Raw genomic sequence first — 144,179 nt, 5'->3', positions numbered from 1 at the left:
TGTTTACATGGCAGTCACTATGATTAAGGAGATGAGGGATTGAAATATTGATCATACTTAAAAGATGAAGGGGCACCTGACAAGAAATTGCTGATATATTTCACTGGCATATACCTTGGTACAAGCAAGGATAAGATGAGGATGTAGATAGGCAATGATGGACCAAGCCATCCCTTGCATCTTTGAACCCCCATATCCCTTAATAATGCCTTATCAATGGCTAAGGGTGGGATACTTAGTAGAGATCCTAATTTTGGTGCAAAATCTTGAAAGGGAGTTGGAGAGGGGATTGCACTCAAGAAGCTTTAATGATTTAGGGTTCCGCCCATCTCTCCCTTCTCCTTTCCCAAACCCTCACCTTCTTACTCTTCCCCACTTCCTCTTCCCTATATCATCCCCAACCCTTCGCATTGTTGCTAACCTCTTCTCCATAGTAGAAGAGTCATCAGTTTTCTTGAGGAGCAACACATACTAGCATGAGGACTTCCACTATCATTGTTGAAGCAGATACATTGAGACTCAAGCTAGAAAGATGGAGCAGAATCTACTAGGGATTGGTGAAGGACAAATTGATGTAATGGGATCTAGAGTCCTAAGGTCTAAGGTTGTGAGTTTGTGAACACATGGTGTGCCTGGATAGGTGTCAGTAGGTGTGATTGAGTGAATCTAGGTGTGTGGTGTGTGATTGAGAGAATCGTGGAACTAATTGAGAGATTTGTGGATCTAGATGCTCTACTGAGCTCACATGTGATGTCACTACTGGATGTAACTAGAGCCTATATATTGGGCCTGTCTCTCTTGAATAAACTCTCTCTTTTGCCTCACTTACTAAATCCTTTTTGCAACTCCAACATGTGGTATCAGAGCATTGGTTCACTCTCCCTGAGAACTCCGAGTGCCATGTCATCATCTTCTTCACCACATGAAGGTTTTTGCAGCTTTTCTTCTCCTTCTTCCCATGAAATTTCCAAGTGCTTGTTCGACTATCTTTGAACCATTGCAACTACCCTTTCAGCTATAGTTTCCCCTAGTTAGAGTGCACTTCCAACTGGGAGGAATTGAAGTAATAAGGTGTCTATAGCCCGTGCTGCTCCTCGCTCCAATTTGTGCCATTTCTTCAAATTGAGCCTTCTAGAGTCACCATTGCTCAAATTCTCTGAGCTGCTGTTGGGTGACCTTCTTAGGAAGTTGTTGATGAATTCTGAAGGACAATGGTCCAATATCTGAGGTGTATTGACAAAAAAACCAGTTTGGATTGAAGCTCTTGGCTATGGTGACCTGACGCATTTCTTTACCCAAGCTTGGTTGTAGGTCTTCTCTATCAATAGACCTTTTATTTCACACCAAATTCTATCAAAGAGCTTCTCTCTATCACCTCAATTTGGGCCTCCAAGCTCTCTATATGAAGCTTGAGCATTTTTGGCAATTTTGACTAAGTTTGACTATATGTGTTGACTGAATCTCAGTCAAGCTATTCTTTGATTGTTAGCATTGGAAGGTTGAATGCATTTTTCACCTTTTATGTTGAGGATTGAGGTTATGATACTTTGAAGTGGATTTCAAGTCATACTATCTTGTTGACTAGTTGACTAGTGTGGGACAAGACCTTACATGAAGGAAGAATATATCATGATTTGCATGATGATTTCTAATGGATATGATTGGAACAAAGGTTTCAACTACAACCATTATGATTCTTATTTTGAAGATGCCTTAGTTATGGTTTCAGTATCTTTCATGGTGTATGAAATGTACGTGCATTTGGTTGACTATACCTTGCCATACAATCATGGCCACCTCTTGTACAAGAGTAGACACTGCCCTTGCATGACAAGTGGTAAGACCCTCTTCAGTCCATATGATTCACAAAATGTTTTTAAAGCTTGGACACTCAAAGAAGGTGAAGGACTACAGGGATCTTAGTATTTCATAATATGGACAAGATACATTAAAGAGTGTGGAGAAGGACAAAGAGCAAAGGAGTTACAAGATTGGCTACACCAAGAACCTCTCCAATGACAATGAACCTCACACTATGGTAGCTTGGAAGAGAAGGAGGAAAACGACAAGATATGCCATCAAAGGGGGGTATTTCCCCACATCTTCAAATTAGGAATATTTATGTGTGTGAGGTCAATAAGGGTTCTCTTCCCTGGGATGTCCCCCTCAAATGATTGTTAGTCTTATGTGTTACCTTGTTGGATTAAGGGTATTCCCATGCATAGTCATTGTCTATCTCCCAATTGTAAACCAACAAACCAAAGTTAGAGTGAGATCATGTTGGGATGAGGATGCCCAAATGAGTCTACTGCTGATGCAACTAGAGTGAGTACCAGGTTGTGAATCATGTGTGTTGCCACGAGAGGTGGGCAAGCCATGAGGTTTCCCATGGACTACTGCTAGCGTTGAGGTCATCAATTTGTGGGGGGGAATGAAGGACAAATTGATGTAATGGGATCTAGAGTCATAAGGTCTAAGGTTGTGAGTGTGTGAACACATGGTGTGCCTAGATATGTGTCAGTAGGTGTGATTGAGTGAATCTAGGTGTGTGGTGTGTGATTGAGAGAATCATGGAACTGATTGAGAGATTTGTGGATCTAGATGCTCTACTGAGCTCACATGTGATGTCACTACTGGATGTAACTGGAGCCTATATATTGGGCCTGTCTCTCTCCAATAAACTCTCTCTTTTGCCTCACTTGCTGAATCCTTTTTGCAACTCCAACAACTGGAATGATTCTCAAATGTCTGCTTTAATGGATGTCTTCTAGGTTTTTGGATTTACCCCCCATCCTCCATTGTCGATCTTCATTCCACTTCATTGTGGACTCTTTCTCTACTACTACAACTCTCTGCTTATAGCGAGGCAGAGTTCTCCACATACTTTGAGATGATAAAATTTTAAACATAAGGAGGTGAATCTCATAGAGGGCCATTTGTGTTGCATATCTATGTTTTGGATCCTGATAAGGCTTAGTAGTAACCTTGCCTGATGTCTCCACTTCCTTGCTATCTAGCTCTATAATCTAAGCTTTGGTAGCTTCCACTTCCTTCGTGCATTGTTCATGATTAGGAGGTTCTCCTTTCTAGCTTTGTGACCCCAAATGGTTCGGAGGTGATATAAGAGGGAGAAACTGGTTGTAGCAACCCCCAACTCAGTAATATTTCCTCTGCATCTTAGTATACAAGCCCCACGATGCTTTGGATAATCCCACAGCTCTTTTACTTACTTTGTGATTGCTTGCAATAAAAGAGTGGAGACTTAGCACAATGGCTCTTTGCCTTACTCTTCAACCAACCACAACCATTGAGGAGCCTTCTACTGGCTCGGGATTGTTATAGATCATGACTCTGTGTTTGCATATGGACCGTGACTTTGTTTTTGCGTATGGATCCTCATGACCTTACGTTTTGGCAAAATATGAGTGACTTTGTGCTTTGGCACCTGTTAGATACATACGTCGCTCTTACTTTTTGATGTTAAGACTTTCATATGTTTGTCCAACTACATAGTATAGCCAGACAATTGTCCACACTAGAGGATGGGAAGCCTAAGATTAATAGTATGAACATGACAGCTTGATAATCACTCCTCATCGATCATGAAGGACTAAGTGGCTAACATAAAGCATATCAAATGAAATTGAGAAGCATTAGACACCATTCAATGACTCCCTTCCCCTCATTTCTTCATTACTTAGATCATAGATATTGAGCATAGCATCTAGATTGGAATGAAATCACCCACTAGTGGTTTGAATCTCAAGTTTCTCATTCTAATGGACTTGGTTTATAGGCTTTGGGACTTGGAGATACTGTTTATGGACATCATTTATTTGAAACTAAAATTCAATTATGTACAATGCCTAAATTTTCATAATTTGCCACGATAGCATTAAGATTTTTTAGTTCCTTTAGCATTGATGATTAAAGAAAGGTTTTCTTTTCTATTATCATACAGTTTGAAATAATTGATTAATAGGAAAGAGCCAAAAGACTTTAAAAAAGAGGCTTTTCCCTAGACATTTCCTTTCTGAATGCCATGCACCCTATACATAGTCTCCAAGAGTTTTTAAGAGGATGTGGTACATTCTGTATTTTTAATTTGCTCAATCTAGATGTGGTACAATCTGTATTTTTAATTTGTTGAGTCTAGCCAATGAAGCTATCATACATGAAGGCTTCATGGGCCGTGCTATCATACACAAAGGCCTCATTTGTACACAAAGGCTTCATGGGGCCTGATTAATTATCTGATTTGTACTATCAGACTCTATTGAACCCACATCCCGGTATCTATTGATGCCTATAATATGACAACAATAGAGACAACAATATTTGCTACACTATCTATGCAAGCAGTAGAATTCTTGGATCAAACACTCTCCACTCAATATCACTATTGATATACATATTTTAAATCCAAAGCTAGCTTTGGCAAAGGTTGGTTGGGATAACCCCTAGATGGAGCCTTTCATGGAATGAGGATGCCAATGCGAATAAATTGATTTCAATTCCTAACAATGCATCTAGACTAGCAATGGGTGGCTAGTAGAAGCTAGGAGTAAACCTCAAAAGACAAGTGTCTGGCAACATTTTGGAGCACATCTATCCTAGTTTTATCGTGCACCAACTTAAGCATCTTGAGTGCTAGTTTGCTTTTGTATGTAAAATACGTTAGTTTTGATGAATTTTTACATCCTTAATGCTGTCTGCAAAACTGGTAGCTGGGTTCATCATTCTAGTTTTGAGAAAGAATTCAGAGCATGCTTTATGGTGCCCATTTTATTGTTTGGTCATGCCCATTTCATTTACATAAGGCGACCAACTATTGTCTTATAATATGCTATGGAAAGATTGGTGCGATCTTGGGGCATTGCCATCCAATAATGTGTGGTGACCATTTCTTTTAGCTTGCCAGGGATGATTACTACTTCATTGCTGTGCTCACAACCTTGTCACCCTTGCGCTCTTTTTCAAAGATTATTAGAGATAATCTCATATTGACCATTTGATTTCTTTGTAGTTTCTCATTTTCCCTAAAAATTGCATGACTACTAATGCTACAAGAGATCCTTTGGATATAACTGATTTTTATTTCTTGGGATAAAACATAAGCTTGGCTTGTCTTTTTTAATCGTACTTGAAACACTCTTATCTTATTATGGCAAAGCTGATTCCATGAAATCTCATTTGTAGTTTGCTATGTATTGGTGATAGGGATAACAACCATAAGTCGGTGTTGAAGCATGGCTTCCACAACATGCTTGAGATGTACTAACATTCATCGTGTTGTGATGGTGCCAAGTGAGTCAGCTTACCTTCAATGCTTGGATGACACCAAATGAGATCGAATCTCTTTGGCTACCACTTATGATCAGAACACCATTACTGGATAATGGTTTTGTTGTACATTTCTATGTTGATATAGTAGATGACTGATAAAATTGTACTACTTTAACTTGGGGTCCATGTACCATGAAAACTCGTTTGATTTATTGGGGATATGGTATGATTCAGACAATGGATGTTATGCATGTGATAATCCTTATCCATTTTAAGGAAAAGTAATGATTATGAATGCATTGCCTTGGGGTGCCTGTCCATGATTTTAGTAGCTCTATGATAGTAGGAAACACACACACACACGGGAGGGGTTGAAATGGATTCATTCAATTATGTGGAGCCAAATGGCTAAATTACAACAGTGCTCAAGCTGCACTCCACACAAGAGTAACCTTTAGATTACACCAATAATCAAGCTGTACTACACACAAGAACTGTTGGGGTGCAAAGGGTGCTATGTTCCCACACTAGGTATGAGGGGTCCCACAGCCTCACCCCATAGCTATGCATGCCCTCTCGCACTCCCAAAAGAGCCGGTGGGATTTGGGAGAGGGTCTATCTCCCTTTTTATATCTAAGGAGATCACCAATCCCACTTTGCATATGGGATAGCTCCACTAATGACATGTGTCATCTAGCACCCAAAGCCCTTCATCAACACATTTCCACAAGGAGTACCAAGGGGATTAGGCCCATATTTCAACAAAAATAACCTTTTATACTAAGCTAGATACTAACTTTCATGCCCCGCCCAAAATAATCCCTCCATCATGGCATCAAATACCTCTATCTTGGTGTCTTTTGTCCTCTTTATTGATGGCACTTGCTATGGTGACTACTTGAAGGTTGATTGGCATTTATGCCACTTGATTTTGCCATAGTTGGAGGCTTTGATCTCATAGAATTCCCACAAAGAAGGGACTAGAGGTGATAGGGAAGAAGGAAGGTTAGTGTCAGCTTAGATCTCATTGTCCTTAGACCTCTTGCAAAGAAAGATAACCATTTACAATCATTCCTTCTAAAGTTTGTGGCATAATAAAAGGACCAGCATGACCAATTTCCTTGGCTAGCCATCCTACAAGGTAACAACTACTGTTTGTGTGTTGTGATAGCATGATGGTGCCTAATGGGACCCATTTGACTTGGCTCACCATCCTACAACACTTGTAGTTGTGGCCATTGCCAGTAGAGTATTGCAAGATGATGAGCCAAGGCAAACCATGCATCCCATGACTTGGGCGAACCATCCATCCTACAATTCATGTAGTCATGGCCATGGCTAGTAGAGTATTGCAAGATGATGAGCCAAGGTAGACCATGCATACCATACCTTGGGAAGCATGACGAGCAGCCCCTCTCCTCTGTGAGGTTTGAAAAAGAGGCTGCTAGGGTCGCAACATAAAATTTATCATAGGGGAGAAATATGATTCATTTGAGACCGTGCAAGTGCGGGAGGGGACGTCTTTCCCTAGGTGCGGTGATTTGTTACTCTCCCCTTGAAGTCTTTATGTAGCTAGGGTTTTGGTGCTTTCCACCCTTCTTCCCTTTTCAATCTGCACATCTATTTGTGTGACTCTGGGTGCATCTCACTGCTATGATCACACAGTCCCCCTTTGGGATTTCACCATCTCAGACCATCGTCATTCATGATACTAGCATCGCCTTAAATAAGATCATACAATCCCCCCTTCATATTTTTTCATCTCAAGACCATTGTAACTTCCAAGCAGACGATTTTACGTGTCAATGTGAGGGGTGGAGCTACAAGAACTCTCAAGATGAGCGGTAGCATGTAAATATTCTAGCCAACACAGTGGTTGTAATGGCCAATTGCATAGGTTTTCTATGTATTATTTACAACAACCAACTAGTGCCCACCTTGTACAGGAAGAATTTCTTGGTCATCAGGGCCCAAGACATGTAGATGGTTGCCATAGGAGAATTTCTCACCTAGATCATAATGGTTCAGGAAGCCTAACTTAATGGAAATCGAATTAAAAATCATACCTAGATTTTGAATGGCATTATAGCTAAGAGTTTTTTCAATTACGAACAAACTAATTAGATTATGAATGGCATTACATCTAAAACTTCTAAAATTCTAAAAATCCAATTTTCTAATCTTCTAACAGTAGTCTGATTCTACCTCAAAGGTCATTTGAGCCTACGAATTAGATGGTATTGATCATTGTTCTAACAATCTTCTTTTCTATTATTCTAACCATTCAATATAATATGAGCCTCCAAATTAGATGGTCCAAGATCAAGGTCATTGTTCTACCAATCAGATTTTCTATTGTTCTAATAGTTTGATTTTGGCTAATCTGATCGTGCAGATTACGTGGCCATTTTTGCATACTCATGCAAGCCCAGTGTTACAGCCATGTATGCTAGCCCAATGGCCATCAAGAAAGCCTGGTGGCTTTGATTTTCCCTATGGATACTTAGAACTCAGGTCCCATTCAGAATGACTCAAAAGCAAGTAATTTTTAGAATAAAGGCCAACTTATCGATGCCTAATATCATTTTTGTGGAGCATGAAATATGGAGGGGCTATGCAATGAATTCAAAGAATTTGACAAACACACACATGCACACACACACGCACACACATGCACGCATGCATGCGCACACACACGCACACACACACACACACACACACACACACACACACACGCATGCACACGCACACGCACATGCACACATACCCCAAAATTGATAGTCTACTTGTGCAGCATCCTTTCTCAAACACAAGCTTGCAACCTATATTAAATGGTAAGGGTATGCACATGGGAGCAGGTGCACACCCACCACCTTCACGTTGCTAAAGGATATGCCACATGCAATGCAAGTCCTATCAATCCTAATAGTATCCATGTTGGATGTGCAAGAATTGGGAGGTGTGGGGACTATGACCAGTGAGTTGCTCTGCGTATAGTGCAAGAGGGCATCCACAATTGCAAAGTGGCCAGCAAACACTTCTACTTCTTTAAATAGATTGTCATAGCCTGCCTACAAAACCAAGAGGAAACGATGTTAGTAAAGAATTCAAGACTTAGAAAATTTAGGTTTGCATCCACATAGAAATCTCTCAAGAAAATTTCAAGGACACCATGCTAGATGCCAATGCCGATGAGGAGTGCAAATTGCTGTTTGGAACAACAAGTGTTTTTTTTAAGGGCCACTATTTTTTCCTCTAACTTGCAACATGTAAGCTCTTCCATTGTGTATCCACACTTTAAAAGATCATCTAATGTTGTTTCCGAATGTTCCAATTCCTTATATAGAGCATGAGCATCATGTGATACCCCTTTGTGTTGATGTTTTCTTTTCTTTGCATCCTCTAATGCAGTAATTGTGTTATGTACAACTTGCTTCTTTTTGTTCGACATAGCTCTTGCTGCATCAAGCATAGTTGTTGCTTTATTTGATTGCACTCCACCCTCTAAACGTCTCAAAATCATGATGTTGTTATATTGCTATGAGAAAGAGTGTTTGATAGACTATTTTATTGGCTCCAATGATCCATCTTCTTGAGTAGAATATCCTATCTCTTCATGGTTTTCAAAACACTCTCTGCAAACTTTGCTTATGCTACTGTGATGTTTTTATTCTTGGAAGGACTCTATGCCATTCTCCATTTCTCTAATGCAAAAGTACATGCAAAAGCAATGGTGAATTCATTGTTTGAGGTTCAACACTAATTAATACACTCTATGGTGTAGCAATACTGGCTCCTTATAGAAATCTAGCATTAAACACTTATTTCATTAATTTTGGACTCATATGTCTACTCTTGGACTAATCCCAAATTTCTTCCCAATTGAAAAGTTTCATTCGAGAATCAAAAGTTCACTTTTTGGCACTATCATTTCCACACAATAAATTTTGCAACTTGTCTCTATAATGGTGCACTACTAATGCAAAAACTTTGATTAAATCCTACTTTTGTCCTTCTTTTTAACAATCCTATTCACGTTTGAAAAAATCATGAGTTATTAATTTAAATCCACAAAAAATCACTTTCAAAATAAAGACTTATTAATCTAATTTTATCCAAAAGAATGTACTTAAAATTTGATGTAGAAAACTATAACACTCTTGAAATCCCAAAAAATTTAAAGGTTAAAATAGACAAGAGGCATAGAAGACTCTTTAAATGTGATCGAAAAATAGTAATAGCTATGCTTGCAATTTTACAATGTCATATGTTTACAAGAAATATTGCTCTCCATGAGTCTTTTTACAAAGGAGTCTGACACGCAGCCTTTTCAGTAACTCAATTTTTCCTTTACAAATGTGTTAAGTACAAATAGGTAACTAGTTTGTTTGAATGTCCGATTCATTATCACTTGTTGCTTGGATGCCTGAATGGTATTGTCATGGGCATTCTTCATTTGCACTATCTCCTTCTACTTCCTCCTTAGTGAGCATCTTCAACTCTATACTGTGCGAAATAATGGGTAGCGGTATTCTTATTTTTTCTTCTACATCATATCCCATATGCTTCCTTGTTTTCTTTGTCCTTGATTTCCAAGATACTATGATTGTCTCTGTGGAAAGCTCTGAAACTACTTCATGGTTTGGAACCCATTCCTTTTTCAAATAGCCAATATATACTGTATTGTTATCATGGTTCTCCTTCTTACCCCTTGGCTCATATCATAGTGCTGTAAATGTTGCAACTTTTCCCTTGTCATCCATGCTCACGTCCACCACTTTTGCAACCTAGACCTTAACATTCTCATGCTCATCGTCCGATGGTCGAACTGCAACAAAGCAGTGGATGCTATGTCTAGTTTTGGCATAAACTCTCTCTTCCTCGGACCACAATATGGACGTGGGAGTAGCGAATCAAACTCATTCTCAAAGACATTAAATGATGGGCGCAAGTCGTTACTAACATTTGGCCAAAATAAAGGCCATTTTGCCTTGGCATCATCTGCTTGCATTTTCTCAAGGTCCTATATCAATTGATAGGTCTGCTTAATTACAACAGCAGTGTGCTCCTTCCAAGAGGACTTCCAATCAAGAAATCTACGAAGCATTTCCTCTTTGTATGCAATAAAAGATTTTAAGCCTTCTATTTCACCTTTAGATTTCTCACTGAATTCTTTTATAGGAGCCCATATTGGATGCATTTCTTTGCTCGGGATTGAACTTAAGAGACAATAAGGTTCTTTGGGTTCCCATATTGTAATAGTGTTGCCACTGCATCACTGGTTTTTCATCCTTTAAGAAAAAGCGAAAGTAGTGTGGAGCGCTATGACCAATCAAGGCATCACCACCTTTTTGTATGAAAGGTAGAAAAAAGCTCTTCCAATCATACATCCTTTTAACCATGGAGCATAGTGTACCTTCCTTGCAGCCACCAACTTGCCTCCCACATTTTCTTATCAAGTCATCCATCATCTCCATGTCCTTGTGTTTTAGCTCTCTTGAGACTGTGCTAAAAACTTGATCGATATCCTCATGTGTGTGTCCAACCAACAAAATCCCAAATTCAATCTCATTGAAGATTCGATTAGCATTGAGCAAAATGCAAAAAAGCATACATTCTTTTTCTCGTTTGCAATTGTCTGCCTGTATTCTCAAAGTACACTATGAAATTGTGACCTTTTTCTGCATGTACACTATGAATGGCCTTCATAAGTGATGCTACAACTTGATTGCTATCATGTAGATGCAAGGAATCAATCCATATGTCTGTAAAAAACTGAAATCCATGCACTAACACTCCACATATATGTGTCTTCAAAAAGTATTTTCCTTGTAGCTTAGGTGGAGTATTTATGAATCGAGGTAATGTTGTTGTGTTCTGACCCATACCATCTACAATAACGCACATGTACTCATTTGGATGAGAAATAGCATGCTCCTTCCAAAATGCATATTTTAGTCTAGAATGTTGAACCAGTCCATGATGAAATTCTCTTTTTTTTTTGTATGATTATCTTTGTTCTAGACATGTTGCACTCTCAAGTGCTCGCTTTAGATCATCACAATCACTGCACTTTGATATTTTTTGCCTTTTTGGGAATTTAACATGTACAAAGCTCTTCTTCCAAAGAGTATACAAATTGTGATGAGTAGGTATTCATTTCTTTTGCTCCCTCTTCTTTGCCACACCTGTTCTCTACATCCCTTAATGTCAAGTAAGTTAATGGAATGCATACAACTTTGCTTGCAACATGTAGATTGCATTGCTTTTAGCATAACATCTTCATTCAATACTCTTATTCTCTTTGGTTGCTTTTCTACATCTACCTGGACTCGCTTTCTTTTCATGCATATGTATGTCCATTTCTTCTATACATTTGCACACTTCTCCTTATCAAATTTATTTGCCACTTTATTTTCATTGGATGTTGCATCCTTCATCTTAATACAATCAAAGTCAAATACTGAATAGTCTTTTGTTGGTTTCTTCTGTACATCCAAGTTTTTGGAAATTCTACACCTCCGAATAGTCTTTTGTTGGTTTCTTCTATACATCCAAGTTTTTGGAAATTCTACACCTCCCTGTTGAATTTATTTTTCACCATGTTTTCATGGGATGTTGCATCGTTTATCTTATCACTATCAAAGTCAAATATCAAATGGTTCTTTGTTGATTTCATTCTTGTCCTTGAAGTAATCTTCGAACCATTTGAGTCAATATCCATGTCGTCCATGTTTGATAAGCCAACACTTTCAATCTATTTGCGCTCCTTGATAATGTGTATGAATTCATCCACTCCAGATGAGACATCACTTTTAAAACCTTTTGCTTTATTGGTACTAATGGACTCATCCACTCCTGACAAGATATCACTTCGATAGTTAAGTGCATTGAAATCATCCAAGTTTGAGGAGACAACACAAATGATATCTTTATCTTTCTCAATGTGCGGGGATTCCTCAACTCTAGATAAGACATCACTTCTGTAGTCTTTTGCCTTCACAGTACCATAGAACTCACCGATGATATCTTTATCTTTCTTAACGTGTGTGAAAAAGTGTCAAAAAGACCTCTTACTCCTATACTATTATCAGTAAGAGATCTTGGGAAAGAGAATGTCATGCAAGAGAATGTCGTGTGTTTTTGGTGAGGAAAGGATGAAAGAATGTTTAGGAGAATGTTGGGCTTTTTTGTAGGAGAATGTCGACACCTTTGTTTGTAGTTTAAATTCAAAACCTCCCGCACTTAAGATATTTCAAATTTGAATCTCTCGGGCAAATTTTCTCTTAAACTCTCTCGAAATTTGAATCTCCTCATTTCTATTCTCACTTTCCTCACCTCTTCTTTTCCTAATCTCCTCCTCCCCTAATTCATCGTCATCAACATCAATGATCCTAGTAGGTAGAGATTTTACTCTCTCCTCCCCTTTCTTCCCACCCCTTAATCTGCACCACCGCCGCCTTAATCCCTTTCTTCCCACCCCTTAATCTCTCCAAACTTCTGTCTTCTTCCCACCCTTTAATTCCCACCCCTTAATCTTTCCACACTTTTGTCGCTCCTTCCAAATCTTTGTCGCAACGTGTTGCAATGGAAGAGAAGCGATGGGATGATGAAAAAAAGGAGAGGATGGGCATTAAAAGAGAGGTGACAGGATGGGGAAGGTTCACCAGGGAATAAGGGGGAGGGGGTTATAAGGGAGCGGTAGGGGATTATAAGTAAAGGGTTAGTTAAGGGTAGGGGGGTTAGGCCACTAGGGAATGAGGTTATAAAGGAGAGGTAGGGGATTATAAGTAAAGGGTTAGTTAAGGGGAAGGGGGTTAGGCCGCTAGGGAATAAGGGGGTTTTAAGGGAGGGGTAGGGGATTATAAGTAAAGGGTTAGTTAAGGGGAAGGGACTTATAAGGGAGGGGGGTTATAAGGAATGGGGTTAGTTAAGGGGAGGGGTTATAGGGAAGGGGGGTTAGTAAATTAATTAGTCAAGGGAAAGGGATTAGTAAATTAATTAGTTAATTGATAAAGGGAGTGTTATAGGGGAGGCATTAGTAAATTAATTATTTAATTAATTAGTTATTAGTTGATTAGTTATTAGTTAATCTAGCGTAAAGTGGAGAGGGAGGTCTACCATTTCATAATTTTAATTTCATTACTTTGTATATCATTTTTTATTTAAATTAAAATTAATGAGTTTAAAATATAATTTTTTATATTTTTAAATTTAGGTTTCTCTAAGATAATGTATTTATATTTTTAATTCATTTTACCTTAAATGTATATTTAATTTAGTTTAAAATGTTTATATATATATATATATATATATATATATAATATATGAATATATATGTATATAGATATATATATATATAAGAGGAAAAAAATGAAGGAAATTTTTAATGTCTATGTGTCTAGCCACATCCAAATGCGGTTTCCTTCGAGCCTACATAAACTGACTTACCAACCCAACAGCATAGCTCAAATCTGGCCTAGTAATAGTCATATAAATCAAACTTCCTACTATGCATCTGTACATAGTAGGGTCTTCTAGAAGCTCACCTGCATCTGCGCTCAACTTCACATTCTGCTCCAAAGGAACTGAAATAGGCTTACAGCCTATCATCCCATATTTGGATAGCATGTCCAATCCATACTGCCTCTACAAGAGGCATATCCCACTTGTGGATCTAATCACCTCAATGCCCAAGAAGTAACACAGCTCTCCCAAATCCTTCATCTCAAACTTCTGCTTCAATAGCATTTTCACATGAAGGATATCTTCATCACTATCACCTGTGATGATCAAATCATCAACATAAATGACAAGTAGCATAATGCCTTTCTCTATTTTTCTCACATAAAGTGAGAAATCTGCCTTGGAAATCTAAAAGACAATAGTGACAAGATACTGTCCTATCTTGTCAGACCATGCTCTAGGTGCTTTGAGGAGATCCTCCTGATCTCAATCTACTTGTCCATGGCGAAGTATGTGAACCACTGCTAGAGGACAGTACAGGTCCACTAATATTTTGGGATTGCTGCTGTGAATTCTATGGAGCATTACCATTTTGTGCATCTACATCATCAATCACATTTACTGGTTTATACCAACCACTCATCTCATCAAAAACATCTCTGCTTACTATAAACTTACGAGTAGAAGGGTTATAGCATCTCTACCCTTTTTACTGCAGAGAATAACCAATAAAGATGTACTTCTCAGCTTTTGGATCCAACTTGGATCTCAACTCATCTGGCACATGAACATAGGCAATGCAACCAAAAACTTTCACATGAGAAACATCTAGTTTCCTACCAGTATACCTCTCCTCTGGCATCATGCCATGTATTGTTGCAATGGGAGTCCTATTCATTATGTAGACTGCTGTAGCAACTGCTTCAGCCCAATAATAATCTGGCAGGTCTTTTTCATTGAGCATGGCACGAGATACCTCTCCAATATGCCTGTTTTTCCTTTCTACAAGTCCATTTTGCTGTGGGGTATGACTGCATGAATATTGCTGCTTTATCCAAGCTCCTGCAAGAACCTTGCAAACTCATTTGAGAGGTACTCTCCCCCTCCATCTGACCTTAGGCATTTTATTTGCAGGCCTGTTTCTTTTTCAACCATAGCTTTAAAAGCTTTGAAATGCCCAAACACTTCACTTTTTTTTTTCATAAAATACACCCAAACTTTTCTGCTATAGTCATCAATACAAGTTACAAAATAATGATAGCCTCCAATAGATGCAACTTAAGTAGTCCACACATCAGAATGGATTAATTCCAATGGCCTCTTACTCTCTTGAACATGTCTAGGAAATGGTTTCCTTGCCTATTTTCGAAATTGACAGGCTTCACATACCTTATGCATTTTCGCAACCTTGAACTTAGGCAATCTTGCAACAATATTTTGGGCTTGCATTAATTTAAGTCGCTATACATTAACATGACCAATGCATTTATGCCAGATATCAATATCTACAACTACACCGGTCCCATGTGCAAACATTGCTGCACTCAATTCACGCATGTCTGCATCCAATGTAAACATCCTGCCCCTATCTTCCCTTTTGCTATCAAGCGACCTTTATTTTTCATATCCTCAACAAAGCATCCATGAGGATTAATTCTGACCTGCAAGCCCTGCTCAGCCATTTGACCAACAAAAACCAGGTTCCTGGTGATATTCGGGACATGAAATACATCAGACAGGTATTTCTTTTTCCCATCCTGCATAGACAAAGGAATTTTACCAGTCTGCACAATAGGATGTGCAGTATCATCACCAGTCTCCACAAATCCTGGTCTTTCCATTTTCCTTGCATCCTGCATTCATTCTGCATGACCTGTCATGTTGTTTGACGCACCTAAGTCAACATATCATACGTCATTGCTTTCTTCTGCACTTGTCATAGAATTGGTCATGTGCTGCACCATAAACAAATGCTCATTTCTATCATCACCTTGTCTACTAGAGGATGCATAATTGCCTTGCTATAATTTTCCAGTCATGATGTCATTCTGCTTTTTATAGCAGTCTTTAGCCATATGATCCATTTTACCACAGTAGTAGCATTCAACATTGCTATTTGCATTTTGGCCTCTCTACCATCCACCACGACCTCTTTGGCTCCCCCTGCCTCTAATGTTACCACATCCTCCTCCATAGGACTGGTTTTCTTGAATTTGCTGCATATTTTGATTTCTGCCACGGCCTCCAGATCAGCTTGCTCTACCTCTGCCTCTACCTCTTCCAGCATTTGAGTAGAAGACAGTTTCTTTTGAAGTTCCTCCTAAAGAAGATGCACCACATTTCTATGCTCTTCAAAAATTAGAAGAGCAATCAACTCCTCAAAATCTCACAGACGGCAATGGATGTACGGAATTGTGCATAATCCTTTCCTAGACCATTCAAGGTTACAAAAACTAAATCATCATCTTCCACTGGTGACCCAATAGAAGCAAGTGCATCTGCAATCTTCTTCACCTTCATGTGGTAGTCATTGATGCTCATATTTTCTCTGTGCACATTATGCAACTCCTGCTTGAGCTGCATTTTCCTGGTTTGCATATTTGTGCTATATATTTTTGTCAAAGTATCCCACGCCTCCTTCGGCGTGCTTGCATCCTGAATATGCACAATCATAGAATCTGAAATACTGATACACAATGAGTACATAACTTTTCTGGCTCTCTCATGCTAGCCTTTAAATGCCTGCAACTCCCATTGATTGGGAACATTAGGAACAACTGGTTCTTGTGCAGCTCCAGTAATGAACTCCCAATGGCCTTTTCCCTTAAGGAAATTCGTCAATCTAAACTTCCATGCTTGGAAGTTGTTCTTGTCAAGCTTTTCAGTGACTATCTGTGAAAGAGCATCAGACGCCATTATAAAACACTGCAAAAATATTCTGTCACTGCAAAAAACACAACTTCTGCCTCACAAGGGTAAATCTGCAAAACTGACAAAAGTGGTATTTGACCACACAGTCACTTCCTAGTGATGATTTTGCATCAACAGGCAATAAGAATGATTCTGTCACTCCTAATATCTCTGCGCACAGGCATACGATGCAATTTCTGTGACAACTTTCACCGACTTGCGGAACAATGGTCGCACAGCAAAAATAGGGCACTTTTTTGAGTGCCTGTGAAAAACTTCCGCCACCAAAACGGGCCCCAAAATGGCCTCGAATCAAAAAAATAATGTCACCAAGGGCTTTTTCCTTTCCCGCAGCATATATTGCCCTCTTGCCACACTGCAAAGAGCATCCCAATCTGAGACAATGCACTCTTGCACTTTCCGGCTATGCTACTTGCAGAGATTTACTCCCAAACTCAAAAAATGAAAGCAACACTGATCCTCTTACCAAGACACCGTGAACTTGGTTTGCTTCCTTGAGCTCCTTACCACGAATCGAGTTCTGATACCATGTGAAGAGAGTGGGAGAGAAGTAAGGAGTCTCACTTACAGCTTTCTCACATACACAATGGGGGAATACACACAAAAGGTGGAGGCTGAAAACAGTTTTTTACTTCTTAGTTGTGAAAGCCAAAAGAACTCTCTAAGTACAAAAGGAATAGATGAACCCTATATGTGGGTCGAAAACCAAACTCAGCTAACCTAGGTGGCATATTAACTAAGCCACTAACTAGAGTACATAAAGATAACTGTCATCCAGCTATTATTCATGGGCAGTGTACCAACCGCATCTACAGCTAATAAGTCGGTGACATAAATGCACAACGGTCACCTTGGCATATCACGAGTGTAGCTCGATATCTCAACATGGGTATTTTCAGACATCATCACTCAAGATAGACCATGAATCTAGTAAAGAGTAGGGAGGGCACAAGCAAGATCAGGTGGATGCTAGTTTGGTTCAGAAACAAAGAGGAGACAAGAGCTCCTAGTTTGGCTCAAACGTAGCCTTGACAAGGAGCCCCACATCAAGGGTCTGCATGCAAACTCTTTGAGATAGAAGAAGAATCAGATGCTACATTCGAACTCAAAAATGAAGAAGCGACACAACCATTGTGGCCTAAAGAAATACAAAAGATAGAGGAAGAGGAAGGATGAGCCATGGCCACTTTGGTGCAACCTATCAAAGGAAAAGAAAGATGCAAAATAGAAAAGATTAGTACTACAAGGGCCACAGTTCCAAAGGCTACTTCACAAAAAGACAGCGTTCCTCCGTTCAGAAAGTACAAGTAAAAGATAAAGAGGACACAATTCCAAAGGCTACTTTGAGAAAAAGGCAACGTACCTCCGCTTAGAAACTTCAAGTACAAGAGAAAGAGGAGGATAGAGAAAATATAGAGGAAGAAGAGTCAGATCAAGAGGTTGAGGAAGATCAAGATGAGCTCATGTCAATAAACAATCTCAATCTGCGTCTCAATGAGATGATCACAGTAGATGATGTCGGATATATATGGGGATAAAAGCCCTATGCTATGAATGCTCGAGATGTGAAGTTAGCATCTATTTTTACCAATAATAGGAATCTTGATATATATTATGCAATGGAAATATTCAAAGCTTTGGTGGATGGCAAGAAACCCATGGCCTCTAATGTGGTCTTACATCCAATTATGTTCTGTCCAAATATAGGTAGCCATGACAATGGAGTTACATTTGAAGGACCTACCCATTTGAGGAGACTTTCAACAAATTCTTCACACAAAGCCTTCGACAAATTCCACATGAACAGGGTGAAGAGGCGAATTGTGAGAAACTTTTGAAAGAGGCAAAGAGAATTGTAAATTTAAGCCGATTGATGGTCAACATTATGCATATGCTTGTAATGAACTTGCTAGATAAGCAAGGGACTCAAGAAGGCTCACTGTAGAGCAAATGTCAAAGGTTCTTATGATATTTTGCCAAAACGTAAGATAACCTCAATATCCGAAATCCTAATGAAAGCGAGGAATCTATGGACTACACTTGGTTCTCCAGCAACACATTTGAAAAGAATTGCCAAAAAGCAGATGCAAACACATTAGTCAACTTTTATACATGTTTAAGTGCAGTTGTACCAAGGGGAAGTCAAGAATGGGAAGAATCTCTCACAAACTTCAAGGTAGTAAGAGATAGATATGCTGACTACACAAGTATAATTTTTTGACCTGATGAGGTGTTTAAGCAAGTTGTGGCAGTTTGCAGTGCATACGAGAAGGGTGAGGTTACTTATCCTTTGTTAATATCATAAAAGTCAAAGGTTGAGAAAAAAGAGGTGACAACAAGAACATGGAGGCCCGTGAAGTATTTGCCGAATAGCTATGTAACAATGGCAACAAAAAAAATACTCAAGAAAGAATGTTTTTTTGGCAGGAAGGGCAAAGGTCATTGCATGGAGGAGTGCATCAACATACAGGTGAAATGTGATGCAATGGATAGTGCGATTTCATGCTAGAAAAGAAAGAAATCAACAGGTCCTCTTATCATCAAGTGCACTCCAAAATCTATGAATGTCCCCCAAAAAGTGGAAGTCTTTCGATTACTATGCTGGAATACTTGCAACCACCTAATTGGGAGGTCACCCTATTAAAGATGGGATATCTTTTCAAAGATCTTCTCAAAAAAGGATATTCAACTAATATTAATGAAAGAAAGGCTTGCATGGCACACTTCCACTTGCAAGTGATCTAAATGTCAACTCTACGAGAAAGAGGTGGAATATAAGAGGATTGGAGATGATGACCTGGAAGATCTTAATGGCTTCCCGCATAAAGATGAAGGTGATGTAGACGATGACTGTTGAGTCTTTCCCATGGCTTCTGTAGGAAGAGCAGGGTATTCTCAATATGCAGGGTTCCAAGGCTTTTTGTCACCTACAGATATATCGGGGTTGTCATTTGTAGTATACATGTAGCTTAGGACCTTGCGTCATGTTCTGGTGAGAGACGTAGGTAAGAAAACATAGTGCATGCATGTGTAAAATGAACGTGTATCATCATGGTTGAGGTAATGAAGGCTTTCACCTTCATTGGGGGTTGCAGGGTTTAGGAGGAGTTTAAGGGTTAGAAGGAGGTTTCACTATTTAGATGGAGGTTCCAAGGTTAGAAGGAGTTCCAAGGTTTAGAAGGAGGTTCCAGAGTTTAGAAGAGGTTCCCCATTTAAAAGGAGGATCCAAGGTTTAGAGAGAGGTTCTAGAGTTTAGAAGAGGTTCCAAGCTTCAAGGTAGAGTACATGGTGGAGAACTCATCTCCCTTATAGATCATGGAGGTTAAGGGTTGAGGAACTAAGGGTTTAGGGGGAGCATAGGAGTGAGAGAGGAAGAAGCTGTAAGAGCATGGGAGAAAGAAGGGAGAAGAGGAGGAGGACCCCCCCTGCCACACAAGGATGAATTCATATCTTTAAAAACCACAACAATACAAGTGGAGATGTAAAAGGTGTGAGTCTGCAACAACAACTGCAGATGCACCAACAATGACATAAGTTACACAAGAATCTAATGTGGGGCCTATAGAAGGTGATGCCATGCTAGATCAAGGATGTTCATCTTAAATCATTTCTAAATGGAGCACTATAGAAGAACTCGCATGATATAGCTTCAACATGGCATTTTGTCTACGCTCACCACCACAGACCACAAGACTTTTTCTCTTAAAAATGGAGTGGAACCATAACAACCTACTACATTGGAAAATGGATACAAGAAGCCACTGCACACTCATGATAGGCCATAAATTGGCTAAGATATATGGATTCGTGTTCTAGCAAGAGATCAGTTCCTATACTGAGGCACCTGGGCAACGAGCACTGGGATAGGCAGGTTTCCAATGATAGCACTCCAGCCTAGATCACATTTATACCTTATGGGTGGTCATTGAGAAGGCATGCGTGGATCCCACAAAATGCCTATGATTGCTTCGTAGACTTTTCACGTAGGCTTTTCACATAGTCCCATGAGCCTGATTGATACAAAGTTTTGAATATGGGATTTCCCTCTCTTGCAAACTACCCTGTACCCTTCTTTCTCTCCCTCCTCTTGCTCTGTCCCCTTGTCCCCTACTCATTTTGGCTACATTAGCTCCTCTCTCTCTCTATGTAGTAGCTGCTCTTTCATACCCACCCCCTCTATCTCTCTCTTTTACACTCACTCTCTCTCCCCCCTTTCCCTCTCCTCTTCCTTTGTTGGAGCTACTCTTTCCCTCCAAGATACATTGGCCTCTATAGGAGTCCCATTCCTACTCTTGTGGCCTCTACAAGTATGGTGAGGAACATGGCTACAAGACCATGCAATGATGTGACCCCTTATGCTTGCCACAACACCTAAAATGCATTGGATGAGTGGATCCATTGCACCTATAGCTTGAATTACTGAATAGTCATGAAATTATTGACCAAAGGTCCACATAGGCTTCCCAAGAATAAGAGAGGTGATATCTTGAATAAGTGGAAGGGATGCATCTCGAAGTTTTAATTTGGAAAAAAGGAGGGCTTGCAAAGGTGCAACTTATCTATGTGGGAAAAGATATGTGGCTTCCTTCATCATCCAATCAATCTAGGATACCATCACACTATTAATCTTTCTATCTATGTACCTTTTTCCCCTATAAGTATAATGAGTACATTTGGAAATTTTGTGTTTGGCTTATAAGAGCTTTTATTCATGACAAATGTTTTCCCTTTGGACTTCGAGAAGTGGGAACCAGTTGAGTCATTCATAGGCAAGCTCAATACGATTCATGAGGATTTAGGTAAGCAAATGCATGCTCGAAAGAAGTCAGCCTCCTTGCAAAAGAAGAATGTGTATTGGTATAATGCAACATGCATCACTCCAAGGACATCATCAAAGCTATGGTCGTCTACAAATCATTGCACCACCATGAAATCGAGGACATTGCAATCATACAAGGACAAGATTGTGAATTGCCATGAAGCTCACATTTGGATCCAAATGGGCAAGGTATCCTGGTTTATGCCTCTATAGCTTTTTGCTTCTTGTTTTCATAATATACATATGCATAGAACAAAAAATATGTGGTCCTAAAAGCATGTAGATGAAAATGCTCTTGAAGATTTACTTGTGATGAATTGGGGAACTAGGTCAGGTGAACTTTTGGGTGATGTGCCGCATGTAAGGACAATGTGGTTATTAGAGACCATATATCATGCCAAATGTTGTATTTAGCTTTTCAGTATAGGCACTAGAATAAAAATCTTCCCCTTGACTCTAACGATGAAGACAATACATGGGTAATTTTGTCTATTGATGTTGATCAGGGAGATGTCAAAATGTGACTGTCACATCACAATGGACTCTGAGGGATGTGTGAGAACACCCATTGGTCATGGAGGATGGCATGTCAGAGTCCTTCAACTTTACCTTAAATGGTGAAAAGATCAGCCGACGTATAGAGAAGTACATGCACAGTGCCAATTTCATTCCTCCTACAACTTTGAAGATAGTTAACAATGTGTTTAACTAGTGCAGCATTAAATTTTCTGCCATGTCCTAATTCTTGTTTCAAAAAATGAAGAACATTCAAAATGAGGAGTAATTTCTTTTGATGATTTTTTCTTGTGCATTCATGTTAAATCTTTTCCAAAAAATTTGGGGATTTTATGATTTGCTTTAATTTTTAGCATTTTGATATATGTAGAGATAAGAGCCATTTTTACATTAAACTCTCACTTTCACTTTTAGAGAGCCATAGAAACTCCCACCCTCAAAACTATCTCACTCCCTGAGTCTCGTTGTTTGGGCACATCTTCCATGGATTTAGCAAGACTTATGTTCCATAATTTCATCTCACAAATTGCATTTTTAGATTGCAGGGAAGAGCTTTTTTGTGTGTTTGAAATGACCTTATATGTCCTAGGCACATATATGCAAGCCAAGAATAAATTCAAATATTTCATCACCTACATGCAAGAGAATTTCACTAATTTTGCATATCAACTTGATATGTCTTTAAAAAGATGGGTTCCGATAGATTACATCAAATATCTATTCCTAAACAAAACGAAGTTTGTGAAGCACTTAGCCTACAGAGGAAGGGTTTAGGATGGTAGAAGTGAATGACCTCCTGGAAGCAGGGATCACAGGAAATATAGGCACTAAATCCCATTCATCTTTATTCTCCAGGAAGGAAATTTAGAGGAAGAAGCCTCATCATCAAGAACCCCCTCTACCAAAACTACTGATATCCTCATTGACAAAATATGAAGAGGGGAGAGGAGAAGAGTGGAGATGAGGAGAGAGGGCACAGCTAGAGAGCACACCACAAATGACTAACTGTACACTAGATTTAGTTGAAAATGTAGAATATATACAAACCCATTTAGGGTTAGGGTTAGGGCATCTAACCCTTTCCTTTATAGCACTCTATAAGTGTTAGTGCTATTCACATGTAATCACAAGATGTTGAGCATGATCTCTCAACACCTTCCCTCAAGATCAACGTCATGAAGTATGCCTTCCCTCAAGATGATGATTCTGGGGAATCGAAGAAGGACTGAACATTACATTCTATCACACCCCTTTAATGGGAATGTCCTTTCTCTGTGTCAAACCAAGGGCTTGTCGGTGTTTCTTGAAAAGCTCTTTATCGAGTGGTTTGGTAAAGATGTCTGCAATATTCTCTTTGCTATCACAATGCTGCAGTGTGAGGTCACCAAGTAACACTCTTTCTTTGATGAAGTGCTCTCTGACATCAATGTGCTTTGTCCTGGAGTGATATATTGGATTCTTAGCCAATGCTTGAGCCAATTTATTATCACAGTATATTGTTGTTAGCTTTGACTCATCAAAGTAATCTATTTCTGACAATAGTCTTCTAATCCATACAACCTCACATGCACCTATAGTGAGTGCCATATATTCTACTTCAGTCGAACACAAAGAAATAGTTGGCTGTTTGTTTGACAACCATGATATAGCACCTTGACCAAGGAAAAATGCATATCCCTAGACCAAACTCTGTTGACCTGTACATGGAACATAGTCTTGACCATGCAAGGGGGTGGACGAAAGTAGCTAAAGCATTGAGCCTACTCCAAGAGCCCCCAACAAGCATAGAGCCAGAAAGTGCATTAGAGACCGTTGACCTAGCATCAGACTTATGGTCATTGTCCCCCCTCCTCATTAATGAGAAGAGTATGTGTTCCTCCATGATAGATGTTCTTGTTGGAGTATGAGAGCATGAGGCACTCGGAGTCCTATTTGGGTCCCATGCCATCACAAGTGTCAAGGATCTTGGGTTTTTGGGTCTAGAAGACCAAACAATGCAAGACTTTCTACTGACGATGCTCGTTACATTGAAGGATGCAGACATGTCGATATATGATGCACAACCCTTTGATGCAGAAGCTTCTACTTCCAAGATAGTATAGGAGAAAGCTTCCATCTCTTAGATGGGATAGTATACATCACACGGATCCATCAACATTGCAAGAGAGGAAGGGATGGAAGTTGATGATGCTATAGTGGTAAGTTTGAAAAATGTTTTGTGTTTTAATGGTCTTCTGGTATAACATGTTTTGTTGGTCTTCCAATGTTTGTTGAATTGTTGCAGGAGGCATTTGAGATTGATGAGTTCTCATCTTAACGAGGAAATGTTTGCAACATGTTTGGGAGAGATCATTCTTTAGCCCACTACCTCAGTGAAGTGGCACACTGACCTCGTGGTCTTCCACATTAAATTTTATCCTTGAGGGCCTATGGAGCTGCTGAAATGCAAGGCATTATCGCGTGCTAGTGGGTATTCCAACATCACTCAGAACACCGACAATGTCATTTTGTTCCATTGCTTGGCCATCATCAAGGCATTTGGATCGAATGACAGAGCATTGATGGCAACATCTATATCATTGGTAGCAGGAGAGGATGACCTTAGTGCTGTTACAACTAGGTTTACATCTAGGAGTACACTTGGGGATTCGAAGACTCCTATTCTCAATGTATTAGAACTATCTAAGAAGAAAGATAGCCTATGAGGCCTCTTGTAATACATTCTAGAATACAAACATCTATCTCAATGGAGATATGTCTTTAATGGATACATGTCTTTCTTATTTGTTTTAAGTCATCGCTACTCTTGATAAATTTAACATATTTATTCCATCCAATTAATTATGGTTGTATTTTTTTAAGTCATTGATGTTGTTGACACAGTCTAACATATTTATTCCATCCTTTTAATTATGTGAAACTACTATATTTCTAGCTAATTTTGTATGGTCTAAAAGCCCAAACCAGCCACGACACAAATCTGGGCATTTTGGGCCTCCTAGAATGCCCCAAATTTGCGCCATGGTGTGTTTTGGGCTTTTTGGGCTCCTTGCGACATCCTTATAATTTTGCCTTCTACGATGCAGTGAAATTCCTCTTGGATTTGATAGAAATAACATTTCCATCATGAAATCACATATTTGACCTATAGAATGTAATAAAATGATGCATAATACCAAGATCTTTCATGTCAAAACCTATAGATTAATTTTTATCTCATTTGTTTGTTTGTCACTTTCTAAAGTAAAATTAAAGCCAATTTTATGCCGTTGGACAATTCTGGGCACTGTAGTCATCAGTTTTGTTAAATCTAGGAGGAATTCACCATACTGCAAAACTAAAATTTCTTCAAGACATCAAAGGAGCCCAGAAATCCCAAAACCTACCATAGTGTGAATTTGGGCATTTTGGGAGGCCCAAAGTGCCCAAATTTTCAAATTTGTACTATGGCGGATTTTGGGCTTCTTGGGCTCCTTGCGACATCCTAGACAATTTTACCTTCTGCAATACAATGAAATTCCAGCTTGATTTGATAGAAATCAAAGTGCCAAATAAATGTTTTACTTTATTTACTTTTTAAACATTGAAAATGAAAAGCACAATGCATCATAAACATGGAGACGTTACTCAACAATGCGATAATGTACAAAATCAAAATATATTTTATTAAAATAGTTTTCCCTATGGGAATTAGATACAACATTGTGCCTTTACAGGCAAGGGGATAGTCTAAGTCCTAAGGCTAGGAGCCTTGATATTCTATGGCCTAAGGCTGGGATCCATCCAAAGCCACTTCACTAGAGCCATCTCTTTGTTCATCATGATGACGCACTTTGTGCGGATGGTACACAAGTTCACATTCTCAAACAAGGTAGTGGTTACTTCCTCCATAGCCTCCTGGAGTGCCCCCATAGCTTCTGTGCTAAAGTGCATGCCATCTTGTATCCCTATGCTATTGCTTGTACAATGTGTTGAAAAGGAGCACGCAGGATCAAATTGTCAGTGCTCTTCCATAGTTGTCTAATCTCTTTGAGGGCTCTTTCTCTCCTAGTCTCACTCTGTATGGCTTCTTAACTCTTGGTGGAGGCTCTACAGGTACCTGGACATGGCTCCATGAGCACTTGTCTACTTTGAGCTTCTTATGCCGCTCTTCTCTGAGTTGCTCCTCCTTTGAATGCTCCTCTCATGCCCAACTTGATCCTGCGCCTTGACCTCTGTCCTTGTGATGGGGCTTTTTTGGCATCTTCTTCAACCTATCTCTAGGCTTCTTAAGCAGGCTTCTTAAGCAGTGGTGGCAAGGGCATAGGAACTATGATCAACTATGGATCAGGAAGAGGGATGATTGTTGATTTTCTTGTAGTTTGCTTTTTGAGAATCCTTTTAGAAATTTTCTCGATCTCTAAGAGATTCTCAAAAACATTCTTCTCAACTCGGGGAGAGGGGACGGGTGGTTTGTCTCTTGTGAGGAGGGGAAGTCTACTATTGGTCATGGGGTTGAGAGAGCTAAGCTCTATCATAGGTGATCAGGGGAGGGCTCATTGTATTGTTGTTGCTGCTACTCATATGATTTTGTGGAGGTCTCACGAGATTGGGGAGGGCTCAAGGGAGTTGGGGGAGGGATCACGGGAGTTTGGGGAGGATTCACAGGAGTTGGGCGAGGGGTCACGAGAGTTGGGGGAGGGCTCACTAGAGTTGGGGGAGGGCCCACACTCTTGGGAGTTGGAAGAGGGTGCACAAGATTTGGGGAAGGGCTCACAGGAGCAATCATGAGAGGTTCCACTGGAGGGATTCGGGTCCTCGAAGGGATTTGGGTCCCCGGAGAGATTCGTATGCGTGGATGCCATGGATGCGAAGGAAGAAGGCTAGAGGCGACGTTTTGTTGGCTTGGTAGTGTTCTTCACTTCTGCCATCAAATAATTAGAGTTAGGGCTTTTATTTAAAAAAATTATATAGGCCCAATGTCTTTTTTAAACCCCTTTCAATTACTTTTAGGGCTTCACCCTCCCCCTCCCTCTCCCCACTCCGTCCCCCACCCCCGCCCCCCCCCCCCCTCCCCCTACCCCCATCCCCCCCAACCTCCCTACCTCCCACACCACCTCTCCACTCTATTCCCAAGGCTGCCCCACCAACCCTCACACAGACCCTTTTCTCCAAGAGTGACTACACAAATTGTGGTCACAACAATTAGACAATTACACCATAGCTTATGTTTCTCAATGGAGCCATTTTCTCCCTTGTCTAACTCTACCTTGCAAACCAACGTGCAACTCCTTGACTCCCTATGGATGCTTTCCAAGAACTATGCCTTCCAGTCTTCAATATAACTTGAACTACTTTAGCAAGTTCTTATGCCTTTGCCTTTTCACACTTCAAAGTCCTACCTAGTAAACATCTAAAAAACCAGTCGAGCATCTCATGCAATGCATTGCTACAAGTGACACCACCACCATGCCTTGAGTTCTTGAGAAGTAGGCTACCCTAGCTCTATAGTGTGACTTCTCCATGCCTTGTGTATTCCAAATGGACAAAGGGACCCAATTCTATACAAACCATGTTCTATGCGCATAGAGAATATGTTTCAAACATGAAAAACATCATTTTAGAAACAAACAATATCAATTAAGCAAGTGCTAAATATTATGACGGTGACAAGATCACCATGTAATGCGTGTGGGACTCGCCCCATGCTTTCACTTTTAATTGCATAAACTCTTTCATAGCCATCATGAACCTTTCATAATGTATTTCATCAATTCAAGCCTAGCAAATCAATTTTATCAATGCGTCTGCCTTTTTCCATACTTTAGCTCTCAAAGTCACTCTTGAGGATATGAAGCCTTATTGGTCATGCATTCACACAATGCTTTCCACTATTCCCAACCGAAGGTACTTTGAGACAATGTATGTTTTTCTTTGTCAAGATAGTGGTTGGATAAGAATCCCCTTGCCTTTGCTCCACCCATGAACACTTTGATAGAAAGATTTTGTGTCGCCTCAAACATTTTCTTGTCCTCCTTAAGTTTGACATGTCCTCCATGGAATCCCATCTCTAAAAGAAACTTCTTAGCCTCTGCAATGCACAATTTGCAAAATCAAATTCCAAGCATAAACAAGATGCAAATACGACTACTTATCAAGTATGTGTAGTTTTGCATGTAAAGTACATATGTGTACTCTCTCTAGTGGGAGGGCAAGATGGGATCTCAATTTGGATCCTTCTTGTCATGATTGGGGGCTTGCATTTAGCTACAAGAGAGAATGCCATTCTCCCATTGTAATTCAACCTTTTGCTTCATTGAGAACACATGCAATAAAGGCATATGAACATTGCATTTTCCCCTATATCACAACCATGCAAGCACTTGAGGGTTTTCAAATCACCAATAAGATGCCACTCAACTCGAAATGTTCCATGGCCATCTACTATCAATGTTTTCCCTTCCTTTTGTCTTTGGATAGCTGATGGGATTCTTGTTGTATCTAGAACCCACTTCAATGTCTCATGGCACTCTTTCAAAGTCTCAAATGTTGCAAGCCACCATATGTCTTTCTCAGATTGAACTGAGAAAGCTTGCTCAACCTCCTCGTCCCCTTGAACAGAGGCTTTATTCATAATGCAGACGCTCACTCTCTATAACTTGTGTTCTTTGATCAATAGAGCTTCATCCATTTTGATAACAAATATGACCTTGTCATTGCATTCTGTACAACAAAAGAGAGAAATAGTTAGGATAAACATGATATAGAAAATGAAATTAAGGAAAGCGCAATGGTGTAATGAATTTCCTCTTACCATCTTCTCTCATGCCATAGAATTTGACCATTGCTTCTTGTAGTTTCTCAACATCCAAGTAGACATTGTTGAAGGCATTCATCTCAAAGGATTGCAAACCAAATTTCTTTTGAATCTTCCATGTCATTGTGTACACAATGGTACCCTCCAAGCATTTCTCTTGCATGCTTGTTTGTTTCTTGCCATGCATGCCTCACAAACCAAGGTGTGTGTATTAGCACCGTAGACTTATTATACTTTCCCACAATAACAAACTTGAAAATCTAAAAATAGATGTGTAAGCTTTGCGACTTACACCAGTAGCATCACAAGTTGCAAGCATCTCCTTTGCATCTACAATGTCCTTGAAGTCCTTCATCACCTCTTCAGCAACTTGCACATGCAGACGTTTGTGTCTTGGGTCCTTTAGTATCCCAATGACATCACTTGACTTCGATAAACTGGGTAGAGTGTATGAACAATCAATATCATTCATGTCCATTCTTCCGATCACATCTTCCATGAAGTCCCTAAAGGAGAACACAAGCATTACTTGGCACAAACAATGTAGCACAAAAGACTGAAATTTCATTGGAAAGCCAGTCTTTATGTAAATAAAAAGCAAACTATACTGTGTAACGTTAGGCTTGAATACTTAGGGTTCATAATTACTCCACAGGGGGTAGAAATGGATCCGAAGAAAGTGGCTGCGATACTAACTTGGCCAATCCCTCAGAGTTTGACCACGTTGCGATCATTCTTGGGATTTGTCCAGTTTTATAGAAGGCATATCAAAGGATATTCCGGAATAGTATCACCATTAACTAATCTGACCTCAGATAAAGTACCTTTTATATGGGGACAGAATCAACAAGAAAGTTTTAACACCATAAAACAAGCTGTGGTCACAGGACCGGTGTTAAAAATAGTTGATCCCCAGAAACCGTTGTTCCTAGAAACCGATGCAAGTGGCATTGCGGTAGGAGCAGTTCTCCTTCAAGAGGGAAGGCCAGTAGCCTTTGAAAGCAAGAAGCTTTCTCCCTCTCAAAGGAATTGGCCAACTCATGAATTGGAGTTGTATGTTGTTATCCATGCTTTGAAAACATGGAGGCATTATTTGTATGGTTCACAGTTTTATGTGGATGTGGATCATGATACTCTGAAACATTTTTGTAAACAGCCTGACTTGAGGGGCCGCCAAGCTAGGTGGGCAGAGCTCATGCAAGAGTTTAATCTAACGATTCGGTACCGAAGAGGAAAAGATAATAAGGTGGCTGATGCGTTGTCTCGCATTACGCACAACCTGAGTTTCACGGTATTAAAGAGTGCTCTAATGACCGAGATTAGAGAAACTCAAAAGGTGGACGAGTTTGTCCAAAGCTTATGGCCTAAGGCTCATGTGTTAAAACCCGGGGAAAGTGAAAAGGATGACCTGGCATCCAGAAAAGGAAAAACTTATGCAAGATATACCATAAGGGATGGTATGCTAGTTAGAAATGGCAAGGTTGTAGTACCTAGTCAGAATGATCTCAGGCAGAGAGTCATTCGACAATGCCATGATAGCCCGTGTGCGGGACATCCACGAGTCGAGAAGACATATGATCTCATGAAACGAGATTTCTTTTGGCCAAAGATGAAAAAGCATATTCATGAATATGTGACACGGTGCTTCTCGTGTCAGGTAAGCAAGGCCAAGCGGGTGAAGCCACCTGGACTTTTACAGCCTTTGGAAATACCACTAAGTAAGTGGGAGAGCATTTCCATGGACTTTATTGTAGGGCTGCCTACGACACAAGGAGGATATGATTCTATCCTTGTGGTGGTTGATCGTTTAAGCAAGATGGCTCACTTCATTCCGACTAAAGAGTCTGTTAGTGCCCCGCAAGTGGCGGATTTGTTCATTAGACATATATTTCGTCTGCATGGATTGCCTAGATCCATAGTGTCAGACAGAGATGTCAGATTTACCGGTCATTTTTTGACAGCGGTATTTGAGACACTAAGGACTGAGTTGGGAATGAGTAGTGGGGATCATCCTGAGATGGATGGTTAGACGGAGAGAGTCAACCAGACTTTACAGGATATGCTGAGGGCATATGTGTCATTGAGGCAACATACATGGGACAAGTGGTTGCCATTGTTGGAGTTTGCCTACAATGATAGAAAACATTCCTCTACCAGGTTTAGTCCGTTTGAGCTGAACTATGGTTATAGACTAGCCAATCCAACTATAGTTGGAGTACCTCTGAAAGTGCCTAGTGCCGTGAACTTTGTAGTTTAGATGCGGGAGATACTAGCACTTGCGAGAGCTAATATCCGCCAAGGTGTATGCGGATGAAAACCAGTCTATAAGAGTATTTAAGGAAGGAGAAAAAGTTTTTCTCAGAGTTCCTTCGCACTCGAAGTCGTTGACTTCAAGAGAGTGTGCTAAGTTATCACCTCGATACTGTGGGCCATGGTTAATTCTAAAGAGAATAGGCAGTGTAGCCTATAAATTAGAATTACCGTAGGGGTGTAAGGTGCACCCGGTTTTTCATGTTTCGCACTTAAAGAAATTTTTGCATACTGGTGACTCACTAATCGAAGGTGTGGTTTTGTTTCAGGAGATAGAGGATATTGCAAGGCGCAAACCAACAAGAATCCTGGACCGAGGAACAATGCAAATACGAAATCAAAAGATACCCACGGTGTTGGTTGCATGGCATGGTCAGCCTCTATCTGAAGCTACCTGGGAATCCGTATATCAGTTGCGGAGAGTATTCCCAGACTTTATCATCGAGGACGCTGATGTCTGAAGAGGGAAGGATTGTTACGCTCTAGCCGAGGTAGCATGACCTTGGAAGAATCAGTCGACATTTCCCTTAAAGGATCTATCTCGGTAATATATGTGTGTTTGCGCTTCATGTAAATGATCGGGAGGGATTTAATGTCAAGGTCCTAGGTGAGGGCTGATAGCACCAGACTAGGTAGATCACCTAGTGCAAAGATTGTGCCTAGGGGCAAAGGATTTAATGCATCCCAAGAGAGGGGTGGAATGTTGCTTTTGGAAGGCCCTATATGTATGACATGTGGCATCTAGATCTATCTAGGGAATTGGGGCTTGATGAGGCTAGAGAGAGAAGAGAAGGGAATTATTCACGTGAATTTTTGGAAAGAAGATCCCTGTCTTCTCGAGAGCCTTAGCGAGATATGGCTGGGAGGTGATTCATGGTGCTACTCCCGTGATCGAAGAAGAGAACAAGAAGATAGTGCTTTACACCCTATGTCACCATTGATGGTAGTTTTCCCCTTGACACATGGTCCATCCACTAGTGGCTGTGCTAACTCTGCTAAAACTCTCTCATAGAGTTAGTACATGGCCTCTATGAGTTCTTGAGGGAGTTGAAGCTTTTTTAATATTTCCCATAGCTTCTTAAGTGGAGCTGTATGTAAAGCTTTCAAAATATTTTTCATGCTTAACTCCTGTCTTGCATCCCTTATGGCAACCAAATGATCTACTGTTTAGTGTTTGGGACAAAACCCTACTTGGGATGGTGGTCTGATGCTCTGCTCAGCCATCAATTTGCTAGATTTTCACTTAAGGATAGTACCATATAGCTGTGCCATTATGTTGCTCATCATGATTGTCCAATAATTCTTTGCCATCTTGCTACCTCCCCCCTCATGGATTGGTACAATCATACTAAGCTACCATTCTGAGGGAAACCCTTCCTATAGATGCATATCCATAAGCTTGGTAAGCATTTTTTGTCTTTTAGCCTCCCTACATGTCCACTATCAGCCCTTGTGTGTCTGGAGCCTTTCCATTAGCTAGCTTTTTCAGGCCTTTGCCCACATCTTCCTCAGTTATGATGCCGTTTGTTGTCTTAACAGTATAGTCGTGGTCGACTCTCTCTTCCCCATCTCTTTGTAGAGCCTTTTGATGAACAATATCGTGTCTTTCCATTGTGCTTTCCTCTCTAGAGGTTTGTTGCTATGAAAATTTGGAAAGACTTTTTGGGATTAGCTCCTCAAATCTCTCAACCTATTTGCTCTTGAGATATATCATTTTTTAATTCCTTACCACCTATTTATATGCCCATGCTTTGTTTTTTTTCTCGATTGTTTCAGTTGTTTTCCAGGCTCTATTTGCATCCTTACAATCCTGATCATACTAGTGATGATAACATGGCAATACCGCCTTCTCCCTATCCCCTTGCTTTTAGTGAAGTAACTTTAAGGGCAGCTATCTGTTATGGGGTGTGATTTTTTGGTGAGCTTTTTGTCATGAGCTTTTTTTCAATTTTCATGAATATTGTGAGCTTTTCATTCACCTGAGAGAGAGAGAGGGGGAGGGGGGGTTTCATGGAGTGGGGTGGGTGGAAAGTTTGGGTTATGGTTGCAGTTAAGAGGAGAGAGGGGGGAGAGGGGAGATAAAGGAAAAGGGGAGGGATGGTCGCATGGAGAAGGGAGGGGAGGGGAGTTGGAACATATATTCATTATCATAGTTAGAGGGGGAACTTATAAGGTATGCAAAGAGGAGTGCAAGGAGGAGAGAGAGGATGAGGAATGTGAAACTTATGTTCATCTCCTAAATGTAAAGGGGAAGGGAGAGAGAGGATGAGGAATGTGAAACTTATGTTCATCTCCTAAATGTAAAGGGGAAGGGAGAGCATAAGGGAAATTTGTTCATTTTCAAAGTGTATAATTTGATAGATTTGACCTCATATTTGGATTCCTCGTCAAATTCCGGTCATTTTGAGTACCAACATGACCATATTCCGATAAAAATTGGAAAAATGGTGTTTTTGTCATTTTGGCCTGTTTTGCGCCTATTTTGAGTCTGCGCTAAATTATACACTTTTAAAATGAACATATCTCCCATAGTTCCTCCCTTCTACTTTGAATATGGACATATCTTCCATAATTTTTTGCCTCCTACTGCCACTCATATCCGCCCCCCCCCTTGTGCATAGGATACACTCTTCCACCCCTTCCACATGCTATGAAAATGAACATATCCTATATCCTCTCCCCCTCTTTCTAACCTCCCTAGCTTTCTTATAACAAGAACATGTATGGATTTCTAAAAAAAGCTCGCAAAAACAAAGGAAATGGTAAAAAAGCTCACATTAAAAAGCTCGCCAAAAGATTTTTCCCTCTGTGATGTATTTGTTCATTTTGTGACATGTAGAAGGCTGTTATGTTCATGACATGTAAGGCATCTGACCTTGTACCATTGTTGTCTCTATTTCCCTCCCATAAATATGAATCTGTTCTTTACCTAGGAGATGTGGTAATTTTATATTTTTTCACAGCATTACTTTTCCCCATTATGCCTAGAGACATTTACTATGGTCAAGGAACTCAAGTGACTCCTCAATTCAATCATGTGTCTTGCATACAGGTTTGTGATCAGATGATTAACCACACTTCATCCTTGAGTGGTTTTGCATGTGTATCATGCCATGTTTTGAAAATGCAACTTGCCATTACAAATTTGCAGCCCAAAGCATCCGATGTTGCGAGGAGTTGCCTTCTGGCATCGTTTGATGAGCTTTTCCCCTACGAGCATACGAGGTCTCTCCCCTCCATTGTGATGATGCCCTGTATTGATCTTGTTCATGCCTTAAAATGCCCTAAGGGGTCTTCTTGGGATATGTGGCTATTATTTTTGTATATGGGTGATTGTGGGGGTGCAAAATAGCATGTGGCCATTTTGATATTCACCTCCTTTGCTGCTATTTCTAACCATATATATTGTGGGTCTTTTTTTCTTTCTTTTTTCTTTTTTGGAGAGAGAGAGAGAGAGAGGTGAGTGTAGGCAAGTTGGAGGAGAGTTGGATAGGATTAGATGTCACATCAAAAGGTGAGTACATGAGTAGTTGGTGTGGACTTATATAATGGGCCAGCACATTTTACTCTAAATCCCCCCTAGAGTGCTATTAAATTAGCCCCTTTTCCCCCTTCATTACAACCATCCCTTCCCATAGAATTTTGCCCTCGAAATTACATGTTCTAGTTGTGATGCAAGGATGCTGAGACAGACAGCAAAATGGTGCCGATCAGCCTGGTAAAAGATGGGGGTACTCTTGGACAATGCTTTCTGGCTACCATGATTGTTCATCCTCCAGAAGTCCTTTTCATTTGATGAAGTACTCAATGTTATCTTGTTGCGAGAAGTACTCTGTCTCTGACACCCACAATGTGTTCAGGGACAAGGATATGACCCTTCTCATCCATAGGTAGCAGCTCTGGAAGTATGTGCACATGCCAGCCTACATGTGGTTTCAGCAAAGACATATGAAACACATTGTGGGTCTTGGAGTGCTCGGTACCTCCAATTGATAGGCTACTTCTCCAATCTTGCAGATGATTCTAGAAGGGCCATAATCCCCTTCCTTGAAAACCAAGAATCTCCTAGGTTCATCTGCAGATTTCTTCTACTGGTACTCCATGGAGTTAGTCTCTTTTACCTAAGTGATGCTAGGTTAAGTCTACATAACTCATGTATATCAAATTTCTAGCACTCCTAAATAACTGCATAAGGGCCTTGTAGTCTCCTCCATGTAAGGTAATTTGCCTCGTAATAAAGGTATTTTCTTCTCTATCTTCCATAGCGTGCACATTTTCTCTTCTTTCTCATTCTTCGTCTCTCAGTTTCATAGTTGAATCTAGGTTAAGTGAATAAGGATGATCCTTCCACTTCATGTGCCTTAACTAGTCACAAATAACTCCTACATTTCAGCTTATATGGTTGGTATATACTTTGACCAATATAAGATTGTTTCATGTCGATAAAATATGTTACCTTCTATATTTTTACATGGTATCAAATTTCCTCATATGATCCTTCTCAGATAGCTCGTGCCCTTGATGAGGGGCCCCTTACTCGCAATCTCTTGACAATTGTCCTCCTTCCATATCTGCTCACAATTGCTCGCAAATCTAGCAAACCTTGTTGTCGATCTATATTTGTTTGTTGCCACCTACTTCGAAGAATCTTCGAGCAACACCATCAGTCTTTTGTGCCACTTTAGTAGTGCCTTTTTTCTAAAGACACTTCAAAGCACTTCTTCTAGAAGTATGGCATTATCTAGCATAAAGTCCAAGCATGTCTTACGAACACCAATCACTCAATAAGGATGGAAATGCTTCTAATACATTCCAAATTTTGGGACATTTCTTGGCACCTCTATCAACCCTAGTGTGACCCTCGTGGTTCTTGGACATTGGCTGATTTGAAATGCTCGTTCTAACATATTTTTTTCATTGGTAACAATAGTCAAATACAATTGTTGCATACTCTTCGCTCTTCAAAGGTAGTTTGGGATATTGAAAGGCACCTATGATCATGTGGATATTGATGCATCACCAGTTGCTTAGTTTGCCATTGTTTTGATTCAAACTAGATTTTAGAATTTTTTGGGTCAATCGCAAGCAACTCTCGATGATACTACCTTGCTGATCTTTAAATTTCTCCTCTTTAACAAGTCATGATGCTTATGTCTACACTTCTTGCTTCTTCATCGCTACTCAAAGAGGTCTCATGATATTAATTCTGCCTAACCTTATGGATAATATTCTTCAAGAAGATGCAACAATAAAGCAGAAGAAATCCATGGCAAATACTTCATCCTCCTCCTCAACAACTACCTCTTTGCATCATGGTTCCAAGTTTGTGTCGAAATATTCTTTTCATTGCTATTGCCATATCCTATGGTACTAGCAATTAATTCTCTGGTGAACATTGTGAAGTGAAGACCATCCCTTGTAGAAAGTTGCCTCATTGCAATTCCCACGAATCAATTGCCTTTACCCACTTGGGCATGGAATCCTGTCAATTCACTCTCTGATTGAGCTAACACAAATCTATATATTAATGGAAACGAAAGGCACATATTTGATCCTACACCAAGAGGATAAGCAACAACGACAACAAGAGGTCAAGACACCACACACGTAGTGGTCTAGATCAGCAGCAAACAAGCTCAAGTTACATCAACAAGATCGGTGGAATGATATCATTCAAGAATCAACCATGTCTTATTAAATTCAGCTACATGTATCATGTGTAGACTTGATATTTTGAGCCGTGACATTTTTCTTGAGGGAAAGTGGTTAGGATGCTATCTCAACATCATTCTATGTTAACACACATGAATCAACAAACTCGCCACAAGTGGTGCTAGATGGACACCCGAACTATTCAGCGATGCCTAACCCTTTCTTTCTAGAAACATCTAGATCCAAGCATTTCTTACATACGATTATGGCAAACTTAACCATCCATACAAAGCCAAACGTAAACCCTCTCCAAAAGTTGCATCAATTAGCAAACTTCAGACTTGCTAAACTGCCACACAATGTGGGGGCTTGAGACAAGCACTCCCCAACACCAACGTTGAATCAGGATCTCATCCGGCACCCTAATTTCCCAAATGTTCGTCTCTCCATATGGGACCTTCCCATGAATCATATGAATCATCTTGAAAGTAATCTTCTAGCCTATCCTTAACCTTGAAAGAGCAATGCTTTATGATGCCCTTTTCCTCAATACTAGCTATCGCTTTAGCTACATCCTGCAGCATGGACGTTTGACAGCATGACATATGGTGCGGCATTATCTGGATCCAGTTCGAAGACCTTCCTTGCAGCATGCTCTCCCCGCTGCACATCCACGTGATTTTTGCAGGCACTGAGGAGAGTTGTCCATGTCACAGCCGTGGCCCGAAAAGGCATGGTATTAATCAAGGCTTCTGCTTCATTCAAGCGCCCTGCCCTTCCGAATAAGTCCACCATGCAGTGGTGATGATCTAAAATAGGGGCAATACCATGATCTTGATTCATGGAAAGAAAGTAGCATAAACCCTCATCAACCATACCTGCATGACTACATGCAGACAAAATACTCACAAGGGTCACTTTGTTTGGTGTAACCCCTTCCACCTGCATTTTATGAAAGAGTTGAAGTGCATCCCTGCCCAGCCCATTCTGCGCATATGTTGATATTATGGCAGTCCAGGAGACCACATCAGGCTCAGAAAGTTTCTTGAATAGCATCCATGCATCCTCCAAGCTGCCGCACTTGCTGTACATGTTGATAAGAACATTGCCCATCAGGATATCTGAATCATATCCATAGCCTACAATCTGGGCATGCACATCCTTGCCTTGTGTCAGTGCTCCATGTCTTGCGCATGCAGAAAGAATGCTGACAAAGGTACTCTTACATAACTCTGGAATCATCTCAAAAACTTTGATTGCGTAATCCAAGTTGTCACACTTCTCGTACATATCAAGCAAAGCATTCATCACAGAAGCATCTGGCTCAAAGCCACTGCTGACAATGCGGACATGCATTCTCTTGCCTCTGGCTGGAGCTGTCCTACTGTGGCACGTAGAGAGTATGCTCACAAAGGTCCCTCTATCAGGTATAGCTCCTTCCTGGTACATTTGGTCCAATAATTGTAAGGCATCTGTGTACTGGCCATGTTGAACATAAGCCAATATCATGGTATTCCACACACTGGCAGGCCTCTTAACAATCTCATCAAATGTCCTCCTTGAGTTCTCCAACGAGCCACACTTGCTGTACATATTTACAAGAGCTGTGCCGACCATGCTGTCTAATTCAAAGCCACTGCCTATAATCCTAACATGGATCTGTTTGCCTTTAGTTAAGGCTTCCTTGTCCATACACATAGGAAGAATGCTGACAAAGATGAACTCATTCAAAATTTCTCCCTCCTGCTGCATTCGGTTGAAAAGGCTAAGGGCTACATTGCCCAGCCCATTTTGCGCACAGGCTGAAATTATTGCATTCCATGAGAAAATGTCCCGTTCAAGCATTTTGTCAAACACGTTCCTTGAATCCTCCAGGCTACCACAGCTGCTATACATGTTGACCAAGGCACTTCCCAGGAAAGTGTCTGACTTAAATTCACTGCCCTGGATGAGAAAATGAACCCGTTTGCCTTCAGCTAGAGCTGCCTGGCTACCACAAGCAGAAAGCATGCTAATGAAGGTGACCTTATCTGGCATAAATCCTTCATGCTGCATCTGCTCCACAAGATGAAGGGCATTCTTAACTTGCCTATTCTGGGCATAGGCTGCAATCATGGCGTTACAAGACACAAGAGTCTCGCTCAGGCATGTCGAAAAACAAAGCCCATGCTTCCTCTAAGACCCTACATTTTCCGTACATATCGATAAGTGCTGTACGTACCACAATGTCTGAATCAATTCCAGTACTACTCATGCATGCATGGATCCGCTTGCCTTCCCACAGAGCATCCTCCCTAGCAAACGCATCAAGAATGCTGACAAAAGTGACCTTGTTTGGAAGAACTCCTTCCTTCTGCATTTCGTGAAAAATTTGAAGACTTTTATTGCTCTCACCCCTCTGAGCATAAGCAGAAATAATGGAACTCCATGAAAAGATGTCCTGCTCATCCATTCTACTGAACATGGTCCATGCATCCTCCAGACCAGCACACTCGCCATACATGTATATGAGTGCATTCCCCACAGCCACATCTGAATCAAATCCATTACTCATAATGACAATGTGCATCCGCTTCCCATCAAGTAAGCATGCCTGATTGATGCATGCAGACAGGTTGAGCATAAACGTCACCTTATCCGGAAGCACTCCAGTCAATTTCATTTGATCAAAAAGTTGGAAAGCCTTGCTGCACTGTCCACTTTGGACATAAGCTTGGATCATTGCATTCCAGAAGATAACATCCTTCACATAAGCTCTGTCAAATATTCTCCATGCAGCGTCTACATTGCAGCCTTTGCTATACATGTTAACAAGGGCAGTACACAAAACAACATCAAAGTCAGACACACTATGCATGATGCAGGCATGCATGTGCGTGCCTTTGACGAAATCTTCCAGCACACTGCATGCATCAAGAACCGCAACATAAGTAACCTTAGTTGGAAGTACTCCTTCCCATAGCATTTGATCATACAGTAAGAGAGCTTCCTTGCCCTGCCCATGCTGGGCATATGCACCAACCATTGCATTCCACGAGATTGTGTCTCTTTCAGGCATTGTGTTAAATACCATCCGTGCATGCTTCAGGCTACCACATTTGCTATACATGTTTATAAGGGCAGTTGCCACAACAACATCTAACTCGTAACCACTATTTACAATGCAACAATGGACCCTTTTACCTTTGCCTAGGGCTGTTGGGCAATCACATGCAGAGAGAATGCTGACAAATTATATAATTGTTAGGCGTAACTGCTTCCTGTAGCATTTGATGAACAAGTTGGAAAGCATCCTTAGCCCGTCCGTACTGAGAATATGCTCGTACCATGGCATTCCATGAAAACAAACTGCGTTCAGTAATTTCAAAAAAGAGCGCATGCGCATTGTCTAAAGCTCCGTGCTTGCCATACATCTGTATTAGGAGGTTAACTAAAAATTTGTTGTGTTCAAGCCCCCTTTTGCAAACATAACAATGGACAAGCTCTCCATGCGAAAGATACTTCACTTCCTCGAAACACCGCAACACATGGGCATAGGTGGCAGGATCCGACTCCCAATTCGATGGCTCCCTGTCTCTAAGTTTAAGGGAGCCGGAAGATTGCGTACCCGTAAGCCTCTTGTATAGAGACTCGGATTCTTGGATACTTCCAGGTGGGCGATTCTTCAACAATGTCTGGCATCTGAGCTTACGAGAGGTGGATACCTGTCTGCTTGTAAGGCTTTTCTTTTGTGATTGATGCTCCGATTCCAGTGGCGGGAGTCTGCACAAATTGCCACTCGTAAGGTCCTGGTCTGCAAGCGTCGGCTTCTCTGGCCATTCATGATGCAAAGCCTGAAAGCGGATGGAAGAGGATCCATCCATCGAGAGCAGGAGAAACTTTGGATAAATCCGTCGGGAACATGACAGAAACATGCAACTGAACACTGAAACATCTCTGGGTCGGCGGCTTTCTCAGATTCGAGCGTGCAGACGTTCGAGATGGGCAGTATCGAAAACTCGAATTCGAAAATGGGCAGAACGCTATAGAAGTCAACTGCATTGTTGACTGAGCTCTTGTATCCACTCGTGACTGCCCGGGAAAGTTAAGTGCCACCGTGAGCCATTCTCCATGTCACTAAGGAACTTCGGCGCTCATGAGCCACTTTCCGGGCACTTTCCTTCCTTCCCAGAAAGACCATCCACGTGGAGGTCTTCAAGGAGGAGCTGTACAAATTAACTCCGGGGTTAATTTAATTGTGCGCGGGTGATGTAGAGCTTTGTGATTGGTGGGCACTATGACTTTCCCAACACAAATTAACCCATGGCTACGGGGGCAGATGGTTTGGCGGCCAATGTCAGTGCACGGGCAGATTCTCATTATGCATTTAGCTTGATCGGACAGCAAAGTAAATCTCTGCCGACCTAAGACCTCTACGTAAAGGGGAATTTGGAGCCACGAGCTAGATTCCGAAGCACCTTTCTATCAAAAAGTGTGGCTCCAGTTCATTCCCCATGTGCAGGGGGGTGATTGTGAATTTTGACAGCAATTACTTGCGAGTTTGTCGTTTGGGGTCGGTGGGCATGACTATTAATTAAAAACTAAGATGTGGTTAGTTTGATTGTGTGCAAGAGTGATTTCAAATATTGGCGATGAGTTATTTCAATGGATTGGCATATTCTTCTTTGAAAAGGTTGAGATCGTACGGTGGAGATGAATCCTCCTTCGACCTTGTTCATGTGCATTCTACACACATGCTACGGCACCTTGCATGGGTTAAAGATCCATATAGAGAGGAGACTCACACAACCACATGTTAACTGAACAAGTGAACAACTCTAGGGGAGCATTGCCTTGATGTGGACTGCACATGCAATGCATTCATGGTATTGGATGCTCCAAAAGCATTGAGAGTCACTCAGTCAATCTAAATTTCCTTGTTTTTTAATTCAAACCTGATGTGCGAAATAATGGAAGCAACCCAAACACCCAAAAATTAGGCCCACTAGCGAATTGCAATTGCCACATCTAGGAACGCATCATTAACCCCTAATGCACCCAAAAGTTAGCTAACAAATACTCACACCTGTACCACAACAAGTTCTTTTTTGGGCCATTTTATCGCAGTGGACTTTTTTTGAGAACTTATCACCATAAGTGTTCTTTATTTGGACAACAAGTGTTCTTTTGAGACAATTTATCGTAGATCAAACTATTAAAAAAAAGTAATAAATGACACTTTTTTAAGCTCCCAAAAGTCGTAACTATTTCCTAAAGTTGCTCAAGATTGAGTATTTTGAGCTTAGGGGTTGGCAAAGCTCTTTTTCATAAGGTATGTGGGATAAAAGCTAGAATGCCAGTATAACTTTGAGAACTTATGCCTAATTACACGTCACATATCATGCCTATACATAAAATATATGATATTTTAATGAAGCATAAATAAATTAAAAATTTATCTTATTCAATAGGTTGACGATATCTACAACACATTATAATGTAGTAAATGAATGCCCAACTTGTGGCTATCATTTTTCAAAGGGGGCATTTGAGGGAGGAAGCAACGCACCCCACGTTGCCATTGCTTGCATATAAAAACCACACAAGCTAAATATTGGCTCCCTAATGAGTACTAGTAGGCCTAGTAATCAACATCTATACAAATCTAATTATCAAATAGCTCCTAATGAGTACCAGCAAGCCTAATAAGCAACGTTTGTAAAAATATAATTATCAAATAGCAAAAATATTTCCTCTCATTACCCAATCTTCAAAGGAATACCATGCATCTCTCCCAAATATAAGCAACCATGAGACCAAGCACATCCATCAATCGCCAACACAAAGTATAGCCACCCTCAATCCACCATCCAAGCCCACTAGCCAATCGAATAACGAGACTCTCCACAATACATCTACAAAGAAAGGTTCAAGATAAGAGAAGCATTGTCCTTTCCTCCCTCTACATCATAATCAAAATGTGCTATTTGATAAAGAGGCACCTTGTCCTAAATGGTCTCTTATGTCAACGGGAGGTAAATATACTATTATGGTTGTGTCCATGTCAATTGTTAAATAAGATGAATAGTATTTTTCTCCATCCTAATGTAATTTGTGCTTAGTTTATATGACAAGCATGCTAGATATATTAATGCAATGGTTTATCTTTTATTTATTTTATTATTGGTTTAGGTGCTTCTCAAATTTAGTGTGCAAGTTCCATCATCATCAATGAGTGGGTGAGCAGCATTGGATTAAGGATGCAATGGGAAAAAGAGCATTTACATGGGCTTCACTCTTATGAATTGATGGATTTACATTGATGGGTTCATGGTGTTAGATTTACATTAATATACATGGTGGATTCATGGTACTATATTTACATTGATATACATTGTTATATTGTGCTTCATTGCTATGAATTGATGGATTTACATTGATATACTAGCCTCCGAACATATACATGTGGGCCTTCGTAAACTTCAAGTATGCTATAGAAGGTTGCCTCAATTTAGAAAATTTTTATTGGTTCTTGTATATAAGTCAGGCTAATATTATATAGTCTTTTTTGGAATGTTTAGAGGTATTTTGGTTGATATATACCTCCCTTATATTGTCAATATAATGGTGGTGCAAGGTGTGTGCTTTGCCTTCTAAATACAGGGTGAGAGTGTGTTAACACCTTGGAAATGGTGGATCACATCATTTGAGGGTTAATACAATATTCAATCTGCCAATCATCTAATTGTACTCTTGCATGGTGCTAGTTCATAAGGATCTAAAGATTATGTGAACATGTTGTGACACAAAAATTTGATATCTTTTATTAGCACTGGCTCTCCTAAAGACAATGCTTTAGGATTGAGTTGAGTGGGAGTTTTGTGATTATTCTATTTTTTTAGGAATTTAGGAATTTTTAAAATTATTAACCTCTACTTTTAGATGGCTATTGGCTTTTCAACTTTTAGCTTGTGTGTGGCTTGGCTTTTCATTAGGTTGTGTGTGCTTTTTACTGTTGAGATATCGAGCTCCACACTCGCGACATGCCAGGGTGACTGTTGTACATTTATGTCACTGACTTGTTAGTTGCCGATGCGGTTGGTACACCGCCCACGAATAATAGTTGGATGACAGCTATTCTTATCTACTCTAGTTTGTGGCTCAGTTAGTATGCCACCTTAGTTAGTTGAGTTTGGTTTGAGACCCACATATAGGGTTCTTCTATTTCTTTGTACTAGAGTTCTTTTGGCTTCCACAACTAAGAAGAGGAAAACTGTTTTCAGCCTCCACCTGTATGTGTATTCCCCCATTGTGTATGTGAGAAAGCCGCAAGTGAGACTCCTTCCCTCTCTCCCACTATCTTCACATGGTATCAGAGCCTTGTTCGTGGTAAGGAGCTCAAGAAAGCAAACCAAGTTCGCGGTGTCCTAGTAAGAGGACCAGTGTTGCTTTCCTATTTCGAGTTTAGGAGCAAATCTCTGCAGGTAGCACAGCCAGAAGTGCAAGAGTGCACTGTCTTAGATTGAGACGCCCTTCGCGGTGTGGCGAGAGCACAGTATATGCTGCGGGAGAGGGGGAGGCCATTTCGGGGCCCATTTTGAAGGCGGAAGTTCTTCGCAGGCACTTAGAAAAAGGCCCTGTTTTTGTTGTGCGACCACTGCTCACGGCTGGTCGGTGAAAAGTTGCCGCAGAAATTGCATCGTATGCCTGTGTGCAGAGATATTGGGAGTTGCAAAATCATGCTTGTTGCCTGTTGATGCAAAATCATCACTACTTTCGTCAGTTTTGCAGATCTGCCCGTGTGAGGCAAAACCTGTGTTTTTCATAGTGACAGAATATTTTGTAGTGTTCTGTAATGGCGTCTGATTCTCTTTCACTGATTGTCACAGAAAAGCCTTATGGGAAAAGGCTATTGGGAGTTCATTACAGGAAATGAAGAAGATCCAGTTCTTCCTAATATTCCCAATCAACAGGAAATGCAGGCATTTAAAGGATGGCATGAGAGAGCCAGCAAAGTTATGTACTAGTTGTCTATCAGTATTTCTGATTCTATGATTGTGCATATTTAGGATGCAAGTATGCCAAAGGAGGCATGGGATACTTTGGCAAAAATGTACACAGCACAAATACGCAAGCCAAGAAAATGCAGCTCAAACAGGAGTTGCACAATGTGCAGAGAGAAAATTTGAGCATCAATGACTACCACATGAAGGTGAAGAAAATTGCAGATGCACTTGCTTCCATTGGGTCACTAGTGGAAGATGATGATCTAGTTTCTGTGACCTTGAATGGTCTAGGAAAGGATTATGCACAGAGTTCCGGACATCCATTGCCGTCTATGAAAAATTTCCTGATTTTGAACAGTTGTTTGCTCTTCTAATTTCTGAAGAGCAGAGAAATGGGGGTGCATCTTCTTCAGGAGGAACTTCAAAAGAAACTGTCTTCTACTCAAATGTTGGAAGAGGTAGAGGCAGAGGTAGAGGAGGCCGATCTGCAGGCTGTGGTAGAAATTAGAATATGCAGCAAACTCAAGAAAACTAGTCCTATGCAGGAGGACATGGTAACTCTAGAGGCAGGGGGAGCCAAAGAGGCCGTGGTGGATGGCAGAGAGGCCAAAATGCAAACAGCAATGTTGAATGCTACTACTGTGGTAAAATGGGTCATATGGCTAAGGACTGCTACAAAAAGCAGAATGACATTATGAATGGAAAATTGCAGCAAGGCAATTATGCATCTTCCAGTAGACAGGGTGATGACAGAAATGAGCATCTATTTATGGTGCAGCATATGACCAATTCTGTGACAAGTGTAGAAGAACGAAATGATGTGTGGTATGTTGACTCAGGTGCATCAAACTACATGACAGGTCATGCAGAATGGATGCAGGATGCAAGGAAAATGGAAAAACCAGGATTTGTGGAGACTAGTGATGATACTGCACATCCTATTGTGCAGATTGGTAAAATTCCTTTGTCTATGCAGGATGGGAAAAAGAAATACTTGTCTGGTGTATTTCATGTCTCGAACATCACCAAGAACGTGGTTTCTGTTGGTCAAATGGTTGAGCAGGGCTTGCAGGTCAGATTTAATCCTCATGGATGCTTTGTTGAGGATATGAAAAATAACGGTCGCTTGATAGCAAAAGGAAAGAAGAAGGGCAGGATGTTTATGTTGGATGCGGACATGCCTGAATTGAGTACAGCAATGTTTGCACATGGGACTGGTGTAGTTGCAGATATTGATATCTGGCATAAACGCATTGGTCACATTAATATACAGCGACTTAAATCAATGCAAGCCCAAAATATTGTTGCAGGATTGCCTAAATTTAAGGTTGCAGAAATGCATAAGGTTTGTGAAGCCTGTCAATTTGGAAAACAGGCAAGGAAACCATTTCCTAGGCATGTTCAAGAGAGTAAAAAGCCATTGGAATTAATCCACTCTGATGTGTGGACTACTAAAGCTGCATCTATTGGAGGCTGTCACTATTTTGTCACTTTTATTGATGACTTCAGCAGAAAAGTTTGGGTGTATTTTATGAAAAAGAAAAGTGAAGTGTTTGGGCACTTCAAAGCTTTTAAAGCTATGGCTGAAAAAGAAACAGGCCTGCAAATAAAATGCCTAAGGTCAGATGGAGGGGGAGAGTACCTCTCAAATGAGTTTGCAAGGTTCCTACAAGAGCATGGCATAAAGCAGCAATATTCATGCAGTCATACCCCACAGCAAAATGGACTTGCAGAAAGGAAAAATAGGCATATTGGAGAGGTATCTCGGGCCATGCTAAATGAAAAAGATCTACCAGATTATTATTGGGCTGAAGTAGTTGCTACAGCAGTTTACATAATGAACAGGACTCCCACTGCAGCAATACATGGCATGATGCCAGAGGAGATGTATACTGGTAGGAAACCAAACATTTCTCATTTGAAAATTTTTGGTTGCATTGCCTATGTTCATGTGCCAGACAAGTTGAGGTCCAAGTTTGATCCAAAAGCTGAGAAGTGCATCTTTATTGGTTATTCTCCATAGCAGAAAGGGTATAGATGCTATAACCCTTCTTCTCGTAAGTTTACAGTGAGCAAAGATGTTGTTTTTGATGAGATGAGCAACTGGTATAAACCAGTAAATGTGATGATTGATGTAGATGCACAAAATGGTAATGCTGCACAGAATTCACAACAGCAATCACAAAATATCAGTGGACCTGCAGTGTCCTCTAGCAGTGGTTCACATACTTTGCCATGGACAGGCAGATTGAGATCAGGAGAATCTCCTCAAAGCAATGCAGATAGTGGTACGCAGGTATCACAAAAAGGAAAAGAGAAGGTAGATCAGCCCATGTTTGATGTGAATGCAGGTCACTCTTATGTGGATGGTGAATCCAGTGGCTCAGAACAGAGCATTGATGATGAGTTGGGTATTCCTTCTGTTGTTACACCTAGAGTAAGGAAGACCAGGGATGTTTTGAGAGCACCTGGAAGTGAGCCTATTTTACGCAAGTCTACCAGAGCTAGGTATCCTGTGGATAGGCTGAAATATGATGGATTTACAGCCATTCACTATGCCTATATGGTCAAAGTGATACAAGAACCAGAACCCACTTCTTTTGAGCAAGCCATGGAAAAAGAAAAATGGGAGAAAGCCATGGGTGAAGAAATGGATGCCTTGGAAGCCAATGCTACATGGGAATTGGTGCCTTTGCCTAAAAACAAGAATGCAATCGGCTGTAAGTGGGTTTACAAGATCAAGCACAATGCAGATGGTTCTATGAATAGATACAAGGCAAGATTAGTTGTCAAGGGGTATGCACAGACATATGGCATTGATTATGAAGAAACATTCAGTCCGGTTGCAAGGATGGCAACTAGCAGAGCAATCATTGCTATGGCTGCATCAAAAGGATGGTCTTTACATCAAATGGATGTAAAGAATGCCTTCTTGCATATGGTGATTTGCAAGAAGAGGTCTTTATGGAGCAGCCAGCAGGTTATGTTCATGCTATTCATCCTGAGTTTGTTTGCAAGTTGAAGAAAGCCTTGTATGGCTTGAAGCAAGCACCTAGAGCATGGTCTGAGAAGATAGGACAGTATCTTGTCACTATTGGGTTTCAGATTTCCAAGGCAGATTTCTCACTCTATGTGAGAAAAATAGAGAAAGGGATTATGCTGCTTGTCATTTATGTTGATGATTTGATCATCACAGGTGATAGTGATGAAGATATCCTTCATGTGAAAATGCTATTGAAGCAGAAGTTTGAGATGAAGGATTTGGGAGAGCTACGTTATTTCTTGGGCATTGAGGTGATTAGATCACCAAGTGGGATTGCGGGAGAAGGTTTTACTAGATCTTATTGATCTAGTTTATGTCAAAACAAAGGATCAGGTAGCTGACATATTCACGAAGGCATTGGGCGCAGAGAAGCTGCGCAAGTTCAGAGACCTGCTTGGTGTGCAAGGATTGGGATTGAGCTCGAGGGGGAGTGTTGAGATATCGAGCTCCACTCGCGACATGCCAGGGTGACCGTTGTGCATTTATGTCACTGACTTGTTAGCTGCAGATGCGGTTGGTACACCGCCCACGAGTAATAGCTGGATGACAGCTATTCTTATCTACTCTAGTTTGTGGCTCAGTCAGTATGACACCTTAGTTAGTTGAGTTTGGTTTGAGACCCACATATAGGATTCTTCTATTTCTTTGTACTAGAGTTCTTTTGGCTTCCACAACTAAGAAGAGGAAAATTGTTTTCAGCCTCCACCTGTGTGTGTATTCTCCCATTGTGTATGTGAGGAAGCCGCAAGTGAGACTCCTTCCCTCTCTCCCACTATCTTCACATTTACCCCCCTCCAACATGGCTATAAATCAATTCGAGGACTCCACTCTTCCTCCATGCTTGAGCTGTCCCTAGAAGGATTACCTTGGCTTCTTCTAGCTACAAGTCTTCAAGTCACTTCAAGCTTTCCAATCACTCATCCAAGTCTCACGTGTTTGTTTGTGAGCAAGGCGGTAAAGACAGTTTGCATGTTAACTGCTAAAGCCGTTGCCTGAAAAAGATATTTGCTATCTAGAAAGCCGTTTGCCAGAAAAACAGCTTCGCCTGTTTAAAAAAAATCATGGCTTTATGCTTTCTGGTGAAGAGATTGTCATCTAGTGGATCTATTTATAAAAATAAGGCCAAAAAAAACCTCATAAAGTTGACATCAAAATTTTGCAGGTATCATTCATAAAACCTTTAAGGGAAAATAATGCCAATTTACATTCCAACTTTAATTTATAGTTTTTTTAATAAAGGTAGTGGCTTTACAGCCAGTGTGAGAGTATGCAAATAACCATAGAACCTTGGCAAATCCTAATGGATCTTGTGAGTCCTCAAAGCGTTTCTTTTTTATTATTTCTTACTAAACAATCGACAATGTCTAAAGACCCATAAAACCCACAAGTTGGAGCCAAGTGCTTTCGTGCATGCATGCACCCTTGTTTGGTATTAGTATCACTTTTATATATGTTTGATAAGATTGTGAAGATACTGGTAGCCTATTACCTATCACTTCATTTTCATTTTTCAAGACATTGTAAGGGATTAAGAGGATGAGTGGAATGAATCATTGTAAATACCATGTGTATGAATTACAAACACCTTAGTATGGGATGAGAGTTATTTGTGAGTGAGAGATTATGGGGTTTCAAAAAATAAGAAGAGTGAGCCATATAAGAGGTGGGTCTCATGTCCATGTGTGCTCAATAATGTAGGAGAGATCACATGCCTAGCATGTGGAGGGCATGTGGAGGAATGTGTAAGAGTATGGACTCATGAAGGAATCCTTCCTATGTGGAGTATGGAGGATGTGGACATTTGGAAAAGATATGGTCCCTATGGGCTCCATGTGGAGGCCTCTTGACTTGTCAAAGTGTGCCCAAAAGGATGACCCATGTGCTTATGTCACCAAGGGGTCAAAGTACGTACTAGATGGAAATATAACAAGGTAAAGGAGGGCAAATTTTTTTCTATAAAAGAAGGCTCTCTCCCCCTACTCGAGGACTCATTGTAGGTATTCCATCACCTTATGTCTAGCTCTACCCATAGTTTACCTTTCCTTAGAGAATTATGCTCTCCTTTTTGTACACCTCTCTTCTCTCTCGATGTCTTGAATGACGTTTTGTGCTCCCTTCTCCTCACTCTTCTCTTATCTCTTTCATCATCTTCGATCTTCGCTTCAAAGTTTCATGTGTCCACGTGAGGAGGTCTTTTCCAAATATGGTATGATTTCATCTTTTACTCTCCTAGGCAAACTCAATCCACAATGAGCTATGAGTTCTTCTCCAATGTTGAAGGAAATTGCTAGTTGGGCAAATTCAAGCCTGGTATGGACAATTTTCATAGTTTAGAGTAAAATGGTCATAACTCTTTGCTCTAGACTCTAATTCTAATGAAAATTATAGCAAAATCTTTGTCTTTTCAAGCCCTATCCCTTTATATATATAGATATTTTTTTAAGTGGAAATGAAATAGTTATTGCTATCTAAATAGCACATATTATTGTGTGGGACAATTTTGCCCACTCATAGGAAATTTGCAATAACTTTCCACTCAATTGTCAAAGTGTAAAAGAATTTATATGGATGCAAAGCTCTTATTTATCTCTACAAGTTCATGATATCAATTTTTGATAAGCATTTATTGATCCATTAGTTCATCCCGGCATACCACTGGTTCTCTATACATTTAACCCTTCTAATGCCAATCAGGTGTGTAGCTCTCTGTAATCGTTGTGGCTAGCCATCTCTTTGTGACTATTGAGACTAGCCAGCTCTCTATAAACCTTATGACTAGCCATCTCTTTGTGACTATTGAGCTTTGTTTTCTTAAAAAGAAGATTCTTTCCTATCAATTCACTACCTTCACATCAATTCACATGCGCAAGATTTTTCCCAACAGCAAAGGGTTGCCCTCACTCTCGGAGCTGATTAATTAGCCCAAATTAATGCTTCCCCTAAGCCCTTCCTATTTCCTATGCTAGAGTACAATCTCACCTTTGATGTCTATATTTTTGTTTTGATCTAAGGAGATAGAGAGCGAGCATCTCTTTGGCTTTGTTTAATGCCAAAACCTCTTTACTTTTCTTCAATATGTGGGTTTGAGACGTGACCAAAACTAAACCCCAGTTTTGTGACATCTTTTGGTGGAGATGTCGGGTAGGTTTTTCTAAGAATTCTTCTATCATAACCTCACAGCCTTGCTAGATTTAAGGAAGAGCGGTGATCTTTGGAAGACCAAAAATTGTTTGTTTCTACTCATATTTTGGTGCAAAATGCTCAACATCTAGTGTTCTACGGATTCAAAGGAGAAGATTCAAGGAGTTATATCTAGGAGTTCAATCAAGCATGCCACTTGATAGGCTGGTGTATGAAGGAGCAGATCGAAATACTTTCAGATTTCTTGGAAGGCATGGCCTTAACTAGGCATGAGGCTTTTCCAGAAGATACCAAGGGTGATTGGGAAAAGTTGTTTGGAGCAATGAAAGAGAGATTTGGGACATTGGAGTCACCAAATGCCTTAATATTGTAGTTGGATCAAATTTTCCAAAAGGAAAGAGAGTCAGTTTTCACCTTCTCAATGAGGCACAAGGCTTTGTCCTTAAGTATCAAGATGTTGTTGCTTCTTCTTCTTCTTCTTCTTCTTCTTCTTCTTCTATGGGGGAATCTAAACATTCTTTAATAATTGAGCTTCTTAATATGAGCAAGTTTGTCATGGCCTTGGATTCGGGCTTGAAGAGGATCGGGGACAGCAAAGGGCAACAAGAAGGAGAGGAGAGCACACAATGTGGGGGTGTCAAGAGACACCAAAGAATAGGTATGCATAGTATATATAGTGGAAGCATAGTATACTATGTACACGGGACTGGCCACATGGCCTTTACCCCAACAACCTCCCACTTAAAGGCGATGTGCCTAAGGGGAGTGAGAGTACGTGCAACAATGTACAACAATAGAAGAAGGTCACCTATCCAATACCCATGAGGTCTCGGCAGTGTGCAAACCTTGCTGAAGCTAGACTCTTCGTAAGAAGATCTGCAGGATTGTCATCCGTATGAATCTTGACAAGCTGGATGAGCTTATCACCACGTACCTGCTGTATGAAATGGTACTTGATATCAATGTGCTTTGTCTTGGCATGGAATACTGGATTTTGGGCCAACATGATAGCACTATGGCTATCACAGTGTAGCACTGGAATCTCCTGTAACATACCTAACTCTGCCAAGAGATGAGAAAGCCATATGGCCTCCTTTGCAGCCTCCGTGGCTGCCACATACTCTGCCTCAGTGGTAGAAAGGGTAACACAACCCTGTAGACGAGAGATCCATAAAATTGCACCACCTGCGAATGTGAACAAGTAGCCTGTAGTCGACTTCCTACTCACTGGACAACCTGCATAATCAACATCTACATACCCATGTACCACTGAATCTGTCTGCCCAAAGCATATGCACATATCCTGAGTGCCTTTGAGATACCTCATAACCCCTTTCACTGCTTCCCAATGCTGTTTGCCAGGATTTGCCATGTATCGGCTCACTACTCCCACTGCATAAGCAATGTCTGGTCTAGTAGCAACCATGGCATATATCAAACAACCAACAGCCAATGCATAAGGTATCTTGGACATTGCAGCCCGCTCCTCATCTGATTTCGGACTATCCTCTTGAGAAAGTTTGCAGTACGGAGGCAATGGAGTAGAAAGAGCCTTCGCACCCTGCATATGGAATCTCTCCAAAACTTTCCCAATGTATTCCTTTTGAGATAGGTAAAGCAATCGCCTTTGTCTATCTCTCTGAATATGCATGCCAAGAATATGGCTCGCAATGCCCAAATCCTTCATCTCAAATGCCTTATGTAGTTTAGCTTTCAAGGCATTTAACGACTGCTTACATGTTCCGGCTAGAAGCATGTCATCTACATAGATGAGCAAAATAAGAAGGCTGCCATCTTTGGCCCTCTTTACATAGAAACAGTGATCCTCTTCACTCCTGCCAAAGCCCTGCTTTCTCATGAATGCATCAAACTTGTGATACCACTCCCATGGAGCTTGTTTCAAGCCATATAAGCTCTTCTTGAGCTTACATACATGATGAGGTTTCCCTTTGTCAACAAACCCCTCTGGCTGCTACATGTATATCTCCTCATGGAGATCACCATGAAGAAACGCGGTCTTCACATCCATCTGATACAACTCCAAGTCATCTCTAGCAACAAAAGCTAAAACAGTTCGCAAGGTAGTCATCTTGACTACGGGAGAAAAAACCTCATCAAAATCAATCCCATGTTCTTGCCTGAAACCTTTTGCCACAAGCCTAGCCTTGTACTTTAGTGAAGTGTCAACCGGTGTAAACTTTTGCTTATACACCCACTTGCATGGCAAGACTTTATGCCCATCCACAGCAAAGGCACCAAATCCCATGTGCCATTCTTCTTGAGAGATGCCATCTCGCTCTTCATGGCCAACTCCCACTTAATCTTATCTGCCCTCTGCATAGCCTCTTTGTAGCATGAAGGCTCACCACAGTCAGTCACCATAAGATAGTCCAAACCTGGCTGAAATCTATCAGGAGGATGTGACAATCGAGTACTCCTCCTCAGCTGAGGGGCGGGCTGCTCATGTGAGGCTCGTTGCCCATCAAAACACAGCTGTTCTACATCGTTATATGGCTGAAATTGTGGTATATGTGGACCTGTGGATGGCTGATCTACCTGACCACCATCCAATACATTTTCGGGCTGAACTGGAGATTGTTCTATCTCCTCCTGTACTTGCCTAACTGGTTGTCCAATGTATGTGTCCTCAAATATGGTGCGTCTCACCACTTCTAGTCTATCAACTGATCTTTTTGGCATAGAATGCTCTTTGAAGACAACGTCATTGCTGCGTACTATTTTATGATGGCTAGGATCCCAAAGTCTATATCCCATCTCTCCCTCCTCACCATAACCAAGAAATATGCATTTCTGTGCTTTTGGATCTAACTTGTTGCGATCCTCTCTACGTATGTGCACGTACGCATCACAACCAAACACGTGCAAGTGTTTATAAGACGGAGGCTTGCCTGTCTGCATTTTTTTAGGCACCTTGTAATCCAAAGCATGATGAGGGGAATGGTTGATTAAATGTATAGCAGTTTTTATTGCCTCAGCCCAAAACCCATGAGATAAAGCAGCATGTGACAACATTGAACGGACTCTATCCTGTATAGTCCTGTTTAACCTCTCAGCAACACCATTTTGTGATGGGTTGTGAGGTGGAGGGAGTTCCCTTTTGATACCTTTCAAAGCCAAGAAGTTATCAAACTCTTTCGACACATACTCACCTCCATTGTCAGATCTAAGACATTTCAATGACCTGCCTATTTGATTTTCTACATATGCAAGCCATATCTTGAAAGTTTGAAACACATCATCTTTCTGACGCATAGGATACACCCATGCCTTTTGTGTAGCATCATCAATAAAAGACACAAAATACTTGCCACCACCCAAAGAAAGTGTGGCATCATACACACATCTGTATGTACCAAATCTAACAGCAAGAGCTTACGCATAAGTTTCTTTTTGTGAGGTAATTGAACTTGCTTCCCATAAATGCAATGTTCACAACCAGCAAATTTAGAGCCAGTAAACACAGGCAAGTAGCCACAACGAGATAAGATTTCCATTCCTTTCTTGCTCATATGCCCCAACCGGCAATGCCACAACACACCTGTTGGCAACTCTGTGGTAGCATGAGCTGAACTACATGAAACAGTACAAGAAAGAGGGTATAGAGAATCAACCAATGATCCCTTTGTCATGACCAAAGATCCTTTACATATTTTCCATTTCCCATGCCCAAAAGAGAGTACATGACCACTCAAGTCAAGCTGACTTACACTGATGAGATTCTTCTTTAGCTCAGGTACATGCCTTACATCATGAAGTGTAAAAATGCATCCATGACCAACCTGGAGATCAATATCACCAATGCTTGCAATACGTAGCTCATGATCATCTCCAAGAAAAACCGGTCCCATGTCACCTACCATGTATGTCGTGAACCACTCACAATGTGGAGTGACATGAAACGAAGCTCCCGAGTCAATGAGCCAAGTATGCATAGCAGTGCCCATGCTAGCTAGCAAGTGCTGGTCATCATGAGAAGACATATAAAGTATCTCCTGTTCTGCTACATACTCATCCACTATGTTATCAATCTCCTCAATGGTAACACCACCTTGGCGTGTCACACCTCTATCTTGAGAACCTGGAGAAGCGTACGAAAGAGCATTTGCTTCAACTTTGCCCTTCCCTCTATCCTTGTTTTTGTCATCGTCCTCTTTCTTATCCTTTGACTCCACTTTGCCTGCCTTTTTGTCAGCCTCTTTTTGTCAGCCTGTAGCTTATGACATTGACTCTTATAATGCCCTTTTTTCTCATAGTAAAAGCACACAATGTCCTTTTTAGATCTAGATTTGCTTCTAGACTTGCCTCTTTTGTCTTTATCTCTGTCCTGTTGTCTACCTTTGACATTCATAGCACTAGAGGCTTTGGAACCTGCTCTATTCTGCCTATTCATGTCCTCCTTCATGATGGCACCCTCTACATCAGCATAGACCTGCAAATGATGAGAGTTGCTAGTGGTTGTGACAAATGTATCCCAACTGGGAGGCAAACTGACCAAGAGCAATGATGACTTAACCTCATCATCCAAATTCAGCCCATGCTGAATAACATGACTGAAAGTCTTATTAAACTCATTCAAATGAGTCAATACAGATTGCCCTTCTCTCATTTGCAATTGCACAAGCTTCTTCAACCAAAAAACTTTGCTAGAAGCGCTTTGCTGTGCATACAATGTCCCTAATCTCTGCTATGCATCCCATGCTGTGTTCTCATTCCGAATGCTCATAACAATGTCATCGCAACATGTCAACATAATAGTGGCTTTGCAAGTGTGTTTAGCCTCCACCATTCAGCATCTGTCATAGACATAGGCTTCCTGCCTTGCTCTTGAATGGGAACATATTGGTCCTTGAGATACAGTATGTTCATGCATTGTGTCTGCCACACATCAAAGTTGCTAGTTCCCTCTAGCTTTTTAATGTTCATCATAGATGACGAATCTGCCATAATGTCCAAGCCACAACAACAAGACAATAATGATGCTCAAACGCTTAGCTCCTTGCAAGCAATCAATGCCACCAAAGAGTGAAATGCACTACAAGTGCACAGCCTGTACAATAAGTGCCCGCACTTAAACCAGTGCCAAAACCTTCAGCAACAAGTGAAGAATCCTTGCATACAATTGCATTGACCCAACATGGCATATGACATCCAAACTATAGCATTTACCAATTGCAACTGTTGCCCAAAAATTCACTGCATATAGCATCCAAAATGTAGCATTTACCAATTGCAACTGTTGCCCAAAAATTCACTGCATATGGCATCCAAAATGCCTCAAAAAACCATGCTTAAGTTTGCACTTTACGTTGTGTCAAATTTGTGTCCTGCACCAAACCTCACCACCACTCTACCAAATGGCAAGCTCTACCACCACATCCGGTGGGCCATGCCAAGAAGAAAATATTGCAACAAATGCAAAAAACAAAATAAGGTAGAGACAAATGCAAGAAATAGCCTCTTACTTGGTCCTTCACCGAATTGAGAAAAAATGCCAAATGACATGCCAAAAGAGTGCTATATCTCACAAAGTAGTGGTCGAATGGCAAAGCGATGAACAGCAAACTTGTAGCAAGTTGGAAATACTCCAACTTCTCAGAAGTGAGCTAAGCCAAATTCTCCAAGGATGAGAAGATATGGCAGCTCCAAAAGTGCCTGTCAAGAAAAGTGACTGTCACACAAAATGTCTGCAAATTTTATGAGCAGGTTTCGCCAGTGAATATCTCCCAAACAGAATGTCGGATGGCTTTACTGTAGAAGGCAAACTTGTAGAAAATCCAAAAATCTCCAAGTCTTGTGTTGACCATGAGTCCAAATTACTGATAGAAAGAGAGATATTAAATCTCAAAAATTGCTGTCCAGTAAAAAATGACTGTCTAAGAATTTTGAAACATCCATTTGGGGCTGTAAACGATTGAATTCGGCCAAAAAATAGCAAACCAAGGTCCAAAGGACTTGAAATTGCTCAGAGCATCGAAATTGAGTAAAATAGAGTATTTGTTTGCAAAATTTCGACGTCATGACCAAAAACTGCCTGCAGAAGGGAGGACAAGCCAGAGATTCGTCTCTCTTATCCTCAACCACGACCAGGGTTCTCCCTCAACACACCAGAGATTTCTTTTCCACAACTGCAAGTAGATCAAGGGTCTCTCACTCTTCACCTCTCTCTCAAGCTCTCCAGGAAACAGAACTTCTTACTCCACCGAGTGGCTCCGGTCTACCACCAAGCTACTCAAGGTCATCGGGCTGTCACCAAGCTTCCCAAAGCTCTGATACCAGTTTGAAGGGGATCGGGGACAGCAAAGGGCAACAAGAAGGAGAGGAGAGCACACAATGTGGGGGTGTCAAGAGACACCAAAGAATAGCTATGCATAGTATATATAATGGAAGCATAGTATACTATGTACACGGGACTAGCCACATGGCCTTTACCCCAACAGGGCTTGCATGGAAAAGATCTAAGCAAGAACCATAATTTCAAACAGGCTCTTTATGTTGCTTTTAAGAATGAGGCTACTCTTCAATTGAGTTTGTGTTCCAATCTTCTCCTAGAGTGCCAACTGCTCCACCTTGTGTAGAGGTAGCTTCAACATCTCTGGTACTAGCCCCATCCTTGGATCACAACTCCTTGTTGTCAACCAAGTGATTTATTTCCAAGTTCCCTATGTATGAAGAACTCATTGTCATGTATGGCTTAACTTTGCTTCCATTGTACAACTTAGAAAACACATCACCTTCCAGATCTACAAGTTGCATTGTACCATTGTCATAAACTTCCACTAATCAATAGGGTCCATTCCATCCCAGCTTAAAATTTGTTTTGATAGGCCCCAACTTAGCAGTATACAGTATTACAAGCATATCCTTCTTCAAATGCTTAGGCACAATATGTTGATCGTCATGCTAGGCTTTCCTTCTACACTATATCACCATCTGTGACTAGGCAGCTCAGAGATGTATCTCATCTGGGTGGCTTAGTTGATCCAATCATCCCTTGATTGCTTTTGGCTCACCCAAATGATGCTTGATAGCTACTCAAATAGTCTAAACCACAAATTCTAGGGAACAATTGCTTCTAGGCCAAAAGCCATACAAAAAGGTTTGAGGTTGATAGTTACCTTGTAATCCATTCTGTAAGCCCACAAAGCATGTCCCTTATGAGGATGAGGTTCAAGGTTTCGTTAGTTGACTTGGATTCACCATTACCACTAGCATAATAAGTAGTGGAAATTGTGTGCATGATTTTGAATTCTTTTTTAAGTACCTGCATCACATCATTGAGAAAATGTGCCCCTTAATCACTGACAAGCTAGAGAGGACATCCATACCAGCATATAATATTTGCATAGACAAATTTAGTTGTGCTCCAAGCTGAATTATCTCAGAGTGCATTAGCTTCTGCTAACTTTGTAGCATAGTCAATTGTTGCAACAAATATATACTTGTTTTGAGTGAACTTTGCAGGTTTAAAGGGCCCAACAAAAATGTTGAAAGGCTTCCCAAGGCCTGGTGGGTTGCAAAGGCATAGATTGTTTAGGCAATAACCTTCCAATGCGTTGACACGCATTGCATTGCATAAGTATAGCTGTCCACCAATCAAAGTATATTTCCAAGCCTTAAGAGCTAATTGCCTACACTTATCTCAAGGCATAGTTTTAGGGAATGTGCCTTGAGATGAGTAATTGACCAACTCGGCATACTCATTCTCACAATAATCAACTGTGAACAAATCAACATCTGGTAATTCCATGTTAACTCCTTGAGTTTGCTCGAGTACTGGTATCCTGGACAAACAATCAATGCCCACATGGGTCTCACATAATTTATGAATAATCTTGAAGTTGAACTCTTGCAATAGGAGCATCCAATGCTGTCCTTGAGTGACAGTTTTGTTGATGAGGTTAAGTTGGGCTTGATGATCCACATAGAACACAAAAGGATTCCCGAGTAATTAATGCCTTAACTTCTGCTCATTGAAACCATTCCTAGAGCTTCTGGCTTGGTGGTGCTATAGTTTGATTCTGTAGGTGTAAGTACCTGCTAACATAGTATACTAGATACTCCAACCAACCATCTGGCTACACTAAAATAATACCCAATGCATAAGCAAAAGCATCCACATGCACATGGAAAATGGCATCCCATATTAGTTGTCTGAGAATTGGAGTAGCCATTTCACGGTTTTTCAGATCATTGAAAACTATGGTCAACTCGGCATTCCACTCAAACTTAGTATCCTTTTTTATCAATTCATACAAGGGTGTTACAATCTTAGCAAAGTCCTTGATGAACCTATGATAGAAACTGATAAACCCCACAAAAGAATGTAATTGAGTTAAATTCTAAGGTTCACTCATCTGCTGGATGGCTTATATTTTACCTATCTTGGTTCTAATTCCATCCTTAGAAATAACATGACCAAGTAGAATACCCATGCAAACACAAAACACACTCCTCGTAGGGTTCAAAGAGATACCCACTTTCTTGCATCTCCGAAAATCCTTCTCAAGATATCCTAGGTGATCAATATCTGAGGAATACACACAAAAATCATCCAAGTAATTTGCAATGAATTCAGTGAGGTAGTCTAGGTTTTGACCATAAACTTCTAAAAAGTGGACGAGGCATTCCTCAATCCAAACGGCATCACTTTGGTAGCATAAGCACCCCACTCAACGATAAAAGCAATCTTGGATTGATCTTCAGGAGCCACAGTAGTCTGGTTATACCCACTATAGCAATCCATAAATGAGTAGATATCATGGCTTGCAGCCTGATCTAAAATTCCATTAGTAAAAGGTATCCTATAGGGGCAGTCCTTTAAAAAATGTGGCCCCTGGCATTTAAAGCATGACACAGGAGGGTTCGCTGAGCCCTTATATGGGCATTCACTTGGCTTGTGCAAACCTTGGCAAGTACAACGTTGGAACGAGGGCCTTCGCATTAAGGAGTTCATGTCTCTTGCCCTTGCGGCCATGGGAGTTGTCTAGAACACTGGGACATGTTGATCCTCATGTAGGAGGTAGTGACTTATGGTGCCACTTCCCTCCTTGCAAGGGTAATAGTTGGGGTGACCGTGGTCCTATTTCGACTCCTCCTAATCATTGGGTAGTTCCTCTAAACTAGGCACCTTGTGCATTCATAGGGTTGGGTGGGACCATCAGGGTTAATGGGGGTCTCACTTGATAAATTGGTTGGGGAAGGACTCTCGGGAATCGACATTGGGAGGTGTTGGGGTTTCCCCATCTATAGCAGTGTGCATAGTAGAGCACTTGCCTTGCCCTAAGCTGGGGGCAATCATTGTTAGGACGATTGCCGTTGCATACCTCGTACCACACATTGTCTTTCTAGGAAATAAATGGGGGTTACTCGGTGTCTCCTTGGAGGTCCCTGACTTCCATTGTTGGCCCAGTTGATTCAGTAGGTTTGAGGCCAACTCGCTCATATCCAAGCCCTTGGGCTCATTGTTCTCCTTCTTAGTAGGCTCCGCACTGGAAGACCTTACCAATTGTGATACCTCTATTGGAGTTGTAGTTTTGTCTAGGACAACCTTATCCATCATATTATCACTTATACGGTAGGCTCTGCATTGGAAGACCTTACTGATTGTGATACCTCTGCTGGAGTTGTAGTTTTGTCTTGGACAACCTTATCCATCATATTATCACTTATACAGATAGCCACCTTGCCGCAGATTGCAAAGGAAGTGGGATTCATGACCATCAAGCTTCCGGTCTGCCAATCCAATATGGAAGCGTGGCAGCAATTGTTCGTCACTCCTCCTCTCATATGGTTCACAACGGGAATTGAGGTGTTTGATCCTGGCAATGTAATCCCATAGGGATTCCTTGTCATTCTGTTTCACCTCAGATAACTGGTTAATTGGCCTCAACTGATGTCCACTGGGGGTGAACCCTACAATGAATGCTTTTCATAATGCCTCCCAATTGACTTTCTCTTCCAGCTTGAGGGCCCTATACCATTGGCCTACCTGGCCATCCAAACTGAGGCCAAATGCATTAACCATTTCTAGATCTTTGGGAGCACCAAAGGCTTTGCATATTTGCTTGAATCACTCCACGTGGGAGATCAAATCTCCTTCCCCAAGGAATTTAGTCATCAAGTTGGAGATGGCTATGCATTGACTCCTATGGGGATTGGCGATCCTTGTTGGAAATACTTGTGTAGTCGGGGGTGAGGCGGCCCCCCTTCCTAGTGCATTCACAGGATGCACATTGCCTCATCCGATAGCACTATTTGGGAAGCTAGTGGAGGCAGCGTCATTATGGGCCTAACGAGTCATAGAGGCGGGTTGCCCTAGTGGCGGGTTCCACTAGGTTGTTGGTATTGGCATTGGGGTTGAAAAGCCTACTCCCCCGTACATTGGGGTTGCAGATGCGGGAGTAAACTATCAGACTCCAGGAGGAAGTAGGTCATCGAGCACCTGCATCGAGGCTCCTTGCATTGGACGATAAGGTTGAACTTGTGGGGCTACATAGATGGCAAATGTTGGGGGCACTTGGAAGGTCAAAAGTTCATAAGAGTTTCCCCCTTGAGAGTCTCATGTGCTTCCTCGACCAAGGTCTCGCCCTACTCCATGCATTCCAAATCAAGATGCCTCAAAGGTGGTCTCAGTCCCTACCTATGGCTCAGGGGCCAATTGTTGCTAGCCTCCCCTTTCCACGAACATATTGGTAAAGGGGTTCTCCATGTCTATTGAATCCATTCGGCCCAATCATCCAAACATGTTGGATATTGTACCTCTTAACCTAGAGGCTATAGAAGAAGCAAGAGAGTTAGGTAGAGCCAAGCCAATGTAGGGAGCTTTGGAAGCCCTCGGGCTTGCAGGGTCTTTTCCTCATTCGTGCCCTTCGTCTCATCAGAGCTAAAGGCCCTAACACTGAGTGAGAGTTAGTAATGGAGCTTTCGGTTAGAGCCAATCCCCAATTAGGGCAAAAATCGGGTTGAGCGTAGCTCGGAACATTGTCCTCGGGCTCAGGTTCCTTGGAAAAAATTCTTTCAGACCTCAAGTGCATGTATAAGATTTCCACGGAGGTACACTTTGGCTCAAATTTAATTCTATATTTTTTTTTACTGTCCCAGAAATATCCCCACAGGCGTAGGGATAGAGCTAAGGCGACATGCGTAGGGATAGAGCTAAGTCGACGGGCATAGGGACAAAGAGTTAACACATGTCAACAAGATGGAGTGAAGATGGTATGCCCACAATCATGGGATTAGCACTAAGAGTACAGGCTACAGGATGCTCAGGTTAGCAGGATGTGATTATGGTGACAGCCGCAGGGCTAGCTCGAAGACAACGGCCATAGGGATAGCCTTAAGTCCATGGACATGGTGTTGTCAGTAAGATGACAGGCGTAGGGATAACCCTTGAGAAACGGTTGGTGGGTTATCTATCTCGACGGGATGTAAGTATGGCAGCGGATGTAGGGTTGACAACAGTAAGTCAATGGGTCATAGGCATAGGCTCAAGACCATGAGTCAACGCCTGTTAGACCGACGGGATAGCAGATTCTGACACGTATTAATGAAGGTGGTGGGTTAGATGGCAGACAATTGTTAGGCCATGGGGATAGGGGCTAAGCTACTAGGTCAATGAAGGTTTGATCGTGGGATAGCACTTTGGCGACGGGTTGGTAGGATAGCGCTATGGCAATGACCCGTGGGGATAGGAAATGTATGAGAACACAAATTTTGCCAGCTTTTGTTTGGTGATTTATAGTGATTTTTGAGTTTTTGTTCCAGCTCTGAGTGTTTGTGGGTGCTAGGCACTACCTAATCTACCTATACTAAACAAAAAAGAGAAAAATCAACTTTTGGTGCAAGAATGAGAAATTTCTACAAGCAGGGCTGTCCACACTCAAGAACCATTTTTGAAATTCAGCTTGCATCTCCATTTTTGGGTGTTCTCGGTGGATTTTGCTATCACACACACCTTAGCAATCTTCTAAACTAACTTCCTATCACTTCAAAACACTAACAAACATAGAAAACAAGCTTCCCATGATAAAAAATGCTTTCCGATAGAAAACGATAGTTCTTCACCTTTTTTCCGTCCACACACACTTCTTCAATAATTCGAGAGGATTACCAAAAGGCAAGCAACAAAAAGTGAGCGAGCCAAAAAAAGCGAGCAATAAAAAATAATAAAAGATTCATAAATCCCCCATTTCAGTTACAAAAAATAATAACTTATTTAAAAGTCCATATGTTTCCTCAATGCTAGAAGGTTAAATGTTCATATAACTTTATAGCCACTAACACTAATTTCTTATCATCCATGAGACAGTTTGTATGTTCAATTTCCAATTCATTGTTTGTATTAAAGACAAACCCTACAGTAACTGCAATCAAGTTCTCTCTTTCCATTAGAGTAATTGAGATCATCAATGCAACCTTCCACAGAGGTGGGGTGTTTCTAAGGACTCCTTGCATGGATTAGCCATGCATATGTAAATGCTTAGCTTTTTTAACTCTATTCACTCTTGGAACAAAACCCATGTTTCTTTCTTACTGCAAAAATATCCTTCCCTAATGATTTATTCTTACCTCCCACTAATCTTACCAATGCAACAAATTGACCACAAATTCATATTTTGGTGAATTAAATTTTACTAGATGGTGCACAAAGACATGATAATCATCTAAAGTACGCCTTGCCATTTGATTTAATATGTAACATGACCCTGTTTGGACTTGTAAATCAAAAGATACAAGGATGTGAAAATGTTGTCTTTTAGGCCAAAACACGGATATTTTGGCCCAAAAGAGGACATTTTCACATCCTTGTATTTTTGCAAGATGTCAACATATGATTTTTTTGGCCCAAAAGATGAGCTTTTAACATCCCTACATCTTTTTATTGTCAAATATAAATGGCATAATGTTACATATCAAATCAAATGACAAGGCATGATTTAGATCAATATCATGCCTTTTTGCACCATCTGAAAAAATTGTGCGCATCAGAATATGAATTTTGTGAAATTCTAGGATTGCATGGGATGGAGGCATGTGACTTTAGGATTGCATGTGATGGAATTAGGGATGGCATAGTGCAAAATGATTATGAACAATTTTTTGCACCAAATTTAAAGCAAGGTTTCCCATAATGGGGAGCGAGAAGACATTGTCTATTTTGGCAAAAAAAAAAACCAAAATTTAACATCCTCTACCTTTTAATTGCACTCTAGGGATCACTCTTCATAAGCCCATAAAGCATGTGCAAGCAAGCATGTATTAAAAATTATCCCTATTCTTGCAATTTTACATTTTCTCATGTAAATGGTTAAACCCATGTATGTGTTTACATTTTCAAAAATCTACATATATAAATTACATTAAGTTGCTATTTTATAAATCCCCTCATGCACACAAACGGCATGTAAGTCCCCCCACTAGAAAATACCCCTCAATGCACTAAAGTGCTATGTTACATGTTTATGAGTGACCTCCCAGGATAATTGCCAAACCCAAATGGGATCATGTTACAATAGTCCTTAACTTTGAACTACTCAATTTCAAGAAATGTGACACATAACCACCCTTTTGAATACTTTATACTTCAAGCAATTATTTTATAAAAAACTTAGATTCTTTCTTTGCTTGCTTGATTTTCCAACCACTTCAGCTAATTGTCACTTGTTGTTTTGGGCTCGCTCGCTTTTTCTCACTCACTCTATTGATTGCCTCCTCATTCCACTCCTACAACTCTAGTATCAAAGCTCCAAGTTATAAGCTTAAAACAATGAGCAATGGGGAGATGACGAGAGAAGGCAAAAGCAATGCAAAAGCATAGCTTGAACTCCCCGACAACAGCACCAAAGATGTATAGTCTCAATGGTGACTCACGTGTCATGGGGATCTTGAAGGAATGATGATGGAGCCTCCACTCCAAGCTACTCTACAATGCAAGGCATGAACCATCCACATGTGCCACTCAAGCGTTGCAATGTGTTTCCATGAGAGAAAGAGGGAAGGGGGAGAAGGGAGGGGAGAGAGAGAAGGGGAGAAGAGAGGAGAGAAGGAGGGAAGGAGAGAGTGAAGGGGGATGGAGTGGCAAGCACAAAGGCACTACAAGGGAAACAAGAGAACACCCAAAGACACTCTTTAACAAAAGAGGGAGCTTGTATTCCAAACTTGTTCATACAACAATGAAGACCAAAGTCAACCATTTGGCAAGTTTATACAAGCCACCTTTTGAAGGGAGGGCTAACCCTTTGTGTTAACCTCACCAACCTACATGGTCCCGGTGCTTGCCTTTGTCATAAGCCATTTCAGTCTCAAAACCTAGATGGCGAGGTCAATTTTGAGACATTTGTAGCTAAAAACCCATATCCATAACTATACTCCATGGTTGCGGCCGTTAAAGTAAATCATGAAGCCTAATCACCTCTAATCACTCATTACCATGCATTCTATGGGGCTGTGGTGGCTGCTAACATTGGCTTAGCACCTAGAACTAAAGGATCTTGTACTAACATAGTTTAGGAGAAACTCTTGTTAAATCTATGTTACTCCATGCAAACACATCCTTGTACTTGACAAATAGATCCCTTGTTAGTCCAAGTTGCTCGGTAGACGGGTTGGCACTTACCACTACCATGGCCAGGTGCTCTTGTGTTCCTAGATTCAACTCTTATGTAGGTTCTGGAACTAGCTGTTCACTTCCAAGACGCATGATTGTTACTGGTACTTTAGCAATTTCCCTTTCTCCCTCAATGTCCTCTATAAAATTACTCGAAAAAAGATCCTTTTGTTTAGCAATCTGTTCATCGCACAATTTTTGATTGATGTTAGCTACTTGAAAAATGTCTATCTCACCCACAAGTAGGATATACAAGGCCATTAACCAAGATTCAACATCTTGCAAAATGGATCTTCAACTTCTAGATTCTTGGGACGACTGCAAGTCGGAACCTTTTGAGGATTAGTCAGTATACACACATCTTGACCTTCTGTCTTAATAGTCATCTCCTCTATAGCCCAATCATGGTATACTTTTCCACTTTCAACCAAGGCCTCCCCAATAAAATTGGGTAGGTACGCTGCTCCATAACGATCACAATAAAACTAATTGTATAATAAGTGCTGCCTATTGAGATGACCACGAGGATGACCATGATCCTCCATCCATTATTACACCTAGTATAGTTTGCTTCTTAATCTTGATAATGATGACTGGAACGTCTTCATCCACAATTGGTGTATTAATCAAAAGCATGGTGGATAATGTTTCCTTGGGTTCCTCGTTTGATTCCTTGATGTGCTAAGCAAAGAAGTCATGACAATATGGATCTATTTGCAACAGCTCGGCAAAAGTTAGATTGATTTGCATATTCTTAAACACTTCCCATGCTCGAGCTAGCTCTGTGCTAGTTTCCTGTGACATAATGGATTCTACTTCTTTAGAGCTAGATCTTGAGGATTTTCCCTACTTGGTAATAGAGTGCGGAAACTACTCGGGCATTTTAACTGCTAACGCTTTTTCTTTCAACTCCCTTGCGATCTTTGATGCCAACTCCTTTTGTGTCTTCCAATTGATTTCCTTACCCAAAGTGTCAGTGTCTTTGACTATTGTTACTACCCCTTTTGATCGAGTAATTACTTGAACATCAATTGTTTTTGGCAATTCAACTACAACTACTCAACATTCATGATCTACCTCTTTCCTTTCCATGTTATTCTTTAAAAATTTTAAGTGTTCCACCAAGATTGGAAAATCAAAATGCAAATGACTTTCTCCACACCAGAAACGTGCCTCTACCACTGTGGAATGGACTCACAGGTGACAGGCCCCCTTTATTGCTTCTCCCCCCCCCCCTCTCCCCCTTCATTTATATCACCCCCATGCCCTTCTCTCCCTATTGGACCCTACATCTCTTCATTAATTTATTCACCTTTTCGCTTCATTAATTAAGCTATGGTCCCTAATTGCTTTGCGGCCTATGCTTCGACTCCTTGATTGCTTTGCCTATCCATAGACTCTACTCACGGACCATTACGTTGTGATTGTGTCTCACTGCCTTGGATTTGGTGCCTCACATCCCTCACCTTCTCCGCAGTATCCCATGAGCCCACCGTCCTCTGCGCATACTCCCTCATTTGTGCCATCCTGTGTACTATGGACTCCCATGTCCTTCTATTTTTCTTATTTTACTCCCCCCCCCCCCCTCCACCCCTCCACACACACACATGCACTTGCACACAATATACACATATAGAATTGCATGTATATACATAGCCTTACTAAAGAATGACCAAGAGCCCCCTCACTAAAAGAATTATCCTAAGCTAATAGAACTCTCTTACTGATAGGAACCTCATAACAATCCAAGATTCTCCCTTAAACCATAAATCTATTTCTATACAATACAGTTAAGAAGAGCATGGGGACAACTAACAGACAAGACTTCTACCTATCAATGAACCTAGAAAACATAAACCCAAACTTCTATAATAACTTTAGTAAATATAAGAATCCAAGGGGTGAGACAATGAAGCAACCAAACAATGAGCTTAGTCATGAGTCATAGGATCCAAGGAATGAAGAAAAGCCACTAAAAGGCAATGAGATATAGAAAGCTCCTATTTTTCTTCTCATGCTCTCTAATATGGTGAATCTTTGTGTTTAATTGTTATTTTTTCATTCTTAGATTAATATTTGTGTGTCTCTAAAAGCACATGCATCTGTATGCATGTACATGTGTGTGCGTGTGCATGTGTATGCATGCACGTGCATGTGTGCATGTGTGTATGCATGCATGTGCATGTGTGTGTGCGCACGTGCATGCATGTGCATGCACTTGCATGATGTGTGTGTGTGTGTGTGTGTTTGGATTAAAAAGTCCCATCAATAATTGAGCCATACAATCAACTCCATCAATTGGATAAAAAGTACAAAAAGGGAAACATATAAGGAAAAAATATTTGAGACATCTATATATACCTTTGTAAGACTAGAGTTTGAGACATCTAAGCCAAAAAATGCAACAACTAGAGTTTGCAAAAATTTCCACCAAAAATTAAGATTTTTTAATAATATTGAGTTTGACAAACACAATATTGAAAAAAGATGTTGAATCCTCAGGCATTCCAAGTTCCAAGGTCAGACTCCACTTACTTGTCACCATCCTAAAAAAGTAGGTGTTAGAATATCATAGTTACATTTGGGTAGACAGGTAATGCTTGTTTCCCCGAGCTTGTTAGCACTTTACTTAGGAATATAGACAACCATAATGGATTCTTAGAGGAGGTATGGGAGGATTAGTGTGCTTGGTGTGTGGGGCGGTTAAAAAGAGAGTATAAATGGGAGATTTCACGGGGGTACATAAAAGAATAATTCATAATTGGGGAATATATGTGTGTGTGTGTGGTAGACAAGACAACAACCCCTTTCGCATAGTTAAAAGACAAAGGAGTTAGGGAAGAGAAAAAAATGGAACATTATAGAGTAAAGGAAGTGCTTGAGTGAGTAGGTAAAACACCTATGAGAATGTATAAAATATTATGTAAGAGTTTTAATTGACAAGTGATGCCAATAATATTTTAGCAAAAAATATTTTTTGCATACAAAATTTAAAGCCGGTGAAGTCCTGACAAGCATCTCTTTTATTGAAGAGGAGAATTTACATACCTTCCACCATCCAACAAGAAAAACGATAAGAATTCTCAGGCAGTCTAGGTTCCGAGGTCAGGGTTCTCGCTTACCTGCCACTTTCCAAACAAACTAGGTGTTAGAACATCATAGTTACGTTTGGGTACACAGGTAATGCCTGTTTTCCTCAACTTGTTTACCTAGGAATATAGACAACCATATGGATTCTTAGATAATTCAAAAAGGTTTAAGTCACAAGAGGAGTAAGGAGCGAGTAAGTGCATGGGTTGAGAAGGGATTAGAGGAAGTATGGGAGGATTACTATTCTTGGTGTGTGGGGTGGTTAAAAAGAGAGTGTAAATGGGAGATTTCATGACGATACATATAAAAATAATTCAGAGTTGGGGAATATCCATGTGTGTCTGTGTAGGGGGGGTGTGTGTATGTGTGTCTGTGTGTGAAGAAATATGTGTCTCTATGTGTGAGATACATTTATACTAATCAAAATTATTCTCTCTCTCTCTCTCTCTCTCTCTATACACACACACACACACACATACACACACGCACACACACATATATATAATATGTGCATACATGCATACAAGTACATACATACATACGTGTGTATATAAAAATCTATCTATATATATAAAATATGTGCATGCATGCATGCAAGTACATACATACATGTGTACGTACATACGTGTGTGTATAAATTACATATTGAATCATACATGTGTCAATGTAGCTACATGATCCATGTGTGTGTACACTACTTGCTTATAATTTCCAAGGCAAATTCATTAATAGCATGTGTCTTTATATATGTTGTGCTTATTTCTTTGTCTTTTGTATCATTAGCCTCTATGTTTAAAAGATTTGTATCATAAGCTACTTTGGTTCTCATTTCCAATGTCAATTTTAGAAATTTTCTTCCATTTCAACCATTTGTATATTTTCTTCCATTGAAATCATTGCTAAATTGTTTGCTTCATGTCCATCCTCCAACAGAATTACATAAAAGTACAAGAGGCTTCTCCCACTATAAAAAAAAGTGTCAAATCCTATACACTCGATAACATGATAAAAATTTGCTCACCTAGCTTCCTTCAATGTGATGCAAGTATAGAGATGGACTTTGGAAATGGATAAATATAAGTACGTCTAGATAAAAGGAACCCAAAGTAGTAAGCCTAATGGATAGATCAAGTGCATCATGCATGCAAAGAGATGGAGATGGTACCTAGTTGTAGACCACAATGTTCCCATCCTACTAGAGGAGGACATAAATGCCTTGCCATTCTACTACATGTGGATCAAATACAACTTGTTCATAGGAGTTCTTGTGGGAGCACAAAAGTGTGGCTTACTACTCACCTAGGCTCATGGAAATGTAAATGAGAGATCCAAGCCTATTCTTTCATATAATGTTTTATCCAAATGCAAACCTAAAGTTTTACATAAATACTTGTTAAGGTCTTTCTTTGAGAATTTACATACAGATACGAATACCATAAGAAAAAAATCAACTCTTAATGCAAAATATAAATATTTATTTTGAAAGAAATTAAGAATGAAAATTAGGACACTATGATATGAAGATATATTGCCTTTCATACAAAATCATGAGGTATTTGCAATATTTGCATTGTCCAAAACATGAACCCTTTGCATCAACATTGCAAAGTGCTAACTCACTGGACAAATGTGAACACAGTTTTGCACCAATTTAAGATTACACATTAGTACCAATATTTTCCATGTGGTTCCATAGCCATTTTACTACACCTGCAAGTTTTGGGACTATTACGTAGATTTCTTTTCAAACTAGTAGTTTATGAACAAATTTGAAAGCTTTCAAAATAGTCCATAGAGGAAAAACTTTGAGGTTATTCAATATTTATTTTCTTTTTGTACCCAAGCATAATTTGATGTTACTAGGCTATAAAAATACCTTTGAGGTAATGACATCAAAACTTGAGTTTTATAAGACTTAAATACACCAGCGTCTCACACTCTATCTTCCAAGATAGAAAGTTCCTTTTTCATTCTTTATTTTATTTGTGAAACGAATTCAAACGTTCAATCTAAATCTATATGGTATTTCCCCTTAATTAAAAGAATAACTTAATGTCGAAACTTGTCTAACATGACATGATATTGATAAAGAGCAATTGTCTTATTAAAGAAAGTGGGACCCATTTTAAAGTAAAAAACAACATGTAGGATGGTTGCTTTTATGATGTGATTGATACTTTTTGGCAAGTGAATAAGCTAGATTGTGGGTTATTGCTTGTATGGAACCATTATGAGGCTAGCTTCGTGTGAGATGCCAATTGGTAGGTAAATCATTTTTTGGGCACCACTGTCAATCTAGCTACAATCTTGATTTACATATACACATACACATATACATATAAGTCTTGAGCAAAGGTTGATTTGAACAAACACACATATATTAAATGAAATGGATCTTTGGATGCCATTTCTTTACGCAAATATCTTTATTGCCACAAAATTAGTTGGAAAAATATTGTTTAACCCCAAGGGTTTGTTTCTTTTTACCTTCATTGCATTAAAGAATATTCTCTCGGAAGTATAAAACTAATTTCTCCATGAAAACTCATTGTACCATTATGTCACCTTTTAATAATAAATTATTAGCACTATGCTATAGAGAGGGGAGTAGAGTAGTATTGGCCCTTAAAGTCATCTTTAAGTACATGAGCTCCAAGGAGACATGGTGATATTTTATTGGGTAGTTCAATGGTACTCTCTATTAAATGCCTTGTGACCCTTTTTGGCTAGCTGAAAATTGGTTTCTTGAGTTTTACTTTTGTAAAGGTCATGTGTAAAATTCTATTGCTTCTTTTGTGTATGGTCCCTCACCTCTTTCGGCTTTGCGTACTTTGGATCATTACAATTACTTTGGATGAAAGTAGAAAAGCAAGAAAAGTTTCCAAGCACCTCATGCCCCTTGTCCTATTTTACTTAATCATTGTTTTAAAGACAATACTCTTTACTCGGAGACATGTTCTTTCTTACTTGCATCATATGTTGCAATGTAGAAAGGATAAGCTTATGAGATGCAGGGTAAGACACTAAATATGAAGGCCCTTGAAGAGGAACTAAATAAGAGAGAATGAATGCTTGTAAGCAATACATTGTCGTCTCTGAATTATATAGGGGGAGACGAGAGCAAGGGTGAAGAAAATCCAGGATAGCTTAGAGGTGAGAGGAGACATTACATGTTTAGTGGTACTTTCAATAGCAAAGATTTTAAATTTTGGGTCAATTGCTAAAATTTAAATAGTTACTTTTTCTTCCATCCTGGCCCTAGAGCTAGAAGGGGGTCCCCCCTTTTTGAGAAATGTGGAGCTTGTTCTCTCCACCATATGAACACATCAAGAAAATGCCACACACATGCGCTTGTATGCCTCTCCCACCTAAGCCATAGCCCACCATCGTACTAATTATAGGGCCTTGCCTTATGTCATGGAGGAAGTGGAAATAAAGGGGGAATATGGGGAAAATAGAGTGGACCATGAGAAATAGCACCCCATGCTCTTGTCCTCATGGTGCTATTTCCACTACCCTTGAGAACCATTCATGTGACACTTCTCTCATATTGATGTGACATCCCTTTATAGCCCTCTCTCATTTCCACATGGATCGTTATGTCATGACCTAAGGGGAAAATGTCCAAATGTGCTCTTCAAAAGGAAAAACATCCAATAGCCATCCTTACATAAGCCCCTTATTTTGGTTGTTAATAGTGATTGATGGTGAGGTTAACCATCTAATAAAAACATTAAAAAAAGCCATCCATACATAGGCATCTGAACTTGGTTGTTAGCTCAACCATCTAAAAACATCCAAAATAGCCATCCTTTTTTGGGGGGGGGGGGCATTGTTTTGAAATCGAAAGGGCCAACAACGCTTTGACACGGGGTGACCAACATAAAGCCTGAAGCTGCCCCTGAGGCTTGATAGACAAATACACACCCATACATTTTAGCCATCCTTATATATATTAGCACCTTTTCCTTTCCCATCAAAATACCATCCCATCCCACACATTTTAGCCATCCTTAATATATATTACCACCTTTTCCTTTCCCATCAAAATACCATACCATCCCAAGTCTGAACGTCCTAATCCCCTTCTCCATATGGTGAATTTGAAGACCAGTCGCACAGTCTCCTCCAATGGCTTCCAACTCGAACGCTGCTCTTCGCTGGGATCTGCTTCGTCACTATTTGCTTTCTAATCGAGGTAATGGATGCATCTTTCTACACGAGCTAGTAAAAATGTAAAGAGGAACATTACCACTGTCCTTGACCTTGAGAAGCTTGCTTCCAAGTGTCCCAGTCATTTTTCTGATAAGGCTTCCCCTTTCTTAAGAGGGGGTGAAAAGATGCCCATCTGCTACACGTCTTCTATGTGTTTTTCAATTAAAGGACCGTGGTCCGAGTGAAGCATTCAAATCTTGTTCAGAGTGGCTGCACAATTTTGAATCTTTCTGCATATCCTATCTGTTGGCCATGTAACATGTGAGAAATCTCTCTCTTCATAGGACAGCAATGCCCATTATTCCTCTCTTGCACATTTAAAACTTCTATGGAACGAGGCCAAAATTCTGTGTGTTTCCTGAAACAAGTATATCAGGTATCTCTGTGTCTTTGGGAGGAAATGCTTCCCGTCAGTTGAGTGCGTATTTTGCAAAGGAGCATGAGCATAAGCTGTGTAGTCAAAAACATATACTATTTGAGAGACTGTTGCATAAATGTTTTGACATGTCATATAAAAACTTCAATGAGAGGTTTTATGTAGTACAGAAAACAGATTTGCAAAATAACAGATTTGAGTCTCTTGGAGTTAAAGTAGCGGGGAAGCAACATGTACGGAAGCTTGCCTTTTCTCAATGCCTTGTCCGTAGTTGTTACAAGATGTCCTCTACCATTTTATTGAGTGGGCAAGAAAATTGTGCCTGTTTTTTGGTCAAGACTGTGTGAAGGTGACAAGAGCTCTGATATCTGATAGAGTCACCGAAAGCAACATGAGCTATACTGAAGATAGCATGCACTGTTATCAAAGATGAAAGAGTAACTCTGAACTGCAGATGAGTATGTACACATGATAGCAAAAGATGCCCGGCCAGGATGTGGAGTCAAGCAACCAGAACTCACATACAACAATATACACATGTGATTAGTAAGTATGAGATCCCAAGAAAAATAAATAGAAAATAGTATTAATGTTCTAAAAATGTGGCAGTAGGAAAGAGCCATGGTTACACTTTGCATGCTTACTGATGTGTATCCTCATAGCTGACCCCTTAAACCTTGGCCATCAAGTGGCCCACCATGATAGTCTAGCAGTTTCGGTGCTTTTGTTTGATCCCTTGCCTTGTGAATGGGTATAATTGTGTTTCTAGTTCAAAACCAGGAAACCTTTAGCAAAAGTTTTTGTTAAACAGCTTGGCTAGGATTTGATTGAGTTCTCCCATTTGTAGTTCTGCTTGAAGGCCCTCCTATCCTTGGCTTTTTCACTCTGTAGCTTCTTAATAGCCTCTTTGAGGCAGGCTGTGGTGAAGAGTACGGGGTGGTTGGGTGGGGGATATCTTCTAAGATGGGCATGGGCTGGTCAGGAATGTTGTAAAAGTGTATCCGGTGTAAGCTTTCCAAAGCCGAGGGGTCATGGTGATCTCCTTTCCAGGGCTTCATCCAGAATTCTTTGAAATTACTGCCATACAGGATGAGCTCTGGTTCATGGCGAGTACAAAATTGCTGTTTCTTTCATCGCACCAGGGTGAATACTCTGTTCCTTATCAGGCTGTCCTTGTTTGGTCTCCGCTTTGCAGTCATCATCATACCAGCTATTCTGAGGTATAGTGTGTATGGGAAGGAGTGCTTTACTGCAATGTAGATGGAGTTACTGAGGAGTAATGCTTTGACATCTATGTTTGGCGGCTCATCTACATGCTCTAAGAGAGTGGTGAGATAGCTACCATATATATGATCTAAAGAGTGGTCAAATTCATATTAGTAGTGTGTGGATGAGGAGGCTCTTTATGTGTCTCAGGTGGGCTGGGGGAATGTCTTATCAAAAGATAGATGTGAATGTCTGCTATTGGCATGAGGGGGTTGGAAATCTTTGAGATGAAGGTTGGGGATCCTAGGACATAGTTGACTAGACTGTGGCCAGACCCCATGTGGATAGCATGTTTGTCTCTTGGCCTTGGCCATCCTTGTAGCCCATTGTAGATGAGCAGCTCAGGAGAAGTACACGTCTGGTAAAGTATCTCCCATACTGCATGATTGTGGCACCAATATATACGTCCTCTGATGTGCAAAACTGTTTTCTCCTTGTGTGGAAGATAGTGTAATGGCATCCTCTTGAAAGTCAAGGATCTCTGCTTGCTTGTCCCTGCTCCTACCATTGAAGCCCCCCTTGAGTAGGACCTGTCCTTGTTGCCTGTATCTTTGGATATCTTCATATAGTGCCAGGAAAGGTGAAACCTGTACCCTCCTAGATGCTATCCTAGCAACATGTTATGTTTATGGAGGAAAGTAGCAAGCTGCGATGTGTACATCCATGGATGGTGGCCTCCCAAACTTTGATCCACATAAAACGGACATGCTCATTCGTATTGAGCAAAGGGGAGAAAGAGAGAAAGAAAGTTTATTAACATCTAAAAACATCAAAGGGTCTATGAGATTTAAAAATATAGATATAATGAAAGCTAAGGGGTAGGGCCACTAAAAACGGGCATATAGGCCCAAGGCTGGTGTATGAAATGAGAAAATAAATAAATTGCGCTGTCGTTGCGCGAGAGAGAACCCAAATGGAAAGGACACCAAGGGGGGGCTCCTAGCTATTGGCCAACTGAGTGACTGGCGTGTGTATGCTGTCTACAATGTTCCGGGCCAATCCAAGCGTAATCAGCAGGCGAAATTATACAACGTTCTAGGCGAATCCTTATCCACAAGGCATTTCAAATCTATACACTTCATATTGCCAAATCTCTCCCTCTCTCTTCTCTCTCTGCACAGCAGAAGGGTCCAAAACCAACTTGGGTTGGACCCCCATGGGATTTTTATTACAATCAAAATATTAAGAGTACAAGGTTGCAGCCTGAAGGTTATGTTCCAACAAAACGTGCCAAAATCACAATACAAAGGTGAGCTCCACCCTTGGCATGTGCCACGTGTCAACTTCCTAGCTACTAACTAAACTCATGCTAGGAGTTGGATCTCTTTGGGGCCTTTCAACACCATGGTCAATCCCTTTGGTGAGGTTCTCCCTTAGCTCCATAAGTATAGGGCATTTTTTACCCCTCTTGATACATGCAACAATGTAATGAAGCACAACACCATGGCACCCATCAACTGTTAGCTTTTGCATGCAAAAATAGACTTTAGGGGCATCCCCACCAAGCAAATCAAAGGATATACACAAGTTTGTTACAAAATGCCTGACTTGTCAGAAAGTCAAGTATGACATACGAAAGGCAATGATGGGATATGGACTGTTATACACAAATTCAACAAGCAGGCCCATCCAGTACAGAAGACAACCAGGGCAGACCATATGGCCAAAGTTTTCCTGTCTCAGATCTTCAAGCACCATTGTATGCCTAAGTCCATTGTTAGCCAGAATGAGCAGCCTATTCTAGAGGGCCTTATTTGACAATATGGGCAAGAATGTGAACTTTTCTTCTTCTTTCCATCCCTAGACAGATTGTCAAACTGGAGCAGTAAAGACCTTTTGAAAATGCTATGTGGCTGGTCAAAAATCAGATTGGGAAAAGTACCTTCCGCTCATGGAGTTTGCATACAATAATACTGTTCATACCTCCACAGGTAAAGCCGCGTTTGAAGACGTTTATGGAAAGGTGGCTCGGCTACCAATCCTGAGGACTAAAGATGAGATATGGTGCAGGATAGGGTCTGAGAGAGAGAGAGAGAGAGAGAGAGAGAGAGAGAGAGGTGCACATCCGTAGATGGGTAAGAAGATCAAATGGATGGTAAGAACTACCATTATGCACCATCTGATTGGGTGACAATCCATCAAGACCATCTACAAGGCCTAACAAATGCAGAAAACAAAATTCAAAACGGTGGCCTTTTTATGCATAGTGAGACCCTTGCATTTTACTGCATCTACCACAACCTTTTGGCTAAAGATTAGAGAATTCACCCATTCCCTAGTCAAATCGTTATGTGGGCCCTTTTGAGCTCAAATCTCCCCTGAGGCCAAGAGGGAAGTTCCTTGGATCACCTTAAGGGCACAATCCCATTCGTCTTCCTTTTGGCACCCCCTTTAGGATGCTTTGAAGCTCCATTGTCTAAGTATCGAACACTTGCTGCAACTCTCTCTTGCAACATTATTTATAAGAGGCTCAGGAACTACCTCTGTGTTCCCTCCCCCATGCACTCTTGCATGTTAGAAGCAGCAATAAAGTGAGCCTGCTTTAAATTGTCATTTTGAATGCTCATAGCCTTATAGAGGTGGAACATCAGATGATTAGGGTTTTATGCTTTAAGTCCTTTCATCTTAATTTTTTGCAGCTGGTAAGTTTGTAGAAGAACTGCATGGTCTTGAAGCACATCATTTGCTGTTTTGGTTATATAATTCCTACGTTGAGGGTATATTAAGTTAAGGTTTACAAAATTTTAAATATTTCAGGTTGTACAATGAAGCAAGGGCTAATCACAATCTCAAGAAGGCCAAATGGTCATTTTGGGCTGATCACGTGTCAGGTCATTGGCTCTGGTGAGACATTTGTGCACGGGGAAAGACCACAACTTGAGGCTAAAGGGACAGGGAATGTTCTTATTGAATACTCATTGCCAGCGGGCTCAGATGTGAAGCTTGTACTTCTGTAAGCTTGCTTTGTGACTTATTTTATTACACGGGTAGCTTGTTGGAATTATGGCTGAGGATCTTTGTTTTTTGGTATGCTTGCTTATTTGAGAGAGAAATTTTGTGTGTCACAATCAACTTGCTTAAAGTGCTGCTGCTTTTAGGTAGTCATATAAGAAAATTGGAAAGTTTTGTGAAGAGCACTGGCAAACAAACCTTTTGATGTTTTCTGTCGCTCTGCAAACTAAACACATTCTGAGTATTTGACAAATGATATATGCTACCTGCACACGGAACTGAACATGCTTCTCAGGCATCACTGAAGCCTTTACAGCTCTCTTGGCAGTTGCTTATAAACATACAAACACTTTCAGTCCTCCATAGCTCTATTAGCAGCTTCTTGTGAATGCACAAAACCTTTTTAGTGGGAAAAAAACATGATATGAGCGCTCAAATATATATATAAAGGATCCTTAGGGCTTGCTTCAATGTTTAGCCCTTTAAGGTGGTCCAAATGGTGACAACTTTCCAGTAGAAGCCTTTGAGACCAACTGACCCTTCTTTGATAGCAGGATGGTTGAGTGCCTAGCTCAAGTGAGGAAGTTAGAGAATCACAAAGGGATGAAATTCAATAGGGGATCTGGTAGCAATTCTTAGATTGATCTGACTACTTATCATGTCCACCAGTTTCACATATGAGCAAGCACTGTCCGCTATAATACTGTCTTCCCCAGCCCTCTGGGCTGAGGGTTCAGCCTACAGATGGTAGGTCGCAAAAAGGTCTCTCAGATTTCCTTGATGATTTTTCAGGTGGTCCTTGGACAAGTTACCGGCTCAGAATTCCTTTAGTGCTTTAGAGATCTGACCCTTTGACAATCCCTCCCTTCATACAAGCATACAAAATTCCTTTATCTGATTTATAGGCTAAGCAAGCATCTATGTATGCGAATGCTATCCTAGGGTGAGGATGCACTAGTCTTGATTGGTCTTCTGGGAGAACCTGCATGCCCTCATGTACTTTTGACTCATGTGTTAAGCCTTCTCTTTCATTTTAGATAATCTTGGCTAAATCTAAATCCACCCACCATGTCTGGCTAGATGCAGCTTTCCATACCATGACTGCCCTCTAAAGCATATTCAGAATCTATATCAAGGCATTCCAAGCACTTGATTTCACACTTTAGCTACCTTGCTAGAAGGTAACAATACCACATCTACCTAAAAGCACTGAGAATCAAGAAGGTTCACCCCTTTAATTGGTCTAGGATAGAGGGGACTTCAAGGTTTGCATCATTGGTCAGGATGACGTTCTTTCTTTTAGAGAATGGAGATGTAGTCCTTTCTTCTCTGAGTCTCTATCATTGCCTACATATCTCGAATGAGGGGTTTATTGGCCCACTAGGGTATACAGGGATTCATTTACCCCATTCATTGAGGATCTCCATTGGGCGGTTTCGGATCTCTTCACATAGACTCCACATTGAGAGAGGTCGGGCAAATGGTCTACCCAGGGAGAGACGCATATGCACTCCGTGTGGCCTATAGGAGGGAGGAACATTTCATGTTCAGGTGTTTAGTTTACTATGAGATTTTATTGTCTATTCAGAGATAGCTCCGGATTGTTATTGCTATTTCTCTCTTTTCCAGATTAGAGGTGCCTGGCCGCGTTCATTCATGAGGCAATTAGGCATCTGGAGCGCCTACTCCGATCTTGGAGATAGTAGGAGCGTACCGTGGCGGACTCTTGTCAGAGCATGATCACGGAGTTTTTCCAACTGGATCACATAGACTCTCCCTTTACAGGTCCTAGGCATGATCAAGAACCAAGGCCAGTGACATGGCAGCTCAGGCAGAGAGTTGATGCATAGATCACACTTGGGGACATTTCCTCCATGCTCAGAGTGGGAGCACGACTGGTAGGGGTGATTGTCGCTCATTAGGCGTAGAGTTGTGACTAGGAGATAGCGTAGGATTGCATCCATAGGGGTCCGGGAGCACTCTATATTTGATTTTATGCTATTGCTCCCTCGCTCTTGATGAGGGAGGGACCACAGTGACCTTGGAGCACATTTTACTTTGTATTTTAATGACAGTTGCTCTAATGATGATGTTGATGATGGTGATGCTGTAGATGACTACTATTTTGATATGACTATGTAGGATATAGTTTTTTGCTTTTGTATGTGTGTGGATGCTCGATTAGTAGCTCCACCCTTTCGGCTAGCTTGTATCAAGTTTCTCACAGTCTCATAGACCCATCGGTCTTCCGAAGACTTTACTAAACTCTTTTTCTTTCTTTCTTTCTTTCTCGCGAAGAGATCGATAGGCAGCCCGCGTCATGTGGAACAATATTATAGTAAATGAGCATGGCAAACCACCTAGTGCTTCCCACTACATGCATTGGTCTAGTTGGGAGAAGGGGCTTGTCTCCATTGGTGGATCATGGAAAGCTTTTAAAAAGCTTCCAAAGGATAGGAAATATCAGATGGTTAGTCATCTCAGATGGAGCGCAGGGTGAATTCAGCAGATTGATGCAGCCTTGCTAGTGGATTGGGGGGAGATAGATGACATTCCTATTACTTGTTCCACTTGGACGGTTGCGTTCACGAGTACGGGCATTCCACTAAAGGTTAAGGATGCCTTCGTTTTTTATGTGCATTCGGGAGGCCGGCCGGTCGGCGGGCCAGCTTCTGCACGGAGGGCTATTTTCCTTAGGGAATGGAGGGGCTCCCTCTTCTTCTTTGAGACTTCCACAGGTTGAGATGGCATTTTCAGTCTCAACCGTGGTTATTTTCTACCTCTTTTTGAGAAGTTTTTTTGTCTCATGCATTGCATGATGTATTTCCGCCTTGAGCTTACTCTTGCGGGTTTTTTCATACTTAATGGAAGTTTTTTAAACCCCCACCCAAAAAAGAGAGAAGGGTGGACCTAGGAAGGGTCCAAGGCTCTGTGCATGTGGCTCTCTAGATGTGCCACGCTGAAATGCTTGCCAGAATCTCCCAAGAGGAATCCACAAAAGCATGCACCGCCTTGAAGAGTGAGGCTAGAACATTATCCAGAGAGCATGACTGAACTAAGTGTCGCCAAATCAAGAAAGCTGAAGAAGTGTCATGCCTCTCATAAAATACGTGAGGACCTGAAAGGGAAAGCCAAGCAACTGAATCCCAGGTCATGAAGAAAGGGTGGTGGGCAAATGTGCTGAAGATCCTAGCAATCCCTTTCCAGATAATCCTCGCTTGTCTGCAATCCCATAAGCAATGCTGAACTAATTCCACCACAGAGTGGCAACCAGGATCTGCTGCCCCAAACCTGGATCTCCAGAGGTTAACTACAATCCCACCATGAATAGAAAGCCAAAAGAATAGAGTGATTTTTCTATTTCTGTGGGATTCCCAGATTCTCTTCCAAAAGATTTTCTGCAACTTTGCAGAAATTTGAAAATTCTCCCAATGAGGAGCTCTAGAGGGTCTCTAGCCTCTGCAATTGATTAGAAACGTCTTGGCATTACTTACAGTGTAACGACAGAAGGGGAGGCTCTTCTCTCGATGCCCTTCATCAATCCATTCCCACTCCCCTAGATCCAATTGCAGGGGACTGCACCATAAAGCCCCAATCTCCATGAACTCGACACCAAGAGAGTGGGTGGGGGTCTAGATACCATTGAGAGAGTGGGTCGGGGCCAAGAGGGTGGGTCGGGGTCTAGATACCATTGAGAATCCGAGGAATGCTCCACAAAGCCAACAACCCTGATAGGCTGAGATGTAATCTCTAGTAGAACATCGTCTGAAGATCTTAATAGCCTGCCTTCCACTTGGACATAAAAAACCAAGGCATCCTCATGCAATCGTGGTAAAGCAATAACCTGAAGTGGAATGCCCAAACCTATGGAATCTCCCATCCAAGTGAAAGACAAAATAGGCATATCATGCATCTCAATCTAGTTCGCTGGAATGGCTGCATCAATTTGCTGAATCCTCCTTGTGCTTCCTCTAAGATGACTTGCTAGTTGCATTTTACGGTCCTTTGGAAGCTTTTTGAAAGCTTTTCAGGATTCTAAAGAGGAGGCGGGGCCTCTCTCCCATCTAGACCACTGCATGTAATGTGAATGGCCGAGTGATTTGCCATGCTCATCGAGTATGCTATCATTCTACATGACAGTCTGTCTATCAATCTCTTCTAGAGAAATTGGGGGAACTCTTCGAAGAGTATTTTGAAGCTGATCCAAGCTTTCAGAATAGCATCCATAAGAGGAGGAAGGAGACCTAAGGGGGGCTGAATTCTGGTCCTGCCTACCCAATCTCCGCATGAAGAAGGGGTTGTATGCATGGGATGAAGAAGTCCTTCCAAGGCTCTTGCCGAGGAAAAAGTCCCCTTATCACAAACTTGCAAAGTAATTTGTTGCACTGCAACCCAGAGAGGGTCGCATCTGGATTCTATACGATCACGAAGAGATCGAGTTAGAGGAGCACTTTGCTCTCAGATGCCCCGTGTATTACGAGATCAAAGGTCATTATCACTGCCTCTTCAAGGATGGATTCGGACCCCTATCCAGTTCTTCTTTCCTACCTAGATCAGAGGTGCTTGGCAGCCTTCATTCATGAGGTCATCCGACATAGGGGGTCTTTGCTTCGGACACGTAGGTGTGATCAGGGTGCTCCGGACATGTACGCGTGATGAGGGTACCTTGTCAAACTCCTCTTAGAGCATGATCATGAGTTCTTCCAGCCAGATAGCAGCGATCTGCAAGACTTACGGAGATGATAGACACGAGTACCCTAGCCAGCTATACGACAGACTTGCCAGCGGATTGAGACATAGATCACATTAGGGGACCTCGCCTCTATGTTGACTAGACCGGAGACAACCCACATGAGTGATAGTGGCGCTTGTTCGTTGTAGGGCTAGAGCGGGCCATGCATGTCGATAGACGCCAACCCTCCATCACATGTTTTATGCTACCATAGCAGCCCCACACAGCACACCCCCTTCTTAGGATTGACGCCTTGCCTGGGAGAGCTTTCCTCTCTATGTACTGATGCCATTATAGTGATGTTGATCATGATTATGTCTTTTTTGTACTCATCATAGGTGTTGATGCCTGCCTACCAGCTCCAGCCCTCAGATCATTGTATCTATTTTTTTAAAGTCTCATAGAGCCTTTGGTCTTTCAAAGACTTTTAATTAACTTTTTTTCTTTCTTTCCATTTTGTTGCTTGAGGAAGGCATGGCTTAGCCCCCCCAATTACATTGTACGACACTTACAGCAGATTTAAATCTTGTACTTTTACTTTTTGCTTATCAGGTGGCAGAAGCAATTAGGATCTCCCCGTTGACATTTGATGCATTGTATTGTGTTTTGTCTCATATACCACTTTGACCCATAAAATGTTAATAAACCTTTATTTCCTTTCATCATTCTTGCTATCTCTATATATATTTATAATTGATGCAAACAATGACCTCGACCTATGACTGATATTACTTTTAACTCTTGGCCTATGATTTGTAATTGATGCATACACGACTCTAGTGTATGATTGAAATCACTTTAAAACTTTAAACTCTCTTACTATGTGCTACATTACATTACATAAGAGTATATGTATGCTGGGTATTGATAGAGATGCTTTAGGCACTCCTTTGGACTGGGATAGATATACCAGCTTTCACTTGCTTTATATATATATATATATATAGTTAAATGGACATGAAAACGCCTTTTCTTCTTTCTGTTTCAACTTCAAACTTCCTTTTTGTATTAAAATTATTAAGTGTAACATCTGATGTATTCACCTCTTGTTTATGATTCTCAGATATATTTTTTCTTCTTGGGTTTTGATAATCTGAATGGTGCTGCAGTCAAAGGGCAGAAGATGGTGTTGGCCTTGCTGACCTTGAAATGTCCCGGAAGAATCTTATTGATATGACAGGAATTGTAGGTGAGCAATTGAAACCTCTATGTCTAGAAGGATATACCAAGCGAAGTTTAAAAGGTGCAAGCTATAGAAGCCTTTTTTTTACTGCATTGCTACCTAGTGTGAACTCTACACAAAGACAAAGTTTGGGTTGCCACCCTGCATGAAACGATAAAACTGCTAACACCAAGCCTTCCTATCTTATCACGGGCATAGGCACACTATTTTTCCACCCAATCAATTTCTTGTAAAGCTTGCTCAAATCATCACGTACAAATTCGCACCAACTAGCTTTTTCCAAAGCCCTCATCTCCCTAGACGAATCTGGATGCCACATGTCCTAATCTGGAAGCCCCTACCATGCACCCTTTTACCCCTCTCTTGGGATAACATTAATTCCATTTGCCCCTTGGCAATTCACACCTAGGTCCTCGACCTTAGATTTGTCTAGTCTGTGCCATGTCGCCCTTACCAAGGACCTTGACATTGATTCCTTTAACCGTTTACTTGAAACACAACAAAATACAATACAAAAGTCGGTCCTCTAAAAGAAAATGTCTACTGACCCTTCCGAGGTCATGTTACCTCGACTTGACCTTAACATTCCTTCCTTCTTCAGGTATCAGCGTCCTCGATGATAAAATTTGGGAATACTCTCCACATCTAGTACACGGATTCCCAAGTAGCCTAAGCTAGAGATAGACCATGCTATGCAACCAACACCGTGGGTATCCTTCAATTGCGTGCTTGCATTGTCCCTTGGTCCAAGATTCGTGTTGGTTTGCGCCTTGCATGATCCCAAGCTAGGGATGCTTCGTCAGGAGGCAAGAAGAGTTTTCTAAATTCTTTCTTGAACCCCTCCCAAGTAGTGGATGCCACTACATCCTTCTGCTATGTTATTAAACATGTAGGTGGCCTCACAGATTTTCTTCATATCATTCTTGATTTCACAAATGGCGAAAGCCTTATCCCATTTGTGTAACCGGGTCTTTATGATATTGGAACTATGGTTAGACATCCGACCAGAATACTTTTCTGGCTTGTAATTGGCAATATTAGGCACCTTAGCCCTCCTAGGCTCGTGTGAACACTGGTTTTAGGCCCATTGGAGCTTTATCTTTCTCCTCATGAGATGGTCTAGTAGACATACTGTGAACCATTTTCCTAAGTTCAGATTACTCTACATTTACTTGCAGTTGCTGAGCCAAAATATGTTGCAAGGCATGCTCCAATAATGCAATTCTACCAGACAATGTTTGGGCCGTTGGCGCGACACTTGCGGGGTCGGCCGGACTCTTGATTCGACGGATCCACCCTAGAAGCTTCTTCTTTAACTTCCACTCTAATAGCTTTGCCTTTATCCATGAAATCTTGCAATTAAAGTCCAGGAGTCTACTTGGGTTGGCTTATTTTGATGACTTTTTCCCCCCACCCACTATCCAAATGATACAAACTTGAAAATTGTATTTACCAGTGTATATACTAACTTTCTAAAACCCCGCTATACAAGCATATAGCAAACTGTAAAATTGTAAAATACAAATTGTCGGTGCACTTCCCTATGCTAAGGAAATTCCTACAATTTAAACTAACTGCAATTACCAAATAAATGCAAAAGGGAAATTCAAACAGAATCATTTTTTTCAAAAAGAAAGAAAGGATGGAAAGCTCCTTGGTCAGAACTGCAACTGTCTATGCACTGGTGTCACTCTACATCTCCGTGTATCTGCGCAGTCTCCTCTCAAGCAAATCACGACCTCTTGTTCTGACGACTGGACAATGAAATGAATATCTTGAAGACTGGACCACCAAATCCACGCTAGCCTACATCCGATTGACAATGTCACCTTAGATTTTTCTATTCTGTGCCATGTCGCCCTCACCAAGGACCTTGACATTGATTCCTTTAACCGTTTACTTGAAACACAATAAAATAGAATATAAAAGTCGGTCCTCTAAAAGAAAATGTCTACTAACCCTTTCGAGGTCATGTTACCTCAACTTGAGCATAACATTGTAGCTACCAAAAATACCAGAAGAGTGGGGAGTTTTTTCTTTTTCACCCCTCCGAGAGTCCACATTTCGCCTAAAGTTGTACTTTCTTCCCCACAAAACTCACCTTTTATCTCCTACACAAGTGCTAAAAGTTGAGAAAACAGCTTTATGCTTTGACTTTTTGTGGCTAAATAATAAAGATCATGACATCGCTTCTAAAAAGAAAAGATACACAAAGGTAGTAAGTGTTAAAGACGTTTGCTCTTGGATAGATTTTCTTTTAGGTAATCTTTACATCACAATAGGGGATTCTTTGTTTCAACAAATTATAGGAATCGCCATGGGCACTAATTGTGCTGTTTTTTTACCAAACTTTGATCTTTTCGATTATGAATGTGAGTTTATGCAACGTCTTATTTTTATCAATACTTGCCCTATCATTTTAGATAATCTTAGCTAAGTTAGGCATGTTACAGATGATTTATTTGTACTAGATGTTCTTGACTTTCAAGACTTTATGTACAAAGATGCTTGTGCTTTTGGAGAAGGAATCTATCCTTGTGACTCTTATGAACTGAACTGCACTTCAAGAGGGGATTCTTGTGTTTTCTTAGATCTTAGACTTTCTCAATCTACCATAGGATTAGAGGTTGATATATATGATAAATGTGAACAACCTGAATATAGTGGTTTACACATAAAAACATGCCTCAGATTGACTCAAACCTTTCTGATTTGGCAAAATATGGAGTCATTTCTTCCCAATTCCATAGATTTTCCCGCCTATGTACAAGTAAGGAGTCTTTTATCACACAATGTAGTAATTTGATCACTTTACTATTACACAAGAGGTATAATCCAAGGAAAATAATGAAAAAAGTATGCACAATCTTAGATATTAAGTCTTTTATCTATGGTGTATGAGCCTTAGGTATGTTTAGAATGATTGAACACAAACTGAAACTACTTGGAAGGCTTATGGTCATTTAAATTGATGTTTCCCAGGGGGTGACACTTGCGATTGCATGCTTAAAGTGACTCAATTTGGGCTGGTGATTATGACTGAAACCAGCCTCAACAACGTAAAGGGTGGTAGGATCCACTTAAATGCAGCATATACAGTAAATAGACAAGTAAATATGCACCACAGAACAAATCACAAGGGAGCTAGAGCACTCCTACTCAGAAACAAGACACCGATTGGCCCCAAACGTTGGCGCACCTTGCGGTATTTATTTAACATTCATTTGAAGCCAAGCGGCTGATTACAAAGGTCTCTATGAAGTTGCACCACAGAGGCAAACCAACGCCCATAGACTCCCCGTCCAGCCCACTCTGTAATTCCCTCTCAACTTCAAACGGTGAACGGAATCCAATCACTAGACAATCTTGTATCCTTAGCCAACCAAAGCATGCAATAGAGACCCCAATAGCATCCATTGTCTGAACCGCTCTTGCAATCGCACAACCAAGTGCGCAACCAGCCAAACACGGCTGAAATCTGGTGCAATCAAACAACCAAAACACTTCCCAGTGGGTTGCCTCAATCAATAGCCTCCTTGGCCACTACCCAACAGTATAAATCAACCCTTCTTCATGAGGAAAGAAACCCAAACGCAATAACCAGCCAGCAACCAATCAAGGAACGGCAAAAGCAGGCCAAAAAGCAAGCCTCCTTCTACCCAATATCCATAGAACTAGGTCACCGGGGCTAGAAAACCCAAGATCGTGCAGAGAAAAGCTGATTCTGCCTTGGCACAGCCTAGAAGCAGCCTAGAATAGAACACTCACGCTTGGAAAGATACCAAAACCAGCCACAACACCCAAAAAGCTCTAGAAATCAGGTCGAAATCTCCTGCAGAGCATGAAAGCCTGAAAAAAGCAAGTTGTAGTTCACCCGGAGCAAGTCCAGAGCTCTTGGAACAGCCCTAGAACCAATCGTAGGCACCTGGAATATCCTGAAAGAGCCCAAAAGCAAATCGCAAACTAGAACAAACACCATGGCAGAAATCACCACCTTCAACAAGCTCTTGGATCAATTGCGATCTGCTCTAGCAGGCCCTGGATCACCTGGAACTAGTCCTTGGGTAAAAACAAATTTCCCTGGCAGGCCTTGGATCACCTGAAACTGGCCCCGGGGTATAAACGAATTTCCCTAGCAGGCTCTGGATCACCTGAAACTGGCCCCTGGGTAAAAACGAATTTCCCTAGCAAGCTCTGGAACCTCCTAGTAAAATATGATTTGACTCTAGCAGCACTTGGCAGGCTCTGGCAGCTCCAAACTGATGATTTGGCTCCTCTCGAACTGATTTGGCCAACTGCCTCTAAAAGAAGGGCTCCCCCCCCCCCCTTTTAAATCCCTAGGCTCCAAAATTTTTTTAAATTGCACCACTCTTTTGGCCCCCCTGTTGCACACTTTGTCCCTAGGAATTAATTGCCTAGTAACGGGGCGCACATTCACTATTTCCAAGGGCCCACTAGGAATTTTAATACCCCAAGTCCTGCCCCATGGCCGGACCCGCACGCCCCAGAGGCTCAAGTTAGTCACGCGCAAACTACGAGAGTCGCAAATCAAAAGTTCCATAATTTCATGTCCTTGTGATAATGACACTTGGTAGTCAACCATTGGAGTCTGTTTTTTTAAAGGGCGTTCATGGATTTCATGTTTAAGCAGAAACAGTAATGGTTGCTAGCTCTTCTTGTGAAGCTGAGTATAGGGCAACTTTCACAACAAAAATCGAAGGTATTTGGTTGTGATGAATCTACATGCAACGTTAGAGTCTCCACTCCAATTTGCACTGACAGTTAGATGCTATTGTAGTATGGAATCCAGTGTTTCATGCGCACACAAAAGATATTGAAATTCACTATCGTTATGTCATAGGAAAGCTTTAAATTTGTTTCTATTGGGTGATAGAGATCACACCTTGTACATCAAGCCATTGTCATTGCAGGGGGTGTTGGAAATATTAAGGTAGTGGTTAGTGTTAGGTTAGCAATAAGGCTAGGGGTACTTTTTTACTCTTGAGGTTTTTTCCCCTTTAACCACAATGATTTAGTCCATTGTTTATAAGGATCTTAACCATAGTTAGGGTTACACCCCAGGTGTAGGGTTTTATACCCTTGTATTTCCTTTCAGCCTCAAATTCTCAACACAATAGTTCAGCAACTTGTTTCTCCTCTGCTGTTGTGCTCTGCGCTTCCATTTCTCACAGGGAAAAGGACACTTGGAGTTGTCCTTGTGGATTTTTGAACCTATACAAGGGGACCTTGAGCTGTACTTAGCGGCCCCACTCTGAGGGAAGATCTAAGAACTTCTTCCTCTTGAAGGGCGGGTGGTCAGGATGAGTCCCATCTGAGTGCTCTCCCATGAGGACTGTGTGACTGTGTCTGAGATCTCATCGTAGGGTGGGCCTATCATCTACAATTCTTTATTGCTCTTGCCTCTCTTCCTATTTTTCTTGCCTTCCACTCTATTTTGAATCCCCTTTGACGGGGCAACTCAATGAGTTTGCGATTGAGGAAGCTGTGTTGCACGGTTAGTACAGACTGTTAGAGTTCTTTCATAAAGAACTGCTTAGTGCCAACTTAGGCCCAAGGGTGGGATGCCAATCATTTTTATCCCAACACGAGCAGGTGATTAACTACACTCCCCTATGTGGTAGTTGGAAATGTTTAGGATTACTCCCTAAAATGTATCATACCTTTGGAGACTTTGACTAGACTTCTTCATGCATGGGATATAGTGCGATGAGGGCTCTAAGTGGTTAAAATACTCCAAACGATTCCAATACTCTAGGTTCTTCTTGTATATCATAGGAAATAAAATGTGGATTTCTTGCATATGTTCGTATACTCATGCCTTTATGCCAGTTAATGTCATTAATCTCAGGAGAAACATGCACATTTAGGATACTTCTCATTGCAATGTATGAGAGTGCTGAATTCATTGGCTTCAGCCTAGTCTTCTTGCTTGCTAGCAACACAAAGGCCTGCAAGGAATAGAAAAAACGAGATTTAAGTTTATATAAAGCGACCTCTTGTGTGGAAAATTGCTTCTTCTGGTGATTGCTTAAGTCTCTATATGTCAAGCATGTTTCCTTTTTGTCTCCTCGATCTGAGAGAATGGCTACTAGCTAGGTACTCTTAAAGAATGTAATGGTTGTGTGCAGGATTATGGCCTGCAGAAGAGGTTCTTACATACTTCTGTGTATCCAATCCTTCCATTTTCAGGTGAGGTTCTAAACGATTTCTAGAAGCAAAAGAATTTGTGGCTAGTCTCTTTCATCTCTAGAATTAAGATAAGATGCCACACTGTAATGTCACCAACCTCCTTTGTAAATCTCAGAAGCAGGAGAGTAGTAGAACTTGGGTCAGGTGTTGGATTAGCAGGTCTAGCGATTGCGGCATGCACTGATGCAGCTGAAGTGCTTCTCACCGATGGAAACCCACAAGTTGTTGAATGTATCCTTTATTTTGAAATATGCCTAGAGTAAAACCTGACTGCTTGTTTAATGGTGTCTGTAGAGTAGAAATTGGTACAATACATGCAGACTGGCGGCCTTTTGATTGTACTAAATGTTTCCTTGCACCTTGGAGAAATGCGCTCTGAACTTATCTGCCAACTTAGGTAATGAAAGAGTAGTCTCTTACCTGTCCCAGGGCTGGAAAGCTTCATAGAATTGTTTCGAACTGCATAGGTTGGTGCTTTTCCATTTCAAGTCCCACTGTCCCATGTGTATATGCTCAAATGTAAAGACCTTTAGCCTCAGATATGAATTCTGGGATTTGGATCTGAATACAGATGATGACAAGCAAGGCTCATCATCTCTGTATTTGTGGAACCATGCCAGTTATCACACTAAATTTGCTAAATGTTGTGATCCAAGTCTATGTTCTTGTTGCCTCCTAAAAAACCCTTGGTGCACTGCATGTGGATATTTGAACCTGCTTTCTATCTCAACAGGTATATAATACAGCAATTGAAGTATTAAAAGGTTCAACATTTATTTTGCCACATCTAAGGAGAGGTTATTCAAGAAAAGAAACATTAAAGCTTGTACATATTTTAGAAGCTTGTGGGCATCCATCCACATGATTGGTGGTCCCTTTTCTTCAATTAAAACCCCTTTATCATAGTGCAAGCATTTTAATTCACATCATATTTCCAATGGATATATCGTTTTAAACCCGTTTATCATAGTACTCTCATGGATATATCCCATTAATCATTACCATCAAAATTTTGTCGGGGTAGAAGCTTAACCCAAATCCATAGCAGTCGCTTTAGTGCCTTGAAGGGCTCCTACTTGTCCTCTTCTTCAATATGATTTTGGAGAATCAAGTCATGTACTTTAGAGGTTTCACAAGGGAAAAGCAGTGGGGGTCCTCAATGCGAGGATAAGATGGAGCCGAGGAATCTCTTGTTGGCTTAGAGTCTTCAGCCTATTTCGTAAGTGTCTACCTGTGCTTGCGATAGGCATTCTTGCATGCATACTTTTCCTTTTATTTGCGGTTCGCTGGTTTCATCCATCAGCCTGGAGCAGTCCCAACAGTCTTGGTCAGCTGGGGTGGGGATCGAATTGGCTGCCCTTTGCTCCTCTCCTGGTGGGCTGAAGGAAAACTATATATCATGAGCAAATGCCTGCCTCTGCATTTGAGGCGTTGGCTTTGTTGGACAGATTGATGTATATGGGTATGAGGGATTAGAGCATGGAGCATTAGGAGTGATCATCTATGTGCGTGTGTGGCCGTCTATGTGTGAGTGCCCTTGGTAGGTGTGATTGAGAGGTGGAAGCTTGAATCAAGAGATGATGGAGATAATCTAGGAGATGTTGATGGATCACGAGATGCTTTTGGTGAACTAATCCAAGCCTATATAAGAGGCTTCTTCATGAATTAAATTCTATATTTGTTGTTGACATGCTGCTACACATTCTTGTTGTGTTATGAAACATTTCCATCCTTCATAGTCTGCTTCATCTCTCTTGCTCAGTGTTACTTTCAAATGGTATCAGAGCAGAGTTTCTTTCCAGTTCTTTGAGTTACCACCCTGGTCGTTTTTCCTTCCACTAGATCCTTCGGTTTTCAACTCTCTCAATGTGAAAGTTGAAATAGTTCTTCAGGTTCATACAACTTCGTCTCTCATCAATTTTATCGGAGGATGGACGTGGTTGAGTTGCCAAGCCTGAAGGTAAACAATGAGCAAGAGAGATGAAGCTCTGTAGCTCGACTAGGGGGGAAATAAATGCTTCATAGCTCAAGAAGAGTGTGCGGCAAGCATGCTAACAACAAACGTAAAATGTTATTCACAAAGAAGGCTCTTATATAGGCTGATGTTTACAAAGAATTGTGTCATTGCTTAGATCATCACAAGCATCTCATGATCTGCCAATGTCTCCTAGTTCCATCACCCTGTGATTCAAGCTTCCACTTCTCAATCACACCTACCAACGGCACTCACGCATAGATGGTCTCACACACATACACATAGATGAGATCACACACTCACTCATAAGGCTCCATGCTCTAATCCCTCATACCCCTATACATCAATTGTCCAACAGTTTCCCCCTCAAATTGATGACTTCAACCCTAGTAGTAATCCATGGGAAGCTTCATGGCTTGTCCACCTCTATTGACAACACACTTGACTCCAATTTGGTATTTACTTTAGTTGTATTGGTAGTAGGTGTATAACTTGCAAATGCTACCACGTTTAAAAACGAGGGGGCATCGGTTACGAGGGGTCCCACACCCTCGCACCTTGGCTATGTTTGCGCTTGGGCATAGCGGAGTTGAGGAGGGGGAGATAGATGACATGAGGGCTGAGTGGGCTATCGGGATGAGACGACGACATGGAGAGGCGGAGATGCAAAGACGGAACGGGGTGGAGCTCCTGTCCATCGCAGCTATACTCAGGGGAGATCGTCCATCCAGAGGATCACCATTGATATGGCCTGTCGGATATATAGATAACGGAGACCACACCCCCCATAGTAGAGAGACACAAGCTGGCAAAGTCTCAGAAGCATCCATCAAATCCTGATCATCCGATATCTCAATAATCATGCTGATTTTTGCAGTACCACTATTACACATTTTGCAAACTTCCCGGTGCTCAGGAGTCCACTTCTCACTACACTTAAAGCATAAGTTTGCCCTCTTTCGGCTCTCCATTATAGCCTTGGTGTGTTGTTTAAATTCTGATTTTTCAATCCCAACACTTGGCTTAGCATCAAGTGACCTGTATGGCTTGGCATATGGTATCTTGCTGCCTATAACTGTGGGAAACCTCGGAAATGGTGCTGCTGCTGATTTTCTTTCATTCCAATCAGTCAATTTAGGCTTCTCCTCAGCCTCATTTGCATTCCCATATGTGCTGCCCGCTGTCACCTTATATTTTCTGGCATATTTGGGCTCAAATACCTCTGCCAATTGGGTTGCACGTTCAATTGTTTGAGGCTTATGTGCCTTCACATTTGCAACGAGAGAAGGACTTAACCCATGGATGAAACGCAACAGCTTTCCCTTTCCAGATACGTCCTGCACAAATAGGGAAAGCCTCCAAAAGTGCTGCAAGTACTCTTGGACCGTACCGGTCTGCAACGACAAGGCATAAAATTCAGCCAAGTATTGATCCAAGACAAGTGGGGATATAAATGTAGTGACCATCAATTCTTTGAAACCCCTCCAAGTGGTTGGTCTTTGAGGCAAATCCTTCATGTATCGCCACCATGTGTGGGCATATTCCTGCATATGCATACCTACAAAAATGATGCGCTCCTCCTCAGACTTGGGGTAGAAGCGGAAATAGTCTTCCAGCTTCGTGAGCCACTCCTCCAACTCATTGGGAGTGCGAGTGTCCCCTTTAAACTTATGCATTGTGAGTTTGTCCTTGATATCCTTGGCTGCATAATTCTTGTGTGTGTAACGTCCAGAAGTGCGGGCATCATCACGCTTGAGGTTCACATAATCGGAGAAAGGCATCTCAAGTTTGATGGCCTCAAGTAGGGCCTTATATGAATGCAAAGAATCTGCCAACATGTCATCAAAAGTGGCTTGCTGCCCACCACCAACCCCCTGTTGCATAGTAGCTGCTGCCATTTGATGCACTGGCTACGTCTAGCTATATGTGCTTGCTGGCGGAGCGATAGGTGCATGAACCCCGGGCTGGGACTCTCTGCCAAATGCATCTCTCCGAAATGATGGCATACCAAAGGGTTCAGAGGAGGACTGACCTCTCTCCCAGGGGTGTGGGCTGCCATATAAACCAAAGACAGCTCCAGGCATAGTCGTTGGTGTTGTGAAAGGAGCACTAACTGGATGCACACCAACGGGTCAGCCCAAAAGGGACGACTCAGTTTGCATAGATGCAGAAAGCTGCGAGCCAAAAGATGGCCTGGCATCTTGCAAGAAGGTGCTCTGTGGCACAGAAAATGCATCATCAAAGTCTAGATAATCCCCATTCGGGGTACAGGCAATGATCTAGAAGATTGATGCTCATAGGCATGATGGGCATATGCCATAAAACCCCTGTGTGGAGCAGACAAAACAACCTGACTGTTTGAGTGGTCCCCTTGCTGGGGTGCGGGCTGCTTACCCTTATCTTGCATAGCAATAGCAGATGTGATCTGGTGACCAATCTGCTATTCCATCTGGGCAAGAGCGGTATCCTGCATAGCCATGGTTGTGGTAAGCTGCTGGCTGCACTCTTGTCCTATCTGGCAGAAAGCACCCTGGAGCATAGAGGAAAGGGCATCCAAAAACTGTGTCTGCGCTTCCTGAGATGTAGGAGAGAGAGGCTGAGTGGAAGGACCCTCTGTACCATTAGTGGATGCAGCCACTGTGGCAGGCACTTGCTCATACTGAGCAGCCTCATCACTGTCATGCAATATATCACGAGGGGCATGCTTCGGTGGTATGGTGAATGGCATTGGAGAGAGGAGCTCGAATGTAGGCAGGGAGGACTGGATAGCAAAACCCTGCGTAATGAGCACGTGAGATAGTGCGTGGAAACACGAAAATGTCGATGGAGAGGCTCGGAAGATAGGTCGTCGTCGAGCTTGCTGCTGTAAATGCTGATTTTCAACAGAGATTTTAGATGCGGAACCCAAAGCAATGGGTAGTAATCCCTCAAAAACATCATCTGATGTGGAAGAAGCTGGCATATTAAATTCGGCTTGTGTATGTGCTGAATTTTCTGAAAAGATTACATCTCTGCAGACAAAAATCTTGCGTGTTGCAGGATTGTAGAGACGGTAACCTTTGCTCTCTGCACTATACCCAACAAATATGCATTTAAGTGCCTTGTCTAACAGCTTATGTCGAAACTCAATGTAATGAAGGGGAAAAAGGGGCCAAGTTAGAGGTCCTTTAGGTGGAAAATGTGAAGGGACTATATAAGTCTCCATCCACCCCCTACTATGTACTTTGTGATGTGACATCTAATCTTATCTACTCTCCCTTCCTCCTTCCTGCCTACGCTCACTCACTCTCTCTCTCTCCGTCTCTCTTTCCTACTCCCTCTCAATCTCTCCCTCTCTTTCCTACCTTATCCTCTCTCTCCTACCCCTTCTCCTCCCTCCTTCCCCTATCTCTCTCTGCTTATGCTACCCCCTTTTCTACATTGGTATCAGAGCTCTGATTCTCGCACCATTTCTCACCATATTGTTAAAAAAAAGTGTGGCTACTACGAACGATTTGGCAGTGGACATCCTGCTGAACGAGACAGTGTGCTGGTGAATCGCCATAGCCAGAAGGGTTGCCATAACCTACAACACAGGAAAGCTTCATCAGTGTTTCGAAGCTACTAGTGAGCGTCCAAATCAAGCGCTAAGGCAACGCCACTTGCAAATCCCCTCGATCTATCCATAAGACCCAAAATCCCTGCAACCTGTCCACAGCAACCCACGAGCAAGTAAACAGTACCAGTGCTCCACAGCAGCCCACGAGAGCCCTCCGACCAAAACTAATCCGAAGCTCCACACTGCTGCCATCGACGGCAGTCTTGCCCTCGAGCTGCCCGTCGCCACGCCCTCAAGCTGCCCATCCACACTTCTTGTTTCGTGAGTTGCCGGAGCCCTGCACCTCCTGTCTCTGTACCCTTTCCGCCCGTCAACACCCCGTAGTCTCCCACGCCCACGTCGCACTGCCTTCGAACCGTAGTCTCTGTCCTGTTGCCTTTTGTTTCGCTAACTGCGCATGGCCTCTGCCGCCCTGCAAACCTTAGTCTACAAGGTCCTAGCCTTAGGTTAGACTTTCACTCAGGTTAGTTTAGTTAAAGGTTAGGTTTAGGTTTGGTTAGTTTTGACCTAGGCTAGGTTAGTACTAATTAGGGTTACAAGGAGAGTTAGGTTAGACCAAGTTAGTGTTCTAACTACTTTACCAGACCTTAGGTTAGGAGTCCTAAGTGTCCTGGGTGACTTAGGGAACCCCTCCCCCCCCCCCCCCCAAAAAAAAAGAGAGTAAAAAACGGGTGGGACGAGACTTGTATCTGTTCGATAGCAATCCGCAAGGTGTGTGAGACTCTCTTCTCCTCGAGGTACTGGGGTCTAATGATGAGATCATGCTCTGATATCCTCAGAAAGTGGTCATGATAGAACTGGGGAACTCTTGATCCACCCCCCAAGCCCGAGATGTGTGGAGCTGAAGAAGGTCTAACAGTATGATGCAATTAATTGCATCATGTGGAATGAGCTCCGGTGGTGCATCCATGCTGTACTGAAAGGGGGGGAGCCTATCCATTTGGATACTGTGGCTATCAAACCATGTGACGCCCGCGCATACCATGCTTTATCAAAATTTCTCTCTGCCAGTTGTTGGGATGACTCTAGTGCCAGTCTCGATAGTCTCCACTGAGGTAGGGCCCAAACCAGTGTCACAAGAAACGTTTCTAGTTTTTTACAGGCGTTTCGTCTAGAAACGCCTAAAAATACTTATTTTATAGAAGTTATATATATAATATGCTTCATAAATAATTGTCTGCAGATTCTCTCTCTCTCTCTCTCTCAAAAGAGCTCTTAGACTCCTCTCAAAAGAGCTCTCAGATATCCATATTGTGCACACAATGCACATTGCACACACATATTACACAGTTGAAAGAGTAAAAAGATGCGTCACGCAGCCTATAGATTGAGGTTTACAAAGACATAGATCTTCCAGTTTACAAATTACTATTAACTAATTAGTTGCAACTTGCAAGTGCATATGGCTGCTAGCATATGCCATGGCCTATAGTTCAAATAATAAACTTTTGACTTTATAATTCAAATTTCAGAATCAAATTTCAAGATTCAAGATTCAAGATTCAAAATATAACAAAATGTATTATGTATTACTGTTTACATCATACATGTAACATGCCATAATGATATATTGGTAACTGTATGGTGTAAACTGTATACATAATCAAAGTCCGTTGCCTGCAAGCCAGCTGCTAACAACTATAGTGTACACAGTACACTCTAGAATCTAGTCTTGACTCTCTAGAGCTAGGGACCGCTGCTCTCTCCAAGATCTGCTGTCTCATCACTGTCATCATCAGCATTGGAATCAGCAGATGGATCTACATCCTGTGTGGAGGAAGAAGAAGTGCCACCCTTGAACCAAGTAGGGGCTTGCAACTGATCTGAGTCCGCACTGTCTACCAATGCCGCCTCCTCCTCTGGCTCATCTCTGCCTGGACGTCCTCGAGATGACGATGCAAGAACAGATCCTTGTGATCCCCTTCGTGAGGCTCGTGCTCGACGCTGATAACCACGAATTTGGGGTGTCCTTGTATCCTTTGCAACAGTAGCAGCACGTACTCGTGATGCACGAGCTTGAGCCATCAAACGTGTTGACGTCGGAATCGAAGCATATCCTGTCACAGGAACTTGTAAGCATCGTCATTCTCTCGACTGTGCTGGATGATGGACATGTCGACAGGTTCTAGCTTGATCTTGTCAGGATTGACTTGCTTGGTGTCCGAGTGGGCACATGAAGGACTGTCTCTGTGGCTGGCCTAGTAGTGGAAATACAGAATGTCAGGTATGAGTGATCAGCACTAAGTGGGGAAGGGGGTACCACAAAGTCGTGAATCTGAGATGCAAAGGCAAGGGAGCCCATCAGGTAATCCAGTGTGCTTGTCCCCCCCCCATGTGGGAAACAAGTGAGTCCACCGGATGATGGCCATCTCTAAAGACCATTGTTTATGATTAGATCATGTACACTGCTCCCATATGAAGTAGGTGCCTCCCATACCATGTCACGTGTGGAGCATCTGGTGAGTGCCTCACTATCCCGAGCTCAGCTGCGTCTAACTCTAGTACTACGAGGGAATCGGATGCAAAGGCAAGTAGTCCCACCTGGCTGTCCCCTGTGCATGCATTGAAGTCACCAAGGAGGAGGGTGTCACCCTGTCTAGAGGACTCTATGATATCATCATGTATACTCTCATATAGGCTGTTCCCCTCTGTGGGAACCTCATGTGCATAGGATGATGTATCCGGAGGGAAGTAGCACACCGCAATGAAGATCGGTTGTGCCTCTACTAGCTGCACTCTAATCCACATGTGCCGTGCATGTTCCTCTTTCCTAACCATTGAAAAGAGTGGCCTGAGAGCTGATTTGAAAGGACAGCCACATTCCCAGAGCCTCGTACTCTACTATCCCTCCTCAATTCCCTCCTATGGGCAGACTCCCATGTGTATCCTCACGGTGGGCAGCCCTCTCTCTGGACTCTCGTGTGTCTCGGTATAGAAAACTATGTTCCTGTCGGTGTATGTCTCCAGGAAACCTCCTGCGTCAGACCAGAGGTTGCCATTGCAGTTCCAAACTGCCATTTTCAGTCCTTGTGCTCTCTCCTTTTGGGTTTGACACCGTCATGTGCTCTCTATTTCTCCTTCTCTTCCTTCCCTTTCTCCCCTGTCTGCTCTCTCTTTGATAATCACTTTTCCATCCCTGTAGGCAGCCCATTTACTTGCGTCTCTTGCTGCCATAACCCTTACCATTCCCTCTCTCCGATGCTCCTGTTGCAGCAGTGTGAGGTCATCATCCACGTATATTCTCGTCCCCTTCAAGGTTGCCCTCATTCTCATGAGGGTAGACCTGTCCACAGCTGTTTGGAGTTTCATTACAAGGGGTCTTGTTGGGGCCTCAACTTTACTAACCCTCCATGTTGTCCCATTTTGGTAAACAAAATCTTGGTATCTGACATAGGGATGTCTCCAACTGTTAAGCCTTTGACCAAGACATTTAAAGCCTTGCTGTTCCTTCTTTTCTCTTCCTCCAAAGCTTTAGAGATTATCTCTTTCTTGGGGACTGCTGCACCCTTCTTAACCACATTCTTCCATTCTAGCATATCTGCATTCCCTTAAGTGATTTGCCGTGTGAACTCAGCATGCCTTGTATGGTAGTCTGTAAGGCTGCCATCTCCTTTTGAGCTTCTCATTCTCAGATTTAAGCTCTTCCATTGCCTTGCACGTCCCTTCCGGTGTCCCTTGCATGTCCCTCAGCAGCTGTAATTTTGTCCCCATGGCTTGCATTTTGTCATTGAGGCTGGTCTTTTCAACTTCCAATGTTTTTTTCTCCTTCTCCCATTCATCTTTCTTTCATTTTTCCTTCCTCCATTCCTCTTGCATATGTCCTCCTTGTTTCTTGATTTCATTCAATGTTTTGTCAATGTGTGCTTTTTCTGCCATCAGTGCCACATTGGTGGTCTCAAGGCTATCTACTTTCTCAATCAAAGCCATACAAATTTTATTGAGGTGAGTCAAGGCCTTGGAAGCATTCTTGGGTGGTGAGCCTGCAATGTAGACTGTCATTGCACTTTCAAGAGCTTTTATATAGCTCCGTGTTGTCATGATCCAACAATGCGTGAGATTGTCGCTGTTCACTGTTTATTGCATACCCCAGAGAGATTGAAAGAATGAGATGAAAAAGATAGCATCTCAATCTGTCCCTTTTTTCCTCCTTGAAATTCAAAAATTAGAGATGAAGAGAGGCTGATTATTCTGTTCTTTACTTGCAGGTCCTCATGTGTTGGCCTTGTGGGTTTGTCCACACCTTAGGGACTGCCCATAGCAACCCTTGAGCAGTCCAAGGGCAGTCAGGGAGGTTTGAATAGAGACAGCAGCCCACGGGGGGGGCCAGGAGTCCCTGGCGGACTTTGTGTAGCTCTCGAGGGCCTTGAGCTCTGTCGCAAATCGCAGGGGGGGGGGGGGCCTGAGAGCCCTAGTACAAGTTGCGGGTACACTGTTGCAGGTCGCGTTTTTGCCTAGGGGCGCTGGTGTTGTCGGAGATGCCCATGGAGTGCACAAAAGGGCTTTTGGCCCATGGGGCACACAAAAGGGCCTTTGGCCCTATTGCAGATTAGGAGGGACCCTAGTGTAGGTCTCTTGGAGGCGCAGTGATAGAACCAGCCACAAAGGTTGGTGTGGTGTTGAGGGGTGGCGCAACCGGGTTGAGTAGAGGCTGCGATAGGAAGGACAGGCTGACGGAGGGCTGAGGGGGTGGCGAGGGTGGCTGAGGGGTGGCGGTGGCCTGGTGGGGGTAGCTCATGGGAGGGAGAAAGAAAGAAAGAAAGATATATTAATGTCCACAGAAGGCCTCGTGGGCCTATGGGACAAAGGGCAAAACACACCAAGGGAAAAGAACTCATACAAGCCACAAAGGGCTGGAGCAAAGGGCACGCTAGGGCCCTTGCTGAGTACTATGTTGAAAAAAAAAGAAGCTCAATAGCTCAAGCAAAATCAAGTACAAAACATATCATGTGCTATCTGAAGTAGGCTGAGAGATTGGAGCTAGAACTCAGATTCTCAGATCTAGCACTGTGGTGGCTCATCTATGAGCAGTGTAAATGTCTCAGATTTGTGTTTGTCGGGCTGTCTCATGCTGTGGTGGCTGAGGGGGACATGGTCTCAATCTTTGAACCCGTTGAGCTATGTTTAGAGTGACCCCTCGTCTCGGGTGGTCTCCTCTGAGGAAAGCTGTAATAGGTATGTTGACCTCAATAGAGCGTGCTCTGGTCGCTCTCCGTGTCGCGGCGGGTGGCCTATGCACCCCTCTTAGAAATCCAGAGTGCCCACATATCGACTAGCTCCTCCTCCTCCATCCCACTTTATCCTGGGGCTGACCGAAAAACATAGAAATTTGTGACTTGCCGTCATGTCTGGTCAGTCTCTATATCTGTGGTTTGATCGCCTCCTGCTATTCTTTGATTTGCCGTAGCAGGGTCTCTTTGTGTCGGCGCATCTCAAGCAGATAGAGCCCCATGTAGACTTGGTCATGGAAGTGGATTAATCGTGATAGTGGGCCGAAGCCACTCCCATCTTGGTAGAGACAATGGTATCGCCCTCAGATCTCGTAGTAGGTTGGGCAGGCACAGAGAAAGTGCTCCTTTGCCTCAATCACACCCGGCGTGCATAGCATGCAGATCCGCTGCTCTCTAGGCTGCTCTCCCTATCTCAATCCTCAATTGATAGGATGAAACCTGCATCTGCCCAATAGCGATCCTCAGTGCATGTGAGACTTCTATGTCCTCGGAATACTGGGGTTTGATGATGAATCCCTCCTCCGAGATGCTCAAGAAGTGATAGCGGTAGAACTGGGTCTTGGTGTGGAGCTCCTAGTGGTGTCATAGCGAACTCTGCCTATATTATCTCATGAGGGACCGAGGGCTTGCTTCGAATCATCCTAGATCCCATGGTACTACTATATCGAAGAGCCAGCACTTTGTCAGTGGATCCTGAAAGTGATCCTGTAAGCACTCTCTCCAATCGTGCCAAAGCACCCCGCCCCTGTGTGAGTCGTGCATGGGCTGCATGTGTCATAGTGAAGAGGGGTCTTGTGAAGACTGCTCCCAAGTATGTCTAGGACTGCACTATCTCCATTGGCTCACCTTGATAAGTGAAACTGAGTCGATGAAGCACTGCGTGTGAGGTTTTGAAGACCAGAACCTTGGTCTTCCCAAGGTTGACTGCCAGGTCTCTCTTTGCAAAACATCTCTAGGGCCTCCATATGTTTTTGCAGCCCCTCTACTGAGGATGAGATAAGGACTATGTCATCAGCGTATAGCTTTTTTTGTATCATGAGATCGGCCAATGGTGATCCCTCACCTCCGAGTCGGTCTATGAAGGAAGTGTGTCCTTCAACTTGTTTGTTTGTCGAAGAATCTTAATTCTCCCTGCTCTCTCCTTGAAAAACACTTGTACTTGCATTCTTGTTTGGGAGACACAGCTGATATCATTATGATCCCACTCTACTTGTGGTATTTTCTTCTTGAGACATGCAATCCTCTCATCTGCTGTGTAATCCTCTTCTTCATTAAAAGGGCCAAGGCAATCCTTGGGCAGTCCTCCAATGCGTAGTATCTTCTTATTGTGTGCTATAGCCTGTTGCTCTTTTACTTCTGTGTACAGATCTACTTTGTTGAGTTTGCTGTCCGCAACAATGGCCATCTCTTTCTTGGCTGAACTCACTTGAGTGTTGATCATTTCCTTGACCTTAGGGACAAGAGTTGGTGCTTGTGGAGATGTGCTGAATGTCTCCATAGCTTTTGCAAATAATTTCTTGCTTGCTTTTGTTCTCCATCTCGTTCACCTTTCTGCTAAGAGCTGCAACTAGCAGCCTGAGCTCTCTGACTTCATGCTCGAAGTGGTAAATGTGCTCCTGAGGGTCTAATCCAATCCTTTTCCTGTAGGTCAAAGCATAAGGGCTGGGTGTTGCTGCAATGTCGGAGTAAGAGGGCTTACTGACGGGGGTCGTGGTGAAAGTCTTCACCTTCGTGGTAAGAGAGAGAGGAGGGGGGAGGGGGAATTGTAAATTTCCAGTTATGATTGGCGTTTGTGCTAGACACACTTTGGATCCTGAAGTGCAATCGCTGCGTCTACTTAAACAAAACTACTGACACCATGGTTGCTTGCGTGCGCGCGTGTGTGTGTGGTGGAAGGAGGAGAGAGCTCTCGTTGTACTACCCAGCCCTCAGGTCGGCCCTCCGGCACCTGCCACAAGCCCTCACGCTGCTCCTAACCCTGGTTAGGACCTCAATTCTAGGTCGGCTTCTCTCCCTGTAGGTCGTTGTACAGGAACTTTGGAGGGACTTATTAAATGAGACAGATGTCCCACGCACTCAAGTTGGATTTTAAATACCTCTGTAGGAAAGATTCCTGTTGTAAAATTTTTTAATTTCTCTCGAAGCATTCAGGAAAAGAGTCTCCTATTCTCCTTCAAACCTATGATTTTACTACACTTTACACAAAGATCGAGCTGGAAGACTTGAAGTTTAGAATCGAAAAGCTAGTGGATGAAGTTTTCAAGTTGAGATTTGACAAAGATAGACGCGATAATCTCTGAACGCATTTGTGTACCTTGTACAGATTGCCAGACTCTCAGCTGCAGTTCGTGAATAGTGTCTCCGCTCTGCTCCTCTTTGTCGCCCACATCTCTTTCTTTTGTTCCAGCCTGTGGGGGGTTTGTGTTTCGGGTGGTGCTGGTGATTTCACCTGTCTTTCTTGCGAATTTTCCTTCCTGTTATCCTTTAATCTGTTGCTTGCACATTTGTTCATCTTCCCCTTGCTTTTCTCCCGCCTTAGCTTTGTATATATATATTTTATTGCCCAATCATACAAATTTAGATTTGTTGTTGTTCTTTAGGAAGTACACCCATGTCTTCCTAGAATAGTTGTCTATAAGTCGATCGTGAACCCGTAAGCTCCTGCGAGCTTCCCCCTCCCCCTCCGTACCTCTACCTCCCCCTCCCTCGCCATCCCCGCTCACCTCCGTCTCACCCCCCCTCGCACCTCCGCTCACCCTCGCCACGCTCACACCCCCCCCCCCCCCCGCTCCGTCTCTCCCCCTTGCCCCTCCGCTCCACCCCTCCCCGCTTCCGCTCACACCCCCTCACCCCGCCTCACCCTCCCCGCCTCGCTCCACCCCCCCTCGCCACGCACACCCCCCCCCCCCCCCCCGCTCCGTCTCTTCCACTTGCCCCTCCGCTCCATCCCTCCCCGCTTCCGCTCCACTCACACCCCCCCCGCCTCTCGCTCCACCCACCCACCCCTCGCCCCCCGCCCTCGCCCCCTTTCGCCTCACCACCCCCCCCCCTCCATTTACTCCCGTCTCCCCTTCCCGCTCTCCGCCCGTCCCTTCGCTTTTTTTTTTTTTTTTTCGCCTCCCCCGTCCCTTCGCTCTTTTTTTATTTTTTTTTTCACCCTTCCCCTCGCCCCCCGTCCGCCTCTCGCCCCACTCCGCCTCTCCCTCGCCCCCACTTCCGTCCCCGCCTCCTCTCCACCGCCCCCGATCCCCGCCCCCACTCCTCCACCCCGCGCCATCTCCGCTTCCTGCCCCCCCATCCCGCTTCCCCCGCCCTCCATCCTTCCTGCCACACCCAGGCTCCACCCTCCCGCATCTACCTCCCTCCCTTTTTTGGGTGGCAGCCTTTTCTTCATCGGAAGCCTCGCAGTTTGTCTTGGCGGTATGGCGGCCCCTTGCCCGGAACCGGAGGCCCAGACGGACCCTCCCTCTCCAGATGCCTACCGCGTCATCCTGACAGAGCAACAATCATCTCGGGTTCAGGAGGTTGCCAATGACTTTGCCCTTACCTCTGTTTATGGCAGAGTCATTGGACATTCCCCCTCCAGATCAGCCATCAGGGACTGGCTCCAGTCCACCCTCATGCTAGAGGACGGCCATATTGAGGAGGTGGCCCTTATGGGAAGGGGCATCTTCTGGCTCAAACTCTCCAATGCGAAAGCGGCGAGCAACCTGATTGCTGGCTCCTCCACGACTGTGGATGGAAAGATTGTCATGATAGTGTTGAGATATCGAGCTCCACTCGCGATATGCCAGGGTGACTGTTGTGCATTTATGTCACCGACTTGTTAGCTGGAGATGCGGCTGGAGATGCGGTTGGTACACCGCCCACGAATAATAGCTGGATGACAGCTATCCTTATCTACACTAGTTCGTGGCTCAGTTAGTATGCCACCTTAGTTAGTTGAGTTTGGTTTGAGACCCACATATAGGGTTCTTCTATTTCTTTGTACTTGAGTTCTTTTGGCTTTACACAACTAAGAAGAGGAAAATTGTTTTCAGCCTCCACCTTTGTGTGTATTCCCCCATTGTGCATGTGAGAAAGCCGCAAGTGAGACTCCTTCCCTCTCTCCCACAATCTTCACATGGTATCAGAGCCTTGTTCGTGGTAAGGAGCTCAAGAAAGCAAGCCAAGTTCGTGGTGTCCTGGTAAGAGGACCAGTGTTGCTTTCCTATTTCGAGTTTGGGAGCAAATCTGTGCAGGTAGCACAGCCAGAAGTGCAGGAGTGCACTGTTTCAGATTGAGATGCCCTTCGCGGTGTGGCGAGAGCGCAGTGACTTTATTTTTCTGATTTGAGGCCGTTTCGGGGCCCGTTTTGAAGGTGGAAGTTCTTCGCAGGCACTCAGAGAAAGGCCCTATTTTTTGCTGTGCGACCACTGCGCGGCTAGTCGGTGGAAAGGTGCCGCAGAAATTGCATCGTATGCCTGTGTGCAGAGATACTGGGAGTTGCAGATTCATGCCTATTGCCTGTTGATGCAAAATCGTCACTAGGAAGTGACTGTGTGGTGAAATACCACTCTCGTCGGTTTTGCAGATCTGCCCGTGTGAGGCAAAAGCTGTGTTTTTTGCAGTGACAGAATATTTTGCAGTGTTCTGTAATGGCATCTGATTCTCTTTTACAGATTGTCACTGAAAAGCTTGACAAGAACAACTTCCAGGCATGGAAGTTTAGAATGACGAATTTCTTGATGGGAAAAGGCTATTGGGAATTCATTACAGGAAATGAAGAAGAACCTGTTCTTCCTAATGTTCCCAGTCAACAGGAAATGCAGGCATTCAAAGGATGGCATGAGAGAGCCAGGAAAGTTATGTACTGGCTGTCTATCAGTATTTCGGACTCCATGATTGTGCATATTCAGGATGCAAATACGCCAAAGGAGGCATGGGATACTTTGGCAAAAATGTATAGCACAAATACGCAAGCCAGGAAAATGCAACTCAAACAGGAGTTGCACAATGTTGTGCAGAGAAGCTGCGCAAGTTCAGAGACCTGCTTGGTGTGCAGGATTTGGGATTGAGCTCGAGGGGGAGTGTTGAGATATCGAGCTCCACTCGCGATATGCCAGGGTGACTGTTGTGCATTTATGTCACCGACTTGTTAGCTGGAGATGCGGCTGGAGATGAGGTTGGTACACCGCCCACGAATAATAGCTGGATGACAGCTATCCTTATCTACACTAGTTCGTGGCTCAGTTAGTATGCCACCTCAGTTAGTTGAGTTTGGTTTGAGACCCACATATAGGGTTCTTCTATTTCTTTGTACTTGAGTTCTTTTGGCTTTACACAACTAAGAAGAGGAAAACTGTTTTCAGCCTCCACCTTTGTGTGTATTCCCCCATTGTGCATGTGAGAAAGCCGCAAGTGAGACTCCTTCCCTCTCTCCCACAATCTTCACAGATAGTCCCGTGGTACCGCGGATTTAGCGCGGCGGATTTTGATGCTCGGTTCCGTATACCTCGTCATCCAGTGACGCTAGTTTTTTCAGGTCTTGCTGCTACGGCCGATTGTCAGGGACCTGGGCTCCCACTTTGGCTGGGTTATGCACGATACTTTCGCCGATGCGGTGACTACGGCAGGAGCCCCCCGAGTCCGTGTGGCTGTGGCGGATCTTGCGACTCTCCCGACAGTGATCGAGATCGTGACAGATGCCGGCAGCATCACCCAGAGCATGGTAGTCACCGGACAGCCAGGGCAGTGTTTGAGGTGTCACGGCTTCGGGCACCTGGCGACTGTTTGTCCACGCTTCGCCAGCTCTTCTCGACCCCCCCCGCCCCCCCTCTCCGTCCCCTCCCCCCCCCTCCGGGCAGCCACGCCAGGAGGAGCAGAGGCAGCCGGAGCCCGGACCAGAGTTAGCTGGCGGCTGGACTGAGGTTAGAAGGAAAAGGGGAAAGAACAAGAAGATTTCTGATAAAGGCAAAGAGGCTGAGGTTACCCAACCTGCAGTTGCACCTCAGAGACCTGACAGGCAGCCGCCCCAGGGACCTGGGAGAGCATCTTCTTCGACGGTAGCCCGCCCTCCACAGACTCAGGTCCCCCTCTCCTCCTCTCCCCAGCCTCTTCCCATCAGCCCCAGGCCATCCCCCATCTGCACCCCACTTCTCCCGACCCGCAGCTTCAGCCCCCCCCTCGTCCTCCTCAGTCTTCTCCCCCTCCTTCTCAGCCCCAGTTCCAGATGCATCCCCATCCCTCCCCCCCCCCCCCCCGCCTCTTTCAGCTCTCCCGCAGATCTAGTTGCACCGACGATTCCTTAGCCGAGGGCAGCCCCCGATCCCCCTCCTCCTCCTCCTCCACTAGTCGCCCCTGAGGAGTCTGTGTTGCCTATTCCCCAGCCTCCTCCCCCTCCCTCTCCGCTGGCAGGACACCCTGAGTCTACACCTTCACCGGAGCAGGCTTCTCTGTCCGCTAGCCCTCAGTAGCAGACTCCGACGGGCCTCAGCTTCAGGAGAGAGAGCTCTCCCGCGACTTTTACAGATCTGGCCCCTGGGACTACTTGGATGTGGCCGACCTCGGGACTTTCCCTGCTTGCCTCGACATCAGTATCTTCCTGCTCCGCAAAGGGGCGGATGGGAAGATAGCCGCATTGGCCCCCAGGGATGGCCCTAGCTTTGCTTTCACGTTCCTTAGCGACGGGCACCGAGACCTGGACAGACGACTCGGTATGGGAGGCTCTCAGGGAGTAGACCCATGCTCAGGTTTGCTCCTGGATAGGCCTGTCCGGTGGGCAGCTTCTCGAGACTCAGTGGTCCGAGGGTGACGTGCGCCTGCGGTGGCGTTGCGCCGCCAAACGCTTCAGACTGATTGTGATCCTCAGGCCCCCCCTGTCTTGGCCCCTCCCCCAAGATGTCAGAGCCTGGACCCCTCATAAACTCCGCGCTTTCTACGGTATGACCACCTCAGAGATCTCGAGCTGGCTCGAGAAAGCTTTCGTTCATGGTACCAAAGGCCTCTCGCCTTTGCTGAAGGTGTTGAAGGACGGGCAGGATGACCCCGCCTCCCCCTCCACCAAACCTTCCCATAAGCGTCAGCATCTCCACTCCGAGATGTCAGCTTCTTCTTCGACTTCGACCGCGAGCAGACAGCTGTTCGCAGCCTCCCAGCCCTCACCATGAGCCTACACCTCGTTTCTTGGAATGTGAACGGGTTTCACTCTTCTGGAACCCGTGGTCCTAGGAAGCTCATTTTGAGATAGGAACTTCAGCCAGCAGTGATAGGTCGTTTGGATGTACTTCTGCTCCAGGAGCACAAGCTTTCTGCGGCTCACTCCCGCAGATGCGGGAAGATTCTCCCTGGACGTTCTCACACTTATTGGGAGCCCTCGATCGGCGCACTGGGGAGGAGTGGTGGTGTTTGTACCTCCGTGGGCGAGCAGCTAGCCCAGGGAGTTTTCGATCATGGCACGCTGATTCCAGGCGGTGTCCTTTGGGTAGGCCTGGAATTGGAGGGATCCAGAGTTGGAGTCCTCAACATTTATGCTCCCACAGATCTCTGTTGTAGAGCCACCTTCTGGAGGACACTTACAGGGATTCTCCCAGACATGGATTCCTGGATTGTTGGAGGTGACTTCAACAATCTGGAGACCTTGGAGGACCAGCAGGGCAGAGGACCGGAGTTTACAGGTATGTCTCAGGCAGAGCAGTAAGCTTGGGACTCTTTTATCTTTGCGACAGGAGGAAGGGACAGTTGGCGAGACCCGTCCTTCCGACGCTGGCACGGGAGCTTGGACTTTTCGTGGGGCTTCCGCAGGGAAGGAGGCAGACTCCTGGAGAGGCTGGATAGATTTTATGTTAGTGATTGGGCCATCGGCAGAGGCGGTCAGGCGGGTATAGTTCCAGGGACGACACTGTCCGACCATGCGCCTGTGTTCTTATCATTAGATTCGGCAGCTCAGTCCCTTCCTCCCCGCTCATGCCGGATTCCTGACTCCATTTTCTCGAGGGAGGATGTGCGCAGCAGTATTTGCAGTCTTTGGGACAGAGACTGGGGCGAGTGCGTGGATCTGGTTGGCTCGGTGGCGCAGGCTTTGCAGGAGTCCAGCCAGATCTGCCAGCTCGCAGCCCTACAGGTTCGACAGGATTGGTGGGGCAGAGAGAGAGCTCTTCGGAGGGACCTCGCCTCCATTCAGCGACTCCAGCAGGCTTCCCCGGGATCGGAGGAGCTTCGGATCCAGGCCCTTCGAGCCAGAGCCCTTCTGGAGGAGACACTCCAGCGTCGCTCAGAGTTTTCCTATCATGCCTCTCTCTCCTTCTGGGCCCGGAAGGGTGACCGGATGTGCAAGGAGTTCTTCAGGACGCATGGCCAGAGAGCTGCAGGTGATCAGCTTCGGAGTCTCAGGACAGCGGATGGTCACATCATTACGGATCCGGGGGAGGTCTTGGGGTTGGCCACTGACTTCTACAGGACCCTCTTCCAGTAGGAGCCGCTTGCCCCTCGTACTCGACGTGACCGTGAGGAGGTGTGGAGGCACATTCCATCCCTGGTCCAGCCTAGCATGCAGGCGACGTTGTTGGCACCATTCACCATGGACGAGATGTTGGAGGCCTTGATGGCCATCGACGGACAGAAATGCCCAGGTGAGGATGGGCTATCCCGGGCATTCTTCACCTCCTTCTGGGACCAGATCCATCAGCCCCTCCTTGCAGCTCTGCAGAGGATTTTCAGCAGCGGTCAGATGCCAGAGAGCCTTTCCTTAGGACTGATTTGCCTCAACCCGAAGGGAGGAGATAGACAGGAGATCCGTCAGTGGCGCCCGATCACTCTCCTTACCACTGCCTACAAAATCCTCGCCAAGATGATCAGCGCCAGAGTTCGGCCTCTACTCCCAGACCTCATCCATGACACTCAGACAGGCTTTGTCCAGGATCGCAGTATCCTGGATAATGTCTTCACCTTCTCAGAGGCGGCGGAGTGGGCTCAGCACAGCGGATCACACCTTGCCATTCTACTTCTTGACTTTGAGAAGGCCTACGATCGAGTGGACTGGTCCTTTTTGGAGGGGACTCTGGAGTGGCTAGGTTTCCCAGCAGGTTGGATTCAGGGTATCTCAGCTTTGTACAGGACAGCTTCTAGCAGGGTCATCATTGGAGGCAGGATGGGTGAGCGCTTTAGCTTGGAGAGATCAGTGCGTCAGGGCTGCCCCCTTGCTCCTTACCTGTTTCTCTTCTTCGCCGAGGCTATGACTTACTACCTTCGGGCGAGGTCTACAGGGATCAGGGGTGTTCGCTTTCCACTCCGGGAGGACACGGAGCTTTTGGACTCGGAGTACGCAGATGATACAGCCCTGTATGTCCAGGACGATGAGAGGATGCTAGAGAGGGTGCGGATGGCCCTGGAGGTCTTCTGCTCGGCCGCTGGTGCAAAAATCAATTGGAACAAATCAGTTGGTTTTCTCACAGACCCCGGGGCGTGTTCTCAGTGGGGGAGGTTTTTGGGTTTCAGATGGATTCCACGGGGACAGACAGCTAGATACCTTGGTTTTCAGGTTGGCCTAGACATCACGCCAGTTCAGCAGTTTCTCCCGGTGCTAGACTCCATCCGACGGAAGCTGGCTTTCTGGAGCACTGCTAAGCTTTCCCTTGCAGGTCGTGCCTTGGTAGTTAACCAGGTCCTCCTAGCCACGGCTTGGTATGTGGCTTCATGCTGGTGTTTCTCGAGATCCAGCGTGGCACAGCTCAGGAGGCTGGTTCGGAACTTCCTTTGGTCCGGGGAGGATGGTCTCAGAGATACCAGAGCCAGGGTTGCTTGGCAGACAGTCATTCTTCTGCAGGCTGAGGGTGGCCTGGGGGTCATCGATCCAGAGCTTCAGAGTCAGGCCTTGTTAGGCAAGCTTGTCATCCGCGGTTTGACCCCGGGGGGGCAGACGTGGAAGATGTTATTCCAGCAGGGAGCCGGTTCTTGTGTCCCGCGTCGAGGTGGAGAGTGGCTACCGTCCCTCAGGTGAATCTTCACTTCCGCCCCGCTCACTCAGCCCCGTTCCCCACTCGTTCGTAGCCTCCTCATGGTTTGGAGGCGGCTCCGCCTCAGTCTCATTCAGTCCCCTCCTAGCTGTCAGGAGGAGATCGATCGCCAGCCGCTTATCTGGAACGGTCAGGTCAGAGATGCCGAGGGCCTTCACATATCAGGTGGGATGGCTGGATGAGGGGGCCAGCCCGGTCCCTTCGAGTTTGGAGGGATACATACAGACATCTGGAGACGGCTGATCTTGCAGACGCAGCTGGAGGTGCACGTGGAGCCCAGGCGAGACGCACGGAGATCGACGGCGTGATCCCAGCTGATTGGTTGGTTCCACCTGAGCCTCAGGCCCTCATGCCTGGTGACGCCCGTTGGCTGGGACAGTTCACCCCCCGTGGCATCCCACTGGTGATCGCAGGACATATGGATGACTCCTCTATCTCCTTCTTCGCGGTTTTTGGGGATGGACGACTCAGGAGAGAGGATGCGCTCATCACCCCCTACTCCCATGGCAGAGGGTTCGGGTCGTAGGCCTTTTGGGAAAGGTCTGGCGTACTGATCCTAGCATCGAGCAGGACCAGATGCAGCTTTGGCGTCTCTGGCTCTGAGAGGGGCGGGCCTTGTCATAGTGATTGGGATCCAGGAGAGTGGTGGTGGCCAGAGATTGTGACAGGACAGGGGCCGACTTCCTTCTTCGCCTACAACACGACTCTGGGCAGGCGAGTTCTTGGGAGGATGCAGAGCCGCCCCCCCACCCAGCGGCCCAGCTGGTATGCACAGGGTATTTCCAGGTTCTTTTTGCAGGCATTCTGGAAGGCCTTGTGGGAGAGCTGGCGGCCGCGGAAGATCTCATACTTCCTGTGGCTTCTTGCCCACAAAGGTCTTCCAGTGGGGAGCTGGTTGCGGCAGATAGGCCAGGACGGATGCTGCCAGATTTGCCATGAGGATGAGGAGTCACCAAAACACTGCCTGTGGAGCTGCACTCGCGCCCAGGAAGTGTGGAGGTGGACTTTCGGGATTCTTACTCGCGCAGCACCAGAGCTAGGATTGATCACTTGGGGCGCGTTCTGTTGGTGCAGCACCGCACCTGGTCTTCATCACTTATTCGAGGCATGCCAGCAGGACCCCACTTTCCTTATCACACAGGGGACGTGGGGGCCGCTCGAGGGTATCCCGCAGCACCTAGCAGAGGCTGATACAGGAGTTCGGGAGAGACAGCCAGTTTGGGAGATTATTAGCAGCATTGTAGGGTGGCACATCTGGACCTCGCGCTGCGCGCAGATCCTCGGTGGCACCTCCTTATCGACTGCCCAGATCATGACGGAGATTTGGAGCGAGATTATTCATACCCTCAGAGGCCAGTGGGACCAGATTCAAGGAGATTCCCGGGCCGGTCAGGAGAAGCGGAGACGCTTCCTCCGGGCTTGGGACACACAGGGCCTCTTCTTCGAGCAGACTTCGCAGGGCCTTCGGTGGCACTACTCACCACCCCGATGGCTGTTCATTCACACTCGTCTTATCCCTCCGTGAGAGTATGATTTATTCTGTTACCTTTTAGGGCTGTGTCCGATTTGTGAACGCAGCCCGTCAGCTACAAGCTGACCTTTTGTATCTTGTTCTCGAAGTAATATAATTAGCACTGTTTTTTCGGCAAAAAAAAATATATTTTTTATTGCTGTGAAATACGCCTTTTTCATTCTCCTCTTCTACACCTATAATCTCCAAGGTTTCTTAGCATCTCTTGCTGCTAGGGTTAGGTGTTGGTATTCCCATTTATACTTCTGCATATCTACGTACAACTATTCGCTCCTTTTTATTCCTTTTTCCCTTTGCTGTTTATACTGCCTTGTCTCTTCCCAATACATCTTTTGTGCCTTATCTTACTGTCAAAAGGTCCACACTGTTCATATAGTCTTTCTGCTTTATTTCTATAGGGATTTTTCTCTCAACTCAGATTTGAAGGCAGGCCTTGTGCAATTAAGATGGCAACATATCAGTTTCACAAAACTTATGCTAAGCAAGAATCAGCTCAGAACATGAAGCAAAAGCATGATATGGGTCAGGATGACCCTATTGATATCTCTCATGAAGCTCATCTTGTTTATGAAGTCATGCATGAGGGATTCAAAGATACTCCGCAAGGATTAGAAAGAGGAGGTTCCAACAGTAGTATCACTGTTGAGGTGGATGATGTTATGGACTCAATAAGGGAATATGCTAAGAATGCAGTGATTATCTTTTTCCCAGGCCCAAGGCCGGTTGCTGCAGAGGTGGGAAACTGGTTGACTCGCACTTTGGGTGGATGCTTTGTTCATAAAGAACGTTATGCAGCCCAGGGGTTTTGTGATGTAATCATGACATATGAAATTCACAAGAAAATGCTCCTGAAGCACTCCACCCTTTATTCGGGTCAATAGATGAAGCACGTTTTGCCTTGGTCTCCTTGTGGGACTATCCATCTTTCATTAGACACCACAATTCAATGGCTGTAAAAACTATTGCAAAAAGGTTGCAGCCTCCTTAGGAAAGATTATACGTCCTCCCAGGAAGAATGGGAACTCGAATAGATTTTGGATTTTCAGGGACACGGATGTCCTTGCACCTGAATCATATTGTGTTACTGTGAACAATGTTGCAGTGGGTAGAAATGGGGTCGTTTGCAGGCGCATGCTTTGAATGCAGAAAAATTGGTCATATGGCTTTGCAATGTCCCTTGGCTTTGCATAGGATGCCTCGTGAAGCAATGCCTATTTTTTGTTCAAGATAAGGATGCTTGTGGAACCTCCAGGCTCAAAAATAAAATAAATAAGTCGCTTCCTATTGTTCCTGATAAAAAAAGGCTAAGGTTGGCACTGCTCGTAATGGTAACACTCAAATTCCCTCTCCACCTTCAACAAGAGCAAAGGGAAAATCCCAGAGTGACGGTTGGCAAACCACAAGGAAAATTGTCATAGCCAGAAGGCCCCTTCCTCCTCGTACATGGACGGGTGCCTTCTCTAATGGGCACACACCGGCTGAGAACTCCGGTATGGGTATTACTTGGGCTCCAGTGACTACCAGTCGCACTTTGTCTCGAGAGGATGATGTTTTCCTCTTATTGCTTGGCCCCCAGGATCATGCTTTAGATCCGGAGGTGGATATGCAGTCTTATGGGAACTTCCTTCCAGTTTTACGACACTTATCATGTACATATTTGTAAATATGTAAATATGCTACCAAAAATAAAGTGTCTGCCAATGTACAGGGATTATTTGATCCATAAAAATGGAAGATTGTATGGGCATATTAGAAAACGTTGCAGCTTGATATTGTGGCCTTGCAGGAGGATAATCGGCATAGTTATGCATGCCAAACGGGGCATTTTGCTTCTATGCGGGTGATAATTCCTTTTCCGGAGTTGTGCGTTTCGTAAAACATTCATTTCACCCAGTGGTGGCTTATAATGATTGGAATGGTCACTGGATTATAGTGCAATGCCTTGTGCGAGGAGAGAGATTTGAATTTGCATTAGTTTAGGCTCCACAATCATCTCAGCACAGAGCTTTGATTTGGAGGGATATATGTTGCATTATCCTTGGAGGAAAAATGCCTCTCTGTGGGGATTCTAACAATGCACCGCAGCTAGGGGATAACACGTCTGGTCATACACATAAGCTTGCCTCAGAGAGAGCAATGGACTCAATTACTGTGTCAGTTTGGTCTAGTTGAACTTTGGAAAGAAACATGGCCTTGCGTCTTGCGTATACCTTTCAACATAATGCACAGTCCACCTATCAAGCCAGATTAGATCGCTGGTGTATGTTCAATGCACAACAATATGGAGCTTTCACTTGTAATATGTGGGCTGACTATACTTTTCTGCACTCAGATCATGCTCCCCCAACTGTCTTTTAATGACATTCAGCAAGACAGATTGCCAAATAAAAGGCTTCTGATGATTAACAATAGTTATCTAGAGCATGAGGCATTCAAAAATTTGGTGCGGGATGCTATTGCTCCTATTTGGGCGCATTGTCGTATTGATGCTGATTATGCTTGGAATGCTTTTGTTACTCGTATGCAACATGTCATCCGTGATTGGCAAGAATTATATGCATAATCTTAGAGAAGGTGTTGCCAAATCTTAAAACTTCTATCAAGAATTACCTGAAATTAGTCATTTTCGAGAAGTATCCCTGGACGAGGCTGCTCGGCTGTATCACAGTACCCATTTCCTTCAATGGAATAATTGTAGAAAGGTGGAGAAATGGGAAACTAGGGCTAGGCAGGGGGCTTTAAGGGCTGCTCCTCAAAAGATTAGAGCATGTGGGGAATGGAAAAGCCCAAGATGGTATGGTTTGACGGTGGAATTCTTCTCTAGTATTGGGAGGCTATCTCACCTATCTTATTATAGGTAGTAAATCATGCTTGGAAAACACAATAAATGCCAGCCAATTGGAAGAAAGGACTTGTTAAATTAATTTGTGAGAATCTTTGTAAATTGGAGACCCATTACTCTCATGCCTATCATTTATAAGCTAGCCAATAAGACGATTGTGGCACACAAAAAGGGCTTTTTACATGAAGGGTTGCACGCTACTCAATATGGTTTTATTCCTTGTAGACATATTATTGACAATATTGCCCATGCCTATGTGGGGATTGAATATTCTATGTACACCGAGCAAGACGTTCTTCTATTATAGGTCGATTTTGCTAAGGCCTTTGATACGATACGATGGATTTCATCTCATAGACAATGGATATTTGGGTTTGGGGAAACATGCAACATGCTATTTATTGGCTATATCAAGATAGTAAAGATGCAAGCATTCTAGCAGGTGATATTATTGATTCATCGGCCCTTTTTTTGTTCGGAACGGCATGGTTGTCCTCTCGGTACTCTATTCTATGCCATAACTACTCATTCTATGCTGAAATACATGGATCATCTCGTAGCTACAGGCACATTTCATGGTTTGGAGATACATGGCACCAAGTGGTTGATAGCATATGCATATGCTGATGACTCTTTTTTCTTTCCCAAGAATACAGAATGGGATCTCTCATGCCTTCTGCATGCTTTATCCTTATGTGGTCTAAAAGTGAATTTTCAAAAGTCTAAGCTTCTTCCACTGGCTTGGCATCATATCTTATGGCGAAGGGAATTTGTTTTACCCACGCAGCTTGTCTTCACCTTGGGTACCCATTGGGATGGAAAGTCACTTCACGTCAGCAGATGGATTGGGTGCTGTGTTAGGAAATGGAGTCAACCCTTAGCCTCTCCATGAACTGCTCTTCTCCAACAAATTCAAGCTTGGAGTTGCTGCCATTGGTGAAGCTGCTGGTCTTGGTGCTCTTCATCTTGAAAACTTCACTCTAGACCCCTTTTTCACCAAGTTTGTGCCCTCTCTACCAGCCGCCACACTATTTTGGGCGATTTAGGGTTTGTTTGAGGTCGTGTTTCAGCTACCACCTTCATCTCTATTGCTGCTGGACGACACTCTGAACAGCAAATCCAGTGCTGAAATATGAGAAAAACAGTTAAAACTGTGTTTTTTGACCTAAAAGTCGAGTTTTGAAATTTCAGGTTGGATACTCAGTATTTTTTGGGACTTTCATGATCAAAGGGTTCATGAGTGTTGCTAGGATACTTTCCTGCAACTGAAAAGCCTCCTAATTTTCAGACTTTAGGGCTTTTCTGACTTTTGCAGTCCTTTGGCATAATTGAAGCCTCTCACATGTAAATTTTTTGGGGATTTTTCAAAATTGATGTAATTTCATTACTATTTGGTACATTCATTTGGGCATTTTGCCTCCTTTGGGCATAATTGCTCAAATTAGAGGCTCTACTCTGATCTTGGTGACTCACATCACGACATTTTGAGATTCATCATGTGATTGCTCCTTGTAGCTGCTTCCATGGCCGACATCAACATATCATTCAGGGCATTCTTGCCATATTCTTCACCGGCATACTTCTTCGGATCGGGATGTGCACTCTTATGTGCAGCAGCTACTTGGGGTCATTTATGGGTTCTCTGCACTTGCTATGCATAAAATGAATGAAATATATTTTTATTTTCTATGATTGATGTCAATAAAGATTCTCTAGCTTGAGTAGTTCCTCTAAAATGAATGTTTGAGGTGTCAATAAAGGTTCTTAGCCTTGGATAGTCTTCCTAAAATGATGTATTGATTTTATATTTGTTATGTGTGGCTCCATGTCCCTCATTAGTCCCTGGAGCCAGGAGGGGGATGTACTGTGGGAGCCATGTATTGGCTTTGATAGGTCTATTTATCAGGCCTGGCATGTGAGTTCCAGGATGTTGGTGCATTGGTCTCCTAGATCTCTGAGCTGGTCATGCATCCATGCATGATGAGCCTCTAAGCCATGCTAGGCGAGCCTTTGAGTCTACCATGCTCACTAGCCCTTGAGCCATGCTCACTTGCCTCTGAGTCAGCATGGGATCCATGTCTAGTTCTAGACCGTCATTGCACAGTTCGATGACTGTCATTGTCATGTTCTGTTCTTGGTTCCATTCCAGTAGTCACTCACCTTGTCTCCATGGGGTGGTGTTAAGAAATGGCGTCAAGTTGAGTCAATTTTGGTTTGTTCTAGTGACTCCTAGTGTGAGTTTTAGTCTAGTGTGTCATATGGATGCCACAATGTCACATTGGGAGCTATCCCATATGCATTGGTACTCATATGTGTGTGTGTGCTCTATATAAGAGTTGTACTTGTCACTTGTCACATCAATCAATATCAAGCCTACAAGCTCTTTGGTCTACATGTGAGTACTTGCATTTTGTTCATGCTCTTGCTATTTCATTTTCATTTCATTATGTCTCTCTTTGAGTATCATTATCTCTCTCCCTAGCCTACCCTCTCTCTCCCCCTCTCCACCATGCACCTTCATGCTTGACATGCTAAAGAAAAAATTGGAATACTGGAAGCTGGCCACTTGGCTCTCTGTATGTCGGCTATTGTATTGTGCAATCCATTTTGATTGATTATATCCAGTTTTACTGGCCTTTGATAATGTTTGCAAGGCAGGCCATCTCTTGACTTTATGTCTCATATTATGGAGCTTTTCTGGCAATCTTGTTGTCGTCAGAAAGCCTTGCAGCTGCTTCAGTGGATCATCTTTGCTTGCCTAAAATGCATGGGGGTCTGAATATCCTTAATATTCTCTTGCATATTCTAGCTCACAAGGGTTAAATGATGCTACAATTCATGCAGGGGGACCAGCCATGGATTTACATGATGCGACATTTGGTTTTACACTTGTCTACTATTGCCTTTGGTCAATGGCAACCCCATTGAAGGTAGAGGGATGCCCATTTGTCACGCGCATGCTTTCTGATTGGAATCATATACTTTCCCACAAGTGGAATGGATGAGATACTCTTGCAGGAAATTCTTTGTGTGCTGAGAGTATTCGTTGGTCAAAGGCATTCTCCACCATGCTAGCTTTGCAGGAACCCCTCCGTTCTTATTTTCTTTGGTCAAAAGGCATATGCTATGTGAATGATGTACTAGATGCTACTGATATGGTGATTTCTTTTCTTGCAGCTGTCAGCCAGTATGATTTGGGGCAGCATTACAGGCCTCTATGGTTACAGATGCTCCATGACTTCCAGCCAATACCTTGTCTTGAGATTGTTGACCGCCTTGAGGACTGGGTTCTTCAATTGGTTGATCATGTTTGTCGGGCACTACCTTTAGCTGATATCATGGTTGCATCTTTGTACAAGGTATTGCTGCCTCTCCCTTGGGTTTCGCTTGATGCCAATCGCATATGGTCTATGAGATGCACCTCTCGATGGTGGAGTAAAAAGATTGCAGCACGTTTGGGATTCCAAACCTCCCCTTTGGCAAAAGTTCTTATGCTGGGTTTTGATTGGGGTTCTTCCCTTTGGATAGATTTTAGCTCATCGTCGTATTGCTCCTACCACTTGTCGACGATGTCTGTCTATTCGGGAGTCTATGCCTCATCCATAGTCACATGATTTCTTGCTTCTTATACAGCAGCGACTCTAGGCTCGTTTCTCTAGTGCTTCCTTTGGCAAAACATTTTGGTGGTTTGGTTTTCATTTGTGAGGCAGGGTTATGATCTTCTTTTTTATTGGGTTCGTTACTTGCAATCATCGGTCTTGGATGATCTCTCTATGACAATCGTTTTATGATTGTCAGCACGCTTGGGATATAGATTATCTTGCCTTCTTGTCATAAAATGACATCTTTTGATGTTTAGGGCCGGCTGTCCCTTCCTTTGGGACTGTTCTTTGTAAGATAGTGACAAATGGATTTCAACCATAAAAAGTGTGTGTGTGTGTGTGTATAGGTGGAGAGAGAGAGAGAGAGAGAGAGAGAGAGAGAGAGATGTAACTTCATTGGTTTCCAGTTATCGTTGGAAGATGTAACACCCAAAGCACATTTTAAGAAAAAGCAAGACATTGAATGTGCATGCATGCAGAGGGATGTGTGTGATGCCCACTCGCATGCGTGTGTGTGTGTGTGCGTGCGTGTGTGTGTTGTATTACGGTGCGTTCTAGTGTGTGTGTGTGTGTGTGAGACCTGCAGCCCTTGCTCCAGCCTTTACTTCAGCCCCCTAGCTCCCCCAAACCAGCCCGTTTGCATCAGCTACCTGCTGCACCACATCAGAGCTAAAAAAACGACGTTTTGGAGCATTAACTACCTGCTGTACAGCCCGTCAGAATTCCGTACAGCTGTACGGACTTGTACAGCCTGTCCCACCCTACTCAGGCTGCTGCTGCCAGTTGATTCCCTGCTCCTGGGTCGTTTTTATGCAGGGTTTTGCTCACGGACTGCATCTATATGCTGGTTTTGAGGGCTCTTTGTTCCCCTTTCTCTCATCTTGGGTTTCTGGGTCTTGTGTACTCTTTTCATCGCCAGAATCTCCCCTCTTTTTCTGAAAATAGTTCATCTGGGAACTTTTACTGGTTTTTTTCTCCTTTTCTTCTATAGAAATTGTCTTTTCTTTTCTCTAAATCCCTACATCTCTCTTTCCCCTTCTTCTCCTTGCAAATACACTATTTTCTTCTTCTCTGTGGGCTGTTTTTCCTTTTTGGGACTGTTTTTTCTCTATTATCACATTACAGGTACCTCTTTTTTGGGTTCCATCCTCTTTCGAAGACATGGCTGAATACTCTTATGCAAAAACTTTTCAAAAGGATCGATTAGTTCAATGCAAAAAGCAAAAGTAGGCTGAGGGTCAGCATGACCCAGTGCATGATTCTGTTGAAGCACAACTGGTTTATGATCTCATGCATGAAGGATTTGCAAACACAAGGAAAGAGTGGAAAGACTCTGTTCCTTCGGTTGGTCTCATGGTTGAAGTAGATGAAATTGTGGATCCAGTGAGAGAATATGCCAAAAATGCAGTTATTTTATTTTTCCCAGGTCGGATGCCACCTGATGTAGAGGTAGGCAACTGGTTGATCCGCACACTGGCTGGCTCATTTGTTCAAAAGGTACACTATGCAGCCAGAGGTTTTTTTGAGATTATTATGGTAGATGAGATTCACAGACAAATGCTTTTGGAACATTCGCCCCTCTTTTTTGGGCAGCAAATGGTGCACGTTTTGCCATGGTCTCCCATAAGGGATTTTCAGGCTTTGATCCGACACAGATGTTCGGTTTGGGTTGAAGTTGTAGACTTCCCGCAATGCATGGCTTCACTCTTGCCTAAAATTGCAGTGACTTTAGGCAAAGTGGTGTGCCCACCATGGCCTAATGGCAACTCAAATCGATTTTGCATTCTTTGGGATACTGACAATCCCACACCAGATTTTTATTCAGTCACGGTGAACAATGTTGACATGGGAAGTGCTTTGAATGGGGATTATTTGCAGGGGCTTGCTTTGAATGTAAAAAATTTGGGCACATGGCTTCGCGGTGCCCAATGAGTCAGCATAAAATGCCTCTTGCCACTTTGCCTGTTCAGATGCCCACTAAGGATGTTCCTACCTCTATTGGGAATAAAAATAGAGGTAATAGACAGTTTTTTGTGAATTAGGATAAAGGCAAAGCTCCAGTGTGGTTTCAAATGGGACTGCTTCTTCCCCTTTGCTTCCTGCTATTCAACTCTCAACAAAAGGACCGAAACCTCCAACTGATGGATGGCAAAGTCCAAGAAAAGTTATTTCTGTTTGACGACCTCCACCCCCTCGCACTTGGAATGGTGCATCTTCTAGTGGAAACTCTCCAGAGGTCAATTCAGGAATTGGGATCACATGGGCTGCAGTGACAGCTAGTAGAACCCTCTTCCCTGAAGAAGAGGTTGCTGCTTTGCTGTCCACTCCTCAGGTGGATGTTTCTTCTCAGGGAAGAGGCCCTGACCCTGAGGTAGAAATGCAGGGTTGACATCCTGAAGGTTGCTACTGTACATAGTTGTTTTTCTCCTATAAATATCTGTAAATATGACTGCTCATGTCAAATGCTTTACACTTAATGTTCAGGGGATGTGTGACAGTAGGAAATGGAAATTTGTGTGGCTATATATCAATAGATTTCAGCCTGACATAGTGGCATTACAAGAACACAATCAACATGTCTATGCAGGAAAGACAGGTCATTACTGTGGATATGATATCTTGTATGCTGGGGAGCACTCTTTCTCAGGTGTGCAGGAAAGACAGGTCATTACTGTGGATATGATATCTTCTATGCTGGGGAGCACTCTTTCTCAGGTGTAGTCTTTCTGATCAAGCATGAGCTTCAGCTAGTTATTGCTTTAAATGACAATCAAGGTAGATGGATTATTCTTCAATGCATCATTCAAGGCGAGGTGTTTGAATTTGATCCTCTAAATCTTTTCGGGATAGAACTGCAATTTGGGATGCCATGCAACGATATCCATGGAGATATCATGTCTTTACATGTGGGGATTTCAATAATGCTCCGCAACAGGGTGACAATACATCAATAAATAATCATATGTTAATCCCTGAAAGGCATGCATGGTCTCAATTACTGATGCATCTTCATTTGGTTGATCTTTGGAAGGAATTGCAGCCTTTGTCACTAGGATACACTTTCCAAAAGTGAATGTGCATCTCCAAAAAGAAAAGATTAAGAGAAAATATATATTGGTGTTCACAACCAAGGCCACATACACATATTATAGTGAGGGGTTTTAATTCACTTTCTTTTTATTCGTGAGAAGTTTAAATTCACTTTATAGACTTGGAATTATATTTAAGGTTTAAAACTCCATTTTTTACATGCAAAATGTGGATTGACTATGCCTTTGTACATTCAGATCATGCACCTTTATGGTTGAGGTTCTCCTTTTATGATATGCCAGATGATAGACTACCTCAAAGGCGACATCTGATTGTGAACAATAGCTATTTGCAGCATGTTGTTTTCGAGGCCATGGTTACTGAAGCATCTCACTCTGTGTCTTCTCAGAGCCACTTTGATATTGATAATGCATAGGATTCTTTTGTTTCCAAAATGCAAGTTGTAATTAGAGGTTATGGCAAGTCTTACATGAAGACACTGAGGGAAACTGTTGCTCAGGCCAAATTGACTTGTCAAGACCTCACTGAACTCAGTCATCTTCGTCCATTGTCCTTGCATGAGCTAACAACACTATGCCAAGCTAGACAGTGTCTTCAAATCAATGATCACAGGAAATTGGCTAAATGGGAGACTAGAGCAAGACAAAGAGCTTTTACAGATAAAGGCTGCTCTTTCAAACAATTTTTTAAAAGCTTGCATCAAAAGAGATTAAAAACAAACATTTGCAGAGTGCTTCTGCTTAATGGTTCATGGACTACATCACGGTCACAGCTTGCTTCTGTTTGTGTACATCACTTCTCTCAGCAGTTTGGTCCTGCAGATCCTCCCTCACAGCAGGTTTTGTCTGCAAGAAACTTACTTTTACAGCATGTTTCTCCTATCGTTTCCACTACTCAAGCTTTGGAATTGGAGGAATCCTTTACTGAGAGGAAATTATCAGATGCAATTAAATCCTGTGGTAGATGGAAATCTCCAGGATGGGATGGTCTTAGAGTTGAGTTGTTTCTAGAATATTGGCCTCTTTGGAAGCATACATTGCTGCATATGGTGAACTCTGCTTGGCAAAATCAGAAAATGCCAGACACATGGAAGAGAGATCTTGTTAAACTCCTTCCAAAAAAGCAAATTTGTGAATCTTTGGCTGATTGGAGACCTATCACGCTTATGCCAGTCATTTACAAAGTTACTACCAAAATGATTGTTGATCGGTTAAAAGGTTATTTACATGATGGGTTGCATCCTGCGCAATATGGTTTTGTTCCTCGTAGGCATATCACAGATAACATTGCTAATGCTTATGTTGGAATCAATTATGCCAAATATATGCAGCAGGATGTTTTGCTATTGCAAGTTGATATTGCCAAAGCTTTTGATACTATTAAGTGGGACTTTATTTCATCCACTATGCAGGCCTTGGGATTTGGCACAAAAATGCAGCAAGTTATCAATTGGCTATATGAAGAAAGTAAAGCTGCCTGTATACTTTTAAGGGATATCTCTACAACCTGGATTCTTGGTTGTTCTGTTCGACAAGGATGTCCCCTCAGTGCTTTACTTTTTGCCATAGCCACTCATCCAATGCTTCAATATATGGACCACCTCTTGGACACTGGCATGTTGCACGGATTGGAAATTCCTGGCAGCCGTAGCATGATCGCTCAAGCATATGATGATGATTCTTTCTTTACCCCGAAAAATGCTCGGAGCGATCTCTCCATGATTATGCAAGCTCTTTCTACATATGGTTTGGCTGCTGGTCTTCGTGTCAATTTTCAGAAATCAAAATTATTGCCGTTACATGCTAAAGACTGGCATAGTCTTTTGTGGCCTGGGGAAATTGTTCCAACTTCTCAATTGATTCGACATCTTGGCTATCCTCTAGGTTGGGGGCTCACTCGTTCTCAACAAACTGATTGGGTGCTCACAAAGTTGAGGGCGAAACTTGAATATTGGAAGCTTGCAACTTGGCCATTACATGTTCGTTTGCGAATAACGCAATCCATTTTGATAGCATACATACAATTCTATCTGCCTCTCATTGTGTTCAATAAGGCAGATCTGGTTTCCTTTATGTTTGTTATCATGGAGATTTTCTGGTGTTCAAAAAATGGCAAGAAAAGTCTCAGATTACTCTCTATGCATCGTTTCTGCTCTCCAAAGATGCATGGGGGTCTGAACATACTCAATATTCAAATGCATATACTTGCTCACAGGGGGAAAATGATGTTGCAGTTTATGCAAGGGGGTCATCCTTGGGCTTTCATGATCCGCTCTCTTTTATTGCATATTGATACTTCTGCTTTTGGGCATTGGCAGCCTACACAGTGGGATTTCCTATTTGGCTCTATTCAAGGCAAGCTCTTTCTACATATGGTTTGGCTGCTGGTCTTCGTGTCAATTTTCAGAAATCAAAATTATTGCCGTTACATGCTAAAGACTGGCATAGTCTATTGTAGCCTGGGGAAATTGTTCCAACTTCTCAATTGATTCGACATCTTGGCTATCCTCTAGGTTGGGGGCTCACTCGTTCTCAACAAATTGATTGGGTGCTCACAAAGTTTAGGGCGAAACTTGAATATTGGAAGCTTGCAACTTGGCCATTACATGTTCGTTTGCGAATAACGCAATCTATTTTGATAGCATACATACAATTCTATCTGCCTCTCATTATGTTCAATAAGGCAGATCTGGTTTCCTTTATGTTTGTTATCATGGAGATTTTCTGGTGTTCAAAAAATGGCAAGAAAAGTCTCAGATTACTCTCTATGCATCGTCTCTGCTCTCCAAAGATGCATGGGGGTCCGAACATACTCAATATTCAAATGCATATACTTGCTCACAGGGGGAAAATGATGTTGCAGTTTATGCAAGGGGATCAGCCTTGGGCTTTCATGATCCGCTCTCTTTTATTGCATATTGATACTTCTGCTTTTGGGCATTGGCAGCCTACACAGTGGGATTTCCTATTTGGCTCTATTCAAGGCAAGATCAGAGGTTGTTTGCTTCTTGATTGGAAACATATTTTATCCCACTTGGAATGGAATGGCAGAGATTCTTTGTTGGGAAATTCCTTGAGGGTTGAGAATATTTATTGGTCCAAAATATTCCACCCTCCTTTGGCTATACAAGAACTCAGGCGTTCTTATTTTCTATCTTTCAAAGGCATTTCTTCTGTGGCGGATGTACTTCAGGATGATGGCACTCTTTTATCTTTTTCTATGGCTGCTAGCAAATATGGTTTGGGAGCTCATTACCGTCCTTTATGACATCAAATTTCAAAAATGCTTCGACCGTTCTTGCTGGTACCTCGTTTGGAACTTCAGAATAGGCTTGAGGATTGGACTCTACATTCTTCTTCCTCTTCAGCCCGTCCTTTGAAGCTCTCACATATCACAGTGCCTCTTCTCTGTATAAAGTGTTATTACTTCCGCCTTGGATTTCTGACAGAGCAAATTCTGTTTGGCATATGTATCGCCCACTAAAGTGGTGGAGAAAGAGGCTGCGTCTCCTTTGGCATTATAAAGTCCTTCTTCGACAACAGCTTTTCCTTTGGCGAGTCCTACTTGGCATTTTTCCATCCGGGCAGTTTTTCGCGCATAGACATATTGCTCTGGCAGCTTGCCACAGATGTCTACATTCTGCTGAATGTGTGCTTCACATCTTTTGGCACTGTCCACACACTTGTGATTTCCTCGCTCTCATCCGATAGGGGCTTCGAGCGAGATTTCCTACTGTTACTTTTGGCAAGTTCTTCTGGTTGTTTGGTTTTCATCTAGCTAGACAGGGTTTTGATTTGTTTTTTGGTTGGGTGCGCTACTGGGCATTGTGGACTCTATGGATGGACATAAATCATAGAGTTTTTGGTGATCCTACTTTTCCATCTTTTTTTTTTCCAAACGATCTCTACAGCAATCGTTCTATGATTGCTTTCAGACTAATTTGATTGATCATGATGTATATACAGCTTATACTGAGATTTTCAGTTGAGTGGTAGTTACTCCACTTTTGAAGTAACTATGAATGTAATTATTTTACAGCAATAAAATATTTCTTCTCACAAAAAAAAAAAAAGTGTGTTGTATTACTGTTTTTAGTTGTGAGTAGTAGCTGTCCCACTCTAGGACAGATATTAATGTAAATGATACTTTCTTAATGCAAAATTTGTTCTACAAAAAAGAAAGTGTGTGTGTGTGTGAGAGAGAGAGAGAGAGAGAGAGAGAGATCTGGATTCAAATTTCATAGGGTTTTGTAGTTATCATGGAAATATGTATTAGGTGAAGCATATATATCCTTAACAGTATAGATATTGAACACAATATTGAAAGGAACGTAGAAGCTTTTGGGAAGACCAAAGTAAATGCATCTATTTTACGTTGGTGCACAGAAATCCCCTCCAGATTGAGTCACAGTTTTGATACCGTGATCGCTGCTGATTGGTGAGTCTAGATTTTCCAAATTTCGGTCCCCTATGCAAATAAGCCAGTCAACAGTATGTATGTGAAAATGTCTGGTTTTGTTAAGATAGGTCTTTTGGAAAATATGTACGCCTTGCAGAAATGAATTTGATGTTTCGAGGTTTTAACATGAGCCTTATTGTCCTTTTAGTACCTTCTTCAATGTGTCACATGATGCCTTGGTAAACACTGTGAGAGGATTGCTGAAGAGGTCTAGGGACTGCCAGGCATTGTTCTTCAATCCACAGAGGGGCGGCAGTCTAGCTTCCTTTCTGCAAGTTGCCAAGGAGTCATCATTGAGTGTGGAACTTCTAGAACATTATGACGATCATACATGGAGCCTACATCAAGGCCTGTTGAAAGGGCATACGTCAAGCTGGCCTAATTATGACCCTGAGCACTGCTATCCGGTACTAGCAGTACTCAGACATGCAGATTTGCAGGATGCAATAAAATGTGGCGATCTGGACTAAGTTTTGCATATTTTTGTTGAAAACCCCTATCATCCTATGCAGCCTTCCCCCTTCATTCTTTGCCCCCTGCAAGAAAGAAACTTTGGTGTAACCAATTTTCAGTTTCACTTTCACTCGTTAGATTGGTCATAAATTAACCTGGAGGTCAGTGGATCTCTTTTACAGCTCAAATTTGAGCATTACGCTTTGCATTGGGATTCAGAATCTTTTTACATAGTAAATCCTTGACACATATTGATCTTGAATATTTTACTATATTCTGGTAACTAACATATAGAGAGTAAGCTAGTATTATTGCAGTGGGAATCATATTCCCGTTTATATAATTATAATGGAGGCTTTTCCTTTTATTTCATACGAGAATTCACATATCTAATGACATTTTAGGAAATACAACCCACCTCATATGCCGGCCACCAAGGTCACATTATGAGGGGAGTACATGCTCCACATAGAGCTGTGTTACCATCCTTCCACATAAATTCGTGATGGCCTAGACAAGAATTGGGTTCCTTAGCTTGGTGTGTCAACACTTGATCTAATCTACAACCCAAACTATTTCTCTTCTGCATATTTGAATCAAACATGTGGTCATGTTCAATCCTTAAACAAAAAATATAATTGTGCAAGAGTCTTTACTAACAACTTCAACTCAAACACTTGGTTGTTTTGACTCAGTTTGCAACATTTAAAGACACACAATGTATTTCTTTGGAACTCTATATTAAATTTACTAGGTGGTCGATTTGCTTTCTTCTTAAAATTGCACAAATTTCAAGCAGATATAATATGAGTTCTACAATGGTATTTTTAGAGTGCTCTTCAATGCCAAGGGTAGTACATAAAAGGCAAGAGTTTTATCAACTTTTTGGGAAGTTTTGATCATTTTACAAAAGTACTTATAAGTAACAATTTGCATCTTCGGGTCATGAATGTGTGTGGGGGAAGCAATCTTGAGGTGATCGGAGCTGCCGTTGCTGCATTACCGTTCTTTGGCCATCGGTTTCGATCGAAGTGACGTTGGACGCAGTGGATAGCATCTTGTACTTGTAGCTCCCGTATTTCTTGAACGGAGGATGGTAGCGTTGATTGAGCATGCAATGGCATTGGTTTACCACTGTGGTGAGCTTCCTTCTCCTTTCGAGCTGGGCCCTCAAGTGGTGTGTTGGTGTAGGCTGGGGCTTCCAATTGGATTTGTTGTGTCGCTTCATTGTCGTGAATCGGGGAGGTCGGGGCCGAAGAGGGGGGGGGCTTGGTTTGCACAGTGGGACTACCGTTGTTTGACCACCATTGGTAAGCGAAGCAGTTCGGGTGCGCCAGTCGATTTCATTGATCATATAGCTTTAAAAGCTCACAATTGGAGCTTGGAAAATACGTTTTAGCAACAATTTTGACAAGAATTTTATTGCATCAATTTATTTATTTTAGTTTTATTCAAGATGTGAAAGCATGATGATGCCATATTCTCTAATCAAATCTCAAGATGGATCATAACAATTATGAAAGTTTAAAGTTGTCTCCCAAATGAAGAAACTTTATAACATCATTGGAAAAGAAAAGAGACCAAAACTCTTAGCACAATCTTCAGTAATAAACTTGACAACGTATCAAATCAAAGAAATAAAGGATAAATTATCTAATTGGGAAGACATAGTTAGGCTAGCACTAAATTTGATAAATTTCAATGTAAAAGTTGTGATTTCAATTTTTAGAGATACGAAATCAATAGCAACAGGTGCGTATAAAGCTTTAGAAAATAGGTTTTAATTTCTCAAAAAATATCTAGGATCATTATGTGTAAGAATCAATTTGAACAATGCAATAAAATTGCAAATTGAGAAAGATTGAGATTACGTGGTTAGGCAGTCAAAAGAGAGAGCTCATCTCAAGAAAGGTGATGAACAATTTAGTACAACAATTGTCATTAGAGATGCCTCACCCTCCATCCTCATTGTTGAATAAGTTCATGCAAGGCAAATAAGAAGAGGCACTAATATAGGTTTGAATCATGAATAAGTTTTTAAAGCAAGAGGAAAGAGAATCAGAATTGTCTAGGCAGCAATAATCAGGAGCCCTAATATACATTCAAGTAGTTATCAATCTTTACACTATCTATTAGGTCACCATCAACATCAAGGCCTTTTCAATTAGATGGCAACATGGAATCTACGGGGGGAAAGACAACTCTAATAGACGAGGCAATCCAAAAAATACTCCAATTGCAATCATTTTGGTATTCTAAAGTCGTTTGAAACTTGAGTGTAGAAAGAAGCAAAGAGATATTGTAGACAATCAATACAATAGAGTTGAAAATGAACAACAAAGGCACAAACAACGTCATAAAAGGTAGCTAGCTAATTATGCATGAACAAAATGAAATGAAGCTCAATAAGCTTCTACATAAAGTTCTTGTTGCACAATATGCTCTTGTAAAAGGTCCAAATGAAAAGGATAATCATGAAAAAAATTTGATGGATTGATTTCGAAGTAAACTATCACATGAATTGTGAAAAGGATTGGTTCTCAGAACCATGCCCAATAAAAAATGCCAAAGAAAATGTCATTATGGGAGACAAATCACCTCATAAAATCATAACAATTGGTAATGTTTCACTTCATAGGAATACAAATCTTGCAAAAATTATCGGGGATGCTTTCTATGTTCTACTTGTTATGTATAAAATCTTCTTTTAGTTGTTCAATTGCTAGGGAATGACATGGACCTTGTATTCAACAATAACGGTTGCATAGTTAGGAGACTTAAATAATCCCAGCATCATTGTTGAAAAAGGTATACAAATTGGTGTCATCAGCTATTCTAATTAAAAAGCATTCGTTGCAAATCATCAAATTCGGGATGCATATCTTGGTACATTGTGGTATAAGAGATTCAACTCCTCAACTTCAAAAGCTTAGTTTCATAAAAAAGATTAAATATTTTACAAGACATACCTAAGGCCTATTTTCAAAACGTATTTGCGTTCATGTTGCATGGGTAGTTGACACCAATAACCTTTTCTTACATCATTGTCTAGGTATACATGTCTAGGCATACAAACATTCTCTAGATGATACATTCTAATATTTGGGGTTATGCCTTGACTTTGGCTTTGAACAAAGCTTTATGTTTTGTCACTTTCATGGATGATTTTTCAAGAAAACATGGATTTACTTCTTTAAAAAAAAAAAGATGCGCATTATGCCTTTTAAAGAATTTAAAGCATTCGTTAGAAAGCAACTCAGCAAGCACATAAAGTTTCCCTAATATAACAATGGAGGTGAGGATGGATCATATGAGCTTGTAGAGAAGAAAAAAGAGTGATTACAAAGTCAACAAAATGCATGCTGGATAAAAAGAAAGTACCCAATCCCTAAGCTTGTGCAACATTTTATTGGATGAACAAAAGTCCAACTACAACCTTATAGAATAACTCTAAATGAAGCATTCATAAAAATAATCCTTCCATTAATTATTTAAGAGTATTTAGCTCTCTTACCTACACCAATATTGTAGATGAAATCAAGAAAAAACTTGACACCAAGTCTATCAAATGTGTGTTTACAGAATACAGTGAGAAAATTATTTATTTTAGGCCCACTAAATAAAGTGTAGGCATGGCATGGATGATCCATAGTAAGATACTCTATATGCTTTTGATACACCACTTCTTTGAGATGTGTAGAATGGTGATTCTCTAAACTACCTCCACAAAATGAGCAACCAAAATTTCGTTGCACTTTGAAACCTACACTACTATGTAGCTTGGGGAAGGCATGCATATTTCACAATGAAATTCATTGTAATGTAAAGTCTTTACTAATTATTGATGAGTCATGAGATATTATATACATCTAAGATTTGTGTCATTGAGAATGAAACTCAATCACCAATGGTGTAATATGCATGTCCATATTCCCCACATTAGGGTTGCTAGCTACTCGAAATAAACCATGCAAATCTATGTTGTGGTTTCATACCTATGCATGGCATGGCTTTTGCATTATTCAAATAGGGGTGATACGTGGATAAAAAATGGTTGAATAGAGTGGTAAATATGTAGATGAGTATCATTGAAAACCATCATGGAATAATATGGTGAGTACATTGTTACATCCAAAGAAGGGAATGAGTATTGGTGAATACCCTTTCGGTGAATATCATTGCAAAGGACCTAAAGCAAGCAAGACATTGAATATATCTTCACACCATATATGTACTTGAACAAAATTACAATGCAAGTTGTAGTGCAATTTTCACAAAATTGCATGCATCATGAACATCCATAATTATACTAAAGGTAAAAGCATAACACACCTACATTAAGGAAACATGTAATTATGCAACCATAAGGTGATGGGGTGAATGCCTCGATGGAAGCTTATCCTCCATACTACACAAACAAATAATTTGCAAAACTTATGTCAAGTATTGCTGCTAGGCCTTCATGATGGTGAGGTGCAATGGGTAAAGCTTGTTGAAGGTGCTATCCTCGAGCAAGGTGGCCATGCAGGTTGAGATGGCATTTGCTAATGAGGCGATGTCCCCTCCTTTTCTAGAGCTATGGCACAAGGGATAAGTAGGGTAGTATAGAGATGGGAGGTGGTGTTGATGATATGAAAATGGTGATAATAGGTAGAGAGATAGCAACGGTGATAAGAGGTGGAGAGCTAGTGATGAGGCCACGGCGGTGAGGTAGTCGTGAGGTAGTGATGAAAAGAGGTGGAGCTAGTGGCAAGGATGGTGGTGAAGAGGTAGAAAATATCGATGGATCTGAGGGTGAGGATGGTAACATGAGGGGCATAGGGAGGTGATTTGATGTGGAAGTAAGTGAAATGCTAGTCATGGAGATAGGGAGGGGAGTTGATGTGGAAGTAATTGAAATGCTAGTCATGAAAAGTGAAGAGCCTCCAACAATGATGTTAGATTTGTGTCAAGCAACTAAATAACATGGATACTCTTGGGTCCTCAAATGGTAGCTATGGTGGAGGGGGAGCTAATGATGAAGCGATATTGACACTTCATGCAGGTAGGTGGAGTGAAGGGGAAACCAATGAAGAAGATAAAGATATGACCACCACAATGGATCGGCTGTGGTGGGGAGTGTTGGGGAGATGGGTTTGAAAAATTAGCATGACAATGGATTGGCTATGGGGCATGTTGGGGAGATCGTCATGAAAGATGAACGAATGATCTTGTTCTTTCTAAGAGAAGATACGATGGATATGGCATGGGCCCTCCATGGCAAGGCAAGCGTGAAAGAGGGGGTGTTGGTGTGAGGATGAGTGAAGATATGGTGGCGAGGATGTGTGTTGTGGTGTGAGGCGGGAGAGTGACTTGAGAGGATGTATTGTATGAGCGTTAGTAATTAGGGGGGGGGGGGAGTGGGCTAGGATGCAGGTGAGGTGAGCACAAGTGAGATGGAGTCTATGAGTGTGAGTGAGGGAGTGAAAGCAAGACGGATGTGGTGAGGATGTGTGAGGGACAATGAAGGTGACAAGAGTCAGTTCCTAGTCTCTCGGCAACCAACTATTAGGCCATGAGCTAGTTTTACCATTTTTATCAGGGGTGATGGTGTAGGAAATCGGTAGTGACAAGAGTCAGAAGTTCCTAGTCTCAACAACCAACTATTAGGCCAAGAGCTAGTTTCACCATTTTTATTAGGAACTAGAAACCAACATTGGGCATCAAGGGTTTGAAGGTTAGAGGAATGAAGAAGAAAGAGGCTGGTGGGCTGAAAATCGAGAGAAAAGTAGGATATGGTGAGAATGGGGTGGCAGTGGGGTCAAGATTATAGAGGGGATGGTTTGTAGGGCGTTAGGAGGAAGGCGAGTGGTGAGATTGACATGGAAGATAAGGTTTTGTGCGCGGAGGGCGTCGAAGTGCATCTGGAGGATTTGGGGGATAGTGCGTGGGGCAAGGGTATACGTGGCTAGTTGTGCTGAGACCTCTCGATATATATGAAACTCTTGTTGCTCACAGTCTTCAAGCACGGATTCCTCTGGGTGGCCAGAGGTACACATGTGCTCATTGTCTTCTTGCACAGAAATGGTTAGTGCCCATTCCTATGCCAAGAGATCTTAGAGGGTCTAGATTTGTTAGTCGTATCCCTCCTGGATTCTAGCTTGCTGTGCCTTGGCTTGTTCCCATTGCTACGGAGGTTGGGCGGACCCTACAATTGGACATTCAACCTAGCTAGTTCTACTGTTAGCTCATTAGCTAGGCCTGGATGTTCAAGTGTTTCCTTAAGCAAGCCATTTGCTTACATTGTCCGATTTTGGCATTACGTGCCTTGGCTTCTTCGATGGCCTGGCATTTCATCCGGGCTCAGCCTTGAGCTCTTTCGCTTTATGGATGGCCTAAAGGGTCGGTAGGGTGAGGGGGCCATAGTATCCTTTCAATTTACTCCCATTTAGGTAGCTACTTTATAAGATGTTTGGTGGTCCACAAGGCTACAATAAGCTTATGCTCCCAGTCGGTATGATTGGCCACCACCATGCAAGTTATAATCTTGCAACAAGTTTTATTCGAGCTCTCAGCCAGGACGTTTGCGCTGGGATAATATGGCATTGACTTCCTATGTATAATCAGAAATTCACTGATCAAGATCGCTATAGTTTCATTGAGGAAATGGGTTCATCGGTCACTAACCAGCTCTAATGGTGGACACCCAAACCGCGCCATGACTTGCTCATATAAGAACTTAGCAGTGGATCTTGCATCGGCTTTCCTGGTGGCTCTCCATTCTACCCATTTGGTGAAGTAATCTGTGGCCAAAATAATGTATCTAGCCCCTCTTCATTTAGCTACTGGGATTATCGGTCCAATAAAATTTATGCCCCATCAGTCAATATTCCTATCAAGGGCATCATGTTTGCTTTATGTGTGATTTGCACATGCTCGTAGGGGTCACACTACTTGATAAATTCAGCTGCATCTCCAAAGAGAGTCAGCCACCAAAGGCAAGCCTACAACACCTTACATACCATAATGTCAGTGGTTGCAAAATGCCCTCCTGTAGCCCCAAAGTGGGCTTCTTTGGGCACATCAGTATATTCATGCTCGCACACACATCTACGCATGATGCCATCCTTGCCCATGTAGTATAGCTGGCCTATAATTAATTGATATGGCACTGCATCCTTGATGAGTTTGTGGGCTTTTTTAAGAGGCAATCCATTGGCCAGGTAGTGGCCAATTTTGGTGGCCCACTTAGTGATTATGTCAATGAGGAATACGGAAGCATCGAGAAGATCATCTTTGACCCTCATCGGAGCTTCTCCATTTGGTATCTTCCCATTACACACTACGATTGTTAGGTCAAACTCCAAGAGGATTAGCATCCACTTGGTGATGCGTCTCGTCATGCATGGCTTGTTGACTAGATGCAGTAGTGTTTGATGGTCCACAAAAAAGATGAACTTGTTGGCTAACAAGTAATGCCTTAACTTTTTGACTACATAGACCATGGCCAGGCCCTCTCTCTCTTTAGTTGTGTAATTGACCTCGGCATTGTTTGATTGCCAGCTAGAAAAGTATATAGGGTAGTCCAACCAGCTAGAAAAGTATACAGGGTAGTCCAAGTTATACTCCCCGGGTTGGGGCTAACACACACCCAATAGCAGAATTAGAGGCATCTATGTATTAGATTCAACTCTGGGGCTCATAATACCAGTGTAATGGTGGATAGGGCTTGCTTGAGGATTTTGAAGGATTTTTTACATTCCTCGGTCCACTCAAATACTCCTAACAACTTGTATGCTATGTCTGCATAGAATAGAATGAACCTTTGATAGTAGCCAGTGTGGTCGATAAATCGCTACACTCCCTTGGCATTTATGAGGGGTGGTGATTCTAGAATGAGATTGATCTTATTGTAGTCCATGGAGATACCGTTCTGGGACACTATGTGACCAAGAATCATGCCATGTTTGACAAAATTGGCAATTGAGGGGATTCAAGGATACACGGTACAACCAACACCTTTCTAGGACAGTCTGAGGTATCTCAGGTGATGTCGAGCTCACACATATGTCATCTAAGAAGACTTCCATGAAGTCCCTTAGGTACTCCTTGAAGACGGTGATCATCAACCATTGGAAGGTGGCGAGCACATTGGTAAGCCCAAATATCATTACTCTAGCTTCCTTTCTAGCTACCCTTTCCAGGACATGTTCTATGAATGGCAAGGGGTAGTGGTCATGCCTGGTGGTGGCATTTACATTTTTTAGATCCACGCATACTCAGAACTTTCCAATCTTCTTTAGGACTATCATGATGGGTGACACCCAGTCTGTATGCTCGATCTCATAGATGAATCCTGCATTTATGAGTTATTGGATCTCCTCTCTCACTATGAGTGCATATTTGGGATTAATAAGGTAGGGACATTGACACAATGGCCTAGCATCATCAACCATCGATATCGTGTGCTGCACGACTTCAACAGCAGGCACACCCTTCATATCCTATGTATTTCCAGGCTATGAAGTCCTTGTACTCTCAAAGGAGGGATATTAAAGCATTCTCCTCATTGGAGGTCTGCGATAAATACTGGTTGGGGGTCCTGACCTCTCGATGCTAGGTTTGCCTACTTAACCCAAGATGCTGCCATCATATCCTTGGAAGCACCCATCTTCCTAAGATCTCTTGTCCTGTTGGTATGAGATCTTGCGATCTTCCATCGTGTAGGCCTTGTAATGGGCAGGTACCTATCATAGATCCTCCTTCTCTTCACCTTCCTCTTCCATTCCTCCTTGGGGGGTAGTACTCTTGGCCCTACTGGGGGACTTCGGGCTTTTGGATGTTGGAAGCTTTGGATATAAAGGGGCCTCTTTCATGGTGCTTATGGAGCCAATTGGGGAGGTAACCTTGGTTATCTATGCTCACCAATTAGAGGAGAACTCATGGTGGGTGGGAGAGGCACCAACATATGCTAGCTAATAAAAGTATGATTTGACCCTTACTATCCCCTTGCTCACCTCGCAGGGTTTGAGCATGTTAGACATCCTAAGGGGAGTCACCGGGGTCAACCCCTTGAGTTTGAGCATTGTCACTTGGAACCCTATTCTCTCTAGAACATCAATGTTTTCCAGAATGTGCATCTAGTTCTGAGAGAGCTCCAGCACAGGAAGAGGGGCATACCAAAATTGCTCTACCTCCCTCTCATCTTATTCTTTCCCATAGGGTTTGAAATTTTTTAGGGATAATGTCCGGTTGATTGTGTTAGATTCTACGATGGCAAATAGTTGTCCTGACAGTGGGTGGATCTTGTAGGTATGGAAGTCCACTAGCATGATTTGCTCCTCATGCCACAAATAGATGTTGTTGATGCACCAATGGTGTACGAGTTTGGACATTTGCAAGTGCCTAGGAGGGCTTGCCTAGGATGGCTTCATATCTTAGCTACTCGGTAAAGTCCATGACTATGAAACGGGTACGTGAAGCCAAATACCTTAATGCTAATATCGGTGAGGACTCCCAAGGGTTCCACAGTTCTGCCATTGGCTAACTTCACTAAGAGGTGGGTTTGCTCGAGAGCATGTTTTCCCCACATCTCCTAGCATTCCTTGGTACAGACACTCACACCCAGGCACCTACAGTTAACTCTAGTACTAAATAATAGCTAGAGGAGTTGATTGTCATGAGATCAGTGCTCTAAAGTAGTTATTCAGCTATATGCATGTAACTACTAGACTCGTGCTAGAGAGTCTTGTGAAGAGAACAAAACTCTGAGATGAATCAAATAGCAATGATGTCTTGTCTATCAATTCTACTATTATCTTTTGTTGTAATCCAACAATGATAAGTGAATGGAGATCATTTTCTACTTTGTATCTACTGTCTATAATGTATTTTTGAGTTGCAATTAGTTTCGACTTGTACTACTAGATTGTGTTCCAAATCTATGTTAGAGTTCTTCATGGAAGTGTTTACTTAAGATTTAATGTAGAAGCTCTGGGTAAATCCACTCTGAACACATTTGGCAATCCTGTAGCTGATTCGAATTTAGAAGAGCTTATCGGATGGAAGGAATCAAGGAAGCTTAATGCTATGTCAGAAGGTGCGAGCGACATGGAGGAAAGAGACAACAATTTGATGAAGCAAGAGACCAAGACAAAGCGAATGAAGGCTTGCATCCCACAAGGGAATGGGCAAGTAGAAAAAGAAGATCAAGTGTTGGCAAAGATCTTGATTCAATTGTCAAAGGAGAATGATGATGCAAGAAAGATGGCTGGGCACGATTGAAGAAGGAAGGAGTTGTTCCTATTCTAGAAGAAGATGATTGAAAGCAAGAAGCCTATGGTCATAAAGTACAGAACAATCTACAAGCAAGCAATGAGAAAGATAGCATGTAAAGAAGACCAAAGTTTGGACTGATCATTACCTTCATGGAGGATCGGGTGGTGAATGTCGGACACAAGAGAATAGGAGACTCCTACTAGAAGAGGTCACACATATTTTACCAGGGCGAGGGTCAGGTCTGAAGCCTTGAGTTAGACCGATACCTAGCAACAACAACAACATGGTGAAAGTAGTGAGGACATCGACTATGTTCTGAGCAGGAAAGGATCCTCTACGGATTCGACTTAGAGTTCATAGTATTTAGAAGCAGAGGAAGAAAATCCAAGCCGACCTCGGAGTCACCAGTAGAAGTATTCATTAGAACAACCTATGGATCGTACATAGCAGCACAATTTTGTGTTACAACCCGAAGAAATTTGTTTAATCCATTGCCACCTCAACCAAGAAGAAGAAAAACTTTTCAACCACCTGTCATTATGGAGAATCCAAATCCACTGGTAAAAGCTACAAAGTTCAAAGGGAAAAAGGGACAAGACCTTGATAGTCAAACGAAAAAAAGGACAAGAACCTTCCCGATGGATTGCAAGTGGCTTCTAGGGATTAGCAGATGCAGTAAAGAAGGAGCAGTTTGTAGCCACAATGGAGGGCAAAGTAATGAGCTAGTTCATGTAGTATGGGCTACCACACTTTGCTACATATGAGGAACTGAAGGTATCTTTCTTAGGAAGATTTTACAAGGAAAAAACACCGGAGGAAGTGCTTAAAAGGCTTTGCAACATGAAGCAGAAAGATTTGCTAGTAGAAGATTATGCACAAAAATTCAAAATTTTGTATCGAAGGATGGCAGCACCACAGAGGCCTTCTAAAGAACAGTTAGGAGACTATTTTTGCAAAGGGATCAACAAGGAGTTGCGGACCACAGTAGCAGGCTGTGACCAACTTGCTGGAGCAAATGATTTCAATAGCTTAGTGGAAACTGCTCAAAGGGTAGAAAAAAGATCTAGAGCATCAAAGAACAAAGAAAATAAGGTAAAACACAATGACTCTAATTCTGAATCAGAGGAAGAGGATGACTCTGACTCTGATAGTGAGGAGAGTGATAGCTCAAAAGATGACAGTTTCGATGAAGATTCAGATGAGGAAGGAGAAGGAAAGAAGAGGAAGAAAAAAGGAAAAGATAAAAAGCCCAAAACAAGGGGAAAATCCAAGAAGAAAGAGACAAAGAGCCCTAACGGAGACTCTAAACTTGAGAAGATAATTAAGGAACAACTGAAAAGTATGGGAGTAGAATCAAAGAAAGAAAAGGCACCATGTGATTACTGTGGGAAAGATAATCATGATAAAAAAAAGTGTTGGTATAATCCAAGTTATAGGGGAAGTTACCTCCTCATCTGTAGCCAGTAGCACAAGCTTCCCAACTAGTAGCAACATCAATTAATCAAGTGGAGCACAAGCTAACCCAAGATATAACAATGCAACACCTAGAAGACCGCAGAATCATAACTGGAATATGCAACAAAGACAAAATAGTCAAGCATGCACGTATTGTGGGCTTGAGAATGGGCATCGTCAAGGTCCTTAGTGTGAACTGTGGTGTGAACATAGAAATGAAAGAGGCATACCCATTGTGAATTTCACCCCTAGACTAAATGCAAACCCACCACCACAACCACCAGGAGGGGTAGATGTGGTCATTTTGGAGACAATTGTGGAGTAGTCCAAAGAGAGTTTCCAGGAGGAGACTACAAGAATAGTCACAAAGATTCATGGTCAGAATAATATTAAGTATCCTGAATGTGAGTTTGATTGCTCAAAATGTGGGAAGGAAGTTGAGGTGTCTATGGTTTAGCCGAATGTTGAGGCACTGGTAAAATTGACAGTGCATACACACCATTATTTTGAAGTATGATCTTTTGGACCATCATTGAATGGTTAAAAACTCATTGCTCATGCATTGATCCCAAATTATATCATGCAAAATAAAATTTAGAATTTCATACATTGATAATGAGTGTAAAATATAACCAACAAATCCATAATATATATCTTAATGGATACTTATATTGAATGAGGTTACAAGTGCAAAAAAGGATGTTTTAGACCTCAAAAAAGTTGCTTTTATATCTCATTAACCTATCAAAATAATGTGATTAAAAAATAATGAGATTCAAAATGTGATTTTATTATAACATTGCAAGAAAACATGGCTTTAAAAATCTTGATTCAATGCATTGCATCATCAGGTTTAAGTGTCTCTGATGGGTTTTTGGCCATCATTTGATGACCCATGTGTGTCAGAATGGCACACAATAGTGCAGTAGCAGGCATGTGAACACCTAGAGTGAAATAATCATTGGCATCAACAAAAAACCTCACCATTTTGGTGATAATCCAACCAAGGACAAAGACGTTAGATTGTGGATTCTATCTCCCTTGTTCTGCAAAACATATAACTCTGCCTGCAAGCCAATGTTTTTGGGCATGGTCTTGCTCACGACAGAGAATCGGTTGTGCCCAATCTTCATCCATCACTCTCATCCTATAGCCTCTTCATTTTCTTAAAGGCCTTTCTACAATCCTCTGAAATGTCTTATGCCATTCCCCAATCAATGATTTTAATGCAACATGCACCGTTTGGTGTAAAATCAAGCAAGATGTTGCCAGGGTGCAAGTTTGTATGGAACCATTAGGCCTCATGCAAGCATGCTACTCTAGCTAGGAGAGCATGCATCGAATGGTGCACATTGGCACAAAAGAAGTTAATTCTCTACACCACACTCCCAATCCTTTGATTGCATCCTCTAGCTTGCCTTCTACATGTGCTCTCTTCTCTATTCCTCCCTTCAAATGCATATCAAAGTAATGCCTGAAAGACCCTTCATGAAATGGTAACTAGAGGAAAATTTGAGACAAGCTCCCACCATTGAAGTGTGGCATGATGGTCCAAAGAGGCTTCTCTAGAGTAGAAACGATAACTCAAGCAAGAACAAGGTGTCTTATTTGCATACCCCACTCTCTTCATGCTTCTCTCCTATGATCACTAGCATTTCCCTTGTATTGCTTGCCAGCATACCACGTGTTGCAAGAAACCAAGACAACCTATTAGATAGACTCAATAGATAGACCCATATGTTCCAGATCCAATCTTTTCACCTACAAGGATCTCTTTCTCAGTGATAAATTTCATAAAAGCAACATTTCTTAAGTGGCTAGCTCATTGTTGTAGCTTTTGCATGTCATCTCTAAGGACCCTTCTTTTCATTACTGCTATGCCTCCTATCTTGTTCTCAACTCGCTCCATTGCCATCCCAAACTTTAAGGTTGACTTCTTTAATGTTCTTCTTGTCACATCGTAAGACCTTACTTTTATGCATAGGCCATAATGCATCCCATCTTTCCACTTGTGCTGCACTAACATCATTGGCAAATACCAATCTTGTAGCACACATTTACTTAAATCGTGTGTGGGCATCACCAATTTGGGATTCAACCCAAATTAATGCATCAAAATCCCAATCCACAATGTTGGCAAGCTCATGGGGTTCGACATCTTGTTCTAGCATCCTCTTTGTCTCATGTATGACCTTTGTCTTGGAATTACTCAACCTATCAAGGCTCTCTATTATGGTCTCCATCTATCTCTCATGCAAGCTCTTTATTTTCTCTAGCATTTGCTCTCTAAGTGCCTGGTTGACTTGCTTGCATTGTTTCACTGTAAATGCACCCTTTTGCTTACTGCTAGTAGAACCCCTCCAGAAACCTCCATTTCATAAAACATTGTGTGGAAGTTTGTAAATCCAATATAATATTTGCATATACAAAATCCACATGTTAATTGAACTTGCACACAACATATTGTGCATGGTACATAATGCATACAAAAAAAGAGGATAAAAACACTCTCCCTTTGAGAAAGTCCAATGTAACCGAGCCCCAAAAGTGGTCCCATCTAGTTGCATTACCAGATGAGCATAGAATCTGGACTACCATGCCCCCTTACTCATCTTTCTTAGCTCGCTCTTCTACCATCCTAAATTTTAGGGCTGACTTCTTCTCCCAACTTGTGAATGCATAGAGTGGTATTTAAAGCAAATTGGCATCCTTCTTATGTAGGAAAAAAAAAAGCCATCACCTCTCTCTTCGAAATAGTCCAAGAACCAGACCTTAGAAGTGGTCCCAATTAGTCCCATCACCTTGTGAGGGTAGGGGCCAGGAACCACCAATCCCTTAGCCAAGCACTAGATGGGGCTTAAGAGAAGGGATGGAGATCTAGATACACTACCATGTGGCACATTTGAACCTCATGTGAATATTTATGGGAAAGTCTAAAACTCTAGCACTTATTTTTCATCTTTATTTCAACGCAGTCCATATGAGGGGGTTTTTGACTATGTGAATGCATAGAGGACTTTAAATCAAATTGGCATGCTTTTTATGTAGGAACACATAAACCCATTACCTCTCTCTTCAAAAGAGTCAAAGAACCTGACCTTAGGAGTGGTACCATCTAGTCCCATCACCTTGTGGGCGTAGGGGCCAGGAACCAATCCCTTCGGCATTTGGATGAGGCTTATGAGAAGGGATGGAGATCTAGATTCACTAGTACCATGTGGCACATGTGAATATTTACGGGAAAGTCCAACTCTCAAGCACTTATTTTTCATCTTTATTTCAACGCAATGCATATGAGGGATGTTGTGTTTATGTGAATGTATAGAGTGGACTTTAAATCAAACTGAACTTAGTTTTGAGCTTTATTTCAATGCAACACATATGAGTGAGAATGTGACTATGTGAATGCATAGAGTGGACTTTAAATCAAATTGGCATGCTTCTTATGTAGGAACATAGAAAGCCATTACCTCTCTCTTCGAAAGAGTCCAAGAACCTGACCTAAGAAGTGGTCCCATCTAGTCCCATCGCCTTGTGGGCATAGAGGCCAAGAACCAATCCCTTTGGCCAAGCACTTGGTGGGCCTTAAATGTGAGGATTGAAGATCCTTATAATGTTAAGGAAGTACACTAACGTTTAAGACCATTTGAGCTTTAATATAGAGAGGATATAGAATCTTTGATGATGATAATTCTCTCTCTCTCTCACCCCTTTCTTTCACTAATCTTTTCTTTTTTCCTTCCCTGAACACCATATCAGAGAATTTGGGAAAACCCTGATAATTTGGGAATTTTTGAGGGGTTGTAATTATGTAACATTCAATGTTTTTCATTGATTTTTCCCATAGATTTGGTAGTCCATCCAAATCTCACAAATGTGCATGGTTTGCATCAACATAAATAAAATGTCAAATGTTAAGGTTTTGACCAATGCATGGTATTTTGTGAGGGGTTGCAATTACAATGCATTGAGTGCACTCCATTGACTTTCTCACTGGATTTGGCCGTGTATATGAAACTCACAGTTTGGAGTGTGAATGTTCTGCATTAGTCGAGAAAAAAACATCATATGTTTGAGTTCAACAAAGCATTTTTTGTCTCTTCTCAAAAAAAGGTGGTGTTCAAAAACACCATTTTAGTTTAGTTGGAGAAAAATTAAGAATGCAACACTAGTCCTTGATATTTTGTCAAGTGTGTAGAACTTACAACCACAAAGCAATGGTCTACAAAAGAAAAGATAAAAGCTAACTATAATTGATGTACCAGAGGAAGGAACTCCTCTAGAGGGTATGCTAGCAGTTGTGGAAAGAAGCAGTGCTATTGAATTGGAGCCAAGTGGAAAGGTCATAGGAAAAAAAGGACAAAAGAAACCATCAAGCTTGGTGGAATATGAAAAATACTACCCATTCGAGTTGCATGCAACATTTCCAATTCCAATTGCAAGATGTCAAAAAGCTCCTCCAAGCTATGTATATAGAGGGTTGAACAAAGAGCATGTGGAGAAGCTTGTTGCAGACTTCGATTATAACTCTAGGCCTCCTACTGCTGTAGCGGATTTAATGCCTTTCAATCCTAAAACAAAGCAGCCCTAGAAAGGGTAGATAAAAAGGATTTAATCAAGTGCCACTACTGGATACTATCTTGACAACATTCAATATATGCTGCTAAAATATCACATCTAATGATGATAAAAGCACAGCCCAAAGAAAGAACTACTACCGCACCTGTCAGGTGAGGATTGTAGTGAATTGTCCCGCACGCTTTTGTGTGGAGATATCAAAAGATGGCAAACATGGAGTCTCAAAATATCTTGAGACAATCTCCATACATTGATATACTTAAGTAGGTGAGGGGACAATGGATTCTCTTTAACAAACCCAAGAAAGCACAACAAGGGCTTGCAAAAGGACATCCAGATCATGAGAATTGGGATGTAAGTACATATTTTAATTATGAATCATTTTTTACAAGAATGTTTTCTTAATTATTGCATTCTAATGGATTCATATATTTTGTAGGCTTTCATTGACACTGGCAAGGTAACATTGGGCAATAGCTTTACCACGAAGGATGTACATATGATAATCACAAGTGATGCCATTTATGATGGTTGGATCTCCATCCTTGAGGATTACATTGTAGGCAAATATTCACAAGATGGAAAATGCCATAGGCAACCCACAATCTCAATGTTTAGATGCTTGCATGGATTGAGTGATGATCAAATTGGTCAAATTCAAAATGACATTAAGGAAGGTAGAATAGTCATAGCTAAAACAAAAACTGATGCCATGATTCTTGATATTGAAGGATGAGCTATGCAGATCAAGAGAGATGCTGCACTATAAGAAGAACTTTATATGTTTATATCGGTAGAATGGCCTCGTTTAATGTTAAAAAATTGGGATGAGTGCATATTACATTTTAAAATTACTCCAAATTTGTATCATCAGATTCGTGGTTGCTCTGATTCATGGTTAAAACTAAAGCTTCAATAGGGCAAGGAAACTCCACCATTGCCTGATGCTGCAAAGGGGTATCTGAGGTGGATTATGGGACAAAGTGAAGGTTCAAGTCATGGACTGAATTCCACCTGGCCTTGAAGGTTCTACACAGTCGGTTCAAACATGGAGGGAATGGAATTTATACATAATGTGTACCAAGAGCCAATGGCAATAGGGGTTGCTTTTTTGGATGTAATGTATGGACCAAGCAAAAGTAGAAATTGGAATGAGGATCGCTTTGAGTGTTTGTTGAAAAGCTTGATGACAATTGCTTCTCCCCCAGTGCAATTCCTTCTTGTGGTGTTCTTGACCATGGATCATGTATCATGTTTGAAGAATGCATTAAATAAGACATGCGGACAATATAAAACTACACATATATTTGTCACTGGATCTATGGATGGCTTAATTGCTTGTGTACTGGTAAGCAAGGAAAAGCATTTCAATGATATTGAACGCTATACCAATGCACAATGTAAGCCATCAATATATGTTGCAGATGAAAAATATGAAAAATCAAGTGGTGCAAAAAAATCAGGTGACGAGGATGATGATGATGAATTTGACATTGAATTGTCCTTGAAAAGAAAACATTCAAGTATCATGAAAGATTTTGATCAGTCGAGAAGATGAGTATGT

General features: G+C 42.3%; 2 protein-coding genes and 1 pseudogene across 2 annotated transcripts; 1 reads left to right on the top strand and 2 right to left on the bottom strand.

Annotated features, from left to right (window-relative positions):
• Positions 1-37,340: 37,340 nt before the first annotated feature.
• On the bottom strand, positions 37,341-38,891 carry LOC147893785 (pentatricopeptide repeat-containing protein At2g13600 pseudogene; annotated as a pseudogene).
• Positions 38,892-38,895: 4 nt separating this feature from the next.
• Positions 38,896-39,834, bottom strand: LOC147893784 (pentatricopeptide repeat-containing protein At1g11290, chloroplastic-like). Its single transcript, XM_087386358.1, has one exon. It carries the CDS (start codon positions 39,832-39,834, stop codon positions 38,896-38,898), a length of 939 nt encoding a protein of 312 aa, XP_087242484.1.
• A 32,799-nt stretch (positions 39,835-72,633) lies between these two features.
• On the top strand, positions 72,634-126,638 carry LOC147893783 (S-adenosyl-L-methionine-dependent methyltransferases superfamily protein). The gene is made up of 7 exons (XM_087386243.1): positions 72,634-72,859; positions 77,276-77,471; positions 83,312-83,391; positions 89,535-89,595; positions 89,711-89,826; positions 125,719-125,851; positions 126,021-126,638. Exons 1-7 carry the CDS (start codon positions 72,793-72,795, stop codon positions 126,340-126,342), a joined length of 975 nt encoding a protein of 324 aa, XP_087242369.1. The 5' UTR covers positions 72,634-72,792; the 3' UTR covers positions 126,343-126,638.
• Positions 126,639-144,179: the final 17,541 nt, after the last annotated feature.

Source organism: Dipteris shenzhenensis, chromosome 15 (assembly GCF_047967505.1).
Source record: "Dipteris shenzhenensis isolate YYH24624 ecotype China chromosome 15, Dip_SZ_1.0, whole genome shotgun sequence".
Lineage (NCBI taxonomy): Eukaryota > Viridiplantae > Streptophyta > Polypodiopsida > Gleicheniales > Dipteridaceae > Dipteris > Dipteris shenzhenensis.
This window is presented reverse-complemented; position numbering and strand designations above follow the sequence as displayed.

Excerpts from the sequence above, each read along its gene's own strand:
- LOC147893783 (XM_087386243.1), top strand. The coding sequence starts at position 72,793 with ATGGCTTCCAACTCGAACGCTGCTCTTCGCTGGGATCTGCTTCGTCAC. Across the intron at positions 72,860-77,275 it reads CTATTTGCTTTCTAATCGAG|GTTGTACAATGAAGCAAGGG; the intron begins GTAATGGATGCA and ends TAAATATTTCAG. Across the intron at positions 83,392-89,534 it reads TGATATGACAGGAATTGTAG|GATTATGGCCTGCAGAAGAG; the intron begins GTGAGCAATTGA and ends GGTTGTGTGCAG.
- LOC147893784 (XM_087386358.1), bottom strand. The coding sequence starts at position 39,834 with ATGCCTGAAAGAGACACAATCTCGTGGAATGCAATGGTTGGTGCATAT.